The sequence below is a fragment of the Salvelinus namaycush genome, chromosome 5 (assembly GCF_016432855.1).
Source record: "Salvelinus namaycush isolate Seneca chromosome 5, SaNama_1.0, whole genome shotgun sequence".
In the NCBI taxonomy this organism is placed as follows: domain Eukaryota; kingdom Metazoa; phylum Chordata; class Actinopteri; order Salmoniformes; family Salmonidae; genus Salvelinus; species Salvelinus namaycush.
The window spans coordinates 41026762-41145571 of NC_052311.1; the positions used below are offsets into that span (position 1 = coordinate 41026762).

The 118810-nt window shown below is 42.1% G+C and overlaps 2 protein-coding genes across 3 annotated transcripts; one reads left to right on the plus strand and one right to left on the minus strand.

The window, feature by feature from the left end:
- Positions 1 to 3450: 3450 nt before the first annotated feature.
- LOC120048271 (ER membrane protein complex subunit 2-like) lies at positions 3451 to 65252 on the minus strand. Of its 2 annotated transcripts, XM_038994115.1 has the most exons (11): positions 65151 to 65252; positions 59936 to 60049; positions 47336 to 47400; positions 38786 to 38871; positions 28587 to 28644; positions 20260 to 20345; positions 19826 to 19885; positions 16701 to 16782; positions 16331 to 16441; positions 13290 to 13394; positions 3451 to 4051 (listed from the first exon to the last, which is right to left on the minus strand). In XM_038994115.1, the coding sequence occupies exons 1-11, from the start codon at positions 65188 to 65190 to the stop codon at positions 3971 to 3973; spliced, it is 888 nt and encodes a 295-aa protein (XP_038850043.1). In that variant the 5' UTR covers positions 65191 to 65252; the 3' UTR covers positions 3451 to 3970. The 2 variants fall into 2 exon arrangements, with proteins under 2 accessions (XP_038850043.1, XP_038850044.1); XM_038994116.1 differs by lacking the exons at positions 28587 to 28644; positions 38786 to 38871.
- A 9777-nt stretch (positions 65253 to 75029) lies between these two features.
- LOC120048272 (eukaryotic translation initiation factor 3 subunit E) lies at positions 75030 to 117450 on the plus strand. The gene is made up of 13 exons (XM_038994117.1): positions 75030 to 75149; positions 80943 to 81060; positions 81356 to 81473; positions 89385 to 89427; positions 91124 to 91228; positions 97230 to 97355; positions 97710 to 97834; positions 101317 to 101443; positions 102210 to 102311; positions 109727 to 109836; positions 115318 to 115420; positions 115959 to 116093; positions 117245 to 117450. Exons 1-13 carry the CDS (start codon positions 75060 to 75062, stop codon positions 117278 to 117280), a joined length of 1338 nt encoding a protein of 445 aa, XP_038850045.1. The 5' UTR covers positions 75030 to 75059; the 3' UTR covers positions 117281 to 117450.
- The last annotated feature ends 1360 nt before the right edge of the window (positions 117451 to 118810 follow it).

A 118810-nucleotide genomic window follows, 5' to 3' on the forward strand; every position in this document is an offset into this window, starting at 1 on the left:
CAGATGGTCAAATCTGAGATCATTAAGCCTTTCAAAATAATTTACTAAAGTGATATGATTAATCATTTTGCTCACATTTAAATTGAGTAACACCGATGACACTTCTTATTTAGACACCATCTGCATCTGTGGGCATGTATGTTTCTGACAGACGAGCCCCTGACATCTCTCCACTTTGTGTCAGGTGTTATTTGAGCAATCCGTACTCGTTGGTCCCGGGGGTCTCCGTTCCCATCCAAACACTTTCATCACCTCGCTCTCGCTCTGTGACTGGACAAGGCAGGATTTAGCACCGCATGTCTCATCCATCTTTAGCAGTCCCAGCCTGTCCCCCCCCCTCCCCCCCCCAAAACAGAAAGAGACGGATGGGCTCCCCGTTCCCCCGTCCACCCACTCCACTCCCTCACCTTGAGAAACTTCTCTCCAGTCCGCACCATGGATGGCTGCTCATCCTCCACACCCTCGCCCGGCCCTCGCCCCGGTCCCAGAGTCAACACCTTTCACTGCGCCGCATGACAGATGGTTCACACAAAGCTACTCGAGAACTTCCACTCATACTCATAGTTCACATTAATGATGACATACTATTTTTTTCCTTCTCTTCAAGCCTGGCAGAAATATAATTTACTATATGGATTTCTTTGGTAAAAAAATAAATAGATATGCATAGCATGGTTCGGGATTTTTTTTCTGGAGGTCTTCCAATCGTGTCTCTAGCTCCCGATCAAGACGTCCAATCCGTGGCTAGCGGAGTTCAGATATCATCCCGATCTTGACTGATGTTCTGGCCGAGGATGGCTAAGTCACAGTGTAAGCTCATCACAGAGCATTATCCACTTCAACTGACCTGACCACCGTGGAGCCTGGATCCAATAGAGCCTCTAGACACTAGCAAGCTCTCTTCAAGCTAATCTCTTTGGGAATAAGGGATTACAGGCAACACTAATGACTAATCCACTGCACTTTGTAACCCGCTGAGCAGAGCCAACAGTTTAGGGCAGACTGGGTTTCCCTTCCTGCTGCTGGTCTGTCTGGGAATCTTCACACTGCTGTGTATGTGTGGTGCACAGCAGTGGACTGAAGCTGACTCTACAGTACATGTAGAGTACAAAAAAAACAGAACAGGACTATAAGGCTGCGTTTACACAGGCAGACCAAATCCGATCTTTTTCCACTAATTGGTCTTTTGACCAATCAGAACAGCTCTTTTGCACATGATCAGAATTGGGCTGCCAGTGGAAACACTTGCATATAAAATACTTTCCGCGTTCACGCGCTAGTAGGAACTAGGAAACTCGTACATTTCTGACTTGCTATCTGGTTGTAGTTATACATGTTCAACCAGTTAGCAAGTCGGACATTTCAGTTTCCTAGTTCCGACTAGTGTGTGAACGTTGCAACTGACTTGGTGGGAGTGCATTTATACAGGATTAGGTATTTCCTTTACGCGTCATGTAATTTCTACCTTTTGACAGACGTATTATTAGACCCTTTTCATATCCATGGGTCTGTAATTGATCATGATCCTTACATATAAGATGTTTATCAAGATAGGCTATCACTTCAAATGTATTATAACGTGTAGGAAAGAACTTCTGATGAGTGTAACCTTGTATTCCGACACTCATAGTCATAACTCCATATTGTCTGAACTCCCAGAAGTTCTCTAAGTTCTACCTCCAGACTACAGATGGCACTATTGCATCAGTCACTATTGGACAGTGTCTCCATGTCAATGCATTGAACTGATCATTCACACATCACTAGGATTGACAATGAGCCTTTATGGACCATTTACAGGCAGCATTTACAGGCATTTAATTACCCTCACCACAAGAACAGACCTAGTTGCCTGGGTCGGCAAGTAAATGACATCCTCTCTCAAATTAAACATCCCTTTAGCTCATCAAAGGTGTCATTTACCTTCAGCGAATCCTGTAAAAGTGACCACTATCAGTTTATGCTCAGAAAAAGTCCCTTGGCTTTCATTGGTTCTGCCAGATTGGTGTTCAAAATCAAAGGCAGACACATCATACACTGACCAGGGTATTAAAAACTGTGGGGAAAATCGCTTTCTCCACATCGGCTTAGAGCTCCGCGACCTCTTTAAATCCCAAAGCTGTCCAAAAAATGCCATAAACTCAACGCTCAACTTTTCCATCAGTCTGCGAGTGAAATTATGAGACAATTGCTGCGACTTAATAAACAAAAAGCGATCGAAGTACCAGCTGACCCTGCACGGGTGAGCGAGAAACAAGACATTCATTTGGACCAGCCCGAGTCGGACAATCACAAATGAGTGTGGTATAGGAAACCAGACCTTTTCACAGCATTAATATCTATTTTTCCCCCCTCAGTTATAAACGTTCCCAGTGGTGTAAAGTACTTAAGTAAAAATACTTTAGAGTACTACTTAAGTAGTTTTTTTGGGGTATCTGTACTTTACCATTTATATTTTTGACAAATTTTACTCCACTACATTCCTAAAGAAAATAATGTACTTTTTACTCCTTACATTTCCCCTGACACCCAAAAGTACTCGTTACATTTTTAATGCTTAGCAGGACAGGACAATTGTCTAATTCACACTTATCAAGAGAACATCCCTGGTCATCCCTACTGCCTCAGATCTGGCAGACTCACTAAACACAATTGCTTAATTTGTAAATTATATCTGAGTGTTGAACGGTGGCTGGCTATCCGTAAATAAATAAATAAAACAAGAAAATGGTCTGATTTGCTTAATATAAGACATTTTAAATTATTATTACTTTTACTTTTGATACTTAAGTACATTTAAAACCAAATACTTTTAGACTTTTACTCAAGTAGTATTTCACTGGGTGACTTTTACTTGAGTCATTTTATTTCAAGGTATCTTTACTTTTACTCAAGTATGAAAATTGGGTACTTTTTCCACCACTGAACGTTCCCAGATTCATGAATTTGATTTGTCTGTTTTCTAATTACTGGCAGCCAGTCCGTGTGCTCTGGGTCTCCCTAAACTGAAATGACAGAGGTGTTCTCCCGCGCCACCGAGCGTTGCAGTTACAGAGCCCTTATGGTGCCTGGGTAATTGAAGGGCGGGATTCACAGCTGGATCCAGTGTGAGAAGCAAAGGCCTTTAGCCTCGCTGCTGCCCGTTTAATAACACTTCTCTCCCGCTCACTGGAAAACGGTTTAAGCAGACTGCTCTAGTGTTGCCGATTGCTCTGCTGTTGCTACTGGTGGGGTAGAGTGGTTAGAGTGGCTGGGGCTCAATCACCATAAGTTCAGAGAAAGCTTACAGAGAGGATTTGATCATTATTATCATCATAAACGTAATGAATCTGCCATTATCATTAGCAGTTGAGCCAATGTACTGATAAGATTGGTCCTATACACAAAATCTAATAGAACCCAGGAAAAAAACAAAAAGACCAACCCACTGAAATGAGAACATTTTCTCCAGACAGCAAAGAATTCAAACCTTTATTAAGACATCTGGATGGACTGACAGTGGGGAAAAAACTATAGTTATGATAAAAACATTTGATTTTATTTCAATTACAGACAAGGAAATGTCGGAGGGCCTAGCTGCATAAAGACGGACCTGTCTAAACCCTCTCTTTACATGAGCATTTATTACAGCCTTTTCTCTACTCACTTCTCAGTCCCTGATCTCAATGCGGGAGCATCTACCTGTCCTACATCTCAAATGTCACCCTATATCTCACATAGTGCACAATATTTGCTCAGATAGGGCTTGGGTTAAAAGTACTGCACTATAAAGGGCACTATGTAGGGTGTCATTTCAGACGCAGTCCTGCTTTAAATCATCTAATAACAGAGGGAGGGAAGGTGGTGTTCCGAGTCTGGAGGGGGGAGGGGAGGGTGCACAGCATTGAGCCAACAGAGCTGCCTTGTTGAGCCATGTAGAACAGGGGAAGGGGGGGGGGGGGGGGGGGGGTGTAAGAGTTGGGGGTGGGGCCTAGGACATGGTGATGGACTCCAGCATCTCCTCCACGGCCTTCACGGAGCATTTGTTCTCCTTTGTCCCGCGACCGGCCAGCTGCATGACAGAGAGAAGAGAAAAAACATCAGCTCATCACATCTTTAAAGAGACCAAAGCACAGCGCTGGCTGAGGGAGAGCCAACCAAGCCAAAACACTAGCGCACACTTAGTGTCACAATAGCCTCATAGCCCCATATCACGCTCCACCACATCAGGTCGAAACAGACTAAACTAAACAGAGTATACCAAACATTGGGAACACCTTCCTAATATTGAGTTGCCCTCAGAACAGCCTCAATTCGTCCGGGCATGGACTAACAAGGTGTTGAAAGCGTTCCACAGGGATGCTGGCCCATGTTGACTCCAATGCTTACCACAGTTGTGTCAAGTTGGCTGGATGTCCTTTGGGTAGTGGACCATTCTTGATACACACGGGAAACCCAGCAGCGTAGCAGTTCTTGACACAGACCGGTGAGCCTGGCACCTACTACCATACCCCGTTCATAGGCACTTAAATCTTGTCTTGCACATTTATCCTCTGAATGACACACATACACAATCCATGTCTCAATTATCTCAAAGCTTAAAAAACATTATTTAACCCGTCTATCATCTACACGGATTGTCGATTTAACAGGTGACATCAATAAGGGATCATAGCCTTCACCTGGATTCACCTGGTCAGTCTGTCATCGAAAGAGCAGGTGATCTTAATGTTTTGTATACTCAGTGTATATAACTCCACAGCATAATGGGGCAACGTTGGAATGTCACGCCAGAAGCCTGACAAACCTAGAATGATAACTTGACAGAAACACATGAAGCACCATGATGAATACAGATTGGCCATGTGCAATTCCAGAGTGACTAACGGGGCCAAGAGAAGAGAAGCACAACCTGGAGTCAGGGATGTTCCTGGCCTGTTGCAAAAAAGCCGTGTGTCTGTGTGTGAGGGGGAGAGGTGAGAGAGAGGGAGGAGCAGGACGTCCTGATGACTCATTGTCTCACGGCCCCTCGCCTGGACAGCCCTAGACAAACCCATAAAGCACTGCTACTAATCTCTGTCTCCCTCTCTCCCTCTGTGTGTGTGTGTGTGTGCACAGGTCAGACTGGACTTCCTCTGTGACTCACACACACAGCCCCTCAATCTCCCAATTAAACCACAATCAGCCCTGCTATTATCGGAACTCAGGAGGGGGTCCTCTCCTCTCAGCCCTGTCCCCAAACTACAGAGACTAACAGAACCTAATTTAGCCACGCTAGGCTAGGAGCTAGGACATGTGTCCCCTGCAACAACACCCACAGGCACTTGGCATTAGTGAGTAGTGCAGTAGACTACGCCTCCGTTCTCATTATAATAACTGCTACTTGGGCACAGGGACAGCAGCATCGAGGCAAGCTTCCTAAGACTTGAGAGCAGGTTTGGTGTGTGTGTGTGTGTGTCTTGTGTGTGAGTGTAAGGCCACATCACATTATTTTTACTGCTCTAATTATGTTGGTAACCAGTTGATAACAGCAATAGGGCACTTCGGGAAGGGGGGGGGGGGGGGGGGGGGTTGTGATATGGCCAATATACCACAACTAAATGCAGTTAATAAACCCTACAGGAAACCCCTACAGTATAGGCTATAAAAGAATGTGTGCTGTTTTGTACTTGCTGCCCATACGAGCCCTGATTCAACAAAGACGTTCTCCGGATGCACTGTCTGCGTCCAGAGTGCGCTCTGTATTTAGATAGCACATTTTGAAGCAGGCTGAATTAATTGAGGAAAATGATAAAACTCGGAATTTACGAGTGGCCTGTTCCGCAATTCACAATCATGTCATTCATTGCCGATCAAAGATAGTTCCTCCATCATTACTAAATATCGGTTACATTTTCTTAGAAATCTTTACATAATGGCGCAGCCAACCCAAACAGGTGGCGCAGCACCCCTCTTGTTTGGGGAGAACCCTGGCATACTGACCATATCTTGGTTAATATCCTGGGACTCTATTTGTTACGTTCCCCTGCAAGAAAACCAAAAATGTCACTCAAACAGAAGGGGGAACTAACAAAGAGTCACTGACAACTAAAACGAAACAGGTGGAGTTTTAGGAGGGTCTCTAAGACACACTTTGGGGTGTCCACTGAAAGTTGCAAAGCAACAACAACTGGGACCTAAAAGACACCCACGAGTTCCCCACTAAATTTGCCCAAACAAAAGAATAACCCACACCAAACTTAAAGACAGGAAGCAAACCAAAAAGGTGGAGCAAAACGAAAATCAGGGAATTCAGATAGATTGTTTGCGTCGAAATCAAAATAGGGAGAGCCAACTAAAGGTGTTAAACCATCCACATCTATCAAGACAACTGGAGCACTGGGCCAGCCACTCTTAAATAGCATCTGGGCCAGCACAGGTGAAACACCTTCCAACTAACGAGATGGCAACCAGCACAGGTGTGACACATAATGACTAAACGAGGTGACGGTAACCTATGCACCCTGTGTGTGAACAAGCTATACGTGCTAAAGACCAACCTAATAACATAAATGGAAAAAACAAAACTTATAACAGAAGTTTTCGAAAAACTCACATATGCTTCTATAACTCTCATCCCCTTCGAACGAGCGCAACCAAAACAAAACTGGTCTCCAAAATGGGAAAATGTGCAGTCAAAATCAATTGTGAGCCAGGGCTACACACGGGCTAAACACAAAACGTATTGACTGCCCATCCTTGAAAGCCAAATCAGCAACCAAGTTGTCCTTACCACGGACATTTCAAAGGGAAAGTCCTGTAATATTCATACCAACTTTCCTCTCTTGATGTTCCTTAGTGGAATGGAAAAGAGTGGTGGCACACATGATCAAATCAAAATGGATTTGTCACATGCGCCGCATACAACAGTGAAATGCTTACTTTTACAAGCCCTTAACCATCTATTTCTTGAACTGCATTGTTGGTTAAGAGAAACTGGTTACCACTCTTTGCTTGGGGCAAAAGACCAACAAAATCCACCAGAACCCTGCTGAAAGGTTAGTCAAAAGCAAGAATAGGTTGCAAAGGTGCAACCGGTACAGCTTGGTTCGGTTTACCCGTCCACTGGAAAACGCAACAGGATTTACAGTAAGACAAAACATCCCATTTCAGACCAGGCCAGAAGTTGTTATCCAAAATACGGTCACACGTCTTGTTGACCCCAAAATGGCCTGCCATACTACCATCATGGGCAGAGGGCACAGAGGGCTGCCTTAATCGAAGTTCACGTCGACTCAAGAGGAAATCTTGTTGTTTGGCAAGGATAGGTGATATGGAAACGGCATAATCTGCTCTTTCTGATACTATATAGACATCAAAACATCTTACCTGACTGTGACTCTGTAGGAGAATTTGCAAAAGTCACTTTTTGGCACTCACTTTCATTTCCGTGCCTCTGTGTCAATTCCAAGCTGCGCTGTTCATCAGAGTCTTCCTATATACAATTAACAATTGATACTATTCTCACACATCAGACTATTATCAATGTAATATTGTCTTTTGGGTAACTATTGTGTGTGAAATTAGTTAGGCTATATACTGAACAAAAATTGACGCAACATGCAACAAATACAATGATTTTACTGAGTTACAGTTCATATAAGGAAATCAGACAATTGAAATAAATTCATTAGGCCTTAATCTATGGATTTCACATGACTGGGCAGGGGCGCAGTCATGGGTGGACATGGGTGGGCCTGGGAGGGCATAGGCCAACCCACTTGGGAGCAAGGCCCCCCCCCGGGGACCCAGGTTAAGCCAATCAGAATTTGTTTTTCCGAACAAAAGGGCTTTCTTACAGACAGAAATACTCCTCAGTTTCATCAGCTGTCCGGGTGGCTGGTCTCAGACGATTCTGCAGGTGAAGAAGCCAGATGTGGAGGTCCTGGGCTGGCAAGGTTGCAGGTGTTCTGCGGTTTTGAGGCCGGTTGGACGTACTGCCTAATTCTCTTAAACGATGTTGGAGGCGGCTTATGGTAGAGAAATTAACATTCAATTATCTGGCAACAGCTTTGGTGGACATTCCTACAGTCAGCATGACAATTGCACTCCCTCAACTTCCGACATCTGTGGCATTGTGTGACAAACCTGCACATTTTAGAGCGGCCTTTTTCTCCCCAGCACAAGGTACACCTGTATAATGATCGTGCTGTTTAATCAGCTTCTTGATATGCAACACCTGTCAGGTGGATGATTATCTTGGCAAAGGAGAAATGCTCATTAACATGGATGTAAAACAAACTTGTGCACAACATTTGAGAGAAATAAGCTTTCTGGGATCTTTTATTTCAGCTTATGAAACCAACATTTTACGTTGCATTTACATTTTTGTTCAGTATAGTTTAGGTGTAGTGTCGATGGGCCATCAGCTGTGCACTCTGACTGCCAGTGAATAACTGACGGTGACTGACGGGCAGGGTGGGAAAAAAATTACATGTCCTCTTGAAACACAAATTATGTTTGTGATATTAAAATTCTAACAATGACAGAGTAATTAAAACTTCTCGCCTCTGGGTCCTTTACATGTCAAAGCCGGACCCTTTCTTTCAGTTTTCAGTAATAAAATGTTTAACGGCCTTGCCCCAGTCGCTTTGACCCCATTGTGACGTTTGCTCCCACAACACCACTCACCAGCCGCCTTTCCTCGCACTGAGGTATGACAATCACCAGGTACAGCAGGTCATAAAAGCGGGACGGCTGACACGAGTAGCCCTTTAAAGCCCCCATCAATCAGTCAGCACAAGCAGCCAGGCCAGCCCTGCGGAGGCCCACAACGTTCCACAGCGGCTCCCTTTCAAATAGCCCAGTGCCCATTTAAAAAGGAGGAGAAAAAAACCCTCAGAGTTGGAGTTAAGAGTCAAGTCAACCTTGCGCCTTGTCATTTTTCCTCTCACACGCAGGGTGGGGTCCCGTTGCTCTGCTGCCCCTGCCATTACCAGCCAACTTAAAACAAACACAGCCCAACAGGTTGCTGCCGGGCCCGCCGGGAGCCTCTTCCTGTTCCCTGGCTGATCAGGGTGTGGCTCTGGCTCTGTCTGAGAGTGGAGACCAAACACACATATGGTGTTTTCCCTTGTGCATTTACGTCACATAATTTCATGAGTTCATACATTTTTTACATAGTTATTACACTATCACTCGTATATCACAACAATTCATCGACACGCATGTTATGATGCTGGTAAAGTTGCCTCGCGCACCTACAGTGCTGGTCATAAAAAAAAGCTAGCTAGATCATGGATGCAGACAATGATCTTCCCCAAAAACATAGCAAAACCACATAATCTGTTTCAATAGCTATAGTTAGCTAGCTAACTATATAGCTAAGTGCCATCTAAAATAACCCTAATTTATAAGACAGTTCTTATTTGATTAATGGTGGTCGGACCCATCTATGTGAAGCTAGCCAGAATAGTGGACTTTGCAGTTAGCCTTCAAAATAAAAGCACGGCATAATTCTACTATTTGTATTCATTTGCATTACTATTTTATATTGAAGGCAAACCGCACATTCCACTATTGTGCCTAATCCTGTGGCTAGCTTCACAACACATAACCCGGTCTGGTCGAGCGTCACTAGCCAGATTAAGCTAGCTGGCTGTTTATAACGTTAGCTTTGGACAACAGAGTTTAGTAGCTGGCTAGCTATTTATTTTCATGAACTGAAGTTCAATTTCAATAGCCGAACAACAAGTGGCAACCTAGCTAATACTTACTCACAAGGATTCCTAAATCATTGCTAAGAATAATGAAAATGACTGCAGTTTTTACTGGTCATTGTTTTCAGGCTGGTTGTATTGGTGCTAGCTAGGTATCAAGCTAAAACTAGCTACCCCAGAAGTTGCGGTCGAACAAATGATGCTTTATTACCAACGCGGTATTGTAAACACATCGTTCGTGGCCGGTGTTTTCTTGTTTGTTGACTTTTTTGTACAGCTTTGACAGTGCTACTGTATTTTTTTTGACACGCAAAGACCCAAACGGCGTTCATAGTATGTATGTTGTGGAGCTAATAACAGTGACGTTATTACTGTCTAACTCCGATAGGGCAACATCGGAAAAATAGCGCCTACTTGGTCGTGTGTACCGGTGCTCGACCAGTCGGCGAAAGCCAACATCACCCACAACATGGCATCATTACGTCATGTACCTTCGTTATATAGGTATGTACATGACATCGGTATCGGCCGATGTCTAGTTTAACGCCCAATGTGCAAAACCGATGTTGGCATTTTTAACTAATATCGTCCGATTCCGATATGTTCACCGATATATCGTGACTAAACATGACTAAACCGGTTTACGCTGTTGCCATAGCACCTTGGGCATAAATGTGTATTTAATATAACTCTTTGCTGCCATAAGGGGTGATATGCATTGCTTATTTAGGCATTGAGTTAAACATGCAATAAGCAGTTCCTTGCTCTGCATGTGCGGACTCTGTCAGGAGAGTGGGACCACGCTGAGCCACTAAAGCCCAAGTCTTTACACACTCAGCGCCATCTTTCCCTCCTGGAGTGCGGGGAGGGATTCCACCAGAAGCACGGAATGCCATCTGAGCAGTGTTTCACTTTTTCCGCTCTTTCCCCACGTATCCCCCTCGCTCTCTCCCGACCCTTTTCTCAGAAAGGTAGACCTGTCATACCTCCCCGTCCCACCACTAGACATCTTTGTTCCACTCAAATCTTACATGATTCAACTGTAGGTGGGAATCGATAGCTCAGCAGCACACGTAAAGGCACAGTAAAAAAAAAAAAAATCAGAGCGGGCCTTGTGGTCTTAAGTCAACACATCAGCTGAAATCTACCCAAACAGTAAGACACTGAATTGAGGTGGACCGTCTGGACCCCCCCGCTGGTCAAAACCATTCCCAGTACAGCCGTGGCCTCAGAGGGTAAGTAGGGTGGTTCGCATAGACCAGGGGGAGAATACAGTAAGAACTCAAGAGTATGCAAGGAATTAAGTTATTGCATAGCATGGGTAGGTAAACCTGGTCCTGGAGTGCCACTGCAGGATTTCGTCCCAAACAGTCATGCACCACTAGGGCTGTGGTGGTCATGACATTTTGGCAGCTGGTTATTGTCAAGACTGCCGGTCTCAAGGTAAACTACCGTTAATTAACATAAACATGTTAGGCATCTCCAGGCCTCCACGCATACAAGCCGCTGATGCGCACCTTCTGCGCAGCTACATTCTACAATGAGTCAAATCAATCCATTTAATATACCCCAACACATTAAATCCATTATTTATTTTTGGCAGATCTAAAGAAACATGATATGAAGAGAATGTATTTCAGAAGAACCGAATATGAGTCGGCCTACTGTATGTTATCTGGCTGTACGATGTTATGATTTTATCGTAAGTATAATATAATTGAACTAAAATAGAAAGGACAGTGCGCGTATGAAGTGGCTATGTTGGGCGTAAAAGTGATAATTGAAACAGGTCCTATACTCTATATTTAGAATTAGTTGTGAATGATTCAAACCTTAGAATGTCTTAGAAATCAATACATATATGAGCTGCATGATGAAACTACAGGCTATTGACATTATTTTTTTTTTATTGCAAAAAAACTTTGCCATTCCTTGCCTCAGGCTGCACACCTTGTTCTCTCATCAAGTGATCATATATCACCCATCAGTCTATTCTCAATTAAATATTCACTAATATGTCAAATTGGTTTTGACTTAGAATGGCCCATTATCAAATGGGTAGTGGAAGGGGGAAAAAAAGACAAGTCAACCGTATGCACTTGGATAGCGAATAGAGGACGCTTTCCCGCAGTTAAATCATGCCGGGTAGGCTACTATAGTTTAATAGTGGAGCAGCTGAGCAATGCGCCTAAATATAGTAGCAGCTGGGATCCTCCTCTTTTTAGTTGCAACCATCAAAACTCTGCTTTCACACGGGATTGCATATAGAAATGTCTGGACTTATAATAACACGCATCAACCATTGTTTGAGGAACATACAGCCTCTCGCTGCGTGACAGGTAATACTCCGCCAAAACCCTGTATGCCATGGGCTCTCCAACTTGTGTTCCTGCAGTTACTCAGTGTTCATTTGGGAAACCAAGAGAAATCTGTTCGGGAACATCGATAGTAAAAAAAAATCACAACGAAACATATTTAATTAAACTGTTGACAGCTCCCCATCTGTGCTCGCTTGAGAAAGGAATGAAGGAGAGAGGAGGAAATGGAAGTGCACAGTGGTGAGATATTCTGTAGTTGAAAAGTAATGTACCAGCCAATTGATTATGAAAATATTTAAAAATTCCCTATTACTAGGCTATTCAAAATCAAATTCACTATAATTGTAGGCTAACTCTGTAAGCTGCCCTGCACAATCGATGAGCCAACAGCATCGCCTAAGCCTATACATTCTCTCCCAGACTCATGGATAGAACGTTTGGAGCATCGCAAATGGTAACCAGTCCATCCAGTATGCATAATAATACAGTCCACACTCAAAGTGGATTTGTTAAATTTGGGAAGATCGTCTAGAGAAATATACAAAAGACATAAAATCCTATGCTTTTAATTTGTTTTATTATGACTTGCATAATATGCGGAAGGCTATGTCTTGTATAATGGCACAATCATTATTTTAATTCAGGTTTCTTTTTCGGGCATGGGCTCATACATAGGCAAATGTTTATGCATAAGCTGTATAGGTGTCCTACATGCGACCTCTCAATGCTTTGAATGAATCATCACCTTAGAAAGCGCTGTCCATTTCGTTCCACAACGACCATGTTTTTCACTCAGTTTCAACCTGTTGTTGAACTTCTTCCTTCAAATTGATCATCACAGAGACGTGACATTTTTTTTCCTAACAGTGAGTTTTAAAAGCATGACAGTTTTGATGAATATGGTCTCCGCAACAGCCCTAGGCACCATTCCTAATTCTGCCAATAACATCACCAACAGTGATTGGCTAGATTAATGACACCTGGTCTAAAGCAGAAATGTTCAATCAAATACATGACGTGCATGTGGCAGTACAGAACCAAGGCTGACTACCCTTGTTGTATAGGAACAGTTAAGTGGAAAAGGCAAGTGGGAAAGGTCCCATGTGGCTCAGTTGGTATAGCATGGCGCTTGCAACACCAGGGTTGTGGGTTCGATTACCACGGGGGACCCGTACGGAAAACAAAGTAGGAAAATGTATGCACTTTACTGTAAATCGCGCTGAATAAGAGCTAAATGACTAAAATGTAAATAGTGTAGCTTTCATTATTAAAGTAGACACCTGGCGTAACTCACCTGATAGGCTCGGTTGATTTGATTGGTGGCCCAAGTAGCATACTTCACATTGGCCTTTTTCACCGTGGCGTTCACTTTGGGGCTGGCAGCAATGTGGCTTGCCGACTACACAGGGGAAGAAGAAGGGAGTGGAAAGCAAGGGAGAGAGGAAAGAGGAGAGGAAAGAAAGGTGTCGTCATATCAAAATTGCAATAAAAGCATAATTGAGATGAATGTACAACCAATTCCACCGTGGGCAGGACGAGAAACAATTGGCCCGACAACGCAAAAAAAAACATTAACAGGAGAGGAAAAAGTGAGTGCTTTATTTAATTCCCCAGCCCCCAAAGGCAGTGTCACCTAATGGGCCCTAATTTCTCCAACACCATAGATAGCCGGTGATGACAGGGCCGGCATGTCTTCAGTATGTCTTCAGAACCCGCGGTGCTGTGGCGAGCGAAGCGCGATGTGAATCATGCTCTCTGCCCGCCCCAGCTCCCCTCAGAACCACAAAACCCATGTCTTTCCCATGCTACTGCCATCGTCTCCGAAGTGCAAACCCCACTAGGCTTGAACGGGCAGCACTTCAAAGGCGTCCCCATGGACATGCTTTTTTTATGCTTTTGCTTCTGGATTTCTTCTTCTTAACCTCCGGCTTATGATGTCAGCTTCGACAGACTACCCCAGAATGATGTCGTCCTCTGTGAGAAGATCCCCGCTAGTGCAGTGACACAGCATTGGCTAACACTAACCTCACAGTGGTCACGGCTACCAACGACTCAGCTGTACCAGGTGCTCTGAACGACTACGCTGATCCAATCAAATAGCTCTTCGGTGAGGAGCTGCCCTTCGGTGGTGTTCACGAAGCGTCACTGTCACCCAGAATCAGATGAAATGGTCAGAAAGTCATTGCCTTGGCACAATCCCATGTCAGGAACTAACTTGCACGTGTCAAGGATTTCAACTCTGGACCTTGTGGACACTTTTTTACGATCAAATTTAAACCTGAAACCAGCGTTAGGCCAAAATATAAGTGGCAGTGGATGATTTGACGGAGGAACATAAAGTCCTCTACGTAACTATGTATGCCTTTCCTATGCACTTCAGTAGTTGGTATTCAGACTTACCTTATGCAGGTGCGTAACGGGCTTTGCAGGCGTGGTTCCCTTGCGCGCGCTGAATACATTTAATTCAAACCACTGAAAACCCTCCCACTTGCTGGCCAACAGATTTTCTCGTGGAGTTTTCAGTGCATTTATCTAAAGCCATCCCTTTTAATTTGGTGTTACCTTTAATCTGAATTGTCGACAGACTCACTAAAATATATGGAGAGAACGGTTCAGAATATTAGGGATCAATGAAAGAAAGCCTTGTAGGCCTAAATACATGCATGTTTGTCGCATTTTCAACACCAATTGCTAGATTTAAAAAAATATTCTGATCTTGTATATTATTTATGGTTAGGAAAGTATTTATGAATCATTTAAAAAAAAAACACGCACAAACTATATTGGTGAATCGAAAATAGTGGTTCGATTCATCCTGAAATCTGACATTTTCAAATTGTTCAATCCATAAAATATCAGAAGGTGAGAAAAGTGTAGAGTAGTGGTTAAGTGAACAGTCGTCATTAAGTCCACCCTAATAATCCACACTAATCATGGAACTGTGTTGAGAACAGTCCAGTCATTGTGAACCGTGCGCCATGCCCCAGGTTTAAACTGCTACGTATGATTCCATAATGATTCAAATTAGGCTACATGTCCCAAATGATTGCGCAACTTGCAATACGTTAGCCCAATATGATCCACTATTACTAGCAATCCTCAGGAACAACCACACAAATGTGACAGAGGAAAGAAAGCTAAACTAACTATGTAATGGAATAATGCAAAATCTAAGAAAAGGAACACTAGAGTGACAGTTCTAAATGTGGGTATAACTGACAGTGGCATGGTCTAAATCTAAAACAATTGTTATTTATATTTACAATCCCCTTACCGAATGGCTTACTCATCTACCTAGCGCTTACCAATGTGTCGAGAGAAAAGTGCATACAAAAATAATTACGTTCCATTTACATGCACTTAATTCGGGTCGGAATTCCCCCATAGGTGAACAGGAATAACTTTGGAGGTTAAGGGATCTGAAGGTCTTGAATTGATGCTGCTTTTTAAGCATGTTCTGCGGCTAGCTAGCACCTTGAAGACCTTTTTAGACTTACCTCTTCCTCCATTTACCCTGAAAGTAGTCTATGGGCCAGGAGAGACCGTCATTTACAGTTTGAATTTGTTTAAATAACATTAGCTAATTTTAACCCCTCAATTACAGTTTGAATTTGTTTCAATAACATTAGCTAATTTGAACCCCATTGACTACTTTAAGAAAAATAAAAGGTTAGTCTATAAAAGTGAAGATATCCCTTCAAAGACCATGAACGGATCCAGTGGTTGTGCCCCTTTCCGGGTATGAGATGTTTTACCTGCTTGAACCCCTGTTGCAATAGAGAGAAAACACTGGAAGGCCTGTGTCGCTGCTTCTCTCTGCTCTGGCCATCCACCCACCCTTATTCCTGCACTCTCCGTTTGTGTTCTTATGTCAGGACTCACTTACATATGATGCATTGGTGCTAACGGACAACTTCCTGTTTAAATAAATATGAAGATGAAAGGGGGGGCATTTGGCGCAGACGAAATCAAAACGTTAACCTGGGCCGGGGGGCTGCCGGGACTGACAGAGCCAGTCGCCCTCTCTTTCCTTTTTTTCGTACTTCCACTGCTCTATATTTATTTTAGTAATTTTGGTCATAAACATGAAAAAAGTCCCGTACGAAAGCTTAGAGGGGTTATATTACCAAAATAGAGAGTTTGAAGGGGCAGACTTTTCCAAGCCGAGGGGGTTTACCCACTGAGTCAGCATTGACCTGACCTATCTGAAAGCTGGGCTCTGTGGTCGCTACATAAAGGCAGTAGCAGGCCTGCACATTTTGACAAACCACATGTTGCTCTTTCACCCCCTCCCTCGCTCCTCTATCATGCGACGGGTTAGATGTTCGAACTCACCATATACAGACCGAACAAGGCCCTCATGTTTCTGTTGTTCAGCTTCAGAGCCTGGGCAAAATACTTTCTGGACAGCTCCAGGTTTTCCAGCCCCCCTTGGGTGTACTTCACCTGTGAGACAAGGCATTCAAATATGGGTATGAGGCGTGCCGACCGGGGGGCTTACGCAATGCCTACACGGCATCTGAATAAGCACGACATGACAAGCCGTGTAAACATTTTGACATTCATGAGCGTGTATTCCCACTGACGTTAAGTGCAGCGGCCGGGCTCCTCCACGTGAGAGAGAGCATTCACGTAGAGGGCTGGGAGAAAACATCATTCCATAGTTAGGCCGCTTGATGATGGACACGCAGAGAGTCATACCTACCTCAGCGTACTGCTCACAGTACAAGTGATTGTGAGGGTTGGTCATCATCAGCTCCTCCAGACAGAAAGCTGCTTTTCCATAGCTGTGGAAACAAGGGAACAATGAATAGATAGATTGATGACCACTAGCGATGGACATTTCATCTTTCAGCTTTAAAAATAGTAAGGGGGGAAATGTGCTCTATTTCATCTGTGACGTAGTCTACCCATTCCAATCCGAGTGTAAATTTGTTAGGCAGAAAAGTTCTACTGCTGCCTTGGTTTACTGTACATTTATGCACGTTTGAGTCTAGGAAGATGCATCTAACAAAATAAGTTTATTTGCAGACTAAGGGGATCTGGTGGCCTATGTGGTTATGTCTATATTGGCGAAACTCTTCAGTTTTGGAAAGTGGAACATTGAAAAGGAGAGGAGCGGGGGTCTCCAGACACACAGGATCAATCCGTCTGTCTGGCGATGTGTTTTTCACTCTGGTAATGTCTAGTTAAAAACCTTCCTGAGGTCAGCGCTACAGTAGAAACTGGCACACTGTGCCCTACTCAGATGAGATCACTTCTCAGCAGACTGCTGAGCTGTTGACCTCACGCTAATCTACAACCATTATACATCTAATACACAATTTCTCCTTCAGGGGACCCGTCCAAGGGAATGCAAGTTTATCTCTCCAGCACACACTCAGACGCACACAGTCAGAATTACACAGTCCACACACACACACACATTTTCCCACGCCTTGACAGACTACATGAACCCAGAACAGGGCTATTAAACCAAAATCGTACAAAACGCAAAACCCAGCACTCAATTCTAGTGTAGAGAGAGACTGTACGTGATCCACCATACGCTGTATCAGCACTTGGAAATGTGCAGATAAACCAAAAATTGTGCTTGTGGTGGTGGGATCATAAATGACGCAAGATAAGGATGCAAATTTGTAGCCATTTCACTGACATGGAGGGAGAAGCGGGGGACGACGCTCTGACGCAAGCTGGGTGTATTGGCGGGAACAGACACCCCCAAATGCTGCCTCGCACGACATGAAGAGACTATCGGCCCATTTAGAATCTGTTTGAAGGACTTCAAAAGACAGAGAGCAGCAGCATTAGAGTGGTAGGGGAGAGTGAGGGGCAAGTTCAAATGAGAGGGAGAGAATGGGGGGGGGGGGGGGGGCGAGAGAGATCGGGGTATTTGGAAGGTTGGGGGGCTGTTTACAATTACCACTTCCTCCCCATAAAGACTTTCAGATGTACTCCTGAAGTGGCCCCGGCCTGCAGCGGAGAGAGGAGAGGCAGCCTCCATCACCAGGCAGAGCCCTGGCTGACTGCAGTACCGCACCCTCCAATCTCCACCCTCCGACCATCATCACCACCACTCAGCTCCAACTCCCTAAGCCTGGGCTCAGAGACCACGCTGCTAGCTCGATGGTGGTGGCACTGTTAGTTTGACTCACACATTTGCTTTGTTTTCTTTGAACACCAAACCAGACAATGGTTGGTTTTTGGTGCCACCAACTGTAATACCACAGTTTGACTGAATTCCAGCCCAAAGCTTTTTCCCAACTAGACTGGGCAAACGGATCAAGAGTCCTCCATTAGACTGTGCAAACTGACCACAGAAAGTCATCATGCGCCATCGGATGACCAGACAAATCTGAACCGATAGACAGTAGTTAAATAAAGACTAATTCAACAGCACAACACGCTCAGATGATTCCCAATGAGTCGAAGCGTCTAAGCGGTTCAACGCAACACTAACAGAAAGGCGCAATCTCAATAACGTTTGAATATCACTCAGCGGTATGAGGATTATTTTGAAAAAGGTTCCCACTGTGTTAGGCTATTAATTACTGTCAATGTTTGAACACTGTTGTCTGTAGAGCCATGTAACAATGTCAGGTGAGAAACCATGAGTGATTTGTATATTTTTAGCTTGCGGGGCGCTACACAGTGAGGGCAGAGGCGTTTATTTCTCTTCCCCTCTTCTCCATCAGCCTCTGTTTTTTTCTGGCTCTGGAAAGAAAATGCCATCAACTTCTCCTGGGAATCTCTCTGCAGCCACTCTCCCTCCCTCTCTCTCTGTGTGTGGAAAAGAGAGGCGATAATGCCATGCTGTCCGGAAGAGGGTGAGGGAAAAAAGGGCGTTTGTAACCCAAAATAAAGAAAAGAGAGAAAAGAAATGGACACGCCTGTAGATAAGGGGCTCGGGAAGTGAATGGGGTGATATTACAAAAGTTCGGCTAAGCTGGGAGATAATCCGCTCACCCCTGGATTTCCTCCCTCTATTACAGCAATAAAGCCCCTCAGGACAAATACATGAAATATCCAATAAGCAGCCCTCTCACTGCGCTAAACATTCCTGCGGACACTGCCCTCCTGCCAGGGTGACCGCAGAGCCGGTGTGCTGCTCACACACACACACACACACACACACACACACACACACACACACACACACACACACACACACACACCAGAGCGCTTATACACACAAACACACCTCCGTGAAAGACGGCTGCTTCCCTGACTCCGAAGTCCCCAAGACAACTAAGGAGGGATAAAAAGTGACACAAACAAAACCATTCCTTGCAATGCTCTTGCCTTGGGAGGCTGACAATTACCCCTGGCAACAGAGATATCAGTAAGGGGTTGTCTTACCCCCATATGTATGAGCGGGGGGCTTAGGGTCAAAATCCTATTACCCTCCACTCCATGTGACAAACATAGACAGGGGCTCAATGCGGACCCCTGGCTGAGTTAGGTATTTCAACGCCCCTCTCCATTGTGCCCATCCTAATATATCCCTTCTGGGATCAAGCCGTCAGTTCAGCCACCGAGACTGGGAGAGGAGAGGAGTTACTGCTTACAGACACTCCTCCTCCCCCCCCCCCCCCCCCCCCCGAGTCTGTTAGAAGCTGACAGATGCCCATGGGAGATATAATAAGGTGCCGCCTCCAGGTCTTGACACCAGGGGGTGCTGACACACTGCTGGCACAGCACTAGAGTGAGAACACACTCAAATCTGGACCGGTCACAGGTTTCTCCCACCACTGGAATAAGTCCGTCAAAAGGTCACAAGTCATGTCGATGAGGAGTTAAATTCATGTGATAAAGAAATGCAATGCTTACTCGTGCTCGTTGATGTAGAGTTCCGACAGCTCGTGCCACGCTTCCTGGTCACCGACGAACCTGTAAAACAGTGAGACATTTAGGGTGTCTTCCATTGAGGACTCTTTTCAGCACCATCCCACCATGCTATTTAGAGCCCGTATTAGCAAGAGGATCATCAACAATAACCACTCTAATGTATAGTACAATAGCTGAAATCGCCATGTTTCAAATAAATCCAAATCGTGGCATTATATAACTAGGCTAACATAGACAGACATGGCAAACAGGCAGAGCTCCAAGATGGGGGGTTAAGTAGAGTTGAGGGGGTCTCATGGACAGGTTGTGGCCCAGCCCGGCTCAAATCGAATGCAAACCCCCTTTTAATTAAAAAGACCAGGGGAGGTGAGCGTGAGGAGGAGGGCGTCCAAATCCCCTTGTAAAACACTACTCACTGCTCCAGATACTCGTTGAGCTCGCGGATGGCCTCGGCACTCTTCCCCTGGGCCTTCAGAATCGAGATCTTCCTCTTCCTCGCCGCCTGTGGAGATCAGCATCAACAGAGGATTAGTAAGGTCTTAGCTCCTCAAGTGTTTGACCGAGGAGAGGGGGTCTCCTCAGAGCTCACACAAATAAAAAGGAGAGGAGAGAAAGGAGGAGGGTACGTGTTAAATGAGTTTGGGAGTCTTGGAACTGTGCTCAGGTGGAAGTTGGGGAGGGGTGAGGTTTGGGATATTGGTCAAAGCCACCCCCCTCTGCTCCTGGCCGAGCCCCCTGGGGATAGGGATCATGAGTTCACAGAACGCCAAATCTATGGGGAGTGGAGGACTGTGGTGGTGGGAATCAGGATTTTTACATTTTCTCTACGGAAACATCAGCCAACAGTGTTGATGTGATGATGTTCAGTACCAAATCATAACATTTCAGTTAAGAGATATCTTCAAATTAGGAGAGAGATATTGACTGCATGAACCAGCCTTACTGAGCACTTTTGTTACAGTTCTTACACAGCGGTGAGAAGCCTCGCTACTTAAAATGCTGATGTACCGAATATTGTTGATATTGTTATGGGGCAACTTTAAATTGATGTGCCAGCATCTCATAAGAGGTCATGGTTAGCTAGGCTATATCTGTGGAAGGAAGAACACAAATCATGAGTCAACATTTGAGAGTCGGCGTGTGAGCTTAGCGTCTGAGATATAGTGGTGAGTCATCCCCGTCTAAGTGGGGAAAACAGCGCCTTACCCCAAATCCAACGGCCAGCGCATTCAGAATGAGCTTCTGAAGCCTGGCTAACTTACGTCAGCCTCCAAATGCCTTGTCTTTCATTTTGATGTTGAAGTGACCTTAAAGTGGATTGGATTCTCATCAATCTGAATCAGAAAGTATTACGTCCCCTCTGACTTTTCCAGGCGGCGTTTTGGAGGGTTGTGTGTCTAACGGCGGGCTGCTGTTGCCATTAGAATGGTGCTGCCCTGCCTGCCACGGACCACTTTATTTATGGACTGGCATTTGATTGAGTGGGGCTTCCTTTCTCCCACACTCAAAACCAAAGCCATTGTGGGCTGTGCATGAGTCATGTCTGAGCGACCATAAATCTGGGAATCCACTGACACCACCGTCACAATAAATCCACTTATTCATCACCCTGGGACAGGGACCTGCACTACAGCCTGGCTATGGTGCTTACTTAGACAACACACACAGACACACACTAACCTAAAGTAGGCAAATTTGTATAAATATCTAGATTATTCTTGACCTGTATTATTTTTTGCCTTTGTTCTAAAATAAACACATACCATGTGAATTTCTGTTTGAGAGTGTTCCTCACACAATTAAACACAAGCATTGTCAAGAAAATATTATTCAAAAGGATTAGGATTCATTTATAGAGCAATCTGAGTGAGTTGGGGGGGGGGGGGGTGACACCAACTACTTCTCTCCCCCCTCTGACCATAAAACACATATCTCCTCAAAAGATCAAACTATTCTACATGGACCATATGGGGCTTGATGCTATGTGAGATTAAGGAATTTATACTCACTTCTAACCAAATTGCTAACATATGTATTTTTCCCCGTCCGATACCAAAACTATGTCAGAACACCAACTTTCAGTGTGGATGTTGCAATTGTTGGCCTACCCCACACCCCTCTCTTTCCCCCTTCCTCTCCCAGTCCTTCTTTCCCGATAAAGAACCACTTGGGGCTCACTCGGAACATATGGAAGTTGGTAGCCCCGAAGGAGTCACACCCCGAAGGAGTCACACAGATCTTTATTAAATGCGGAGCTCTTCCAAACCGCTCCTCCTCTCGCTTTCTCCCCCTCTCCAAACTAATGATCCAGACGAACCTGGCAGCAGGGATAATCCTGCCGGTGTCATGATTCCTTTTTAATTAGGGTTCTCGAGGAGCACTCAGAGCACTGGATTGTTTAAATCGCCCCTGGCTCTCGCTGAGAAGGACTGACCACAACCCAGGCTCTGACTGTGAGGACTACACTGGACACCTAGATAGCCTATGTTATAATAATGTTATATAACATACATGGAGGGAGAGATGGAGGGGTCGAGAATGGAGGGAGGAGATGGAGAGAGAGACGAATACAGAGAAAAAGGGAGGGACCATGAACGACGCTATGTGCCGCTGTTGTGAAATAGCTAGTAGATGAAGGTATTAATGCATTGAAAGCAACAATAACACGAAACAACTCAGAGTAAAACATTTGTGTACAGTAAAAGAATAAACTGTTACACAGATGTTTCAAATGCCTAAGAGCTTAGGGAGTTTTACTTGTATTACTTGGAATCAAAGCATACTAAGGCATCCAGAAATCAAATACAGAAGCATTGTCTAAATAGTGCCTAAATCATATGGTTGCAAAAAGCCAATATTTTCAATTTCAACAGGATCTAGTTTCAGCTCAGTAGAAAACGGAGTGCATCTTGACCTCTGTAAGAACTACCTTGTCCTACACTCTAATTGCATACAATTCCCGTTCAACCTCAGTAAGGGATTCTCAGTGACCTCAATTGCTTTCTCAATAAATACTAGTTGTTTCTGCACACCAATTAGGATGAAATGAGGGTCGGAATTCCATATATCAGATGAATCATCCAGTGTCATTTGGACTCCGAATGAATAATGAATGAAGTTACCTTTTGTATGAAAATGTGGTAGACAGACACTAGGCTATAGCCTTTTAGCCAAAGTTCTCAAAGACAAAAAAAGACGAGAGAAGCACAAAAATGCATTTACGCAAGCAAACGAGAATTTCGCCAGATCATTGCTGTAGGTATTGGAACACAATAAAACTATGGAAGGGCTAAGAGTTCGACACATTCTTTGGACACCGCCATGGCAGAGAAACCTTGAGCAATTTCTGTTGATTCAACAATTTTGGTTAATGGGTACCACATCTATTCCACAGTCTGTAATTACAACAGCTCAGTTTCCAATCTCCAGCTCGGCATGCTGGGATGCCTCACAAGTCCTTGCTGTGGTTGCCAATTTTCCGCCATTTCTTTGAGCTCCATCCCCTCCCTCATTGTACAGAACATGTTAGAGAACATGCTGGACTGGGAGCAGTGGAGATCCTTCATTCAAAGACAGGTGACCTAAATGATGTCAGCCCCCGTCCACACCAAACCCTCACCAGCCAGGACGGGTTGGTGGGAAAAAGCTGGTCTGGAAGACACCAGGGGACAGTGAGTATCTGTTTCCATTCCTGCCCTCAGGTTTAACAAAAGGGCGCTGGTGTTATGGGTGACATCCACCCTGCCTTTGGAGATCAGGAAACAACCCGATCACATCCCAGGACATTACCTGGGTGGTGCTCTGATTGACTAGCGAGTAGTAGTACACACCAATCCGTCAAGAGTACAATTCCCAAGGCACCTCCCATTTCCCATTGGAGAAGATCTCACAACCCAAAGAATGAAGAGGACAATGCATATATTAACTAGTTTACCCATTAAGTAAACTATTACGTGTCATAGGTAGAGCTCCTAGAAAGTCATTTGATAATTCAGGACCCGGTAGACTATCAGCAAAGTCTGCCTAAAACATTGTCCTTTGCGAAGCCTGATTTTACTCTCTGCCCTTCCAAGTTCAGTTTAGGTTGAAATGTTTTACGGTATACCAGGGTATTTGGAAATTGCCACTTTTTTTTAATACATTTAAATATTTGTAGTTTCATTTTAAGTAAATACCTGCAGTCAACTTGTGTAATACATTAGAAGAAGAAAAAAAGATTGCGTTCTTCATTTCACCTACCACATCATTTTTCATTATGGAGCTCACCAGTAGTCCCCAGTCACTTGGTGTTTGTTAACAACCAGACGACAACGAGAGAACGGAGCCTTGTGAGTCACTCACTGTTAGCCACAGTAAGGAAGCCACAGTAAGCATTAGGCACAATAGTGGAATTTGCGGTTTGCCTTCAGAATAAAAGTACCTCTTTGAAAGTGATGCAGAAGGTTACAATTGGTGGAATCGTGCCATATTTAGACTAGACAATGTTAAACGAGGTTGGAATGTGAAGCAATGAAGGTGTATCAGTCTACTCGGTGACGCCCACAGAACACAACTGTTTAGAGTTCACGCAAATATTAGCGTTGTAGCTCTTATCGCGGGACTATGACTGTGTGAAATCACCTCCCCAGTCAGCCTATTGTGTGTATTGACATTCATATTGCACTGTACAGCTTTACCTAAGGTGTGGGGATCAATGAAATGGGGTATCAGTCTACTCAATACCCAATATTTTTTTTTCAGACTGTTTTCAGACTCCAAAACATCCATGCAGTATTGTTTCTCTGGAATAATTTTCAATACACATAGTAGGTTGACAATAAATGTGGCTCAATTCAGTTGTTTCAGAGTCCCGCAAGAGCTACAACGCTAATATTCTCTGGGTGTCACTGAGTAGACTGATACCCCATGTCATTGATCCACAATCCATAGGTAAGGCTGTACAGTGAAATAAGTATGCCCCTAATGCAACTCTAAAGTCTAATACAGCCAGTGTGATTTCAACAGATCTTTGTCAAATTAACAAATTATTGTCTTTTATTAAGTTCATATAACATTCCAACCTCGTTTATTATGATCTATTCAATTATGGCATAATTCTACTATTTGTACTCATTTACATCACTGTCAATGACATACTTTTATTTTGAAGGCTAACCGCAAAGTCCACTATTGTGGCTAATCCTTATTGTGGCTAGCTTCACATAAATTAGGGTTATTTTAGATGACAAGACCTAGCTATATAGTTAGCTAGCTAGCTAGCTAGCTAGCTACAGAAACAGATTGTCGTTTTGCTGTTTTTGAGGAAGAACATTGTTTGCATCCATCAGCTATTTTTATGACCAGCACTGTAGGTGCGCGAGGCAACTTTACCAGCATCATAGCATACGTAAATCGATGAATCGTTGCGACATATGAAATACGAGTGAGTGTAATCAATGTGTAATAACTAGGTTTAAAAAAAAGTATGAACGCGTTAAATTATTATGTTTAGTGCAGTCATATTCAGGTCCTGATTGGTCAAAGTGTTATTTGACGTGTATCTTTTTTGACACGCAAGGACCCAAACAGAGTTCCATAGGTTGGACGTACTGCCAAATACTCTAAAACAACGTTGGAGGCGGCTTATGGTAGAGAAATTAAACATTCAATGACCTGGCAACAGCTTTTGTGGACATTCCTGCAGTCAGCATGCCAATTGCACGCTCCATCAAAACTTCCGACATCTGTGGCATTGTGTTGTGTGGCAAAACTGCACATTGTAGAGTGCTGTTTTATTGTCCCCGGGACAAGGTGCACCTGTGTAATGATCATGCTGTTTAATCAGCTTCTTGATATGCCACACCTGTCAGGTGGATGGATTATCTTGGCAATGGAGAAATGCTCACTAACAGGGATGTAAACACATTGAAGAGAAGTACGCTTTTTGTGCATATTGAACATTTCTGAGATCTTTTATTTCAGCTCATGAACCCAACACTTTACATGTCGTGTTTACATTTTTGTTCAGTATATTTATTGCTGAGGTTGTGGAAGTGCCTGCACTGGCAATTTGAAAACCAAAAGCAGTTGCTCTGGAGGCATCACGGCCTATACAAACTAACTTGCGCTTCCCTTCCCACCACCTGTCTTGTCTTCCATGACAGAGTATTCAATGTGCTTATAATTGAAATAGGACATGGTGGATCTAACCTGTGTAAAACAAATAGATCTCTCATTTTAATAGAAGAACGGTGACTGGTTTGGTCCAACAGAAACAGAGAGAAAAATAAAGAATGACTGTAAATGACAAAGTGAAGGTGAAAAGGGCTCTGAACGAGGGGGAGCAGACAGTTACACTCCAGGGAACCAATAGAGACGAGGGGGCAATTCTTCCACACCAGAAAGAAGGGGAGGTGACTGCATCAGAGCATACCCAAGTTTATTGATTTTGTCAGCAAGGCCTCCGTTTGTTTGAAACAGACAGTCGGTGAGGTGCAGAATCCTCACAAGGTGTCCAAAAAACAAATGTTTATGCTTCGTCTCTCGCACTTTGCCAGCCAAGAGAAAATGTTTAATATATCTAAGCAAGTCCATGTGTCGGTGCAACGCCGAAACTTGTTGAACGTCTACAGGAGGACTGCCAAAACAAATAAGGTCATGGTTTCTTTTGCAAACCCTTTAAAACATGTATTTTCTTGCGTGGCCACATGTCCTTATGGAAACAATTAACAGCAGGTACAATGTGTTTTGGGTTGGTGGTCGGGGATTGGCAGAACACTGGATAGACATGGTCTTGCAAGTCATTCAGCTGAAATTCAATATAAATTGAGAGACGATTGTATGGAATTTAAGGCAACAATACCTAAAGGCTATACTCATTTATAATATGGCGGACTCAAATGGTAAACTGCTGCGTAACCCAGAGGGTTGCATGTGTTAACCGTTTTGCTACATCACTATGATAATGCAGACTAATTGGCAGATAGACAGATGACACACAAAAAGACAACATGTGGATAGAACTCATACAGCAAGTGGCGATCAAGATCGTGGGAAAGTAGCAGCCTTGTCAGAGCCCAGATACTCCACAAATCTCACAGTGCATGGGCCTAAGATATAATATAACAAGAACATGAGTAAAAGCCAAATGGCTTCCTGTATCTGTTTCTACTGTTTAGAAGTGAACACTGGTCTTTACACCTGAAGGGATGCACATTGATACATTTTGCTGTCGACTAACCAACCCGCATTAACCGGTCAACAAAATGTAAAAAAAATAATAATAATGTAATAAAAACAGTAAAATTGTATGACGAACAGAAAATACTATGCATGCATACAAAAAATATACATTTTTCATTAAGAGAACCATGCAACAATAGCAAGCCTATCGTCTTTCAGTCAAAAGGCTTTAGCCTATTATTGAACATGGAACTCCTGCAATGAAGCAGCTAATAATTGTCCAAATTCAATTTGCAGGAAAACCCTGATCTAAAACAGCACACCGAATGCGAGCGGTTCCATGTGACAGCTGAAAATCTCAGTTAGAAACATAGAACGGGGGGGACTCGAATAGCAACAACTAGGATGGCCCACTGGCTTCTGGACAATGAAATAAAGTTGATATGAAAACCAATACATCAGGAGAGAAATGCTGGTTAATGGCATGATGAAAATCAAAATAATTGCCTCCACGTTTCTATGGATGGATTTTGGCTACTTTGAAGCAAGGTAAGACATGCCTCATTATTTGAGGTAAAGTAAAACATTCAGGTTTCATACAGTTATAATGCCTCATGCTTACATTGCAAAGTGGTTTGTGACACGCTGATAGCCTGCCTACCGTTGACTATAGCCTATGCACTCAAATGATGAAAGGGAGGTGCATTTTAATTACGAGTTGAGATTGAGAAACAAAAATATTTACACTATTTAATTGTAGCCATGGGCTTACAAAAGCATGTTTCACTCAAGCTCTCGCAGTCTCACTGCAGAATTAGATGTTAATCCACAAGTCGTGGGATTAGGCACATCCCCCATCCCCGTCCACAAAACCCTAGCAAAACAAAAACGACTTGGTAATAGAGCTCACTGTTGCCCCTAGTGGCCGGTTTTGAAGGCATTTCCTGACATCCTCAGTTTCGAAGTCAATCTTGAACGATCTCCCTGGTTTCACTCAAGTACCAGCTTTTTGAGGAGCTACTCTCGCGCTGTTTTAAAAGGTGATTGGCTATTCCGCTCCTCAAACAAGGTTAAGTATGCTGTGCACGTGTGATAAATAATATACATGATAACTAACGAAAATAGACAAGTGCCAATTTAATACCACTAAACTATGAAAATGTACTTACAGACTGATAAGCATAACCGGTAAAAATGCATTTTCATTAACACCCCTAACCTGAAGCCAGGACGTAATACAGGAGCACAGTCCTGCTCACCCCAGAAGGGGTCTAAGGACTACCTATATATCACCGTCTTCAAAGAGCAGGCATTTAGTTTAGCCTTAGTTCCACCACACACGTCCAACACTGCCTAAGACCATGAACCACTCCCCCCTCGCCCACTCCGTCAAACACTTGTCATTTGTGTGGGTGAGAGCCTGATCAGCAATGTGGTTGAGGTCAAAAAGGCCAAGGGGAGTTTAACTATGCAAACTCGCACCACTAATACCAAAGCTTCTCAGCAAATTCAAAAGCTGTCCAAAAAGTTTGGACCACAACTGTAACAAAATAAGAATAAGTGTGTGTTTTTCCTCTCTTACCGTATTGGTGGGATCGTCTTGCAGTATTGAATCATACTGCTTGCTGGCATCCTCGTACCTTCAAAGGCGGAAGAAGAAGAAAAAGACTCACCGGTCAAGACAAATTAGGTGGTGTTGAAATCAAACAGAGTTCAAGGCAATCAAGTTTCGGTACACAACACAGCCGGTCTCTATGGTTACACTGTGAACCCTTGCCGAAATCAGCAGTGATCTAAAAGAGGAAATAAACAGTCATTACTGTTGCTGCTCAAAGCCTGCGTTGTTGAGAGGCTTACACCACTTAACGAGTCAAGAAACCAATACAAAGAGTAGAGAAGCACACTGATTTGAAGAGTGTACACACAAGTATTGCCTTTGATTTGCTTAAAAAGGTGAATCAAATCAATCTGTTCAGTTGCGTTTTAAAGGCCTTTCTTTTGAGCCGTGTAGAATAATGGTCTACCTTCTATTACATACAAGTCTGATCAGAGCATATATTCAACACAATGTGTGTTTTAAAGTTACGGAGCAAAAGGGGAAACCCATACGATCCTGTTTAAAATGAGTGAGTTATGAGCTGTAAATATCAAACCATGCAGACATTTCCTGGCAACAGGGAGGTGGGGAGGCGTGTTCACTTCACATGTCATGTCAAATCATGGGTCCGCAGGGATGATTTTGAACTTGTTTTTTTTATTAGAGGCGAACAGCAATGCAAACGGTTTAGCAGCCAAAAAAGCCGGGGCTCCATGATCAAAACCTGTTCTGCCCACCACAACCTACAACAGAAGCAACTCTGTTTCCCATTAGCAGTGAGCAGCCCCACTTCCAGTGCCACTCCTTCCCTCACATCCACTTTATTACTCAACTGCACTCTGGGAGATTTCAGATGGCACCAGGCAACCACTCATGAGCCACTTTGATATGCTTTATTTACTGGGGGGGCTCAACAAAACACAGTGTGTGTGTGTGTGTGTGTGTGTGTGTGTGTGTGTGTGTGTCGAGGGTGAGGGATGGTTAGTTGTTTGAAGCTGTGTCATTCCAGTGTACCTCCGCCTGAAGCCAATTAGAGGCCAGCGTGTGCCATTAATTTAATCTGACAGTGCAGGAGTTCAATTATCACATCAACTCCGACATAACCGATAAACGAGTCATGGTGATCAGGGGTGGTAAACAAATTGAATTACCCTTACTCCAGTTCCAGTCAAAAATACTGTGTTTATCTTGTACCCTTACATTCACTCCCTTTCTGTTTTTATTCATCACAATTGCAGATGTACAAATAAACAGTGCTGAGAAGAAACAAAGCTGAAACTGTGGTGGCATGTCAATATTTACAGGCAGGCAAGACCTCATCTCTCAGCTCAGTGACGAAAAGCACAACAAGAGCATAATTATAATTTTTTTTAACAGAAGATTGAGGGACCCCCAGAATAGCAGTGGGAGCAAACCACTTCCTTCCTGGGGAATCCCTCGCTCAGGCTAAAAGGGCCGAGCACTGAACCATTCACTTCTTTTTTCTCCCCCTTTTTGCCAGTTGAATGGTTGTTTCCAACACAAACAGAGCCCACCACACACACACACTCACCCAGACCATCGTACCACTTAGGATCTACAGTACTCCCCCGCCTTAACCCCAGGCCTATAGGGTAAATTCAGATTAATTCAATCACTTTTTGACAGCATCCCTTTTGCTTTAAACAAAACTTTCCATATGTTCTCCTATGGAAAAAAGTGGTCGGAAAGTGACTTGGACCTGAATGTCAAAACATTCAGGAGATAAAAGGTGCTCAAAGTGCAACCATTTTCCATTCCCCACCATACCATGTGACATCCATGTCTTCATCACTGGAAAATATCAACGGTTGAGTTTGAGATAATTTAAAAGCTTACAAAAAGTGGTCAAACTAAGTATTTATTTTTAAAAAAGTTTCATAATAAATAAATAAAAACTTTAACGTCAATTATCTAAAAACACACCGATTTTTTCCATATTCGCATATGTTGTAGCTTAGACCCTATTTCACAACATCTGAGGTTTTTGTGTTGCGCCCGCCATCGGTTGAGACACAACATGCTCTTGAATACAGGGTGGTTGCCATTAAGGGCTGACCCCATTTAGTCGACAGGTCGATTGTATGGTCTATAGGCCGCTGGTCGGCAAAAATGTATTTAGTCGTGCGGGCACAAATTGATTTATTTTTTTAAGGAACACGAGACACCTGTCTGATTTGTACCGCTCTGTGGACTAATCCATTGTGGAGACCGTGGGGATGGCACAGTCCATCACCCTAAGACAGTGGTTCCCAACCAGGGGTCCTAGGTTCAGTAATTGAAAAAGGTTAGGAACCATTGCTCTAAGACATACAGTGCCTTTGGTCTTTCCGATGACCTTCTTGCCTGGTTGCTAAGTTTGGTTGAATGGCCAGCTCTAGGCAGAGACTGGGTAGTTCCATATTTTTTCCATTTACCAATAATGGAGATCACTTTGCTCTGGGAAACTTTCAACACTCTATACAGAGTATATACAGTGCCAGTCAAAAGTTTGGACACACTCTCTGTGATGATTTTGTGCTGATAATCGTAGCATTGTCACATTGTCACTCAACATTTCATTTGGATTCGGTGGACTGATATATAGTGCAGTCGGAAAATATTCAGACCCCTTGACTTATTCCACATTTTGTTACGTCACAGCCTGATTCTAAAATGGTTTAATTGTCCCCCCCATCAATCTGCAAACAATACCCCATCATGACAAAAACAGGTTTGCTGTTTGCTAATTAATTTTTAAAGTATTCAGACCCTTTACTCAGTACTTTGTTGAAGCACCTTTGGCAGCAATTACAGCCTCGAGTCTTATTGGGTATGACGCTACAAGCTTGGCACACCTGTATTTGGGGAGTTTCTTCCCTTCTTTTCTGCAGATCCTCTCAAGCTCTGTCAGGTTGGATGGGGAGCGTCAATGCACAGCTATTTTCAGGTCTCTCCAGAGATGTTAGATCGGGTTCAAGTCCGGGCTCTGGCTGGGCCACTCAAGGACATTCGGAGACTTGTCCCGAAGCCACTCCTGCGTTGTGTTGGCTGTGAGCTTAGGGTCATTGAGGTCCTGAGCGATCTAGAGCAGGTTTTCATCAAAGATCTCTATGTACTTTTCTCTGTTCATCTTTCCCTCGATCCTGACTAGCCTCCCAGTTCCCTGCCACTGAAAAACATCCCCACAGCATGATGCTGCCACCACGCTTCACCGTTGGGATGATAATTGTCCAGGTGATGAGCGGTGCCTGGTTTCCTCCAGATGTGACACTTGGCATTCAGGCCAAAAAGAGTTCAATCTTGGTGTCATCAGAACAGAGAATCTTGTTTGTCATGGACAGAGATCTTTAGGTGCCTTTTAGCAAACTCCACACGGGCTGCCATGTGCCTTTTACTGAGGAGTGGCTTCTGTTTGGACACTACCATAAAGGCCTAATTGGTGGAGGGCTGCATAGATGGTTGTCCTTCTAGAAGGTTCTCCCATCTCTACAGAGCAACTCTGGAGCGCTGACAGAATGACCATTGCGTTCTTGGTCACATCCCTGACCAAGGCCCTTCTCCCCCGATTGCTCAGTATGGCTGGACGTCCAGCTCAAGGAAGTCTTGGTGGTTCCAAACTACTTCCATTTAAATGATTATTATAAATGATTATAATTTAATCCATTTTAGAATAAGGCTGTAACGTAAAACAAAATGTGGGGAAAAAGGGAAGAGGTCTGAATACTTTCTGAATGCACTGTTGGGTACATACCATTTTGAGAACAGATTAATACAATAGAATGGCCTGCCCTATTCTTCTTTCACAATTGGTGATAACATAATTATGCATCTGTCACTTCACCTCGCTCATCAACTCACCCATTCTCCTTAACTTAATTTATTTCATCTGTGTGTGAGAGAATTATTTTCTGTATAGTTTAAGTTCAGTTCCAAGGCAATTATCAGAGTGATTATCAACTGGACACAGCACCTTCTACTGTCGGGAGAAGGAGCGGAGCAGGCCCTACTGTTGAGAGGGGCAACGGGGTAAAACCATTAAAAAAATTCTGCTAAAACTGGTTACAACTCCAGTTCTGTATAAGAGTACCACAGTATGAGTCATAATACCCATAAAACCTAGTGGTCAAACAAGGAAATGTTTCCAATTGTTAATACACCATTTATTTTTCCCATAGAGGATTTTAGAAACACTTAAAATATGGGGCTGTGTTTCGTGTAGGCTTTCCCTGGCATTACGTTTTGATAAATCACTCTAGGACAAATTTACAATATTTTTGACTGTATTTACCACCCCCCCCCCCCCCCCCCAAAATGTTTTTTTTTTTAATGCTAATTATCAGCTTATGTGGCTATCATAAAGAACTACAAAATGTCATGATCTGGACGAGACTGACGAATCGAGGCAAAGGTAAGCATCTCTGGATTAACCATTACATTTTAGATAAATTTAGTAATGAATAAATTGGCTACATTTCTTTCAAATGGACAATTCTGTGAACTGTTGACATAATATATGTTAACAAAGGTATCAGCTAGAGATGACATGCAGGACCTTGCAAGGATTTGTAGTCTTGCATGATGTCTTGTGGCTAATTAGCATTTTTGAAAGACTAAATAGAGCAGAATAGATTGTTAGAAGTCAACTTGCCCGAGAGAGATTTAAATGGCTCACAAAAGTAAGCCTACACTAAACACAGCCCTTATTTTAAGTGTTCCAAAAATTCCCTATGGGAAAAATTAATGGTAGAAACCATTTCCCCAAATGACTGCTAGGTTTTATGGGTATTATGACACCTCCATTGTGGGGCTCTATTAGGCCTACTTAAGACAAAATATATTTTTTAAAGTCTGCAGTAAGGCAGCATTTCATTGTAGTAAAGGATGACGCCAAAAAAGAGGACTACAAAACCTGCAAACACTAGTTCGCTTACCATAGTTGGACAACAAACAAGACATTACACTTGAAAACAGTAAATGAGTCTACTTTGTTTTTCAAGTTGCAGATTCTAGTTGACAGATTGCATATGCTTGACAGCGGCCGCTGCAGTGGATGGAGCTCTCCAAGGTGATGAACTGAATCTTCAGTGAGCGATTTCTCCTGCATTGGATAGCAGTCGCTCTCCTCCGTTCTGAAACCATCTTTGGTGCGCTGTTGAATTGGCGCAATGCTGGTTTGCATGTTAACTTCTACTTGGTACTCATCCCGGATCCGGGAGCACCCTCATCAGTAAAAAAACTGACTAGCATAGCCTAGCATAGCGCCACAAGTAAATACTAGCATCTAAATATCATGAAATCACAAGTCCAAGACACCAGATGAAAGATACACATCTTGTGAATCCAGCCATCATTTCTGATTTTTAAAATGTTTTACAGGGAAGACACAATATGTATTTCTATTAGCTAACCACGATAGCAAAAGACCCAACTTTTTTTTTCTCACCATTTTTTTACTGCATAGGTAGCTATGACAAATTCGACCAAATAAAGATATAAATAGTCACTAACCAAGAAACAACTTCATCAGATGACAGTCTGATAACATATTTATTGTATAGCATATGTTTTGTTAGAAAAATGTGCATATTTCAGGTATAAATCATAGTTTTACATTGCAGCCACCATCACAACTCTCACCAAAGCAACTAGAATAACTACAGAGAGCAACGTGAATTACCTAAATACTCATCATAAAACATTTATGAAAAATACACAGCGTACAGCAAATGAAAGACAAAGATCTTGTGAATCCAGCCAATATTTCAGATTCTTTAAGTGTTTTACAGCGAAAACACAATTTAGCATTATATTAGCTTACTACAATAGCCAACCACACAGCAACATTGATTCAACATAACGTTGGCGATAGCGAATAAACCAGCAAAAGATATTAATTTTTTCACTAACCTTCTCAAACTCCATCAGATGACAGTCCTATAACATCATATTACACAATACATATATGGTTTGTTCAAAAATGTGCATATTTAGCGGCACAAATCGTGGTTATACATTGTGAATAGTAGCCAAACTGCAAACAAAATGTCGGGAGAAATCTTGGGAGAGGCACCTAATCTAATCAATAACTAATCATAAACTTGACTAAAAAATACAGGTTGGACAGCAAATTAAAGATACATTAGTTCTTAATGCAACCGCTGTGTTAGATTTTTTAAATTAACGTTACTACGGCATACAGCTTACGTTATAGCGAGACCGCCCCGAAATTAATGGCGGAATATTAGTCTGAACAATTTCAGATATACGAATTAACATCATAAATTGTTCCTACTATTTGATGAGCTTCCATCAGAATGTTGTACAAGTTGTCCTTTGTCCAGGATAATCGTTGCTCGGTTGTAGAATGTCGTCTTCAACTGTGTAATTAGCAGCAAACTTTAGCCATGTGGCGCATAAGTGGCCAACCCTCCATAACGCAGAACAAAGAAAATACCGAAAATCGCATTAAACTGATATAAACTGATATAACTCGGTTTAAAATAACTACATTATGATGTTTTTAACACATATATCAAATTAAATCAGAGCCGGAGATATCTAACTTATAAAACGAAAGCTTTTCAGAGCGCGATGGAGAGGTCCTTCCTGCGTCAGGTCAAACCATGAAAAGACCGGTCCTTCCGTTCCAACATGTCTTGTTCCGTCTCAGATCTAGCTAGACACCCCATTCCAATTCTCACTGCTTACTGACATCTAGGGGAAGGCGTATGCAGTGCATGTCGACCCATAGATTACATGCAAATTTATAAACTGACCCTGGAACAGAGCCCCAGATTTCAGATTTTTCAGTTCCTGACAGGAAGTTTGCTGCAAAATGAGTTCTGTTTTACTCACAGATATAATTCAAACGGTTTTAGAAACTAGAGTGTTTTCTATCCAATAGTAATAATAATATGCATATTGTACAAGCAAGAATTGAGTACGAGGCAGTGTAATTTGGGAACAAATTTTTACAAAGTCGAAATGGCGCCCCCCTATTGAGAAAAGGTTTTAAACAACATAATTCTTAATTTTCACTTGGCCTTCTCAAATATAGTTCAAACAAGACATATTGTGTAGCCTACTACCGGCAACTTCGGGAGCGTAATGGAGGAATCTGCGAATGCCAGAAGTACCGACAGTAACAACAATTCTAGTACCTTTTTCATGTTATGGTATCGAAAAAGTACAGAAGTTTCAGTATGCCGTTGCAAATTTCCTTCACAACAAACTTAGGCTCATTCTGCTCAGAACAAGCCATGTCATCTTGTAACTAGAGGTCGACCGATTATGATTTTTCAACGCCGATACCGATTATTTGAGGACCAAAAAAAGCTGATACTGATTAAATCAGACAATTTTTATATATATTTGTAATAATGACAATTACAGCAATACTGAATGAACAATGAACACATTTATTTTAACTTAATATAATACATAAATGAAATATATTTAGTCTCAAGTAAATAATGAAACATGTTCAATTTGGTTTAAATAATACAAAAACACAGTGTTGAAGAAAGTAAAAGTGCAATATGTGCCATGTAAAAAAGCTAACGTTTAAGTTCCTTGCTCAGAACATGAGAACATATGAAAGCTGGTGGTTCAATATTCCCAGTTAAGAAGTTTTAGGTTGTAGTTATTATAGGAATTATGACGCGTTGACTATTTCTATCTATACCATTTGTATTTCATAGACCTTTGACTATTGGATGTTCTTATAGGCACTTTATTATTGCCAACCTAATCTCTGGAGTTGATAAGCTTGAAGGCATAAACAGCGCTGTGCTTCAAGCATTGCGAAAAGCTGCTGGCAAACAAAGGAAAGTGCGGTTTGAATGAATGCTTACGAACCTGCTACTGCCTACCACCGCTCAGTCAGACTGCTTTATCAAATATCAAATCATAGACTTAATTATAATATAATAAACACACAGAAATACAAGCCTTAGGTCATTAATATGGTCAAATCCGGAAACTATCATTTCGAAAACAAAACGTTTATTCTTTCAGTGAAATACAGAACCGTTACGTATTTTATCGAACGGGTGGCAACCCTAAGTCTAAATATTGCTGTTACATTGCACAATCTCCAATGTTGTCATAATTAAGTAAAATTCTGGCAAATTAATTGCGGTCTTTGTTAGGAAGAAATGCTCTTCACACAGTTCGCAACGAGCCAGGCGGCTCAAACTGCTGCATATACCCTGACTCTGCTTGCACTGAACGCAAAAGAGACAATTTCCCTAGTTAATATTGCCTGCTAACATGAATTTCATTTAACTAAATATGAAGGTTTAAAAATATATACGTCTGTGTATTGATTTTAAGAAAGGCATTGATGTTTATGGTTAGGTACATTTGTGTAAAGATTGTGCTTTTTTCGGCAATGCGCTTTTGTTAAATCACCCGTTTGGCGTTGCTGAAATAAGATGTGATTCGATGAGAAATTAACAGGCACCGCATTGATTATATGCAACGCAGGACAAGTTAGTTCACCTAGTAATATCATCAACCATGTGTAGTTAACTAGTGATTATGTGAAGATTGATTGTTATTTATAAGATACGTTTAATGCTAGCTAGCAACTTACCTTGGCTCCTTGCAGCCACAAGGTGCTTTTGACACTGCACTCGTGTAACAGTTTCCTCGTAGATTGCAATGTAATCGGCGTCCAAAAAGGCCGAATACCGATTGTTATGAAAACTTGAAATCGGCCATGCCGATTAATCGGTCGACCTCTACTTGTAACCCTACATCAAACATAGTGATCACAAATGTTGACACTGTATATGACATGAGTTTTAAGATGTGGAAATGTGAAATACACATTTAGACTGATGGGTGTTTGGCTACCTTTTATGACATCAATGTGGTATTTATTATAATCTTGAATGTCTCATCTTTCAAAATGCATCGAGTCATCTTAATTTACTGCATTTCCCTCCCTCACACAACAAAAAAAAATGCAAAAGTTGCACAATTACTGGGAGGGAAGGGGCAACTTCTTGTCGTGTGAGGTGCTCAAATTCAGAACGGCTATCAGTCAGTGCTCTAGCATGTTACTGTACAGCCACTAGGTTCCAATTTAGGCACTTATTAGCGCCCAAATCTTCCATTTTAAACCCGTATACGGTACGAGTATAAAGGGTTAAAGCATTAGACAAGCTCAGTACATATAGTTGATTTTATTAAAACACATAGGGTGTGTCTATATGGGAAAATACATTTTAAAATTATGACCAACCGATTGTTTTCTTTATAGGCGACAGCCCTAGCGTTATTTCAATCACAGCAACATAATTAATATAATGGACAAATCCCTTCAGACCACTGCAATTTAGGCAGTACATCATTGAAATGTAAAATGATTGTACATTTTTATTTCTAATTACTACCACAAATATGACCGCCGGTCTACCCACCAGCGAAATTCAACTTAAAATGGTCATGCCTTTTCTAATACAGTATCTACATGTCTATGATTTCAATAGGTTTCCTATGGAGAATTAATTTTAAATAACATATTACAATTCAAGTCAACATTCTGTGATGTGTGGACCTCCAACCATCTTTGTGGTACCATTTGAAAGTTGAAATGTTATTCCCATTTTAGTACATTTATCAGCCAAAACATGACAACCAACCTGTGTTCAAGAGAATGTTGTCTCTCAACTGATGGCGTGCACAACACAAAAACCTTAGATAATGTCTAAGCTACAACATGATTTATTTTACCTTTTTTTTTTTAACTAGGCAAGTCAGTTCAGAACAAATTCTTATTTACAATGACGGGCTACACTGGCCAAACCCAGAAGACGCTGGGCCAATTGTTTACCGCCCTATGATTTAAAAAAATAAATAATTTTAAAATAGTTTGACAATCCTGTTTGTAAACTTTTAAATTATATAAATCTCAACTGTTTTTCAATTCCAGTGATGAAGACATGTCTCAATGGGTCAACTTTGAAAGGGACAACTGAATGCATTCAACCGAGCACCTTTCTCTCTTGAATGTTTTGACATTCAGGTCCAAAGTCACTTTCTGAGCCCTTCTGCAATGGGCAAATATTTATGGGTTTTGTTCAAATCAAAAGGGATGCTGTCAAAAACATGATTGAATTCAAATGGATTTACCCTTTAGTCTTTCAGCCATGTTACAGTGAGACTCTGAAGCTTACTTTTCCAAAGCCTCCAGCCGCATGCCTGCTAATCGCTTCACTCGTTGGCTACCTGGAAACTGCCTCTTCAGTTCCTGTAGACAAGTCTGCAAGGGAAGTGGGCAGAGAGGAGGTACACTTAGAGTTGGCTGGGTGCAACATGCTACAAATATACACTTTCTTTTACTTAAAGCCCCCACGCAGTCTTTGTAATTGTATTTTTAAATCACTGCAAATGATCACTCTGTTAATTTCATGAAAATAACATATTACATTTACATTCTAGTCATTCAGCAGACACTCTTATCCAGAGCAACTTACACAGTTAGTGCATTCACCTTAGAGATTCTCCGGTACTTTTGTAAACTGTTTTGCCAGTAGTTCTGAAACTAGCACTCACGAACCAAAAGTGGTCCCCTGAAAATTGCGTACTTCATCGCATATGTGCACCACATCATTGCTCGCTCTATATCGGTCTCCACTGTGCCGTTGGGTCCGCCCCGCAGATAACACTGGGCAGGCCTCCTAATAGCTGTTACTCAAATGTGAGGGGCTGAAGCTCTTTGGCGAGAACTCTAATTGTTAAGGGATTAGCCTACGTGGGGGGAAATGTAGGGAAAATGGCACAGCTTCAAGAAAACAGTCGCTTTCAAACTAGGGATTTCATGACCACCCCTACATAAGATGCATTTTTTATTTTTGTTTTTTTAATTTCACCTTTATTTAACCGTAACATGTATGCACGCATTACTTTGGATAAAAGCATCTGCTAAAATGGCATATATTATTATATTATGGCTAATTGAGGTAAAACAGTAATTCTGCATGTATGAACTACACAGCCCTTAGTCGCCAAAGTGGCGAAGCATGTCTTACAGCTAGTTAGGTGAGAAATGTTTTACATTTACATTTTAGTAATTTAGCAAATGCTCTTATCCAGAACGACTTACAGGAGTAGGACACTTTAAAATCTGTTATATTTTGTGCCTGATTCCAATACATTTTTTCCCAAATTCCGTTTTCTCCTTTTTGTTTTTCCAGGTTTCAGTTTCCCTTTTTTATCACTTTTTAAAAATAAAAAAAACCACAACAATGTTTAAACCACATCAGGACACCACTTTTGAGGTCTGGGAAAAAATCTAAGAAATGTTGCATTTTGGGTGTAGTTACCCTTTATTACAAGTGTGCACCATTCAGAGACCGTTGTTTGGTTAGCTGTGTTTCTGTAGCGCTCATGTGATTGCAGAGTTAGCAAAACAAAATGGCCACTGGATTGATGCAAATAATGATGTCATTCTGCCAGGTAGGCATAGGCTACTTTGTAGTTAACATTTAGTTTAAAAGGTTTTGGGGAAAGCCTTTCCATCCATCAGCAGACGATTATCATTAGCATTACCGTTAACGGCTACACAAAGTGCAGACTAGACATACGTGCACTGCACACAAACGGGCATACCTGTGCTTTTTCAGAAGGTTGCAGGAAAATAAGTATCACTGATGCATGTTCATATCTTATGATTAACTTCAGCAAATTAATACATTTTCTAATACGTTTAATACATTTAGTTGATTTCCTACTAAGTTAAATACATATTTGAATATTGCTTAATTACTTCAGAAAATCTGGATTCCGTGATTCCGTCTGCGTTTTCCGCAACGCAGATTTTATATGCCCTAAAGAAGAAATTAGGGTTAAAACCTTCCGGTTACCGGCCCAAAACTTAACCGCTAGGCTACCTGCGCCCAATATATTTTTATCATTTACTTCCCTGAGCCTCCTTTTGCCATTGAAATGCTCAGCCTGATCGTCTGGGCATATTGATGCAAATTTAAATATACAGTGGGGCAAAAAAGTATTTAGTCAGCCACCAATTATGCATGTTCTCCCACTTAAAAATGAGATGAGAGGCCTGTAATTTTCATCATAGGTACACTTCAACTATGACAGACAAAATGAGAAGAAAAAAAATCCAGAAAATCACATTGTAGGATTTTTAATGAATTTATTTGCAAATTATGGTGGAAAATAAGTATTTGGTCAATAACAAACGTTTCTCAATACTTTGTTATATACCCTTTGTTGGCAATGACAGAGGTCAAACGTTTTCTGTAAGTCTTCACAAGGTTTTCACACACTGTTGCTGGTATTTTGGCCCATTCCTCCATGCAGATCTCCTCTACGTTTGACCAATAATCATTTTGTAATGCTTTTATGCATGATAAAAATCGATTTCTGAACATGTACTTACTTCACAAATTTGCGCAAGGAGGCATGGGGAAAGGCAGCCTCGCTGTGCCTTTCTCCCGCCCTTCAAACTCATTGACATGACATGTGTATCTGAGTTTTTTTTCTTTTTTCTTTCACCTTTATTTAACCAGGTAGGCTAGTTGAGAACAAGTTCTCATTTACAACCGCGACCTGGCCAAGATAAAGCAAAGCAGTGCGACACATGGAATAAACAAGCGTACAGTCAATAACACAACTGAAAAAAATAAAGTCTATATACAGTGTGTGAAAATGGCGTGAGGTTGTAAGGCAATAAATAGGCCATAGTAGCAAGTAATTACAATTTAGTAAATTAACACTGGAGTGATAGATGTGCAGATGATGTGCAAGTACAAATACTGGTGTGCAAAAGAGCAGAAAAGTAAATTAAAACAATATGGGGATGAGGTAGGTAGATTGGATGGAATATTTACAGATGGGCTATGTACAGCTGCAGCGATCGGTAAGCTGCTCGGATAGCTGATGTTTAAAGTTAGTGAGGGAAATACAAGTCTCCAGCGATTTTTCCAATTCGTTCCAGTCATTGGCAGCAGAGAACTGGAAGGAAAGGCAGCCAAAGGAGGTGTTGGCTTTGGGGATGACCAGTGAGACATACCTGCTGGAGCGCGTGCTACGGTGGGTGTTGTTATCGTGACCAGTGAGATGAGGTAAGGCGGAGCTTAACCTAGCAAAGACTTATAGATGACCTGGAGTCAGTGCGTCTGGCGACGAATATGTAGCCAGGGCCAGCCGATTAGAGCATACAGGTCGCAGTCGAGGGTGGTATATGGGGCTTTGGTGACAAAACGGATGTCACTGTGATAGACTGCATCCAATTTGCTGAGTAGAGTGTTGGAGGCTATTTTGTAAATGACATCGCCAAAGTTTTAGTTTTACATTTTAGATTGGAAATGTTTAATATGAGTCTGGAAGGAGAGTTTACAGTCTAGCCAGACACCTAGGTATTTGTAGTTGTCCACATATTCAGTCAGAAAAGTCAGAAACGTCCAGAGTAGTGATGCTAGTCGGGCGGGCAGGTGCGGGCAGCAAACGGTTGAAAAGCATGCATTTAGTTTTGGAGCAGTTGGAGGCCACGGTAGGAGTGTTGTATGGTATTGAAGCTCGTTTGGAGCTCGTCCAAAGAAGGGCCAGATGTATACAGAATGGTGTTGTGTGCGTAGAGGTGGATCAGGGAATCACCCGCAGCAAGAGCGACATTGATGATATATACAGAGAAAAGAGTCAGCCCGAGAATTGAACCCTGTGGTACCCCCATAGGGACTGCCAGAGATCCGGACAACAGGCCCTCCAATTTGACACACTGAACTCTGTTTGTAAAGTAGTTGGTGAACCAGGCGAGGCAGTCATTTGAGAAACCAAGGCTGTTGAGTCTGTCGATAAGAATAGGTGATTGACAGACTCGAAAGCCTTGGCCAGGTCGATGAAGACGGCTGGACAGTACAATCTTTTATCGATGGCGGTTATGATATCGTTTAGTACCTTGAGCGTGGCTGAGGTGCACCCGTGACCAGCTCGGAAACCGGATTAGGTACGGTGGGATTCAAAATGGTCAGTGATCTGTTTGTTCACTTGGCTTACGAAGACTTTAGAAAGGCAGGGCAGGTTGGATATAGGTCTATAACAGTTTGGGTCTAGAGTGTCACCCCCTTTGAAGAGGGGGATGACTGCGTCAGCTTTCCAATATTTAGGGATCTTGGACGATACGAAAGAGAGGTTGAACAGGCTGGTAATAGGGGTTGCAACAATGGTGGTGGATAAGTTTAGAAAGAGAGGGTCCAGATTGTCTAGCCCAGCTGATTTGTATGGGTCCAGGTTTTGCAGCTCTTTCAGAACATCTGCTATCTGGATTTGGGTGAAGGAGAAGCGGGGAGGCTTGGGCAAGTAACTGCGGGGGGTGTGGAGCTGTTGGCCGGGGTAGCCAGGAGGAAAGCATGGCCAGCCGTAGAGAAATGCTTATTGAAATTCTCGATTATCGTGGATTTATCGGTGGTGACAGTGTTACCTAGCATCAGTGGGCAGCTGGGAGGAGGTGCTCTTGTTCTCCATGGACTTTACAGTGTCCCAAAACTTTTTGGAGTTAGAGCTACAGGATGTACATTTCTGTTTGAAAAAGCTAGCCTTTGCTTTCCTGACTGACTGTGTGTATTGGTTCCTGACTTCCCTGAACAGTTGTATATCGCGGGGACTCTTCGATTCTATTGCAGTCCGCCACAGGATGTTTTTGTTTTTTCTACCTTATACTGCAAGCTAACGGCCGTCGAAAGGCAGTCAGAGAGCTTTGCTGCCTTTCACGTTTCAATATGTTCCATACATTTTCATTGCACTCAAATAATAAATGTGCATGTGTATTGGCATGAAAAAAAAAGAAATGAGATAGGTCCCGTGTGGCTCAGTTGGTAGAGCATGGCGCTTGCAACGCCAGGGTTGTGGGTTCGATTCCCACGGGGGACCAGTACAAAAAAAGTATGAATGTATGTACTTGTAAGTCGCTCTGGATAAGAGCGTCTGCTAAATGACTTAAATGTAAATGTATAGACAGAGTCCTTCCTGCCTGTGGACGTCACATGTCATCTTCCGCCTTTTGGCAGTTCGTTCGTTTATGAAGGCGCTGTACATATTCTGCCTCTACTTTAAATCGCTCTGATTTACATAGTATCTGATCAGGATGGCTAACATACTGCATCTGAAACGGTTTTCAATATGAATTCTCACGCAAAACGGGCTATTAAATTGATGGAAGACCAACACCTGAGCTTAGGGACTTAAATCAAAGCTAGGGAGAAAATAACACAATCATTTAAATCTGAATGGTATCAAAAGAAAGACTGGCTCTATGGCTGAGCTGCTACTGCTTCCCCTGCCTGCTGTTCTCCACCAGCAACAGCGTGTTACACGCACTGCACCTTTAAACACAAACAAATATACTGTATCCATGTAAAACATGAATGTTTTTTTTAATGTCATATGCAGTGTTTTTTTGTGTTTTTTCCAGTCCGCCCAGACCATTGAGAGCAGGGCAGGAGGGATAGTTGATGGTTTCCATTCATGGGATCCATGATAAAAGATAAACACAGTCCTGAAGAACTTATGTGAAAATCGGCAGTTGACGTGGTTGAAGACCATGTTGTCTTGTGGCTACCCACAGTTCACCACTTGCTACTATAAAAAGGAGAGGCAGGATGCTCTTTACGGTGAGTTTTTTTTCTCCCGTCTCTATGAGGGAACTGGAGTTTGTTTTTTCACACACTCATGACAGAGGTGAGGAATGGTTATCGTCATGTCCAACGATATCCTGGATGAGATGGAAAGTCTGTCCTGCAGCCCGGATCTTTTGACCTGTCCTACAACAGTCATGTTCTTTCTCACTGGGAGCAGGTGATTGGACAACTTTCCGTAATCTAGTTGTCTTCGCCAATATTCTTTGCAATGCATAGGGAATCGTTGCAAAACATCCTCATATACTGTTCCCATCAACCATAAAATTATTTTAGTTTATGTAATCACTCAATTTTAAGCAGATATGAGCAAAACTGACAGGACATTAACTAGGCGTCAATAGTACATTTAGCCAGATTCAAATCAGTCCAGAAGAGTGGGGAAATTCTATTGGTTCCTGCTCTTTGCAGTGAAAATGCATGTTTTGATTTAACCTGTTGAGGATAGAGGGCGCTATTTACACTTTGGGGGGAAATCGTGCCCAATTTAAATGGCCTCGTACTCAATTCTTGCTCGTACAATATGCATATTATTATTACTATTGGATAGAAAACACTCTAGTTTCTAAAACCGTTTGAATTTTGTCTGTGAGTAAAACAGAACTCATTTGGCAGCACACTTTCTGACCAGGAAGTGGAAAGTCTGAAAATGATGCTCTGTTCAAGGGCATGCCTATAAATGGGCATGATACGCATGAGTATACATGCACGTCATACACCTTCCCCTAGATGTCAAGATGAAGTGAGAGAAGAAATGAAGTGTTTATCTTGGTCTGAGGTGGAATATATCCTCTTGGCACGACGAGTCATCCATTTCCTGTTTTCTGGAAAGCGCGAAGGTGGACCTGGAATTGCCTTCTGAAAAGCCGTCGTTATAGGCGACTACTATCTCCGGCTTTGATTTTATTTGATACATGTCACAATATCATCGTAAAGTATGTTTTTTCAATATAGTTTTATTAGATTTTTGAAATTTATTCGGGACGTTAGGCGTGTTGCGTTGTGTGCCTTTGTTCAGAAGGGAGAGCTTCGCGCCACTTGGCCAGTGTGCTTGCTAATTCAAGAGGGAAAAACGATGTTCTAAATCCAAACAACGACTGTTCTGGACAAAGGACCCCTTGTCCAACATTCTGATGGAAGATCACCAAAAGTAGGACCCATTTTGTGATGCTATTTCATATATCTGTCGAACTGTATACTAGTAGTTTTGCGCCCAGGTTTTGGCCACTCTCTCGCTATAACATAAGCCTTATGTCGTAATGAAGATATTTTTAGAATTCTAACACTGCGATTGCATTAAGAACTAGTGTATCTATCATTTCCTATACAACATGTATTTTTTTGTAATGTTTATGAATAGCTATTTGGTCAGAATAGGTGAGAGTCTAATAGAAATATCCGCACATTCTGGGAAAAAGAAGCTACGTTAGCATAATGGATAACCACTGATTTCAGCTCTAAATATGCACATTTTCGAACAAAACATAAGTGTATGTATAACCTGATGTTATAGGACTGTCATCTGAGGAAGGTTTATGAAGGTTAGTGAAAATTAATATCTTTTGCTGGTTTATTCGCTAACGCTAACGTGCCTTGATGAATGAATGCGGAAGTGTGGTAGGCTATTGTAGTAAGCTAATATAATGCTATATTGTGTTTTCGCTGTAAAACACTTAAAAAATCTGAAATATTGGCTGGATTCACAAGATGCTTGTCTTTCATTTGCTGTACACGATGCATTTTTCAGAAATGTTTTATGATGAGTATTTAGGTATTCCACGTTGGTCTCTATAATTACTCTGGCTGCTTCGGTGCTATTTTTGACGGTAGCTGTGATGGTAGCTGCAATGTAAAACTGATTTATACCTCAAATATGCACATTTTTCGAACAAAACATAGATTTATTGTATAACATGTTATAAGACTGTCATCTGATGAAGTTGTTTCTTGGTTAGTTTGGTTGGTTCTTGGTTAGTTAGGTTGGCTTTGTGCATGCTACCTGTGCTGTGAAAAATGTCTGTCCTCCTTTGTATTTGGTGGTGAGCTAACATAAATATACGTGCTGTTTTCGCTGTAAAACATTTTAAAAATCGGACATGTTGACTGGATTCACAAGATGTGTATCTTTCATTTGCTGTATTGGACTTGTTAATGTGTGAAAGTTAAATATTTCTAAAAAATATTTTTTGAATTTCGCGCTCTGCCTTTTTAGTGGAATGTGGGAGGAGTTCCGCTAGCGGAACGCCTCGGCCAGACAGGCTAGAGGAAACCATGGTTCATTCTGCTTTCCAACAGACACTGGGAGACAAATTCACCTTTCAGCAGGACAATAACTTAAAAAAAAAAAAGGCCAAATATACACTGGAGTTGCTTACCAAGACGACACTGAATGTTCCTGAGTGGCCTAGTCTAGCAATGATCCAAAAATCTCTCAAGTTGGATGTTGTTGTGTTTTTATAATAATGTGCAAATACTGTACAATCCAGCTGTACAAAGCTCTTAGAGACTTACCCATTAAGACTCTCAGCTTTAAATCACTGCCAAAGGTGATTCTAACATGTATTGACTCTGGTGGATGGACACATGTAATCAAGATATATTATTTTTCATAATTCTTTTACAAATTTTTCTTCCTCTGACATTACAGATTACTTTGTGTAGATCATTGACAAAACATGACAATTCAATACATTTTAATCCCACCTTGTAACAACAAAATGTGTAAAAGTCAAGGGGTGTGAATACTTTCTGAAGGCACTTTAAGTAACACAACCTGTAACATATCTATTAGTTAACTCTGTGATGGCAGGTGAATCAACAAGGGGGAGTTAAACTCCATAAAGGTTTACAGCTAACACTGTGTTCATCTATAGTGCGTTTTTTACCCTCCATTATTCCAACACTGCTCAGCAAATGTTTTTTTCCAAAGTACAGACAGATGGAGTAATATTTTTGGCCAAATAAAAATATTTTCACATTTGGCATTGTGGGTGACGAAGTAGCAATGACTGTGAGAGATGGGCTTTGAGGTCGTTGGGTGTGTGTGGCAGCTGTTGGTAGTTCACTTACCCAAGCCAAATCATCCCGACTGCAGTCCAGCGCAGCTATCATCACCTGCTCATAAATTATCCATACTGGGCACAGGAGAAAAAGCACGGTTTTAATATTCCAGTATAGTGTCAGGCAGAACATCAAAACATGATGAATTGACAGACTGTTAACACAGTATTAGTTCTGACTGTAACACAAGGTGCTTTCTTCTTTTTCTACTGGATCATAGGCAGGACAGGAGACGGCCCTAAGTGATGTCTCAACAGGAATAGGGATTAGGCCCCATCTGCTCTCCAAGCATGCTTCTTTTCAACTGTGGGCATTCACTTCAAACTTTTCACTTTCACAATATCTTGAACAGGGAAAATAATGTCTGCCTGCTATCTAGCCATGGTTTCCTATCAACTCAGAAACTCATAACACCACTCAGTCCTAAAATAATGTCTGCTATCTAGCCCTTGAATCCTGGGGAATTGCTTTCAAGTAGAGGTCGACCGATTAATCGGAATGGCCAATTAATTAGGGCCGATTTCATGTTTTCATAACAATCGGTAATCAGCATTTTTGGACACCGATTGTGGCCGATTACATTGCACTCCACGAGGAGACTGCGTGGCAGGCTGACTACCTGTTAGGTGAGTGTAGCAAGAAGCCAAGTTAAGTTGCTAGCTAGCATTAAACTTATCTTATAAAAAACAATAAATTTTCACATAATCACTAGTTAAACTAGTAATATCATCAACCATGTGTAGTTATCTAGCTTGTCCTGCGTTGCATATAATCGATGCGGTGCCGGTTAATTTCTCATCGAATCACAGCCTACTTCACCAAACGGGTGATGATTGAACAAGTGCATTCATGAAAAAAGCACTCGTTGCACCAATGTGTACCTAACCATAAACATCAATGCCTTTCTTGAAAATCAATACACAAGTATATATTTTTAAACCTGCATATTTCGTTAATATTGCCTGCTAACATGAATTTCTTTTCACTAGAGAAATTGTGTCACTTGTCTTGCGTTCCGTGCAAGCAGTCAGGGTATATGCAGCAGTTTGGGACGCCTGGCTGTTTGCGAACTGTGTGAAGACCATTTCTTCCTAACAAAGACCGTAATTAATTTGCCAGAATTGAACATAATTATGACATAATATTGAAGGTTGTGCAATGTAACAGCAATATTTAGACTTAGGGATGCCACCCGTTAGATAAAATACGGAATGGTTCCGTATTTTACTGAAAGAAAAAACGTTTTGTTTTCGAAATGATAGTTTCCGGATTTGACCATATTAACTTCTTATGGCTGCAGGGTCAGTATTGAGAAGCTTGGATGAAAGGTGCACAGAGATGCCCAGAGTAAACGGCCTGCTCCTCAGTCATAGTTGTTAATATATGCATATTATTAGTAGTATTGGATAGAAAACACTCTGAAGTTTCTAAAACTGTTTGAATTATGTCTGTGAGTATAACAGAACTCATATGGCAGGCAAAAACCTGAGAAGAAATCCAAACAGGAAGTGGAAATTCTGAGGCTGGTCGAGTTTCAACCAAGATCCCATTGAAATTACAGCGAGATATGAATGAGTATTCACTTCCTACGGCTTCCACTAGATGTCAAAAGTCTGTAGAACTTTGATGATTCTACTGTGAAGGGGGGCCGGATGAGAGGAGAATTAGTCCATACTTTGACCATGCGCGTTCACATGAGAGGGAGCTCCGTTCCATCGCTCATCTGAAGTCAATGTAATTCTCCGGTTGGAACGTTATTCAAGATTTATGTTAAAAACATTCTAAAGATTGATTCAATACATCGTTTGACATTTTTCTACTGACTGTTACGGAATTTTTGGACATTTCGTCACGTTTTAGTGAACGCGCTTCGTGACTTTGGAATTGTTTACCAAACGCGCTAACCAAAGCAGCTAATTGGACATAAATAACGGACATTATCAAACAAATCAAGCATTTATTGTGGACCTGTGATTCCTGGGAGTGCATTCTGATGAAGATCATCAAAGGTAAGGGATAATTTATCATGTAATTTCTGGTTTCTGTTGACTCCAACATGGCGGCTAATTTGACTATTGTTCTGAGCTCCGTCTCAGATTATTGCATGGTTTGCTTTTTCCGTTTTTTTTTTTTTTTAATCTGACACAGTGGTTGCATTAAGGAGAGGTATATCTATAATTCCATGTGTATAACTTGTATTATCATCTACATTTATGATGAGTATTTCTGTTGAAACGATGTGGCTATGCAAAATCACTGGATGTTTTTGGAACTAGTGAATGTAATGCGCCAATGTAAACTTAGATATAAATATAAATATGAACTTTATCAAACAAAACATATATGTATTGTGTAACATGAAGTCCTATGAGTGTCATCTGATGAAGATCAAAGGTCAGTGATTCATTTTATATCTATTTGTGCTTTTTGTGACTCCTATCAATGGCTGGAAAAATGGCTGTGCTTATTGTGGTTTGGTGTGACCTAACAATCGTTTGTAGTGCTTTCGCTGAAAAGCATATTTGAAATTGGACACTTGTGGGATTAACAACAAGATAACCTTTAAAATTGTATAAGACATGTATGTCTGAGGAATTTTAATTATGAGATTTTGGTTTTTTGAATTTGGCGCCCTGCACTTTCACTGGCTGTGGCTGTCATATCGATCCCGTTACCGGGATTGCAGCCATATTAATGACCTAAGGCTCGTATTTCTGTGTGTTATTATGTTATAATTAAGTCTATGATTTGATATAGCAGTCTAACTGAGCGGTGGTAGGCAGCAGCAGGCTCGTAAGCATTCATTCAAACAGCACTTTCCTGCATTTGCCAGCAGCTCTTCGCTGTGCTTCAAGCATCGAGCTGTTTATGACTTCAAGCCTATCAACTCCCGAGATTAGGCTTGTGTAGCCGATGTGAAATGGCTAGCTAGTTAGCGGGGTCCGTGCTAATAGCGTTTCAATCGGTGACGTCGCTCGCTTTGAGACATTGAAGTAGTTGTTCCCCTTGCTCTGCAAGGGCCGGGGCTTTGTGGAGCGATGGGTAACGATGCTTCGAGGGTGGCTGTTGTCGATGTGTTCCTGGTTCGAGCCCAGGTAGGGGCGAGGAGAGGGACGGAAGCTATAATGTTACACTGGCAATACTAAAGTGCCTATAAGAACATCCAATACTCAAAGGTATATGAAATACAGATGGTATAGAGAGAAATAGTCCTATAATTACTACAACCTAAAACTTCTTACCTGGGAATATTGAAGACTCATGTTAAAAGGAACCACCAGCTTTCATATGTTCTCATGTTCTGAGCAAGGAACTTAAACGTTAGCTTATTAACATGGCACATATTGAATTTTGACTTTCTTCTTCAACACTGTGTTTTTGCATTATTTAAACCAAATTGAACATGTTTATTTATTTGAGGCTAAATTTATTTTATTGATGTATTAAGTTAAAATAAAAGTGTTCATTCAGTATTGTTGTAATTGTCATTATTACAAAAATAAAAATATAAAAATCGGCATCGGCTTTTTTTGGTCCTCCATTGGTAGACCTCTAGTTACAAGTAGAATTTCTCTCAATCCTCACACTTGTTTTATTAATAATCAACCATATGTGCTGCATAGAAATAAAACCATGTATTTAAAGGACTGGATGGACAAGGGAAAATCTATCCCATGTATGTTTTATGCAGTTCAATACACAAAAAAAGTTATATTAAGCCTAATTTAGAGAATCAATCATGGTAAAAGACCACTGACCAAGTTAAGGCCATATAGATCAAATTCTGCTGGTTTTCTAAGATTTCATTCTTCATAGAAAATGTTCTAAACTTCATAAGATAATGTACAACTCCATACAAAAGACAACGTTACGCAGCCCGTTCCTAAAACACAGAGAAAGAAAGATAACACAGCTGTTATCCAGGGCAGCAGAATATTATGTCATTTCCCCTCATTTCGCTGTGATATTCTAACCAGTTACGGTGTGACGCCTTATTCACAACGTTTATCAACATTGCCCGATACATTTCATCCAGTGGTTTAAAAATAAAGATGAAATGTTTATTGAAGTGTTTATTCAATCAATCAACTGTAACCGTAAAAGACAGTGATTAATAATAGGCTTGGCTATTGGATCCAATTAATGGAATTAATGCTAAATGTCTGTTTCGACAAGCACGCCAGACGTTCTCTGCCAAATGCTGTCTAACTGTAAATTGAGAAAGGACAATAAAACCCAACAAGAAAACTTATATGCCAAAACAAACAAACGACTGGAGTTTCTCTTGCCTTTTTATGATTCCAACTCTTGTTTGATAATTGCCATCTTGTTTCACAGCCAATTTAAGAACTGGTTTCAATAAAAACCGGGGCGTGTTAAGTGTTTACCCTGCTCTATAAAGACGATGAATGAATCTTAATGAGTACAAGGAAAATAGACTTTCACAGAGTTGTTCAGCAAGACTACATAGTGAGATACTAGCAGGCTATTATATAGCCAAAAGGCAAAACTGAGTGTACCGCTACCAACCATCACATATGGGTTCTTTTTTTTTAATCAAGTAATGCCTTACCAAGCTTCTGCATCATTCAATTCAAAAGTTGAGTCACATTGCTAAGCCTACTAAAAATACTGAATAGGCCTAGGCTTCTGAGAACTTGTGAGACATTAAAAATGGAATTCGTGTAAGGTGAAACAACCCTGTTCAACCCAGCGTCTTATTGTTTTTGTTTTGTTGATGAAACTGAGGGATGTTCAGCATCGTTGCAAAAAAAATTATAAATAAATTAAATAGAAATTTTAAATGGCAGTACATATTCTGCAGCGGGGTATACTACAAAGTAGGATCAAGGAGTTATCCAAATATTTAGGCCAGTAAGCTGGATAACGTAACATTTTTAGAAAGAAACTTAAAAATGGGCATGGTCTAATTGATTCAATGGACAAAAACACAAGTTTAGCTTTTTAATGAACGAGAAATGTGTTATTTCTGGTTGTTTTTCAAAGATAGCTGGCTAACTTATTGATCCTGCTTTAGTAACACTGTTCTAACAGTGTCATGTTACTATTTGTTGTTATAACCCAAACGAATGTGGCAGTTTCAAACAGATTCCAGCTTTAAAAGATACCAGCCTATACTGTTTGCCTTTTGAGGTGGAAATTGATTATTTTGGATTAAAAATAACAACTTGAGGCTACACTAGTGCCTTCAAAGTAGTCATACCCCTTGAATTATTACACATTTTGTTGTTAGTCTGAATTCAAAATGTATTAAATAGATTTTTCTCCTCACCTATCTACACACAATACCCCATAATGACAAAATTAAAACATCGTTTTAGAAATTCTGGCAATTTTATTGAAAATTAAATACAGAAATATCTCATTAACACCCCTGAGTCAATACTTTGTAGAAGCACCTGTGAGTATGTCTGGGTAAGTCTAAGAGCGTTCCACACCTAGATTTCTCAACATATGCTAATTATTATTTTCAAAAAAACTTCAAGCTCTGTCAAATTGGTTGTTGATCATTGCAAGACAACCATTTTCAGATCTTGCCATTGATACCATGTATATTTAAGTCAAAACTGTAACTCGGCCACTCAGAAACATTCACTGTCTTCTTGGTAAGCTCCAGTGTAGATTTTCCCTACTGTTTTAGGTTATTATCCTGCTGAACGGTGAATTCATTTCCCAGTGTCTGGTGGAAAGCAGACAGTCCCAGAATTTGAGCTAGGATTTTGCATGTGCATCTCCATTTGTTTCTTTTTTATCCTGAAAAAACTCCCCAGGCCTTAACGATTACAAGCATACCCATAATGTGATGCAGACACCACTACGCTTGAAAATATGGAGAGTGGTACTCAGTAATGTGTTGTATTGCATTTGCCCACAACATAACACTTTGTATTCAGGACAAAAAGTTAAATTCTTTGCCACTTTTTTTTTTCAGTATTACTTTAGTGCCTTGTTGCAAACAGGATGCATGTTTTGGAATATTATTATTCTGTACAGGCTTCATTTATTTATTTTGTCAATTAGGTTAGTATTGTGGAGTAACTACAATGTTGTTGATCCATCCTCAGTTTAATGGGTGTGAGAGGGGAAAACTATGTAACCGTTTTAAAGTCACCATTGGCCTCATGGTGAAATCCCTGAGCGGTTTCCTTCCTCTCCGGCAACTTAGTTAGGAAGGATGCCTGTATCTTTGTAGTGACTGGATATATTGATACACCATCCAAAGTGTAATTAATAACTTCACCATGCTCAAAGGGATAATCAATGTCTACTTTAAAAATTGTTTTGCCATCTATCTTTGGGAGGCAGTGGAAAACCTCCCTGGTCTTTGTGATTGAATCTGTGTTTGAAATACACTGCTTGACTGAGGGACCTAACATATAATTGTGTGTGGTGTAGTGGTGTACAGGTCAGTTGTTTGTTCACCTGCACCCAATTGCTAATAGCCTATCCGCAACCGCCCAACAATATGTGATAAAGTGAAAATCTGAGGCCCGCACCCAACCCTAACACACAAATATAGAAAAAGCGCTATAGGCTACAGTCAGAGACAGCAGAATTATTTTTTGACAGGGGGTGCAGAATTTAGTTTTGCCTGATTTAGATGTGTTTCTGCATGTAATTTTCAACATTTTGGTTAGCTATTTGTTAGTCAACTTGTCTATAATTAGATACATGTAGCTTCTCTTTTGTCATTTTATGTTGCCCTAGAAGACTAAATAAACCCTTGCTCAACAGAATAATGTCATATATCGATAGAATGAATGCTTCAATCTAGTTGACACCAGTAAAGTTCTCTCGGTCATTCACAGAGCAAATACGTTTAGGAACTGGGGAGAAAATACAACGTTAAAAAAAAATACAATAAAGCTAAATGTCCAAATGGCATCAGTTTGACCGGATGTAAGGAAAAAGAAAGCTGTGAAAGAGACTTAAGATTTCAGGTCAGCTTTGGTGCATATTTTATGTGATTGAAATACAAATCAACTTTTATGATAAAGACAGCACCTCTACAGATGGTATATAATTGAGCATTGCATTCTCTCAAGATACAGAAATAAAGAAATCATATTTCTCACTCCTGTTCCCAAGTTCAAATTTTGCCTACATTTGGTGTATAATTGTCCTGCAAGAAATGCTTAATTCTGCACGAGTTATAAGGCTATGTGGCGAGGTTATAGACTTACAGACAGTGTCCAGATTTCAGTTTCCATTCAACACATTTAAACAGTAGACCACAGTTCCCTTGACATGCCATAGGCCTATTTGAAGTCCCATCTTATGACTGTTGAATTTGTATAGTGCTTCAAAATCATCACACAACATAGCTGGCACTGCTATCATCCTCTTACCACTTCACCAAATATTTTCCAAACATTACATTTCTAGCTCTCCCTTCTCTTCATTTTAAACTTCGACAATGTCCTTTTTGGCGCACCTGAATGTGCCACAGCGCTACTGGAAAAATATTCTGTGGACAGATTAAACTAAAGTAGAATTGTTTGGAAGGAACACACAACACTATGTGTGGAGAAAAGAAAGGCACAGCACACCAACATCAAAACCTCATTCCAACTGTAAAGTATGGTGGAGGAAGCATCATGGTTTGGGGCTGCTTTGCTGCCTCAGGGCCTGGACAGCTTGCTATCATTGACGGAAAAATGAACTCAAGTTTATCAAGACATTTTGCAGGAGAACATAATGCTATCTGTCCGCCAATTGAAGCTCAACAGAAGTTGGGTGATGCAACAGGACAACGGCCCAAAACAAATAAGTTAAAACAACAGAATGGCTTCAAATGAAAATATGGAGTGGCCCAGAGTCCTGACCTCAACACGATTGAGACGCTGCGGCATAACCTCAAGAAAGCGGTTCACATCAGACATCCCAAGAATATTGCTTAACTGAAACAGTTTTGCAAAGAGGAACGGTCCAAAATTCCTCCTGACCATTGCGCAGGTCTGATCCGCAACTACAGAAAAGATTTGGTTGAGGTTATTGCTGCCATAGGAGGGTCAACCAATTATTAAATACAATTGTTCACACACTTTTCCCACCCTGCACTGTGAATGTTTACACGGTGTGGTCAAAACATGAAAACATATAATTGTTTGTGTGTTCTTAGTCTAAGCAGACTGTTTGCCTATTGTTGTGAATTAGATGAAGATCAGATAAAATGTTATGACCAATGGTTCACATATTTTCCTTGCCACTGAATATGACTTGTTAAGCAAACTTGTATTCCTGATCTTATTTAGGCTTGCCATAACAAAGGGGCTGAATAGTTATTGACTCATGCCATTTCAGCCTTTATTGAAAAACATAATTCCACTTTGACATGATGGGATTTTTGGTCACTGGCCTACACACAGTAACCCATTTGAATCTATTTTAAATTCAGACTGTAAAACAACAAAAAGTGGAAAAAGTCAAGGGGTGTGAATACTTTCTGAAGGCACTGTATTGAGGCCCAAACAGCCCCTTTCCTGGTCCACAAATTGATTTTGACAAACAAATCGATCAAATTACATGAGAAAGGTATCAATATTGTGGCGTCTTGGGTGGGCAGTGTAAGCTTTCCGAGGCGAGAACTAGGCATTCAAAGTGCCAGAGCCAGACACGTTACCAATGCTCAAAAAATAGTTACAAGAAGAAGTGCATGACTCCAACACCGTCATTAAGTTTGCTGATGAAAACAGTGGTAGGCCTAATCACCGACAACGACAGTCTATAGGGAGGTGGTCAGAGACCTGGCAGTGTGGTGCCAGGACAACAACCTCTCCCTCAATGTCCGCAAGACAAAGGAGCTGATCACGGACTACAGGAAATGGAGGGCTGAGCACACCACCATTCACATGTTTACATCCCTGTTAGTAAGCATATCTCCTTTGCCAAGATAATCCATCCACCTGACAGGCGTGGCATATCAAGAAGCTGATTAAACAGCATGATCACACACATATTGTGCTGGGGAACAATAAAAAGGTCACTAAAATGTGCAGATGTCACACAACACAATGCCACAAGAATGTCAATCTCTCTACCACAAACTGCCTTCAACGTCGTTTTAGAGAATTTGGCAGTTTGTCCAACCGGATCGTCTGGGGGGGGATAGCTGAGGAGAATTTCTGTCTTTAATAAAGCCCTTTTGTGGGGACAAACGCATGCTGATTGGCTGGGCCTGGCTCCCCAGTGGCTGGTCACTGACAGAGCTCCAGAGTACCTCTGTGGAGATGAGAGAACTTTGCAATAGGTCAACCATCTCCACATTCCACATTCCAGCAACATTCCACCAATCAGGCATTTATGGTAGAGTGGCCAGACGGAAGCCACTCCTCAGTAAAAGGCACGACAGCTCGCTTGGAGTTTGCCAAAAGGCACCGAAAGACTGACCATGAGAAACAAGATTATCTGGTCTGATGAAACCAAGATTGAACTCTTTGGCCTGAATGCCAAGGGTCATGTCTGGAGGAAACCTGGCACCATCCCTATGGTGAAGCATGGTGATGGCAGCATCATTCTGTGGGGATGTTTTTCAGTTGCAGGGACTGGGAGACTAGTCAGGATCAAAGGAAAGATGAACGGATGAAAGTACAGAGGGAACCTTGATGAAAACTCCTACTCCAGAGCGCACAGGGCCTCAAACTGGGGAGAAGGTTCACCTTCCAACAGGACAATGACCCTAAGCTCACAGCCAACACAACGCAGGAGTGGCTTCGGGACAAGTCTCAATGTCCATGAGTGGCCCGGCCAGAGCCCGGACTTGAACCCGATCAAACATCTCTGGAGACACCTGAAAATAGCTGTGCAGCGACGATCCCCATCCAACCTGACAGAGCTTGAAAGGATCTGCAAAGAAGAATGGGAGAAACTCCCCAAATACAGGAGTGCCAAGCTTGTAGCGTCATACCCAAGAAGACTCGAGGCTGTAACCGCTGCCAAATGTGCTTCAAAAAAGTACTGAGTAAAGGACTACATGTATACAATGTCTTCGCAGCATAACACAGGCCGAATCATCTCTCCAGCAGTATCCTTATGAGCTCAGTTTGGTTCCCTGTTATTCTATGCCTGTACAAAAGAACAGTCAGTACTCCTTGATTCCATACTGAATTAATGAATCATTGGACAACCAGTCATTTAAGAGATTGATGCCCTTCCTTGTTTTCATGAGCAGAGAACTGTGACAAGACCAAATCAGTCACAGGCCTACTGTACAACCTGTTCTAGCAATCATGTTGCAGTGAAACCACAAACCATAGTAGTCTATATTAAATCTAGATGGTAGTAATTGCATGTTCTGTTAGACTGAGAATACAGTCTATTAATTAATTTCCCATCCTGCCACTAAATGTTGTCTATATTGAACATGCTGCCTGACTGTAAATGTTGGCTTTGTGTATGTCTTTGATGCCTGAAAACACTATACATCACCTCGTCTAGGCTACATCAAAGTTCACATGAGAGGTCGACCGATTATAATTTTTCGACGCCGATACCGATTATTGGAGGATCAAAAAAGCCGATACCGATTAAATCGGCCAATTTTATATTTTTATTTATTTGTAATAATGACAATTACAACAATACTGAATGAACACTTTTATTTGTACTTAATATAATACATCAATAAAATCTAGCCTCAAATAAATAATGAAACATGTTCAATTTGGTTTAAATAATGCAAAAACAAAAAGTGTTGGAGAAGAAAGTAAAAGTGCAATATGTGCCATGTAAATAAGCTAAACGTTTAAGTTCCTTGCTCAGAACATGAGAACATATGAAAGCTGGTGGTTCTTTTAATATGAGTCTTCAATATTCCCAGGTAGTATTCCCAGAAGTTTTAGGTTGTAGTTATTATAGGAATTATAGGACTATTTCTCTCTATACCATTTGTATTTCATATACCTTTGACTATTGGATGTTCTTATAGGCACTTTAGTATTGCCAGTGTAACAGTATAGCTTCCGTCCCTCTCCTCGCCCCTACCTGGGCTCGAACCAGGAACACATCGACAACAGCCACCCTCGAAGCATCGTTACCCATCGCTCCACAAAAGCCCCGGCCCTTGCAGAGCAAGGAGAACAACTACTTCAAGGTCTCAGAGCGAGTGACGTTACCGATTGAAACGCTATTAGCGCGCACCCCGCTAACTAGCTAGCCATTTCACATCGGCTACACCAGCCTAATCTCGGGAGTTGTTAGGCTTGAAGTCATAAACAGCTCAATGCTTGAAGCACAGGGAAGAGCTGCTGGCAAAACGCACGAAAGTGCTGTTTGAATGAATGCTTACGAGCCTGCTGCTGCCTACCATCGCTCAGTCAGACTGCTTTATTTGCTTTATAGACTTAATTATTAAATAATAACACAAAGAAATACGAGCCGTAGGTCATTAATATGGTCGAATCCGGAAACTATCATTTCGAAAACAAAACGTTTATTCTTTCAGTGAAATACGGAACCGTTACGTATTTTATCTAACGGATGGCATCCCTAAGTCTAAATATTGCTGTTACATTGTACAACCTTCAATGTTATGTCATAATTATGTTAAATTCTGGCAAATTAATTACGGTCTTTGTTAGGAAGAAATGGTCTTCACACAGTTCGCAAACAGCCAGGCGTCCCAAACTGCTGCATATACCCTGACTGCTTGCACGGAACGCAAGACAAGTGACACAATTTCCATAGTTATAAGAAATTCATGTTAGCAGGCAATATTAACTAAATATGCAGGTTTAAAAATGTATACTTGTGTATTGATTTTAAAGAAAGGAGTTGATGTTTATGGTTAGGTACACATTGGTGCAACGAGTGTTTTTTTCATGAATGAGCTTGTTCAATCATCACCCGTTTGGTGAAGTATGCTGTGATTCAATGAGAAATTAACAGGCACCGCATCGATTATATGCAATGCAGGACACGCTAGATAAACTAGTAATATCATCAACCATGTGTAGTTAACTAGTGATTATGTTAAGATTGATTATTTTTTATAAGATAAGTTTAATGCTAGCTAGCAACTTACCTTGGCTTCTTGCTGCCCTCACATAACAGGTAGTCAGCCTGCCATGCAGGCGCCTCGTGGAGTGCAATGTAAGGCAGGTGGTTAGAGCGTTGGACTAGTAACCGGATGGTTGCAAAATTGAATCCCTGAGCTGACAAGGTAAAAATCTGTCGTTCTGCCCCTGAACAAGGCAGTTAACCCACCGTTCCTAGGCCGTCATTGAAAATAAGAACGTGTTCATAACTGACTTGCCTAGTTAAATAAAAATACATTAAAAAAAAAAAAAATCGGCGTCCAAAAATACCGATTACCGATTGTTATGAAAACTTGAAAATCGGCCCTAATTAAATTGGCCATTCCGATTAATCGGTCGACATGTAGTTCAAATCCGTCCTATTATAACGCTACTTTTTCTTCAATTAATAAAATAAATCAAGAATGGAACCAAATTGACAAATGAAGTTGGTGTCTCCCAAACATCTTGTGATGGATGGCTAGTGTTGTGGATCATTGTGTACAAAGAGATTCTGCCTACTACAACAGCATTAGAAATTGGTCTGATGTGACTCGTGATTTAATGCACTTACTGTCATCTCCAAGTTTGGACGCATGCTCATTTATTAATTCTTCACCAACATCCACGATTTGCTCACTGTTTCTGTGGTTATCCTCCCTCCACTTCCGCAGCTTGTCTCTCATTTCTGTGAACACAATTATCGAAACATTTCTCAGGATTCAGGCAATATAAAAATTACATGCTTTCATATAACATCATATTGAATCAGGTAGAGCGCACACACACACAAGAGTGAGCAGCACACCACCAGCCCCTGGAGCAATTGGGTTAACTTGCTCAATAGCACAAAGGTAGTGGATGGTAATGATCCTGACCCAGCAGCCCTCTACTCTAGTACGCAGTTCAGTGCACACTTTTTCTGGTTACTGGTCCACCTCTAAAATCTGGGCTACCTACTGGTTCCTGACATACAGTGCCATCAGAAAGTATTTTATTGTGTGGAATTAAAATGGATTTGTCATTTTTTTGTCAACAATCAACACAAAATAAAAATGTACATTTTGTAAAATATTGAAAAATAAAAATATATATATCTTGACTACATAAGTACCCTGAGTCAATACATGTTTGAATCACATTTGGCAGCAATTACAGCTGTGAGTGTTTCTGGGTAAGCCTATATAGCTTTGCACACCTGGACTGTTCAATTAGTTTGGCTGAGATAATGGATGGGCTGGACATGCCTGGAGACGGGTTTGGATTGGTCGGCCATGTAGCATGCTTCTGTCTATAACGTGAGCTGTGACAGTCCTTTCTACCGTGCCGTTTTTGAAAGATATAACATTTGCCATCGAGAACTACAAAAGTTTTGCTACTTTTCTCAACAACATTGATGACCCAAATTTAGCAGGCACTATCGACAGATCAGCTGGTGGGCTACTTTCTGCACACGCCATAGTCAGTGTGAACCGGAGTGACTTGACACAACGCTGACCAAACAAGGGGTGTGTTCGTAGATTCACTCTGGCTATCTATTCCGACAGAATAACTGATGAATTTACTAACGCTCAACATCCGCTGAATATGGCCGGTGTCAGTAAACGTTGGTAAAACGTCAGTAAACGCCGGTAATGCGAAAATTTAAATTGTTGCCTGCAGCACAGTTACCAACGCTCTGGATAACATCCTAACCAGGTCTGCTAGGGCGAGTAAAATGGTCAGTGAGATTCTCATTTGTGTCTGGAAGTAGCCAACGTTAGCTTGGGTGCTTGACTGCCGTTGTGAGGTCAGAACGCTCGGATCAACCCTACTCAGCCAGAGCGTCCAGTGTACACTCCGAGAGCGAAACACTGAATTTACAAACAGAAAATCTGACAAGGATTTAGCTCCATTTTGTTTCTTTTTATCCTGAAAAACTCCCCGGTCCTTAACGATTACAAGCATACCCATAACATGATGCAGCCACCACAATGCTTTAAAGTACGGTTCATGGTACTCAGTAATCTGTTGTATTGGATTTGCCTCAAACATAACACTTTGAATTCAGGACAAGTTAATTAATTACTTTGCCACATTTGTTGCAGTATTACTTTACATTCGTTTTTTTCCTGTGAGCTCATTGCGTACATCGCACAGTTTCTCTAGAGATAATCGGACCAAGCCCTAACTGTGTGATGTAGTAGGAAGTTGTAGTTTCCAACAGGCCCATATTCTACATAGTTTAGCACATAAAAAGTGGTAATTAACAACAATGACCATAATCCATTGTGCATCCTGTTTCTTTTCGCCTGCTACGGAAGAGAGAAGAATGTGCGATCGTGAGGTGATAAAGCGCAGTTGCTGCTTTGTGAGTTCTCTAACTGATAATACATGATCTAAGTGATTGATAGTTGGTATTCAGCTGTCATAAAAGTATGCCTTATTTACTTTGAAGAACTACAAAAAGTGATTTTGTCAGACAGCATAGGCAGCAGCTCTATAGAGATGAGATGACTTGAAAATAAATAAAGTCATCAAATAAAACACATGTAATATACACAACTGAAATATTTTAAGCAATGTAATGTGAATAAATGGTTAATATGTGGTAAGCAGTAATGGGTAGTCACTACCATCATGGGAGTTTAATTGTTTTATTCTGTGTTACAGAATTCAACCCACATAATGCATAGTGAATTTAAAGTCTAAAAACAAACAAAACCGAAATGTGATAATTTTTTCATTATCAAACTCAAAAAGCCCTGATGCATGTTTTGTAATATTTTTTTATTCTGTACAGGCTTCCTTCTTTTCACTCTGTCAATTAGGTTAGTATTGTGAAGTAAATAAAATGTTGTTGATCCATCCTGTTTTCTCCTATGACAGCCATTAAACTCTGTAACTGTTTTAAAGTCACCATGCTCAAATGGATATTCAGTGTCTGCTTTTTTTCTCTTTTTACCCATCAACCAATAGGTGCCCTTCTTTGCGAGGCATTGGGAAACCTCCCTGGTCTTTGTGGTTGAATCTGTAAGATAATTGTATGTGGGGTACAGAGATGAGGTAGTAATTTAAAAAATCATGTTAAACACTATTATTGCACACAGTGTCCATGCAACTTAAACAAATTTTTACTCCTGAACTTATTTAGGCTTGCCATAACAAAGGGGATGAATACTTATTGACTCAAGCCATTACATCACCGGAAGCTTTGCCCCGGTGATGTACTGGGCCGTACGCACTACCCTCTGTAGTGCCTTGCGGTCAGAGGCCAAGCAGTTGCCATACCAGGCAGTGATGCGACCAGTCAGGATGCTTCGATTGCGCAGCTGTAGAACTTTTTGAGGATCTGAGGACCCATGCCAAATCTTTTCAGTCTCCTAAGGGGGAATAGGCATTGTCGTGACCTCTTCACGACGGTCTTAGTGTGCTTGGACCATGGCAGTTTGTTGGTGATGTGGACACCAAGGAACTTGAAGCTCTCAACCTGCTCCACTACAGCCCTGTCGATGAGAATGGGGGCGTACTCTGTCCTCATTTTCCTGTAGTCCACAATCATCTCCTTTGTCTTGATCACGTTGAGGGAGTTGTCCAGGCACCACACAGCCAGGTCTCGGACCTCCTCCCTATAGGCTGTCTCATCGTTGTTGGTGATCAGGCCTACCACTGTTGTGTTATCAGTAAACTTAATGATCGTGTTGGGAGTCGTTCCTGGCCATGCAGTCATGAGTGAACAGGGAGTACAGGTGGGGAATGAGCACGCAATCCTGAGGCGCCCGCATGTTAAGGATCAGCGTGGCGGATGTGTTGTTACCTACCCTTACCACCTGGGGGCGGCCTGTCAGGATGTCCAGGATCCAGTTGCAGAGGGATGTGTTAGTCCTAGGGTCCTTAGCTGAGTGATGAGCTTTGAGTGTACTGTGGTGTTGAACTCTGAACTGTTGTCGAATAGCATTCTCACATAGGTGTTCCTTTCGTCCAGGTGGGAAAGGGCATTGTGGAGTGCAATAGAGATTGCATGATCTGTGGAACTGTTGGGGCGTTATGCAAATTGGAGTGGGTCTAGGGCTTCTGGGATAATGGTGTTGTTGTGGGCCATGACCAGCATTTCAAAGCACTTCGTGGCTACAGACGTGAGTGCGACGAGGCGGTAGTCATTTAGGCAGGTTACCTTAGTGTTCTTGGGCACAGGGACTATGGTGGTCTGCTTGAAACATGTTGGTATTACAGACTGACAGGGAGAGGTTGAACATGTCAGTGAAGACACTTGCCAGTTGGTCTGCACATGCTCGGAGTACACGTCCTGGTAATCCGTCTGGTCCCGCCACCTTGTGAATGTTGACCTGTTCAATGGTCTTACTCACATCGGCTGCGGAGAGTGTGATCACACAGTCATCCGGAACAGTTGATGCTCTCATGCATGTTTCAGTGTTACTTGCCTCGAAGTGAGCATAGAAGTCATTTAACTCGTCTGGTAGGTTCGTGTCACTGGGCAGCTCGCGGCTGTGCTTCCCTTTGTAGTCTGTAATAGTTTGCAAGCCATGCCACATCTGACGAGCATTGGGGCCGGTGTAGTACGATTTGATCTTAGTCCTGTATTGACTCTTCGCCTGTTTGCTGGTTCGGCGGAGGGCATAGCGGGATTTCTTATAAGCTTCCGGGTTAGAGTTCCGCCCCTTGAAAATGGCAGCTCTACCCTTTAGCTCAGTGCGGATGTTGCCTGTAATCCTTGGCTTCTTGTTGGGGTATGTACTAAGGATGCACAATATATCCTAAGCACATCGGCCCAACGTCTAGTTTAACGCCGATGTGCAAAACCGATGTCAAAGCTGACGTGCATACCTATATAACGTAGGTAGATGAGGGCCTTGTTGGTGTCAGGAGTAAATCCCTCTCGTCCGAATTGTTAAATAAAAAAGTATTTAAATACAAGGTGAGTAAATCACTGTCCTGATTTCTAGAAGCTATTTTCGATCATAAGAGACAGTGGCAGAAACATTATGTACAAAATAATTTACAAATAACGCACCTCAAGGGAAATTAATACTTTCCAAAGGCAATGCACACAAACTGTTTCTGCATATTGATTTGGACACTTTAAAACAGTATTTTGGCAATATGCTAATTATCAATATGTCTAGTCAACAGGAAGCAGCTACAGCATAATTTTAAATGTCAGTTTTAGGTACATAAATTGCATTTACAACAATTTCCAATGGCATTGTACTTAACTAATCAGGTAACTGTTGAAAGATTCCAAAAACGTGCTGTGATTTACTTTGATGATGGACAAGAAATCACCAAAACAGGTTTTCCCTGCCTATTAGTAGTATCCATTGCAAGACCGTGTATTTTAGCAAGCCATCTAATGAGGCGGAACAATGACAGCAGGTAGCTAGCTAGCTAACTAACTTAGTTATAATCAGCTGACAGGCGTTAGGTACCTATGCTGGCTAGCTAGCTTAGCCTGCTGTGTATCCTTGAAAACTCACACATGCTGTGGACTGTTAGCTACGACAATGGGATACAAAATGTCAACAATAACAGATTAATCAATGCTTAACGTTAGCTAGCAAACGTCGCTAAAAAAAATGAAATAAGAAAGATAGGCAGAAGTAATGTGCTAGCCAAGTGGCTCTCGTGTTAGCAAGCTGAGCTAACACGTTAGCAGTTGGCTTGATGAGATGGACATACGCAGCTACATCCCCCGAACGATAGTTAAAATGCACTACGTCGAATTATACAAAGATTTAACAGCACCCTTTCAGTCATAAAGTACATTAAAACGTTTAATCGTCTGTGTTTACCTTCCCAGGTTACATCGTACATTTCTGATACCGACGCCATCTTTCTTGGCAGCACAGGTTCAACGTCATTGAACTGGGTGTGGCTTGTTTCTTTCTGCTCACTGAGCCTTTACTCTCTGAATAGTGTAAAACAAATGATCATTCAATCTACGTACAAGCTCGAGAATAGTCAAACATATTTTTGAGACATGTTCAATGTATTTTATTAATTTCTATGTACTTTAATATTTCTGCTGCTTCTATTGTTTTTTCTGCTATTCTGCTATTAACATGAGTGTAATGTGATTGAGTGGTGGGGTGTAAACTGTCAGTTTTTTATAGAAATTAGAAGATTAATCATAACAGACTGGTTAGCATAAGAGTTATGACAGTGCTGGATGTAGGACTAGATGTAAACAAAAGCAATGCATGCACTTGCTCTGACCCTTTCCCCCATCATACCCAGGTATTCAATCTGACAGCGCTGATTAACACACTGCCTCCAGTTATTATTTATGTAACTGGGCCTAAAATTACCTTGTTCCAACTGACCACAAAACAGGCCCTGAATCGTAACGCTAGCCCTCTCTAGAGGTTTAGGTCTCCGAGCTCTGCAATGCTGCTCACGCTAAATGTATATTCATCTTACACCTAGCTTTCATGAGGCCTGGTTAGATTTGTGGTTGTTACCAGGGAGGACTGGAAAGGGGTCATAGTCTCATAGTCTCATGCTTAGTTGTGTAATTCATTTTCTTCTTAAGTAGGTTAAGCAGAATGTCAGGAGTGGAAGACTTGTTTGTTGAAAGCACATTTGTCCCTTTCTTTTCTTGATTTCCCTCTCAAGGGGCCTCTGACTGTCGATCCCATGTCGTTGACTTTGTAAGTTACAAGCCACACTCCTCTACCACATTACGCACTTGTTGAGGTGGACTCAACACAAACTCACTTACAGAAACATTTCAGAATCCTGATGTCATCCCCAATACCTCTCACTGCAATGTAGATACTCTGTTATTGTTCTATTGTCTGAGATCAACAGGACTATGTTTTGTTACAGGACACTGCCATTGTATAAAGGCAGAGCATGGTTGTTATTGGGCAAGTACAAGTGCACAAGAGGACTATAAAATGTCATCATCTCTGTCAGGGATACAAAAAATAACATTATGTGCGGTTGAACTTACGTTCAGCTCAAACGATCCATGGACTTGTAATTTTCAAGTCTGCACATGGCAGTCAGTTGATATATGGTTGGGTTTTTGCTGGAAACCAAAATACTGAGGCGACCACATTAAAACAAGCAAACACTGTCCTTCGGGGTAAAGGGCCTTCCCTTCTCTGCCAGGGCCCTGCTCTCTTCCCGACCCGCACCAACGACCAGAAAAGACGGTGGGGCCTGACTCAGCGGATGAGGCCATGATGGTAAAGGACCTCTGTACTGTGCACAGGTTTAACAAGCTGTCTTTAACGTTGGCAGCGTGAGATGCAGGTGTATCTGGAGGTAGTGAAAGAAAAATGATTAAATCTCAATATACGGCTGCTGTTTACCTTGGAGAGGGTCACTCAGCTAGAATATCACAATGAGGAGAGATCAATAGCAACCGTTCTGAAAACCCAAATTGTGCTCCTTGACTGCTGCTTACGTAGGTTTTCATGCTCCGAGAGCCCCACATACGGCACATGGGACAGGCAATACACCGAGTGTACAAAACATTAATAACAACTTCCTAATATTGAGTTGCACCCCACCCCTCACTTTTGCCCTCAGAACAGCCTCAATTCGTCGGGGCATGAACTCTACACAGTGTTGAAAGCGTTCTACGGGGATGCTGGCCCATACTGACTCCAATGCTTTGCACAGTTGTGTCAAGTTGGCTGGATGTCCTTTGGTGATGGGCCATTCGTGATACACACGGGAAACTGTTGAGCATGAAAAACCCAGCAGCGTTGCAGTTCTTGACACAAACCGGTGTGGCTGGCACCTACTACCATTCCCATTCCCCCTCTGAATGGCACACATACACAATCCAAATCTCAATTGTATCAAGGCTTAAAAACCCTTCTTAAATCTGTCTCCTCCCCTTCGTCTACACTGATTGAAGTGGATTTAACAAGTGACATCAATAAGGGATCGTAGCTTTCACCTGGATTCACCTGGTCAGTCCATGTCATGGAAAGAACATGTTCATAATGTTTTGTCCACTGTATATATTTTTTTCCTTTCAGTCGCCTTTCCTTGTCTTCAAAAAGACAAGTTTACAGTAGAAACACTGCACAGGCATTATATTTTGATTTCTGACAGAAGCAATCAGAGTTGGCAATCACTAAAATGAACAGTTACGGCCTGATAATTGATGTGGCGTTTAGGTGCTCTGCGGTTTTGAAACGGTTCCTGTTAGTTTCCAGCCTTTTCTTTATTTTTCACCGGTGTCATACGGTTGCGGGAAATGAAGACAGATGCAATTAGCAACAATGTTTGGGCTTAACCCTCTGGAGCCAGCTGTGCTGTGTCTGCTTTGAAAGCTGACTACGACCCCTGTCTGACCAAGTTGCTTTCAGCTCACTGAGAATCACTCTCTACATACAGATGACTTCAGCACACGTTGCCTCTGATGATCTCCTCTCCGTAGCACCCTTTGACCTCACCCTTAGCCTGTGCGAGAGGCCCAGAGCGGGAAAACTGTGGCCCATCACAATTTAGCTACCTCACTCTCTCACTCCCTCTCCCTAGGTTTCAATGCCAAGAACAATATTCAGCTCAATGTCAGCGCCCGCACAAGTAATTGACATTACTCACACAGTTAGAAGCTCAGGATGTATGGCTCCCCTGACACCTAGTGTAGTAGTGTGATTGCTCATAGTAGAGTAGTGTATTACCACATGCAGTACATTATGTGTTGCTGGATTGAATTTAATGTCACCGTTCTTTCTCATTAAATTCATTTTAAACAAGTTTAACATCACCAGGCAAGAGAAGACTCTCAAAAGACTCATTCCCCATGTATGTCCAGGTGTGTTCACCCACAAGTAACCCACTGCAATTTAGACAGGTATTGTCACGTTCCTGACCTGTTTTCTGTTAGTTTTTGTATGTGTTAGTTGGTCAGGACGTGAGTTTGGGTGGGCAGTCTATGTTTTCTGTTTCTATGTTGGTTTAAGGGTGACCTGATATGGCTCTCAATTAGAGGCAGGTGGTTTTCATTTCCTCTGATTGAGAGTCATATTAAGGTAGGTGTTTTCACACTGTTTTTTGTGGGTGGTTGTCTCCTGTGTCTGTGTCTATGTACGTTGCGCCACACGGGACTGTTTTCGGTTTGTTTGTTCGTTTGTTCGGTTTATGTAGTCTGTTCCTGTTTCATGCGTTCTTCGTGTTATGTAAGTTCTTATGTTCAGGTGCGTCTACGTCGTTTGTTGTTTTGTAGTTTGTTAAAGTGTTTTTGTGTTTTTTCGTCTTGTTAAATAAATTCATCATGTCAAGTTACAACGCTGCGTCTTGGTTCAATCCATGCTCCTCCTCTTCGGATGAAGAGGAAGAGGAGAACCGTTACAGGTATGAAATGTCCCATCAAGATATGGGTACATTTTAGAGGTACAAAATCAACTAAATCCCTGATTAAGTATGAGGCTTGAAGGTGAATTCAGATTTCCTTGACTTTATCCTAGTAGTTGAGCAGTCTAGTGGAGTTAACTTTTCCATTTTAATTCAACAATAGTGTGAGAGAAATGTTTCATCTTTCAATGCCAACCTTTGTTAGCAATAAAAGGTGCTTGATATTATGCTGCAATATGGAACATTATTTCTCCTTTATCAGTGACTGTATTCTTAACGAAAGGATACAGATTCAGACTTTGAATGTTGACTTCTCACGCACATATGATACCCCATACAGTGACCAATCTGTCATCTACTGCAGAGAGCCTCTTTCATGTTTGGATGTTGATTTCCTCATATAACTTTATACTGGAACTGATTAAGATGAGGAAAAAAAGTTTACTCTGAGTAGAGCCTAAATTGGAGTGTCCTTAAAGAGGATACTTCTAAGTAACGGTATCCTGAGCAGTAGCGGTCTGACCTTTAGCCCAAAGCTATTGTTACAGCTTGAAACATGGATCACTTCCACATCCTCCCGGGAGTCCGAGTTGAGGTTTACCATTGAGAGAAGTTATGGCTCTTGTTCACTCTCATAACTACTTTCCTCCAATTGTTTTGAGACTGGTTTTTTTCTGAGCCTTCAACTAACTTACATAAATATATGTAACTGCAATCATTCCAGAAATTCTGAATCCAGATGAAGAAGTATAAATGAATCCCATCCCTTCTTTGGCGGAAGCCATTGCTAAATGGCATGATCATGGAGTTATTGGATTTCACATTTCGATTCCAGTAAGAATGTCCATGACCACACATTCGGAGATAACTGCATTCCCTGTAATGTCATGTTGTCAGAGATAATTCTAAAGGGGAAATCAAGCTATGTATATCATGAGGAGTGAGCATGGGAACAGGGTTCGGTGAGGTACTGTAGGGTTGGGGCCGAGGGGGTCAAATATTCTCTCTCTTTTTTTAGTGGATAATATTACTGAAGTGTACTAACTACAGGATTTCAGCATCACATGAACATACATCCTTACAACACACACACACACACACACACACACACACACACACATACACACACAACTTCTCCTCTGTTTCCTAAGACATAATATGACACGTGGCCATGTGAGGATTCTTTGGGGTTAGAAAAGTATTTACATGTTACTCTTGGTGTAAAAAGTGGACATGTGCTGTGCAGATGTTCTGCCATGCTTGGTGCAACTGGGTGCCTTGCCTGTGAGTTTGTATTGTTTTCTGGCCCCCTGGCTCGGTCGATAACCCAGATCCCACTGCCATCGAATTGGACTCTGCTGATGTCAGCATTGGGCTCTGGATTAGGAGTGTGGGCTGCTGATTTATAACCTGACACGGACTGCGCGCGAGGTGATGCATATCTAAAAGAATAATTGAAATTCATATGAGATACTGGCATTCAGATTGAGAGGAGATGCTTGGCTTTGCAACATCCAGCACAGAGGCATTTGTCTTCAGATCGTTTTGATTTATTTTTTGACAGATAATAGAGAGAAGAGAGGCTGGTGGTGGGTGTCTTTGGCACTGTCTGCCTTTATCCCTCTCTTGGAATTGTTGACTGAGGAGGCGTTCAGAGAACTACAGAGCTGAGGTTTTTCATGGAATCCCTGGCTTATCACTGTTGGCCTTTTAAGTTGATCCAGTTAGGAAAAGCTGAAAATTATTTTTCCTCTGAAAGACACACACATCAAGAGATGGATAATTTTTCTACATGCAGAAATATATTGTTGTTTCTGACAGCATCCTTTTATTGGACTGGGATATACTGACAGATGGATCATGTGTGGCCACAAACCCACACAGTCTCCAAAGGCCTCCGCCTATAGCGTTCACAACCTTTTCATTTTAATTAAAGGAAACAGAAATGAGCAAGTGGGTCTGTGTATTTAAGCCAGTTATTGGTGTAGTGTTTTACAAGGCTCCACTCTGGATCACTTTCTTCATTAGCATGGATGTGTGATATTTCTGTGTCTTGCTGGGATCTCCTCATTAGTTATGTGTTTTTGCCTTTCCTACATGGCTTGGTTGACCGAGAAACACCTTAGCAGTGTTCGACTAGACTAAGGTACAGTCAGAAATATAGCCCAGCCGCCATCGCTAATTTGGAGACCACCCTGCCTCCCCCACAGAGATTGAGTGTGATGCAGAACAATGGGGGAGGGGGAGGTTCAACTTTGTGCTTCAACAATAACTCCCCACAGCTACAAGCTGAACTGAGGCGCATGCAGCGGGGCCTTGCAATACACAGACAGAGAGTGTGGTGTCAGGCCCTCCAGCTGGAAAGGTCTGCTTTGGGTTGACCCCAACCTCCTGGTGCGGTCTCCAGAGTCTGGCACCAAGGTTCCAGTTTCTATTCTAGTCTGTCAAGAACTTGGACTAGGCCCTCCAATTCTGGACGGTCCAGACTGGAACCCATCTCATGAGAGAACAAAATATAATAAATTAGGGGTAAATAATTGTGTGTGCACGTTTATGTATGCTAACACCTCTCAGTGTCAAAAAGGGGCAGAGTGCGTAGGCGTGCATTCTGCATTCACAAGTACATTCTGAGGAATCCGCATAAAATTTTCCAGACAGAAGAAGTAGTAAAAAAAAGTAGCAACATCCGGTACTACTAGGGCTACTATTGAAAATAGTTCTGCCTTCCGCAGTCACGTTACCACCCATTTTCATACACAGTGAGTAAACACAACATTCAAGAAGATTCCAATATGATAGGCAAGACCACCTTAGTTTTGGGCAGTATAGCACGTTAAACCTTTGTCGCAGCCAGCCCACCAGTGAGGGCATATATCTTTGTATGTCAACTGTGCACACATGAGCATGGGCTGTGAGCTTTGAGCTCACTCAGCGCATTAGTAAAGTACAGTAGCCCTATAAAAGAACAACATTCAAAATGTGGTCTGCCCTGAAGTCTATAGACCTCAGAGCAGTGTTCAGGTCCAAGAAAGGCTCCGGTTCAGTAACCTCAAATGACTAACGCGGGCAGGTCCCCTATTTGCTGTGTAAGTGTTTCCCTCTAGTTGGAACCTCGATGTGTTAATCACCTTAGCTCTCACAGTTTCCTAAAACTTCCACCAAGCCACAATTGGGTATGATTCACTGTAAAACACATAGGCCTAATTCTGCTTTTCAGAGTAGGGAAATAACCCGCTGAAAGGATCCAGCAAGGGAAGGTGATCACAGCTTTTAGTGTGACTCTGAAACCTGATAGATGTTTATTTGGGGTAAATTGTGTAGTTTGTGTGATGACTTTTATCAAATAAAATTTGCATGCCTGTCACGACTTCCGCCGGAGTCGGTCCCTCTCCTTGTTCGGGCGGCGTTCGGCGGTCGACGTCACCGGCCTTCTAGCCATCGCCGATCCACTTTTCATTTTCCATTTGTTTTGTCTTTGTTTTACACACCTGGTTTCAATCCCCCAATTACTTGTTCATTATTTAACCCTCTGTTCCTCCATGGTTGTTTGTGAGTGATTGTTTGTATGTAATACGGTCTGTTATTGTGGACTAGATTATTTGTGTTGTCTCTTTGATTTCTTGAGTAAATTACATGTATTACTCATATCTGCTGTCCTGTGCCTCACTCCTCTACACCAGCTACACACAGGCTTATTACAATGCCACATAATTCAAATCCAGCACAGTATCCCCTTAGTGTTCTACTATGGGGAAATGTAAATAGCTTCTGAAAAAATAAATCCCTTCAACAGAAAACTGATGCCATCTTAAGAGGAGAGAGTATTCCCTTGCTTTGATTTTTCCAACATACTCCCCAGGGCGCCTTCATTAAAAACAGAGGCTGGTTGAAATAAGAGAAAACAACAAAAAAATTGTGTTTGAATCACTCTTTCACACACAAGATTCTTTGTAAATTATAATTTAGCTTGTGGTATTTAACCTATGGTTGAAACATATTTATTGGCTGTTGTTTGCAAATGTTAGGTTTTGCCTTCTCCAGATTAATTTGTACATTTCGGTACCATGGTGTGTTTTGTTGGGTATGTTATTAACAAAATAGGTCAAATATATAATCTGCTGTCAAAGTTGGAAGGGAAGCACCAATCGTATCAGGGTTGGTTGTCATAATATTTACACTTTCACTTGGCAAAATATCTTAATATCTATATCTTACGATTAAAAAAACTGAGGAAGACAAATCTTAACATAAAAAATATAAAAGACTAAACAGTGCTTTTCTTCTGAGTAAAACCAAGGCACTTAGTAATAGATGGTAATTTATTCATAATAAGCCATGAATAATAATTTCACAGGCATTTTCATGGACGGACTCCCAAGTAGTAAAACTGGCAAATAAGTGAATAGGCAGAATTTGTCAAAGCAGGAAGCAAAAATAATTTGGTGCCATTTTCACAAAAGGAACGCTGTTCAGTCAGTGGTGATCCAAATCCTAAAAAAGGTTAGGCTATATCATAAAACAAAAAAAGGAATTTTCAGAGTGAAGCCACTGCTAGGCCTACAAGTACGTGAGCCAAATGGAGGCGCGTGGCTGCCAAATGGAGGCATGTTTGTCTTTTTGAAAGATGGATCTATTCTTTGGCAAATATTTTATCCACCTCAGAACTGGCTGGGTAAATATAGTTTACCATTGGCCAAAATAATGCAAAATGATCAGTGTGTCAGTTACTGATGATTGTGAGAGCTCAACATAAAATGTTGAAGGAAATTAAAGGTTTAAATCACTCCCTGAACAAAATAACAAACTAGCGAGCATCTAGAGATCAAATTACAGGGACATTTGTGAAATTAGCGCAAAAACAATAACATTAACAATACAATTAAAAGATCTGAAAGATACTGAACAAAAAAAAAAGAAGCCTTACTGAAAACTCATGGGCAGAGGACACAAAGGAGCAGTGCTGGTGTTTTACATAATTTTTTTTTCTTCTTCTTCTTCGAGTTTTAAAGAGTACTGACTTTAAGCCAGGGCTGGCTGTGTCTGAAGCCTCAATGAAACAGCATTGGCCATGGTGAGTGATGTCTGTTTATGACTAATTTCTACCTGCAGTCGGAGGGCAGAGAGAGAGAGAGCGAGAGAGCTTCCTAGTAACAAGGGGGCAATTGTTTGGGGCTATAGGACAGTGCCATGTGGTTGTCAAGCAAACAAGGTAGTAGTGGAACCTATTAGAGATGTGCCCTTTAGTATCTGATATTGGCTCTTCACTGCTAGGTATGGCCAACACATGGGCATCTTTATGAGGCATCTGCTGAAGTGAGGGAAAAAGGGTTTGCTTTTCTAATCAAATCAAATCTGGTTTGCTTTTGAAGGCTAGTCAAGACAACTAATAACTTTTTAGACAGGCAGAAAACTAAAATGTTTAATTTGCCTTATTATTATTATTTAATCATGTCTATGATTATTTAAATCTCTGTGTTTTCCCATGTGCTTAATTTCCTTGTGAAGAGTCACAGTCTTTGAGCTTGGTGAACTCTATTAGATACGTCTCTGTTGGAGAAATATTGGTGGGTTCTGGGGAGGCTCAATGTTTTCAATTTCAACAAGTTCACTTGGCAAAGAACTCCCTCTTCATAAATTAAATGTTTCATTGGTATCAACACTACAGTGCAATTATGGTAGTCTTGAAAGGTTTACTACATAGTCATGCTTTGTTTTGAGTGGGCCTATGCAGGAGAAAAGATGAATACACATTTCCATATGAGCGTGCACGTAGTGCACACCACTTTATAAAATATCTTCATGAGACAGCCCTGTGAGTCACAGGAGAAGGAGTTGTACACTCACAACAAAAGTAAAACAATATTAACAAATTGGTTGCCAAAGGGATAACTTAATAATACTCTAATTGCAAGGTCTAATTAGAAGAAAATGCCTTCATGCACATGCCATTATCAGGAACAATTACAAATAAATAAACTAAATTAGGACTTGAAAGTTGTGAGACAGTGTTTGCACCTACCCACAAGGTACTTTATCAGTGTTGGACATTTGTTTTATTAGTTGAAGGCTACTCAATCCACTCTTTGTTTTATCTTGTCTACAAAACTGTCTAAGAAAAAAACAACTTCTTGAATATGAATCTTGAACGCTACAATTAATCTTGAATGCTACAATATGCTCCAATTCGCTTTGTTGGAACAGCCAGGTCAGATAATGTACAGTATAACTACACATGGTCATAATCGTCGTTATGCTCATTAAAATAGTATAATTTGTATCAATATGGCCAATCCGTGCATGTACTGATGCTGAAAGTGACGCTGATTGGTCATTTTACGTAACACGTTCTCGCGTCTACTTCCTCCTCTCTCGCAGTGAAAATGGCGGAGTACGACCTAACCACCAAAATTGCCCATTTTTTGGACAGACATCTCGTCTTTCCTTTGCTGGAATTCCTTTCTGTCAAAGAGGTAAATGCGTGTGTTATGTTAGGTTGTACATAACTTGATTTTCGGTAGAAGTGTGTAAATAATGTAAATTCCACGTGCGTGAAAGAGTCGCCCATGAATTGGGGCCTCGCGCTGTTTCAGGTCCAGCAGCACAGACGAGCGAGCTTGCTAACTAGCATATGTTTCTTCTGTTAGCTAGCTATATATGTGATTTAGTAAACGCTATGTTGGTGTCAGTTTGATTTATATTAACGTATGGCATAGCGTTAACTACAGCACGTTAAGTAAACAACTAACGTTAGCTAACTTTATTTTAAAACCTAGGCTAACAGTAAGTTAGTTACCAAACGTTAACCGGTTACTGTCGGCTACTGCGTCTTAAATTAAACTAGTTCACGTTATCTGGCTAGTCTAGTGAACAAACATTTGCTACATCTATTGAGCTTTTACTTTTCAACATTGATATAACGTTATATGCAGATCTTGGTTACATGACTCCTAGATGCTAACGTAAACTCACTCACTTTTGTACATCGCCTTGGTCCGTACAATTGACATTATTTTAGCTTCCCAAAAACGTAATACTTCCAGATCAACTGTAATGTCAATACCATTGTAAAGCACAATTTCTCCCCTTTCCAACAGAATCAATAACATGAACTCCACGCTGCCCGTTTCTGCATAATTCAACAAGGCAATGAGCTCCGTAGGGTCTTTTAAAAAAAAAATGGCGGGTGGGGAAGCGAAACTAATGACTGATAGTGAGAAGGAGAGGTTGTGTGGGAAAATTCATTTTTTTCACTCGATCTGTCCAACTTATCACCTTATCGCCTCTAAAATGTAAATAAAACACTATAAAGAGTTTATATAATGCGTCATTACATACCTATTTGAAGGTTTGTGTCGAATTTGAATTAAGTTTTTAGGGCGTGGCTAAAGTGATCTTAGAAGTAAACAGCGGCTTTGAGAATGATGACAGCATGCAAGGATGATGCAAAAAATGACTAGGTATCCCCCCTTACCCCCGTCACTGTCCATTTCTTGTTTTTAAAGGATGAGAGAAGTGCTACACCAGGTGGAAAGAGGTTGTAAGACAGAAATGGTTGCTTTATGCGTGCTGTACGTTACGACATGACACGTCACGATGTAACGGAGGGTCCGTTTTTTCAACTTTTCTCCAATACTATAGAGCCATTACCATGTCGATCAACGCTTGAATAGAAACGAAGTTCACACCCCAGATTTTGAAGTCAACACAGTCCCTACAGTCCCATTAGTTTTCTTTGTAGCGTCGTATGAATGTTGCTGTTGCGCACATTTGTATGGAAAGGGGTGAGTTTACGTTAGCTAGATCCTCGTCTCGAGAATGTATTTAACTAACGTTGGTGTCCTTTTCAGCTAGCTAATGCGTTGACTAGTTAACTATAAACACTAGATATGCCTTAAAATAACGTCACCACAAGGCAATAACAGAAATTCACGATGCCCAGAGCTTACCCTTGACGTTGCACAACGATTGAAGTCAATAAAGGGCCATTCACACCAAGAACTATAAATTATACATAGCTATAAACCTTGGCGAGCATCCACATCAGCAGTAGGTTGGACAATAGAACGAGTCAAAATTCACCCTAGGCTGAAAAATGGGCAAAGAACGTTGGCTAAGCTGGAACAATTTCGCGAGTTCATAGCAAATGAATGTTCGCTGAGTATGTTTTGACTGGAGTGACGTTTATAATTCCATTTTGCCTAAACGGATCCCTTTTTATTTGACCACAATCTGTTTTTAGGACTAAACTGAAAAATAATAACTTCTGTACAAGGTAAACATCAAATGTTATTAGTCACATGTGCCAAATACAACAGGTGTAGTAGACCTTACAGTGAAATGCTTACTTACGAGCCCATAACCAACAATGCAGTTTTAAAAAATACAGACAAGAATAAGAGATAAAATTAACAAATAATTAAAGAGCAGCAGTGAAATAACAATAGCGAGACTATATACACGGGGGTACTGATACAGAGGCAATGTGTGGGGGGCACCGGTTATTTGAGGTAGTATGTACATGTAGGTAGAGCTATTAAAGTGACTATGCATCAATAATAACAGAGCGTAGCAGTGGTGTAAAGAGGGGGGGTGCACTTCAAATGGTCTGGGTAGCCATTTGACTAGATGTAGATGTCTTATGGCTTTGGGGTAGAAGCTGTTTAGAAGCCTATTGGACCTAGACTTGGCGCTCCTTTAAACATCCGCACCTCGATTGTGCCAAGTGTGCTTATGTCTGCGTTCTTTATTTGACTTTTATTTAACTAGGCAAGTCAGTTAAGAAAATATTCTTATTTACAATGACGGCCTGCAAAAGGCATCCTGCTGGGATGGGGGTGGTATTATAAATATAGGACAAAACGCATCACGACAAAAGCGACAACACTACATAGAGACCTGAGACAACCTAGCAAGGCAGCAACACATGACTCAACATGGTAGCAGCACAATATATGATACAAACGTTATTGGGCACAGACAACAGCACAAAGGGCAAGAAGGTAGAGACAACAATCACAATGAGGAAGTAGGGAAAAAATGACTTTCTCATTACCAAACATGGCAAAGCAGGCATTGTGACGTAGAACAATAGGCTGGGAATAGAACGTTCGGAAGGGGAGTTGGTGCTCAATAGAACTAATAGGAGCTGGCAGGGTGAAAAATGCCCAAAAATAAGGCCTGTTTTTTTTTGTGATTACTTCAAAACTATGGCAAGCAGCTGGGACATAAGGTAATAATGAAACGGGGCTCCACAGTAGATGCAATAAACTAGTTTTTATCAGAAAAAATAATTGTTAAAAATTTAATGTGTCCAGCCTACCAGCGGATCATTTATCATTCTGCAGGACACCTGCCTAGGCCTATTAATAAGGTGTTAACACAAGACCTTTCAGTGCTTCAGGGTGTGTTCATAGTAACAACTGCACATAATACTTCAATGTACATGTTATATAGAAACTCATATTTAAATTTAATAATGAGAAGGGAAAAAAAACAGTTTTGTCACTCAAGCGTGGTTTGCAAGTGAATTCCATTTTTCGAATGACTGTCAATTTGTTTGGCCCTTTTTCTCTGTGCTCATGTCTGACCTATGCGACAATTCATTTGGCCTAGGACTATTTTACATTTAGCAAGGGCAAGCCTCCTTCACTCAAGGGAAAGTCTGTTCGGCTTAGTATAAACAATAAAAAAAAAAAATGTATATCCTATGGCATTTCCTGAGCTTTCACGTGAAGTGGAATAGCGAAGAGGCTTGAATAGCCTATTGCGCATGGAAACAGCTGGAAGAGATGTGTAGCTGAAGTAAGAAGCTAGATATTAGGCCTTTCATTAGCTAAATAAATAGTTGTTTATAAATATTTACCTGTCAAAGTGCAAGAAAAACAAGTTAACCGACTAGGAAATGGCAGATCTACGCTCTGCAGTCCCGGACACTAAAAGCTCCACTATTAATTAGGCCTACGTTTTTAGAAAATACAATTATTCTACCTAGGCTACAACAACTCAGTGGAATGTATTATTATGATCAAGAGAATGCACAATTGTCTAGGGCTGTAAACTGCGGTGATTTGGGATAATTTGAATAACCACTCAAACATACTGTTTTGAATGCTTAATGATTAAATAACTGCTTACAGCCTAGGCCTGATTCTACTTCCCCAGAGTCAGATGAACTCATGGATATCATTTTTAGGTGTCTGTGTGCAGTTTGAATGAAGTTGCTAGCGCAATTTCAAACTGGCGTTACCCATAGACTGCCAGTCATTGCACTATCTGTTAGCATGCTTCCTTCATACGGGACACCGAGACATAGCAATGGTGTTCACCAGCCAAAATCCCAAATTATCTCTAAGTTCCAAAAAGGTACATCAGCAGGCCCTCACTCACTCCCTCTCCCCTTTCAAACTCTCCTATTATACATTCAGCAAGCAAGAGCAAGCTGGAATCACTGCTAGATAGGCTAGTAATAGTAAATAAAATGCTAAAATTAAGTCTACAACAAGCTATTGTAGTCTAGCTTTTCCTGTGACTCTAAGAGCTAAGGGATTAGCTGTAGCTGAGAGGCTGGAGGGGGGGGGGTCTTGAGAGTTTACCAGGTCCAGAAAGGCATATTAGCAGGACAGTCATAATGTGTATTTTGTCAGGATGTATCGGCGTTAACAGATGGGGTTATCATTGGAAAATATGGCCTTCTGTTTGTCGAGGCTCAGTCTCCCAAGTTGTCTATAATTAATGTGGCCACAAATATGCTCACACATGCTCAGTTATTCAGGAAAGCTTACGGTGCGCTCTGCCTTATCTCCTCTCCGGGCACCCTCGTGCAGCTAGAACCAAGAACGCTTGAATTTTATGCTTTATCTTGGCCTGGTCGCAGTTGTAAATGAGAACTTGTTCTCAGCTAGCTTACCTGGTTAAATAAAGGTGAAATATAAAAAAAATATATAGAAAACGTTTTTGATTGGTTGTCATTGTTTTATCGTTGGAGGGAAAGGGGAAAAATCGCTCTGAAAGTGGATCCAAACGATAGCTCTCATTATTGTTCTCAACTTTTTTGTAGTTGTAGTGTAAACTCTCCTGTTCATTTGAATTATAACAAAAAATAATATAATTATGGTCCTTGGTGTGGACAGCTCTTAAAATTAAGTCATCGTTTTTAGTCAAAGTATGATGTATTTGGGCTTGAAGTGGGAAATCCGAAGTGGGGACGTAGGATTTTTTTTCTGTGTTTCTCATATGATATGCTGTGCTAATTTTTCAGTCCATGTTAATTTTCTGGTCCTTGGTTTTATTTGAATGTTACCACCCACCAGCATGGCATTTGTTTTTATTAATCAGAAACACCTTCAAGTTCTTACTCTTCAAGTTGCAACTGAGCAAAATGCTTTTTGAAGTAGCATACACTTGGCTGCCTTAGCCATGGAGCAATAAGGGGTGTACACCCCTTAAAATAAGGGGTGTATACTTGTTGGGTAAATTATCCATGTTTTTTTGCTGGTGTGTATTCCTCAAACATATATATGACCATTTTATAAATGCATGATATGATTGCATTTTACAACCCTGCTCCCCAGGTTGCCCCAAGATGAATGTTTTTGACCACTAAAGTATTGCTTCACGACATGCTTTGATTGGTACCGCAACCTACCTACCGAAGGTTGCACCGTGTGCAGTATAATGTAAAAAAAAAAATGCATGTCTCTTATGGAAGAGGCCAAGAGAATAACAATTGATGGTGAAGTCAAAGATGCTGGTTTCCATCTGTGGCCAAGTTTTCAGCCTAGCCAGCTGGTTAATCTTTTGAATACAGTGTAGTTAAAAAAATAAACGAGCAACCAATAATGTTAGCTAGCTAGATAAGATTAGCACGATGTCTAGCTAAGGTTAGCATGCTAGCTAGCTACTCTAACAGTTGTCAGTTCTCTATTTGTTAATGTTTCTCCACACCACGTGGAAATCACCACAGCGTTCTTTCCCAGCTCCAATTTGTGAATATGTACCGGTAGCTTTTAACCAAAACAAGCATTGACCCTCTAAGGCAGGGATTGCATCAAAATGAGGGTGGTGTTGCCCTATGGTGGGTGCCTTTTTAACAACCAGGCATCCATTACAGCTAAACACGTTTTCTAACTTTGTTAGTCGGATTAGTTCCTGAACCCTGTCATTGTCAGCAGTTCTCCTAAACTGGGTAGGCAAAGTTAAGAATTTGAAACTGTATATTCCAAAAATAACCCCATTTCCCCCTTTTGAACTATTGCCACTTTCAGATCTACAATGAGAAGGAACTGCTTCATGGAAAATTGGATCTCCTTAGCGAGACCAACATGGTGGACTTCGCCATGGATGTTCACAAAAACCTCTTCCCTGAGAAAGAGATCCCCGCCAGTAAGAAGACTGCACATTGCGTAGTCTACCTCCTAACATTTTTGTTAAAGAAACCTTTACAGTGATAAGGATTATGCATGGTTCAGTGTTTACACTGTTTCATCAATAAATCACAAGATGGCGGTGAAACTGATTGCACACCATCCCCCTCACATTTTAGTCACGCTTAATACAATCTTCACTGTTCCAAAAACTAGTATAAACAGACACAAATCTTTAGTGTTGCATGTAATGGTATTCTCCTGGGTATTGCCTTGGTCAAAGCCTCTAATGGTTTCTCTCTGTCCTTGTGAAGCCCTAAAGGAGAAGAGGATCACTGTGGTGGCTCAGCTGAAGCAGCTGCAGGGTGAGACGGAGCCCATTGTGAAGATGTTTGAGGACCCAGAGACCACAAAACAGATGCAGTCAACCAGGTGAGTTAGAACCTCCTGTCCCACCATTTAACCGATGGATGGTTTAGGAGTTGTTTGCATTTTATAGATGGCCCATCATTGACAATGCTGTTTTTTTTTGCAATTCATGATTTCCCAGAGTAGTGGTCTTGCTGTCTGGTGTAAGATTCTGACTTTGCAGGCTTAATGAATGAAGTTCAAGTTAAATTGAGATGGTAATCCCAAAAATATATATGCCTACATTTTGGATCAATTTCCCTAGAGTGGATTTAGGGTTACATCTTACGAACTCGGCAAACGCAGACGAGGAGACCGATACACGATGCTGCAGTGAATGTTAAGGATGGCGCTGACTTTGCCGTGATTAAAATAGTTTGGTTAAACTCAAGTCCTCATTCTTTACTTGGTTTCTTGGCAGGAGTGAGTTCAGTTCATCAAAGGACACTTTTCATCCACTTGCCAATCGTGAATTCTTTATTAAAGGTTTGGTTTTGAGACATGTTTGTTTATCAAAGCAAGCATCTTATACTGACCATTGTAATGGGAGTTTGAAGCCTTGTGAATGTAACTTCAAACTTTTTGTAGTGCAGTTACGGCTATTTTCTCTTCAGATTCGTTTTGATACCATTGGATTTGTAAAACAATACAAGAATTGTCCCGGGTCACCAAAAAACTCTTAACTACACCAAAAGGGCAAGCCACTTTAGCGTCCCGCGCATATATCTGCTAGAGTTACTCTGGATGCGGTAGTGTGTTTTTGATATGATTTTGGATTTATCTAGCGGAACATCCCTGACTGGAAATTGCAGACGGGTTCAATATTTAGATCTCCTAGTCCTATCACTTGGGATAGAACTGTGTGATGTAGAGATAATGATTTGTGTTGGAGAGAGACTGTCTTAGGTGCACTGTTTGCCAACATGCTTAATAGGAGGCCTGCCCTCAACTTAATATCTCCAGGAAGCAAATCCAATATAGTTTAGGCCTAGCCAAATTCTGACATTCACTTTCTGGATTATTGCCTTGTTTCTGATGATAGGTTAAGGAAATTAAACAATTCTATGGATCTTGAGTTTGTCAATTTCCATTGCTTCTTTGCTCTTTTTGGTCCCGAAGTTGGTGCTAGTGATGCAATTCTGTGTCTCTTTTTAAAGGGTTTTCAAGGCACAATGTAGATCTTTACATTTGGATATGTGGGGTTTCTTGCTGTTCCTGTGGGGACTGTGGCTTGCAAGGCAGTTGTGGATGTGAGAACCTGGGGTAGGTCTTGGTGAAGACTAGGGCTGTTAAGGTGACCATATTACCACCACACCGGCGGTCATGAAGGCAGTCAAATTCCATGTGACCGCTTAGTCACAGTAATTACGCTTCTCCAAGCTCTGATGCTGCTGATGGTCATTAGTAGCCTACCAAACTTGCTAATTGACTGGTACTCAGCGCTCTATTGCCCCTCTAGAAGGCAACAAACAATGCATACTTTTTTGTTGGACTTTTTCAAATCAGCCGCACACCTCATGTTTTTAAGGAGTTGGTGGCCAAATAACTAATTAAAATTAAGCACATTAATCCGCTTTACAACAGGCGTAGAGCCTAACTAGCATACATATCCGGCATGTGAGTTGGAAGTTTGGGGAAGATCATTTTGACCATAAATGCACCTTTTTTATAATAAAAGCATTACATGCATAATTGCATTTGATGTCATTTTTGGTAATGGTGTTAATGGAACATTAGCGCTCATCGCCTACTGCAGTGTGCATTGCTGTGCTTAATAATGTGAAACAATAGCCTAATAGTTTTATTAGCATTTTAAGCTAAACATTCTGATCTGTTGCGTCAGCCTCCTTGCGTTTGAATAAAAGTTAGTTTTTTGGGATGCTAGGGGTTGTATTCATTTTGGCTCTGTCGCATCCCACAACTGTCCCAGCATAGAATAGGTCAACTTTTGTACCATGGGGATAGTAGATTGACATCGGCTAGTGCTTTTGCTGTTTGTTAGGTCTACTCATCTTGTTGGCTGACAAAGTAAATGTGGACAGTTCTTCCAATATCTTCAATATGTGCCTCGGGATTGGGTAAGGACGCGTTCAGTTACGTCACCGATGTCTGTTTTCACTTGTATCCTGTGAGAAAGACCCAATCAGTGACAGAGATACATGAGGTTCTTAGGCGCAAGCAGGGAGAAGGGGATTATAATTATTATATTCACCCCGAAGCCACAATGGCTACAAAAGGCATAACATTTTTTGGGGGGGCATTACGACTACGAGGGTTGCAGTCGGGAAATTCGAGGCATTAAGTGCTTGTCAAATTATGAATGAGAGACTGATGGAAGTGTGTAGCGCCTACACAAAAAACGAGGTAGAGCTCATACCTTTTAATGCAACTTTTTCTAAATCATAATTAGTTTCATCATGCAGCCAGATAATGTATTAACAAGCCAAACATTTATATATATATATAATCTGCACATATATAATCTGCACAGAGGAATGCTAGAGTTCTGTCAGAATGACCATCGGGTTCTTGGTCACTTCCCTGACCAAGGCTCTTCTACCTCGATTGCTCAGTTTGACTGGGCAGCCAGCTCTAGGAAGAGTCTTGGTGCTTCCAAACTTCTATAATTTAAGAATGATGGAGGCTAAGGATGCATATATCGGTGAGCATATCGGAATCGGACGATATTAGCTAAAAATGCCAACATCGGCCCGATGGCTAGTTTAATGCCGACATGCAAAACTGATGTCAAAGCTGACATGCGTACATATATAAATAAATGTACCTACGGGTAGATGTAATGACGCCACAATAAATACAGTGCTACATAGAACAAAAGCAGAAAAATACTAAGCGCACACTTCCAACAACTAAACAAGTTCAGGTCGAGCAGTCATTTGAAAGATCAAGAAAATTTCAGTGCGACAACTCCAAGACAAAATCCGTTAATGCCAAGATAATGGTATTCTTTGCCCTTGACCTTCAACCGTTCTGTTGTGGATTATGGTTTTCGCCATCTGGTCGAGCACCGGTGCACATTACCAAGTTGGCGCTATTTTTCAGCTGTTCCCTTACCGGAGTCACACAGTATTGTTGAAACTCATCCATGAGCTACTTGCTATGGGTGTCACTGCTATTAGCTTCACGACTGACATTTGGACCAGCGACGTCAGCACCATGAGCATGCTGAGTCGGACAGTGGGTGGGTCGATGAGATTTCATACTGAGGAAAGCCGTATTGCATGCTCAAGAATGTGTGGGGTTCTCATCCTGCTGCTGCCATTTTCAATGGCATTTGAGAACTTGTTTGAAACATGAACACACTCCAAGCGCCGTTTGTACAACTGACTCGAAATAAGCTAATCAACTGCGTCTGCAGCCGACGTGATACCCTGTCATGGCATTGAAATGCCTGCTCAACATAAATGCAGACAGACTGTGGGGTTAACTTGGGAAAGTACTCGAGGCTGTGAACAAGTGATTCGGTGTCATTCTCTCTGAGCCTCTTTACTGTCACCACCATGCTCAATGCTATGTACAAGGACCACTACTTCGATGCAGACACAGGGTTTATGTGAATTGTTACATACACAGCTGGACAAGATGGAAACTGACACGGGGACAGTGCACACCGAGGAAGAGAGGCCACGGACAGACAGAGCTGAAACTTTACTGTTTGACATGTATGATGAAATCCTGGCTGAGAATGAAATGACTGAACAACGAAACAGTCAGTGAAAGAAATGGGTTTTGATTATGTTTTACTGGTAATGGGTCATGTAAATGCCAACAAAATAACTTTTTGGCGTGTAACATTTAACTAGGCAAGTCAGTTAAGAACATATTCTTATTTACAATGATGGCCAAACCCGGACGACGCTGGGCCAATTGTGCGCTGCCCTATGGGACTCCCAATCACGGCCGGATGTGATACTTGCTAGATTCGAACCAGGGACTGTAGTGACACCACTTGCACTGAAATGCAGTGCCTTTGACCGCTGTGTGTGTGAACTATTTAACTGTACTAGAATGCTTAAAAGGCTGCAAAAAATGTTAAAGATCGTTATTGTTTTTGGGCACGGAAAATACTGGATATTGGTATCGACTAAAAAATGTCATAACGGTACATCCCTAATGGAGGACACTGTTCTTGTGAATCTTCAGTGTTGCAGACATTTTTTGGTACCCTTCCCCGGATTTGTGCCTCGACACAATCCTGTCTCGGAGCTCTACGGACATTTCCTTCGACCTCATGGCTTGGTTTTTGCTCTGACGTGAACTGTGGGACATTATATAGACAGGTGTGTGCCTTTCCAAATCATGCCAATCAATTGAATATACCACAGGTAGACTCCAAGTTGTAGGAACATCTCAAGGATGATCAATGGAAACAGGATGCACCTGAGCTCAATTACGAGTCTCCTAGCAAAGGGTCTGAATACTTATGTAAATAAGCTATTTTTAAAAATTACTTTTGCAAAAAAGTAACCCTGTTTTCGCTTTATGATGGCATATTTAAGAATAAGGCTGTAATGAAACAAATTGTGTCAAGGGGTCTGAGTACTTTCCGTGGGGGGGGGGGGGGGGGTGTATACATATATCTATCTGGGCACCCCTTCAAATTACTGGGTTAGGCTATTTCACCCTACCCTTTGCTGACAGGCGTATAAAATCAAACGCACAGCCATGTAATCTCCATAGACAAACATTGGCAGTAGACTGGCCTTACTGAAGAGCTCTGACTTTCAACGTGGCACCATCATAGGATGACACCTTTCCAACAAGGAAGTTAAATTTCTGCACTGCTACAGCTGCCCTGGTCAACTAAGTGCTGTTATTGTGAAGTGGAAATGTCTAGGAGCAACAACTGCTCAGCCACGAAGTGGTAGGGCTCACAGAACAGGACTGCCAAGTGCTGAAACGTGTAGTGCGTAAAAATTATCGGTCCACGGTTGCAACACTCATTACCGAGTTCCAAACTGCCTCGGAAGTCAGTACAATAACTTTTCGTGAGGGGTTTCCATGTCCGAGCAGCCGCACACAAGCCTAAGATCACCAAGAGCAATGCCTAGCATCGCTTGGAGTGGTGTAAAGCTCGCCACCATTGGACTCCGGAGCAGTGGTAATGCGTCCTCTGGAGTGATGAATCGCGCTTCACCATTAAGCAGTTCGATGGACAAATCAGGGTTTGGCGGATGCCAGGAGAACACTGCCTGCCCGACTGCGTAGTGCCAACTAGAGGTCGACGGATTATGATTTTTCAACGCCGCTACCGATTATTGGAGGACCAAAAAAAGCCAATACCGATTAATCGGACAATTAAAAAAAAATATATATAAAAACTATTACTAAACTATTTGTAATAATGACAATTACAACAATACTGAATGAACACTTATTTTAACTTAATATACTACATAAATAAAGCCTAGCCTCAAATAAATAATGAAACATGTTCAATTTGGTTTAAATAATGCAAAAAGAAAGAGTTGGAGAAAAGTGAAAGTGCAATATGTGCCATGTAAAAAAGCTAATGTTTAAGTTCCTTGCTCAGAACATGAGAACATATGAAAGCTGGTGGTTCCTTTTAACATGAGCAATCAATATTCCAAGGTAAGAGGTTTTAGGTTGTAGTTATAGTATTTATAGGACTATTTCTCTCTACCATTTGTATTTCATATACCTTAGACTATTGGATGTTCTTATAGGCACTTTAGTATTGCCAGTGTAAGAGTATAGCTTCCGTCCCTCTCCTCGCCCCTACCTGGGCTCGAACCAGGAACACATCGACAACAGCCACCCTCAAAGCAGCGTTACCCATGCAGAGCAAGGGGAACAACTACTCCAAGTCTCAGAGCAAGTGACGATTGAAACGCTATTAGCGCGCACCACGCTAACTAGCTAGCCATTTCACATCAGTTACACCAGCCTAATCTCGGGAGTTGATAGGCTTGAAGTCATAAACAGCGCAATGCTTGAAGCACAGGGAAGAGCTGATGGCAAAACGCACGAAAGTGCTGTTTGAATGAATGCTTACGAGCGTGCTGCTGCCTACCATCGCTCAGACTGCTCTATCAAATATCAAATCATAGACTTACTTATAACAACACAGAAACACGAGCATTTTGGTCATTAATATGGTCGAATCCGGAAACAATCATTTCGAAAACAAAACGTTTATTTCAATGAAATACAGAACTGTTCGGTATTTTATCTAACGGATGGCATCCATAAGTCTAAATATTGCTGTTACATTGCACAACCTTCAATGTTATGTCATAATTACGTAATTCTGGCAAATTAGTTCACAATGAGCCAGGCTGCCCAAACTGTTGCATATACCCTGACTCTGTGTGAAAAGAACGCAAGAGAAGTGACACAATTTCACCTGGTTAATATTGCCTGCTAACCTGGATTTCTTTTAGCTAAATATGCAGGTTTAAAAATATATACTTGTATTGGTTTTAAGAAAGGCACTGGTGTTTATGGTTAGGTACAGTCGTGCAACGATTGTGCTTTTTTCGCATATGCGCTTTTGTTAAATCATCCCCCTGCGTTGCATCGATTAAATGCAATGCAGGACACGCTAGATAAACTAGTAATATCATCAACCATGTGTAGTTAACTAGTGATTATGATTGTTTTTTATAAGAAGTTTAATACTAGCTAGCAACTTACCATGGCTTCTTACTGCATTCGTGTAACGGACAGGCTCCTCGTGGAGTGCAATGAGAGGCAGGTGGTAAGAGCGTTGAACTAGTTAACTTTAAGGTTGCAAGATTGAATCCCGGAGCTGACAAGGTAAAAATCTGTCGTTCTGCCCCTGAACAGGCAGTTAACCCACTGTTCCTAGGCCGTCATTGAAAGTAAGAATGTGTTCTTAACTGACTTGCCTAGTTAAATAAAGGTGTAAAAAAAGAAAGAAAATGGTGTCCAAAAATACAGATATCCGATTGTTATGGAAACTTGAAATCGTCCCTAATTAATTGTCCATTCCGATTAATCGGTCGACCTCTAGTGCCAACTTTCAAGTTTGGTGGAGGAGGAATAATGGTCTGGGGCTGTTTTACATGGTTCGGGCTAGGCCCCTTAGTTTCAGTGAAGGGAGACCTTAACTCTACAGCATACTGACATTCTAGAAGATTCTGTGCTTCCAAGTTTGGGGAAGGCCCTTTCCTGTTTCAGCATGACAATGCGCCTGTGGAAAAAATGAGGTCCATACAGAAATGGTTTGTCTAGTTCAGTGTGGAAGAACTTAACTGGCCTGCTCAGCGCACTGACTTCAACCCCATCGAACACCTTTGGGATGAATTGGAACGTCAACTGCGTGACAGGCCTAATTACCCAACATCAGTGCCCGACCTCACTAATGCTCTTGTGGCTGAACATTTAAGTGGAAAGCCTTCCCAGAACTGTGGAGGCTGTTATAGGAGCAAATGGGGGACCAACTCCTATATGCCTGTGATTTTGGAATGAGATGTTTGTTGAGCATGTTTCCACATAATTATGGTCATGTAGTGTGTGTTTTTGATGCCTCCCCTATGTAGACATGAAAGGCGACTCAGTTTATGGCATATAAAACCATATTTATTTGGAGTCATAATCTAAGGCTGCAATTCCAGTTTTGTAAAGTCAGATTGAGCTTCCCCCTAAATGTTGTTGGACCATGAGTTTAATGGTGTCAGTGTTGAAGATGAATGTTTTAAACAGCCTGTGAATGTTCACACAAAATAAAAGTACTTTTGCTTCCCTGTCAGACTCTTGAAGTACAAAGGTGCAGTTCATGAAATGAAAGGCCCTTGATTTGCCCTGAACTCTAGACCTGCTACAGTCCAGAAATTGAAAAAGTACACCTGAATGGGGCTCAAAACACCCAACCTGCATCAGCCAACTCTAATGAAACAAGGCCACTAACTGAAATTATTTTTCTTTCAGGGATGGACAGGCCCTTTTTAACTATCTGGCGGAGAAACACAGCGTAAGTTTGGACCGCTTTGCTGACGTTTCACTTCTAAACTGCATTTCTCATGACTCCTGTGTGAACCCGCTATTTAGGGAAGGGGGGGGCGGGAAGGCCCAAGCAGGGAGACATGTAACGACTTCCCAAAACTGTAACTTAAAAAAAATATAAAAAATGTAAGAGCTTTACAGCTTGCAGAAAAATCTGTGGACATTTTACAGTCTGTGGTGAATTGTTAAGAATATACAGAACAGCTCTAGACACATTGGTCTACCCGCAAAAATGCTGGGTGTCTATATTTGGCGTTAACCCCCCCCACTCAGAATCCTCCCACCCTGGCATCCCGCTGACCTGCACTCTGTCCTCAATGCACCTCAGCAGCGCGAAGGCCACTCAGCTGTGGGAAAGGGCGGTCTCCCTCCGCTTCGCAGCGGCTCGCAACCACTGCCTGTCAAAGCCACACTGCATCTGAGACTGGCCTCGGTTCCCAAACTGACGTCAGCGCGCTGTGATATGTCCTGAGTTAGCAGGAGTGTACCGTTCAGAGATATTCTACCCCCCCCCCCCCCCCATGAACATGTACCCGGCCCCCACCCACCTAATGGACATTTATCATTGTTACGGCGTAAATATTTTTATTTATTTTTTTCATTTTATTTTCACTTCTCTCTCCCACCTGCTGTGCCCCTATGGACATTCCCCAACGTACTGTTCCCCTGCCCCCACCACCCAATGCTCATTTTTCATTGCTACAGTTGTGTGTACTCAACATAAATATAAACAACATTTTAAAATATTTTACTTAGTTAGTTCATATAATTTTGACAAAGCATTTATTCATTAAATATTTAATCTGTTGTCTTCCTAAAATGATGGGGATGATGACTCTGCGAGGGTATCTGATTTCATTGGTCCTCAATTAGTGGCTCACACTAGATTCAGGATAAATGGAGTTGGCTCTGAGTTAGCCTGCCCCAGAGTAGGTTAGTCCTGAAGGATTTGTACTCATAGAAATTTTTCTTGGCTAAAAGGTTAGCCACTTTGGTACCAGTTATCTCAAGTTGAACTCCGACTTGACCAAAGTTGACTCCTCATACCTTATCCGTAGTATAGGGCTCAGGTCGGTTGTTGAAGGCTTTTCCCAAATAGCCACAGATGACAAAAGTAAATAGGCCTACATGTGGTAATGTGACATTCCGTATGGGATGTTGACATGGAGCTCCTTGTACACACAATTACACACTGAAATTGCTAAAGTGCACGACAGCAGATAACAGTATCTAGGATGTTACCAGCAAACCTCTGGTTGACCGCGCACTCTGCACCATATTTTACTGTCTGAGCAGGGATTCGAACCAGCAACCCTCCCACTTGTGTAAATGTTCTAGGCAGCAGCTAATGGGGATCCATAATAAATACAGATATGAACTGCTAGGCTACATGCTGACCCCAATGATTAGTGATGGTAATCAAACAGAATAGGCTTTGAAATCGAACATGATTCTAGAATTGCCCTCCTTAGTTTAGCCACTCTGTTCCCAGTGGGGTGGTCTGGCATTGACTGGATATAACACCATGGCTCTCATCTTGGACTATAATCTTACATGAGGCCTGTGAGAAAGCTGACAATATGGTCAGCAAATAAATAATTGCTGGTGTCTATGCTCTGAATAGTTATCGGACGAAACCATTGATCAGCCCTTTTCTCTTCCAGTTCCGTCAGGAGTACCTGGACACTTTGTACAGATATGCCAAGTTCCAGTACGAGTGTGGAAACTACTCTGGGGCTGCCGAGTACCTCTACTTCTTCCGTGTCCTGGTAAGTCTAGTACCCCTCATTTCAGTGTACTCTTATGAAATATCAAACTGGCGACCTTGGATACTAGATGTTCACAGCAAGTTAATAGATCTCGAGACATTTTTTAAATTGTGATATTACATATTTGTACCCTTAACTTCATCAGTAGTTTTTGGAATAAAAACTGGACCACTGACAAATGGACACTATTGGGCAGTGCTTTATATTAGCAAGCTCTTTAAGGACAAAGAGACGGTGATTGAAGCTTCATTAAGAAGTAATAGTTTCTCCGGAACGACTCCCATTTTGTGCATTAATCACATGTGATTCCCCCCCCCCCCAGCAGTGGACCGTGTCAAACGCCATAAATTATGAGCAGTATACATCCACTTAACATTGCATTTTTGGAATTAGACAATGTCTCCATTGATGTATACTTTTTTTGGCTCAACGCGTTTTATGAAAAATTGAATTTCCTACTTCACTGCTCGGTTGTTTTGTCCAGGGTTGTTCCATTTTTCAAAGGGCTAGCACGTGGAAGAGAGAACACCCTCAGTTAATTGCATGTGAAAAGCTGCCGTCATTCCCTCATTCAATTCTCCACACGTCTTCAGTATTAGGATGAGCTGACGTTCAAGGACAAGGGTAGGATTTCTTTTTTTTTTTTTTTTAATGTGCCAAGTGTTCAGCAGCAGACTTCATAATCTTTCTTTTGTCCTCTCGCTGGGCGGGCTGCAGTGGACGACTTATTGATTTGAAGCCAGATAGCTCCTTGTCAGGCTTCCGAGTGCTTCGAAAAGTGTGTACATACATGCATACGTACATACATGCATACGTACAATAGGCGCACTCAAATAAAGAATCGACTGACTGAGAGAACAGGTTTACTAAACAAAGAACTAGCCTACCATTTAGGCCTAAATGAGTGGACTTTGTAAATGTATAGCCTGTCTTGTTTGAATTAGGGATGTATATTTTTGCCTACTAACTAACCCCGGTTAATTCGTTCCAAACAGTAAAATGACGTGACCAACAGAAAATACGATGCTGTTTAAGTGACTCAACTCTGTTTTCACTCTAATGTAGAATTCTAAATGCAAATGTCTGAATTTCCCTTCAAGCGGCAACCAGCTGTTTGAGGAGCTGCGAGGTAATATTCCTCTCTAACTATACTTTATATGCGGTGCCAATTTAATTCCACTAGATTATGCAAATTAACCTATAGACTGCGCTTGACCGGTCAAATGTATTTTCGGTTAACTGATAACATTGCTGGTTTTTAATGTTTTGCAGCTAATTCCATTGTGTTTCTCAACCTGTTTGGCTATACACAGTATTTCCATTTTTTGTTGTTTTGGCTAACATATGAGTGTGCATGGAGGAGGGATTAAATCATTTTCACCAGCAGTGAAATGCTTTGGAAATCAGATAATACCAATGAGGGTAGGGGCGGATGGTAATTACAGTTCACTGAAAGTACTGGCAGTATTCTCATTACACATGCGTACATCTTATTTCCTCTAAACAAAGGGATCGTTGCGCTGGTGTTTGTGGCTTCTCTCCCGCTGCCCTCAGAAATCAGTGAAAGATGAACTACACAGAGAATGGGCAAGGTGCAGTAGGACTGTGTGCACTGCTGTGTAGAGTTGGGAACCTCTTAGGCCAAGAGAGGTGGTTACCTGACTGAGAGGGGAGGCCAGAGGAGTGTTTTGTGTCACAATAGTGGTGTAACACTAGATAAGTCCTGGGAATGGACAGCCTGTGACCTCAGTGGAAGGTGCCACCAGATCTTCAGTGCTGCCTTTGTTAGTTTCTCTCCAGGACCAGTGGCTTGTAAGGGCTACTCTAGGTCTGAATGCTCGGCTGACCTTTTGTGCTATCGTTGACTTTAACAAGTTAAGTCACCTAATGTTCTTCAGAAAGCCTTGGCGTCAAACCTAATTTCCAAACTAAAATAAGATGTTGGCCAATGAGGTTAATTTCTACTGTAGGTACCACCAGACCCAGTGTTGGTGCTTTTAATCTGAGGTGTATGTTTTTATATTTTTATGGTCACGCTGACCAGGCACCATCACTACTATTACCTTGTGTTTCCCCTTTCAGAAGCCTGTTTTTTTTGTGACGCTGTTTGCAAATTTGATGCTCAAACTCGCCTACGTTTTTGGTGGTAGATTTCACCATTGTTACTCCAAAGCCAGGGTTTACCATTTCATCTCTACTATCAGTGTCCTGTAATTCCTCCAACCAAACAAGCACAACCAGTGTATTCCAAGTCTTATTCAATAGTTTCATTTTTTGGGTCGCATATGTCCTCATCTGAGCTCTGGGGTATAGCAAAGACCTGTGCCAAAGCCAGTCTCGAAAGAATGCAAATAATAAAATCAACACTTTACATGTTCATCAGAATGACAAATATTACAACCAACTTAGGTTTCCCATTTTTAATTGACATTTGATACTCTCCCTCTGTCGTGAAGATGTCTGTGACTAGTCATGCACGTTGGTGATGCTGGTGTCCTCTCCTGAAAAACAGGCTTAGCAGAGACTCTGAGCAACGAGCCCTAATCTCTGTAAACAGCCTCTTAACCCAAAGCAGTTGGGCTCTTTTTTAAATTTTATTTGATTGATTCTATGTGACGCACTCACATTTAAGTATGCTAGCGAGAGACATTGAAGACCAGATGATGGCGGCTCTTGATTAAACATGAGCAACCCCCCACCCCCCCCCACATCAAAAGCATGCAATTGATGCGCTCCCTCTTCGCACAGTTGTTTATGGTTTTTAGCTCAGTCTAAATTATGTAGATTATTTTCCAGTTTTGAATTTACTCCTCAAATCATTAGCCCCTCATTTTACATTTCGGGCAGTTACTGTTACCAGATAGCCGCTGCCTCCTCTTGGCAATCCGAAGGCTCATTTTTTTATATTAAAAAATAATAATTTTACGCCTAAATGTCTGTCTTTATACTTCATACCTGCCCCGCTATTCCCCCTCTATTGTTGTGGACCTCCCATTTTCTCAGACTGCCCCCGTAAGGTAGAGGTGAGGCTCTACCCATCAAACGTGGGAAAGCCAGTCAATTAAACAGAGGAAGCCAGGCTTGCAAAATCCAGGCCTCGGGTTCTGTTAGTGTGGCGTAGCGCGAAAAGAGCAACTTATTCATAGCATCAGTGAATGTAGGTATTGGATGTTGCGAATAAAGATTGAGTGTCCCGACGGCTCTTCAGCACAGTAAATTTATTGTTGCTGGTCAGTCGGTGAAAATGTGTCCCTTTTCGCCAACAAATGGAAACTAGGTAACTGCTGGAAAAACCCTGGTATTGAAACTATTGTTGCGTGGCCACTAGTGAATGCCAGGCAGTGTGTAGAAAGCTGCCATAATGACATGGAGATTGGCTAAACCTAGCAGGCAGGGACTTCCAAGGCAGAAAAAACAACAAACCTCTTATTTTATTTTTTTAGATGAAACGACAACCTTTAAATTGTCACCGTGGCTGGCTTTTCTCCTAAGTTATAATGCTTAATCTTTCTTATGAGGTCTCATTTATTTAAAAAATATACATCAAAAAAAGTAATTTAAAGCAGTCCCAGGTTTTGTTTTATGATCAAAGAACTCCACTGTTGTGAGTGGATGAATGGCCTTCTGCTCCTCTTCGTGTGTTTTACTCTGGAAGACTACCTTGCCGCTGACTTTCCCCACTTGTTTTTTCCTACCAGTATTCTTTTCCACCGGTCACCCTTTTTATGTAGCAGTTCATTTAAAAGTTACTGTGTAGCCTAATAAAGTCTTCATGTAGCCTAGCAGGTAACCTAGCGGTTAGAGCGATGGGCTGCTAACTGGAAGGTTGCTCGTTCTAATACGCGACCCGACAAGGTGAAAATCTGTTTGCCCTTGAGCAAGACACCATCATTTGCTCCAGGGGCGCTGATGTCTGACCTTGTAAAACAACACTTAATTGCACCTATCTGTTGTATGTAATATAAATATGTATTAATCCTTTATCTTGATCTGTTTTTCTCAATCACTAAGAGATTCCAGCTGGTTTCCTTTTCCACCCATGGATCATTTGTCTCACAGTCCACTCTGCTGTCGGAAAGAAGGGGGTGTGGTGGGTTGCGTCTAGGTTACTGTGGCTTTACAGCAGGCACCCGCCCTCACTTCCTGGTTGACTCTTGTCACTGACTGCGTTTGGTGTTTATCATAAGTTACTGTGGGCCAGCGGTTCCCATGAGCCATAGGGTGGAGGCCTAGCTTTGATTAAGCCGCCTTAGGGTGGCGCACAATTGGTCCAGGTTTGGCCGGTGTAGGCGGTCATTGTAAATAAGAATTTGTTCTTAACTGACTTACCTAGTTAAAGGTAAAAACAAATTAACAGGGATCTTGTGACTTTGAGGATGGCTATCCCCTCAACTGGTTCTTGTTAGCATCATTTCATATATCAATGCGTTTAGCCTGTGATAATGGAAGAGTTGTAATAAGACTTTATAGCTAGCATGATTCAACGGGAGGTTTTCCTTTTGTGTTAATGGTCGGAGATTATCACAATTATATTTTACCATGCTTGAAAAGCTGTAGAAGTTATTGAAACATTTCTCAAGACATGCAGTTTGTACAGCAAACCGAAATGACGTGTCCTGGCAATGTACCAGGCATAGACTTTGGAAAAGCATTTTACCTGGTTAGGACTGTTTTTGAAAAGCTTGATCGCCAATTTCCTAAGGGCATTAGCAGATTTGTCTTTGATGCCCTTTTCCATCAAATTAAGCATCCAAACACTCATTTATCTAGACGGATTACCCTGGCTTGGCGTAAATTATGAACACCTCCCAGATGGTGTTGAGAAATCCAGGCTGTTACTGGTCACAGTGCATCAAGGTTTCTGTGGCTGGAGCAGGACCTCTGTTGTTGGTGAACTCCAAGTGATAGACATTTTGATAACTCTGCCTCTACTGCATGCTTCTCCTTGTAGCCTTGTTGATCAAAGTTATCAGATGTTGCGCAAAACCACCACCAGAAGTAGTAGCACCATACACACTTCATTAAAGTCCATTCAGAGGGGCTGAAGGCAAGAGAGGATTGACCGGAGGTCTGAGGAACAGCGATGGGGTTTCCCCTCAAAGATGCTAGTTGTGCCCTCTACTCTCATTTTGCGTGTATATCTTCAATGTTCTCTCCAATTGCAACTGCTAATTTAAATATCCAATTTAGTTATTTTAAGGGAGTAATATCTGAACCCAGAGTTGTGAGCTCAATGTTTCTTCAACCATTTCCTTTTAGATAGAATCTGTCCCATGTAATTGTGGTATGGAGATGTCACAGACAAGCTAACCTTTGACCTGCTGACCCTGCCCCAGAAACGTCACAACCTCGGGGACCAAGGTGGTAGCTTGAACTAGGCAGAGCTAAATTTAAATGAGATATTCCTTTCTTGACTAGAGTAGGGCCAAAGCTGAAATGCCCTAGGTCCGTCTTTAGTAATGTGTGTGTCTTCCCAAGGCCGTGTGCCACCCTGCACATTTTTCAAGAGTTGCAGCATTAAGTAAATAACAGTAACAATGTTTTAGCACATTGTACGGAGAAGCTCACATATGCTTCAAATGTGCTCCTAGTTACGGTGGTAATCTGAAAGGATCGCAGAACATCTGCAATGCAGCGGTTGCAGTATCACAAAGTGCAGCAAATTAGGTTTTTATAAAAAGCTAAACATTCTTTCATGATTCATTTCTCTTTCTGTCAAGTCCAATTCCCTCAGGATGACATAATTTAATCAGTTTATCCAGTATAAATAAGAGAAGTAACTCCACCAAACAGTTTTGCTTGCCGAAGCCAAGTGGCGGTGGCAATGGCCAATGACTGTCTCTCAGCGTGCGTGTGTGCGAGCACACGGTTTGTACACTGAGGCATTTATCAGGATTAGATATGCCAGTGCCTGGTCATTTTGCAGGTGGGTTGAGTTCTGCTGCTGTGTGAGGTGATGCTGTGTTTCATGTTTTAACAAGTATGACATGTCTTTTCCCAGGTCCCGGCCACAGACAGGAATGCCCTGAACTCACTGTGGGGGAAGCTGGCCTCTGAGATCCTGATGCAGAACTGGGAGGCTGCGATGGAAGACCTCACCCGCCTGAGGGAGACTATCGATAACAACGTAAATGCCCCACTTCTCAGAATTTGACACTGCAATTTGATTCCCTTACGTAGATTTATCCTTACTGACCGCTTCGGGTTTCAGCAAAGCGCTCTTGCGGCTTGATGCCCCACCCCCTTTCAGTCCTGACTCCAGAGGATCTGCAAATGGAGCAGTTATGTGGATTTATGTTGTTTTTTTTAATTTTTATTGGATGGATAGCTGGGAAGGACGCAGGGGTGTGGGCTCTGGCTTGGAAGGAAAACGTTTGAAAGGGAACTGAGACCTCACTCTGAACTTTTTAATTGTCTTACAGTATACTGTATTGTCACCTCAATCAGAACTAGTAAATAATGACAACTCTCTCCTGTCCAGTCGGTGAGCTCCCCTCTCCAGTCTCTTCAGCAGAGGACCTGGCTGATCCATTGGTCCCTATTCGTCTTCTTTAACCACCCCAAAGGCAGAGACAACATCATTGAGCTCTTCCTGTATCAGCCGCAGTAAGTATTTTCATCTCTGACACACTGGAGTTCTGTAAAACACTTGGCTTATTTAGACCTGATGACGAACCCTCCTTAACATATTGCCCTGTAGAAGCTGCCATCTCTACAGTCTGAGGCGCAGTGTCTTCACTGATCCACACTAAACCCTTGAGTGACCCAAGAGGTGATTGTTAAAATGTGGCCTGCTTTCATCCTTGGTGGGGAGAATGGAAGGAAATTATCCCTAAAGAAGAGGCACAGTAGAGGACTGAACCTTGGGCCCCAGGGTTTGCTGCTGGCCCAGGAGAGACCAAAAGTGGTTCAGCTGGCAGCCGCCTGGGTCAGGTCCTGCTAACTGTGGAGAAAGTAGACTCGGTTTTTATTAGACTAACTTGATTTTGAAAAGGAAGCCATTTACTCTTAACTTTGGGAAGGGGGCCTCTTCAAAAACCTACTTGGGGTATTTTTTTAAGTGGTTTCAGTCCGTTTGTTTTTGTGTGGTCTATTTACTCTCGAAGCTGCAAGTTAGTCCATGTGTATTGCAGATCGGAAAAACTCTGCACTGCGTAAAATTTACACACAAACTATTATAATGCATCCCCCCCATTCTGATTGCTGGTTTGTGTAATTGAACCAATGATTGTAGTCAACTGAAGGTATGACATGCCACCACAACATAGCAGATAGGGATGTCTGGTTCTCTGAGTTTTACTTAGTTTTTAAATTTAATTACGGAAAGGCTGCCCAATAATTAGTAATGAAAAGCTCACACAAACATCTGTTTGGATGAACTTGAGGGAGTTATGTGTGCGTTGCAATTTCAGTCAAGAAACCACTTAATTCCACAGTGAGGCTTGGCCTCATTCCCTCACCCCTTGACCATTACTTCCTTTGGCCAAAGTTGTTGACCAGTGGCTAGGCCTTAGTTTAATGTTTGACCTCTGTTACCCACAGTCAGCAAAAGTTGCATCAGGCCTTCCTAGTTTGTGTTATTGAAAACCTCTACTGAGTTCAAGAGCACTCATGGTGAGAATATTGTCATGCGGTGATCTATGATGTAGGTGCAAAGGGGGGAAATTAATACTTTAGTAATGTTATCCAAGCACTCGCAGTTGGTTTACATTGTTCTATCATTCGCAGATGGTCAATGAAATCTCTCCCTCTACCCCTCATCTCCACCCTCCTATCCTGTCTCTCTCCTCGTTATTCACGCTCACTCACACGCACTGGGTTGAAATCGTTTTGATTTTGAAACTCTAATTCTTTTGAGGCGTCCTCTGCAACCAGTACAGCGTTGTTGTTGCCTCAAACTCCAAAATGGTTAGGTCCCTTAAGTGGGGTATGGTGAATGTTGCATTTCTTTTTTTCCTCGCGGCTAGTCCCAGATATGACTGCATGACTCGTGCAGGTTTGAAGACCTGCCAACATGCACGCATTTTACGTACCAACTACGCAATTCTCTGTCCATGTACGAGATCCAAGTTAAAAGTACGCAGAAATGAGTAGGGACTGATAAATAATAATTTAATTAAAAAATGATATATATAAAAAGCAGGCCCTACTCATTTCTGTATACTTTTAACTTGGATCTCGTACATGGACAGAGAATATCGTAGTTGGTACGCAAAATGCATATATAATAAAAAATCTAACATCCCGGTTCTCGAGCTGCAACACACAGACATGTACCGAGTTTGTGTCAACGGAAATGTAGATTAATATTCGACGTAGCTACCTCGTTCCTGTTGTGATGCGGACTTTTTCGACTGTCAGCTGTAGGTAAACACATCCCTTTTCAACTCCGTGTGTTGTGGAAAGGTAAACCCTAATTGTTTCAAGCTAACGTTAGATAACATAAGATGGACGTTCAGTGGGCTCTAAAGTGCCAGCAGTTCACTTGCATTTGCTAGTGAAATAAATGAACTGCAAATACGAAAAATAACTGGTCGCATTTGTGCGAGTGTGATACTTTAAATTCTGCGTCTCGTTAGTTGTATTTTCCACGTAACACTACGAGGATCACGCAACCTGATGCACTGTAATTAGTATCCACGTCACAAAAAGCATGACAAAAGTATTATCAAAAATAAATATATCTTGGCATTAAATGGAGTCGGGAGTTTAGAAGACTGCGCGATGAAGAATGAGTGTCAGGTATTTTCTATATAGGAAATGCTTCTGAAATGCCTTTGCACTAGATTTGAGATTTTATCCATTTTGAAAATTTGAAATGTATGCACTGCTAATTAGATCTTGTTGGTGACTTTTACCATATGTGTAAATGGAATGCTGTCAAAGTATTCCAACCTTTTTATAGACTTGAGTTGGTACAATTCTATAATTGCGATCAGACTCCAACTGCGCGCACTAGCTTGCTGGGGGCCCAATTCGGCACACAAGTTGAATCTCCCAATTTGCCGCGCGCGTCTGGTACTCTAAAAAGTTGGACAGGGTTGGCAGGTCTGGTATTGCTTGCTTTTGGAGACCCCCTGGAGAGAGAGTAGGCGTATGTTCATCGGGAACAGAGCATGGAGTGTTGTGGTCTGCCACTAAGTCCGACGACTACAAAAGGAGAGGAAAGGGGGCTTCTCCAACCAGGTGGATGATTGCTCACCGCCTAGCCCGCCTGCTCACTGCTGATTTTAGACCCCAACATCACAAGTGCCGCAGGCCCACTAGTCCCTGTAATTGTTTCAACTAATTAAACCGTCGTCTGCGGTGTTCCCTCCTTGCTCTGAAAAACATGTTTCTCCGTCCTAATCTATCAGAGCTGAAGGAGCCGGAAGTGGCAGGGAAACCCCACTTCCTATTTAGAAATGTAATTTGGTCGGTGGATTGAATGGGGGGGGGGTCAATGATAGCTGTTCAGATAAGGATGAAGAGAAGTTATACAAATAACTCAAGTCGAACACTCCTTTTGACAAGGAATGGGGTTGTATGTGTGCACGTTTTTTTACGGAAGCGTGTGGGGAAAGGACTTGCAACACTGTCTGCAGAGTAAGAATGTTGTCTAGGGTTCTAATTGGCTTCTAACAAGGCCCTCTCTCGTGCTCAGCCCGTAGCAAGTTAACCTGTGGCTGAAAAACAAGGCCCTGAATGATAGGGTTTCAGCTACTGGGCAGGTCCCCTGCTCGGTGATCTGTGTCTACTGCCGAGGCCAGGGTTTCCTTTCCTCCCCTCTGCTTATACAGGGGGTAATGAAAAGGAGTGCTTGAACTTATGTCATGCAGAGAATGTGCTATTACAACGCACATATCTGTTTGGTTGATAAGGTCAGAAGTCCTAAATGCCATGGGCCTAATTGCTTAGTTACTTGCGTACCAAAAATAGACCTTTATGCCCTTCAACCTATGCATACACCAACACAGTTTATCAACTTCGTATAGCCTTCACCTCCATAAATATCAACTCGCTTTTCTTTTTGTTGCCATGTAGTTCCTCCAGTCCTTAAGACCCCTGATTATTTGTTCTTGTCATGACCTTTTGTTTTGTCATTTCAGGTACCTCAACGCCATTCAGACCATGTGCCCACACATCCTGCGTTACCTGACCACTGCTGTCATCACAAACAAAGACGTTCGCAAGCGGCGGCAGGTCCTGAAAGATCTGGTCAAGGTCATACAGCAGGTATAAAAATAAAAAATAAACATCTTAACACATTCCTTACCCCAATTTCTCAAAACACATTTCCTACAAATTTTCTATCACGGTAACATGTTAGCCAACCTTAGTCAGTGTAAGATTGGCCATTTTGACACAAGATGTCACCAACTATTAGGGGAAGGGGTTGTACAACTGAATGCCTTCAACTGAAAAGTCTTCCGCATTTAAACCAACCCCATTAAAGGCCAGAATCCACACATCTATGAGCAGTGTAAGGCCTTGGCTGATAAACATGCTGCTCTTAGAGTATATAGAGTATACTCTATCAGAGATCTGGTCCTGGCTAGAGGTCTTGAACCCATTACATTTGATAAATGGCAGCAGACGGTCTGATTGTAGAGTACCGATTTCTTCCCAAACCCAACATCGGTAGCTTCTTCAGAGATCAATGGCTCTGAAAGCTAAATAAGCGCCGTCTCGGTGGGCTCTGTGTAATCACTAAAACATGTGCTCTATGCTTGTTCTGTCTTCTTGGGTCTCTTCCCCCCCTAGCATTGGTTTGGAATTGTTTAGGGGACTTTTTGAATCTGCTTTTATTCACTGCGTTGTAAATTCTACTATTTGGTTAGCCATGGGTCTCCACATTTGACTTTTGTTTTTAGTAATGGGTTGGAGGCATGCTGCCTTGCCTGTTGAACCTGTGCTATGTCCTATGTCCACTGCTGAAAAATAAGAAGCTAGCACACACAGGCATGTGCAAAATGTTAGAAATCTTCTTTTCCATTTCCAGGAGTCCTACACCTACAAAGATCCCATCACAGAGTTTGTGGAGTGCCTGTATGTGAACTTCGACTTCGACAGCGCTCAGAAGAAACTGAGGGAGTGTGAGTCGGTAAGTCCCAGCTGCCCCCCCCCCCCCCCCCCCCCCCCTTGCACGCTCCCACCCATCAATGTGCAATAGATTGAGTAATTTATCCTTTTCAGACTTTTTTTTGGGGGGGGGGGGGAATGGTTGTTCTGTGTCCCGCTCTCTATATTGTCCTTGATTTACAGAGGGATTTGGATTGGCCAACCAGCTCTTCCTACGTTCCCATGTAGCTAGCACAGAAGTAAACACCATTAGTGATCATGCAAGATTGGCCGACCTTTCACACTTTCTCACGGCGTTGGGCTTTTTTTAAATGTATTTTTAAACACGGGTTTATACATATTGTCCGATGGTAGAGTTGCATTAGGTCACTTGGGTGATACAGAAGTCCTCTGAGAAACCCTGTGACTCATTGGTCTGGCCAGATTTTTATGATGGCCTGTAATTGTCCATCAGCCTGGTAGTTAACAGTAAACTCTTTATAAGCAAAGGTCTATGCAGAGGCGTTCAGACACTCGAGATGCGTGTCATAGACAGCCATTGGGATTATTTATTTCCGTTTTGGTGTGTAATGGCTTGATGTGTACTACCATTGAAGTAACTGTAGTGCATCAGCTAAAAATAAAGGCTGCACTTTACTTCCAGCAATGCCTTTGTCCTTCTAGGCCTAGTTCTCAGTGACACAAATGAGGTAATAATAACGAGCCAGCTGTTCATCAGAGGTGTTGGCTCGCGGTGGACTGTGAAGACATTTTTTCAAAATGTACAAAAACGACTCTCTGGGCAACGCCAACCACCATTTTGTGATGGGTCAAATTAAATAGTGCGAAGGTTACCGGTGGTTGCTGCCTTTGCTGCTTCTAGCAGAAATCTTCACTCGTGCAGACTGTAGTAGATGGTGAACTTAGGTCATTGGTTCAGATTGGTATGCACAGATGAACTATCTCTGGTTTATGTTCACACAAACAGTTTCCATAATGATTATTAGCGTTCTTTTATGCTAGCTAGTTATTTGCCGCTAGGTATAGCTAGCTAACAAATCCAGTTAATTTCTAAGAGTTACATGCTGACCAGACCCGCTCGTTCGTGTGCCATCACGCACATGTTGATAAAAGGGTAAACCAAGTTTGTTTCTAGTAATCTCTCCTCCTTAATGCTTCTTCTTCTTTGGACTTTATATGGCGGTTGGCAACCAACTTTGATTGAATAACGTATGTGTACCTTTATTTTGCACGGCTCGCGATGCGAGTGGTGTGGTCAGCATGTTAGTTTAACAACACCAAACAAGTCTAGTCACTTAAGTTGATTTGTTTATTGCAAGAAATTATTAAATGTCATAGAAAAGTTGGCTGCTTGGCTAGCTAGTAATACTGTCACAAATCAACTCTGACCAACAGAAACTAATGCATAACACCAATCATTCACAACGCCATCTACTGTATTGGGGTGTCCCAGACACAAACTCAACTTGGAAGCTGTGTGCGCGCGCATATACATGCATGCATACATACACACTGAACAAAAATATAAACTCAACAATTTCAACGATTTTACTGAGTTAAAGTTCATATAAAGAAATTGAAATGCATTCATTAGGCCCTTTTATCTATGGCTTTCACATGGGTGGGCCTGGGAGGGCATAGGCCACCCAATTGGGAGCCAGGCCAAGCCAATCAGAATTAGTTTATCCCCACAAGGGCTTTATTACAGACAGAAACAATCCTCAGTGTCATCAGCTGTCCGGGTGTCTGGTCTCAGCCGATCCCGCAGGTGAAGAAACCAGAAGTGGAGGTCCTGGGCTTGCGTAGTTACACGTGGTCTGCGGTTCTGAGGCTGGTTGGAAATTCTATAAAATTTCGTTGGAGGGGGCTTAAGGTAGAGAAATGAACATTCAATTCTCTGGTACCAGCTTTGGGGGACATTCCTGCAATCAGCATGCCAAGTGCACGCTCCCTCAACTTGAGACATCTGTGGTGTTGTGACAAAACTGCACATCTTAGTGGCCTTTTATTGTCCCCAGGACAAAGTGCACCTGTGTAATGATCAAGCTGTTTAATCATCTTTTTGATGTGCCACACCTGTCAGTTGGATGGATTATTTTAGCAAAAGAGAAATGTTCACTAACAGTGATGTAAACCAATTTGTGCTCATAATTTGAGAAGCTTTTTGTGTGTAAGGAACATTTCTGGAATCCTTTTATTCCAGTTTATGAAACATAAAACCAACATTTTACAGGAAGGCTGTTTCGTTTGTGCGAACTAGCCAGAGACTTGACTTGAATTGAAGCCCCTCATTAAGAGTAGATTAGTACTACAAAATAATGTGAGGTACAAGGGAAGACCCTTCGGCAAGAGGAATTACTTCTCTAGTACATGTGGATGGCAAGGTTGAAATGATCTACTTAATCTGTTCACCATGGCTGATTTTTAAGACCTTCGGCTCAAAATGTTTCACCTTTATTTGAAGTACGTTGTGGAGCACCAACAAGGCTTCTGTTGTAGTGAAAGCAATTTTAGAAAGGTTGCAGGTTTGTAGACAAAAAGCTGTATGCATGGGAATGGACTGTGTCAACTGTGTCCATGCTAACACTTGAAGATATTACATTTAGGCATAATTGTTCATAGCATGAGGAGACTGAGTTAGACATTCTGGCCAAACAAGGAAAAAGCATCAAAGGTAATGTTGAAATGTTAGGATTTGTTTTATTTTAATCAGAAGCTAGCTGCCCATTTAGGGAATTTCTGGGAGAAGTTCTGTCAAACGTATCACTCAGTTCAGAATCGTCGAGTTTAGGTCAAACTAAACCACTCAGATTGAAAATGCTGTGGAATAACACTAGTATGAACTAGTAATACAACATTGGTACTAAGATTTCCTAGGTGTAAGTGTTAAATGTCCCTGTGAACATATTTACAACTTGTGGTTTGTTTCATCCACTCCTAACATAGGTCAGAAGTTCATAATTGTGTGAATTTGTCATCAATCAGTTAGGGTAAATTCCCAGGAGATTGCTCATTTACTGAAGAGGGGCTGGACATGTTCTGGATACCAAATCACTGGACAGCAATTGGGTTTAGAGGCCTAGCAGGTGTGCTAATTGGTGTAGTGCTCTGCGTGGATTTCAGAGAATATAATCTCCCAGCCTCATTCTTTGCATACAAGGGTATAATTGAGATTTCGCAAATGATTTGTTAATTTGGACCGGCAGAGAAATAAAAGGCTCAACTTTGGCCTATTTTGCCCCCTTTGCTTCTTGACGATAAACGCTCAATGGAAAAACATCTGGCCTGATCAAATGGCTCGTTCACAGAAGTAAATCATGTCAGCGCTTTACTGAAGGTCCCATTTCATCTTATCTATTTTTAAGCTAATACAAAGAGCCTCTAGCTCCCCCAGTCTGTTTCTTAACGAATGAGGAACCTATACCTAAACTAATTTGTACAGATACATTTTTTATTTGATAGTTTTTCTCTGACGTGTGCTCTGACAGACTATCCAAAGCACTGCCTCCAAAAATTAGATCTTTCCTGTGCAAATGCCTCGGTTGGAGGGGGGGGGGCAGCAATCGCTAAATGACATACAACCAACGATATTGGAACTGTATCCCATTTCAGCGTAGACTTTACACATGCCCTCAATCACCAAGCTCGTTGAACACTCGCACACTTTTAAAGATCCCTCTAGGTTGGTCTCGACTTCCCTGCTTGGGGTCTTGTTTAGAGACTTCATGTGGTTGGAGCAGATGCTGCTCCCTGTTACTCAGGTTGGATGCCAGTTCTCCTTGAGGTGCTTTAGCAGCATTGCCTTGGGAGTAGTGTCCTGTCAGTCTTCTCAGAGCAGGCCCAGCACACACAAAAGCCTTCACCTTTTTCGCGCATGAGTTCCAAATATCTGTAAAGGTCGCCCCAGTGCGAGTTTTTTTTGTCAGAATGCACTGATTTGTTATGCAGCAGGACAGTTAACCCCCGCTGCCTTCAAACCAAGGCAAGCTGCCCGCTAATTATTGGCTATGGTTGAACTTAATTGCAAATAATTTTCTAGAAGCTTGAATTAGTGTGTAAATGAATTCATACATGAAGTAGCCCATTTCACTGTTGCGCACAATTTGAGGATTTACTGAGTCAGACAAATTTCTCCGAGCCCAAGCACTTCCCCTGTGTTTCCCCAGATCAAGTATGAAGACTTTGCGCATCTCTAGTTAGAACAGGCGTTGCATGGCCTCCCGAGTGGCGCAGTGGTCTAAGGCACTGCGGCGCTTGAGGAGTCACTACAGACCCGGGTTCGATCCCATGCTGTCACAGCTGTCCTTGACTGGGAGACCCATAAGCCGGCACACAATTGGCCCAGTTTCGTCCGAGTTAGGCTAGGGTTTGGCCGACCGGGATTTCCTTGTCCCGTCGCGCTCTAGTGACTTCTTGTGGCTGTCCGGGTGCCTGCAAGATGACGCTGTTGCCAGCGGGACCGTGTTTCCTCCTACACATTGGTGTGGCTGGCTTCCTGGCTAAGCTAGCAGTTTATCAAAAAGCAGTGCGGCTTGGCAGGGTCTTGTTTCGGAGAACGCATGTCTCTCGACCTTCGTCCGTAGGGGAGTTGCAGCGATGGGACAAGACTGTAACTACCAATTGGGGGGAAAAAGGGGTAAAATAAATAAATAGACCAGGCCCAACTTTTCTTCCCCCTGGCACCTTTTCTGGTTGTAATATGCATTGCCTTCATTGTTTTCCTTTCCAATAATAACTTGACATGTGTACCTTCCTATCAAAGTAAGTGCCTTATGTTCTGTATATCGTCTTGTCGTTTCTACTGTAGCATACCGTATGTATGGAGCCTAATGTGTTCACATGTTTTCAAGTTTTGGTGACAAATCATGCATTCCAATTCTTGCAAAACATATTCCAAGTCCCCAGTTGTCTGGGGGAGCTCAGAAGTTGGAGATTTCCAAGTTCCCAGTTGTTTTGGATGCGGTATCAGATTGTAACTATGGTACCTCAGGGTTGCCAGCTCAGATCCCCTTTCCAGGAGTTTAATTTTAACTTAGCGTCAACTTCTGTTTGCCCCCCTGCTAAAGTTAGGCTTGGCGGTAGGCTTGTATTTGGTGATCTATTTGCTTTGTGATTTGTCAAAGGGTAAAAAGTAATGTGCTTCGGTTCTTGAATACAATGTAACAAGTACATAGTTTGGCCACTTTTTAGCATATTACAAATCTAAGTTTTTCATGCAATGGGCACAGCCATATTTGGCTGCAATTTATTTGCGTTTTACAGTGAATGGGATTAGGGAGGTTTTGCTTGTCAAATGTAAACAAATATGGCTGCCATCGAAGAATTTAGCTGCTGTTAGCTAGCTGACACGCATCTTGTTTTCAAACTATTTAATTTCTCACTTGTAACCCCTCTGAGCATATTTTAAACAAGTCTAGCTGTTAGGTAGTTTAAAAAATCTGTTATTTAGACTGGTTTATGGAATGAGTTTGGCTGTGGAAGTGTTCTGTGTGATGTTTGGATGATGACGTTAGCATTTCTTACAATAAAAGGTGATATTGAGGAATACGGTTGAAGACCTTTATTTCCCATCAGTACATAACATTGTTTAGATGCTTTTCAGACAATGCTGTTTTGGCATCATATGTTCAGTTGCTACTGTTCCAATCACATTTTTGCGATGGTTTGCTGCAGGGACCACTCAACAATTATCACAAATATGTGATTGTACACGCCAACAGGGTTAATCAGAGCGCGCTCCGTTCACACGCAGGACCACCTGTCTGTCGAGGTGGGTGGCTGTGCAACAGTTAAGCTGCTGCGCTCCACCTTTTAAGTGCATAAAGTGTGATGGGTCTGCAAACATTTTCACAAACTGGCCTCATTTGAAAGCAATAAAGGCAGGGGGGTTTTGCAGACGGAGACATACGCCATGAAAAAGAACATCAGTCAATTTTGTGGAGTGATGGTTGAGAGGTAAAAAGACACTCCATTTGGATGAGCATGTGTAATGCATCAGTTTGGTGCATTACTACATTACTCTGGGTGATACCCAACTATTTACTGATCGCTGTAATAGTCAGATATCGGTACCGTTTTCCAACTTCCCTGTCTTCACTGCAACTGATTTAAAAATTGAAGTGGAGAGACCAGTCTTATTTGAATCCGCCCCCTGTCATGTAATTAGGCGCCTGTGTTTTTCTCCTAGCAGGTTCCCCCCCAGCTGGAATCGCTGTCAGATGTTGGCGACTTTTGCATGTTGATGAAAGCGGAGGGGGAACCTACCGCAAGTTTAGCTCATCAGATTAGGCATAAAAGGCCTCTTCTAGCCCTTTCAAAACGTGTTTGAGGATCTTGGGCCGAATCCCAGATGACAGTGATTAGGACACTTAGCTGTTCAAAGTTTATCATGCCTAGATAAGCATTGTCATAGCTGAAATGTGGTGTTGCCTGATAGTGCCATGTAATTGGGTTTTCTTCAAGCAGAAATGGAAGGTGAAAACAGCTGTCTAAGCTTTAGGCAGAGTTTTGAGTTCTTGGAGAACTTATGAAGACAGAGGTCTGTGATGTGAACTAGTACTCAAGACAGTAGGAACGCAGTAATGACCACAAAGGAATGTATGCCTTTTGAAGCAACGTTTGAATGAACAATGGGGTCATGAACACTTAAAGTAGATCTGTTTTACTGCTATTTTATGGCGGTGTAAACTTTGCAATTTTTCTGTAGCCTGTCTGTTAGTGTAGCTAGACCTGGAGTGCCCCTAGCCCATGTGTTCTAATGTTGAGCAGAGGGTGTTCTTGCCCCTATGGTGGCTGTAGAACCCCTGAGAGTGTGGTGGTGTATAAATTGGTTTCTCCCGCACTGCACAATTGACACTGCACCCCTGGGCACAGATGAACGGTGATAAGTCAGTGGCTGGCTCCATTCTTGTTTCCCGTTTTCATGTGGAGACAGCTGAATTAAAAAATTTGTGGTAGATTTTGGAGCACCCCGAGTGGCCTGGGATTACTTTTTTACAGATGGGGGTTTCTCCTTTTAAGACTTTTGCCAAAGTAAATTGCTTGGTAACTTAAATATGGCTAGAGCAAGACCCCCACCCCTCTTTACTCTGCATGTATGGAGAAGAGAAAAAAATATTTCTGCTGCATTTTAATTTGACAGTGACTTGGGTTTTCCCACAATTTAAATCGGGGCTTCAATCACAAATAAAGACTGCAAGGGGGAAACCTGTTGCTGCTGGCCTTTTATGGCTCTCCAGGGCCACTCAGTCAGAACCCAGTCTTGATTGCAGTAATGAGTTTACGAATTAGCTTAACTGTCATTTAACTCTGTCCTCATTTAACTGCTTTACTTTCCTGAAACCCTGCAGTGGTATTTTATAGAAATGCATACACAGACAAATACTCACTATAATATTTGTGTTACTGTTAACTTTTATTTCCCTCCATCTCTTCCAGGTGCTTGTGAATGACTTCTTCCTGGTGGCTTGCCTGGAGGACTTCATTGAGAATGCCCGTCTGTTCATCTTTGAGACTTTCTGCAGGATCCACCAGTGCATCAGCATCAGGTGAGACCAAGGGAGTGACATAAAGCACCAGGTGGGGAACTGACAGGAAGGAAAGGTGCTGCAGGACTTAAGTATGGTGAACATTGCAAGAGATCAGTCTTTGCTAGACCGTTATTCGCCATCACTGTCCAAATGCTAAGATGTGCACCATGCACTACAGTGGTCAGCTTAGACTAGCTAAAGACTTACACAGGAAGGTCATCACCAGCCAATGAGCTTGCTAAGCAGACCAACTGCAGGAAGAGGGTGGATATGTGCAGTGATTACAGGAATGCCCCCCGCAGATAAGTGTTTATTGCCCCCTTCCCCAGTCAAATACTCACATCTCCACATATACATTTTAGGGATTAGGCAATGGAGCTTTAACTGCGTCCTGGTTGTTCTGCTCACTAAACTTTAAAGACCACCTGAGTGAGAGACTAAACCAGGGACAAGTTTCTCTCAGGGAGAGGTCAGGTTCTTGATGGCTTCAGATTTTGCCAGCTGCTGATGCAGGGGAGAGGAACCGCGTAGCTCCACTTCTGAGTCGTGCTGGGTCAGTGTGGCTGGTGTTGAGGGTTCTGAAGTAATTCTTTTCACTCTCTTCCTAAGCCTTGTCACATCCACTATAATGAATTTGCCTTGGATAGCCCTCAAAACAATACATTTAGTCAATGCTAATTGTGGTGAGCATTAGGGGGGAAAAGATAATGGTCCACAGTTAAGGATTTGGCTGCCTCTTGTGCATCAATTCTAGAAAATAACGAATGTATAGCTATACAGATTAGGTGCACATTAGTCTACACTGAACAATTGTACTTGTGGAAATACATTTAGAAAGATGTCATAGTAACTGTACTAAGGCAAAAATGGTTAGACTCAAACTTTGAATGGAATATTTGGGATTTGCTGTCATGGACATTGAATGGAAAGGGTGAATGAATTGTAACTTTTGACAGAAATTATTGCAGTGCCTGTTATACAGAGCTGTGGGAGTCTGTAGTCAAGGTTGAACCATGGAACACGATAGGGCTCTGTCAATCTCCAGATTGTCTGGAATTGATTAGGAGTGCCGGCTCTTTTTTTGGCAGACTTGCTGCAATTGGATACATTTACTTGTTAAAGACCACAAAGGTTAGTGGTAACAGTAGGAAGTTGAATTGTGACGTTTCTAATTTTTCTCTCCTTTGTTTGTAGGTCTTTGTTAGCTGAGGTAACAAGCTGAGTTGAGGTACAAACACAGCGGCGATCGGCAGTGTCAGCGATTTCCGTGTTTATTTAAAGCCGTTGCGATGACGATGGACAGAACACGTAGTTTATTTTTGACAAATGCTCAAATTCCATGTCATTAGTTGGCTACCCAGAAGCGCTCTGCATCCAAGCATGGACTCAAATGAATCTGATGCCTGTTTTTAATGAGGACATTTTTACAGCTGTTGGCTATGAAGGTTTCACAGATATTTAGCTTGCTTTTTTAGCCCACGGCATGGGACAAAAGTAGACCAGAAGTGTGGGTAATTTAGTTACTTTATGCGGAAAGGCTCATGTAAAAAAGGAGGCAGTGAAAATGGGACCCCACGATTTGATCTTATGCTCCGTAATTGCATCCACATATCCTTTTGTCTAGACTTGGGTATGTTTTTACAATTTGGTTTTAATTTTTTGGATTCACAAACTTAATATTATCATATTTGACTTTCTTTGAATGTTGATAGCCAGTCGTATTTCATTGACCCCAATTGGTACACTGTCCAGTGACTTTGTCAGTACGTACATAAGAAATGTGGCACATGGAAAGGTAGTGGACGTCTTTTCCCATCACTCAAAATGTTTTCCTAACACTTAAGTTCTCTGGTAGTTGGAGTAGTATTGTTGTGTACTTAGATGTAAAATGGAAGATCTTTCCACTTCACAATTGAGTCATTAGAAAGACCACACGGTCATTTTCCGTTTTCCCGAAAAATCTATTTTACCCCAACAAGCCGAAAGCGGGGGTCGTTCCAAATGGCTCGAATTTTCTTAATGCTATCATATGGTAGTGTTTAACAATGCATTCGTCTGAGCCCAGCCACTTTAAGAAGGGGGCACTTCTATGGGAGTTTTCTCTCTCTCTAACACAGTTATCCGCCCCCCCCCCCCCCCCCCCCACGCCTAACCTCTCTCCCCGAGTGTGAGGGTGTTTGAGAGACTCACAGGAGTCTGTCTGTCGCCCCAGCCTGAAATTGAACGCTGAGAAGCCAGAGTGAGTAAGAGGTTGAAATGAAAGTGAGCCCCCCACCCCAAGGAACAGGGCTATGGCTGTGTAAAACAAAACCAGTCAAGTAGGCTGTCTAGTTGGCTAAAGGGCCAAGGGATATGTCTATAGTTGAGTTTGTAGGTCTGCCCCCCCCCCCCCCCCCCCCCCCCCTTCATTCATATCCCCTTCCCCATCTTCTGAAGTTCCAGGTTAAGAGAAAAGTTAAGACCTGGTCTATAAAGGTGATAAAGCAAAGTCCTTTGTAAAATATGATCCATGAATGCTCTTCCCCAGGAAAGCATTGCCAGATTTCCCTTTATGAATTACATAGGTTGTTAACCCCTGAAGTTGTCCTGGGTGCAGGCAAGGGCTGCTCTGGGCCTTTTGGGGTACTGCGTGTTACTGTGGTATGCTGGGGAGATCACATTCTGCAGGGAGTTAGGGCCGAGGTGAACTCCCCGTGAGGAAACGGGATCATGTTTGTCTTGATCTCGGATCTGAGTCTGGTTTGACTGACATGTGCCCTCCACTTGATGGAATTGCCAAACAAACACTCTATCCGTACCCCTCTGCGGCAATCACAAATCTCTGGGGTTACATTTTGAAACGGATAATTTAATTGGAGCGTGTCAGGACTAGGGTGTTCAGACACTAACTGTGAGTTGTTTGTCCACCTACACTGTTTCTTGACTGACTGCTTTGTACAGTCTTCAACAAGGGAATTAAAAGTTGGATAACGCCTACTACCGTTAGACTTCGTTAAACACAGATTGTCTGTTAAATGAATTGGCTTTTGCTGTGAAAATTGCTGTAATTATCAATCAATGCCGAGTTTACACTTCATGAACATTTGTTATAGACCTACACCAGAGTCTTTTTGCCCCAACTGGCGCGGCCTGTCTCTCCTTAGTGTTGATTGTGTCACTCCTGAATGGCAGACACATGTTAGCCATCACAACCCAAACTCACGTGAGTGGACAAATGACAGTTTTCCTGCTTGTTAGGTCCTTCATAATGAGCCGTAAGTGCAATTTCGTTTTCCACAGCATTTTGCCGTAATCGGCTGTCCGGCCGAGGCATGGGGGGGGCAGATTTAGTTATTTGGGTGTGAGTGACAGGTTGGTCGTGCTCCTCCAGCCTGTGGGGTTTGGTATCCACCTCCTTCAACACTGCTGTGGTGAAAGTGGTGATGGATCATCACGCTCTTGTTACTTGGAATGCCCCGAGGCAGTGCCTCTTTATGCTGAGGTAATGCTGTTGGTTGTTTTTTTTTTATGCCCCTTCCAGACACTGATGTAATTTCAACCCCCTCTGTACGTGGTTTTGCTACGTTTTTCAAAGAAGATGCCAAGCTGGATTCAGAGAGCGGCGAGAATGTGTTTATGCTGTCGGGCCTTGAGGTAAGGCAAACATTATCCCAAATGAGGTTATTTCCAAATGGGAATTTACGAGGGAGAAAGTCTTAAAGAAGTCAGCGTTTGGGAAGTGACAGTTGAAACGGGCCTGCTGGTATTGGCGACTATTGTGGACTGGGTCTGATCCCATAGCTTGAGAGGTGGTTTGGGGTGGCGAGGATCTGGCTTACTCACAGGTCTGTCTCCGATCTCCTCCGTGGGGGAGAAGGAACTTGATTAATGGAGCATGAAATTATATTTAGTGGGGTGCACTTCATACAGTCCTCACGGTTTTACACACACACTAGTATCTGTTGTTGAACGAGCGTATTAATGAGGTTCATTCGAAGCGGAGTGTGTTCCAGGTGTGTGTTAGGTGACTGGGCTGTGGGATGAGAATGAACTAGCTGTACTACTTGTGGTGGTGGAAGAAATGGGTATATTTATAGGCCCCTAATATGAAATCGGGGACCAGCAGGAAACGTGGGAAAGAGTGGGTCTAGATGGTGGTGGTGGTAGTAGTATCAAGGGGGTTTAGTTATTTTCAAAGCCGCAAGGGAGGCCAGCTGCACTGGAAAAGGCTTTGGTTCAAAGAGCGCCAGGCGCCCCCCACCTCCCTCTCGCCCTCGGTGACACATCCATGTCCCACCGCTCTATCAAAGAGCACCCCGGCAGCAACCTGGCTTTCATTTGGGGGACAGTAGCAGGTCCCGCTCTGTCACGGCAGGCTCTGGGCCAGGTGGGGAGAATGTAAGTGTGTGTCCAGGAGAGGACATCGAAGAGTGAAGTGGCTGGCTGGGGGAGAGAAGCCGGGATTCCCACCGACTCCTAATTGAGTTAGCCTGGGGAGTCATTACATCTTCTTTTCTAGTTCACGTAAGACCATTTGCTATGTTCCCCTGATCGCGTTGCTTTGACATGTCATTGCATTTTACTTTATATGCCTTTTAGCCTAAGAATGTGTATGACTTAGTAATGTATTAGCGTTGTCCTGTTAGCTTTGTTACGGTCCTAATGCAGCCCATTCATCATGTTGAGTAGTCTAGCAAATGTAGAGGTATGGCATCAGACCTCCACTGAAAAGGATTTTCATATACACTAAGTGTACAAAACATTAGGAACGCCTTCCTAATATACATGTGCACCCCCTTTTGCCCTCAGAACAGCCTCAATTCATTGGGGCATGGACTCTACAAGGTGTCAAGTGTTCCACAGGGATGCTGGCCCATGTTGACTCCAAAGCTTCCCGCAGTTGTCAAGTTGTCTGGATGGCCTTTGGGTGGTGGAACATTCTTGATGCACACAGGAAACTGTTGGGTGTGAAAAACCCAGCAGCGTTGCAGTACTTGACATACTCAAACCGGTGTGCATAGGCACCTGCTACCATTCTAAAAATGGTTCTTAAACATGCCTCCTCCGCTTAATCTACACTGAGTTGAAGTGGATTTAACAAGTGACTTCAATTATAGATCATAACTTTCACCTGGATTTACCTGGTCAGTCTGTCATGGAAAGAGCATGTTTTGTACACTGTTAATCTTGGCTTTTTTTCCTTGAGTGGATGAGTGGTCTTTTCTACTGTCTGCTTCAGTACATTAGAGGCTGTACTGAACTTTTGCCCCTGGGCAAAAAGGGGCCCAAAAAGGCCCCTATTGCCCAGAAATGACCTCATTGGACAGAGGGGTACACCTTTCCACGCCCCAATTGATTAATGTGATGTCGTGTGTATATGAACTATATAGACAACACTCAGGCCACATTTTTCTTTAAACAATTAGCAACTGAACTTCTCTACCACCTATTTAATCGGAGAACACGTGTACTGTTCCACTCACCTTCTAAAAACCCTGTTTCTCCTCTGCTCCTCCTTAGCATGCTGGCAGACAAGCTGAACATGACCCCCGAGGAGGCGGAGAGATGGATTGTCAACCTTATCCGCAATGCCAGGCTGGATGCCAAGATAGACTCCAAACTGGTAAGACTGACGCCCTGCGTCTTCCTCGTCAATCAATGACCTCTGCTCCCACGCAATTGATTAGTCAAGTTTATTTTCCAGAATCTCCTTCCTAATCGGGGAGCTTATTCTGCGGTGTACCTCAAGATGCCGTATAAGTGCATAACTGTAGAATGATTTAGACGAGAATACCAAGGCATGGGATTTGTCTGCCATTATCATAATAGGAGGGTATACAACACAGTTTGAAGTAAGCAACCACAATACCTTAACCTTTTTATGTCCTTGTTCTCCTCTGTTCAGCTCCACATTGGGTTTTGCATGTTTTGGCATACCCGTCACGGCGCAGAGTTCTCTGTAATCAGCAAATCATACCCTAGCTGCTCAGTCTGGAATGACATAGAATTACCTTGATGTGCACTGAGATTTACATAAATGTGTCCCGAGAGGCTGGCGGTTGGTGAAACGGTGGTGTCTATGAGACCAGATGTGATTGGCTCTCCCCGCTGTGTGTTTAGGCCTAACTGTGCGCCCCTCGCCCTGTCCTGTTCTTATCCAGGGTCACGTGGTGATGGGGAACAACGCTGTGTCGCCGTACCAGCAGGTGATTGAGAAGACAAAGAGCCTGTCCTTCAGGAGCCAGATGCTGGCCATGAACATTGAGAAGAAGATGGCCCATGCCAGCAGGAACGAGGTAAGCGAGTTGTCACCACTACCCACCCTCCCATCCCTTGTCAAAGACTAGACTACCTATTCCCTTTTCCAGCTGACTGTGTGTCTTACGTGGGTGACAGAGTTCAAAGCCCTGTCGAAATGATCAGCTCAGAGAACATGGCTAGAAGAATTTTGACGAACCAGCTTCAACAAAACGCTCCACTTGACACGGAATCAGCCAGTAAGAGCAGTTTTTAACGGAGCTAGCAGGCACTTTCATCATCCCTTTGATCTTCATAGGCCTAATGACAAGGTAGATGTCAACGCTGCCGTAAAACAGGGCCTGTGCCCTGTGACTCAGCTACCTCTGTGCAAATAAGGTTGATTCTCACACTAGCCTCACTGAACATTACTCAAACTACGGAGTTCCCTCCACTTAGTACAGGTCCCCACAGATGTTTGGCTTGGGGTACCAATTTCGGTCTGTTTTGATCTTGACTGTGTATGAGTGGTATGTAAGACTATTCCACGAAGGCAATCCTCAATGATCGCACACATCCCTGAGCCCAACCCTCTCCCCACTCCAGCAGTGCTCCTTGAAGTTGGGGAGAGAAGGACATGTCTGTAAAACCAAAGTTAAACAGATTCTTAACCTTTTTAAATGAGTCAGTCCACCGCCTCCCCGACCCTCTCAGATTATATTTATAATAACTATCTAATCACGACGGGGCCGCCTTAGTGTGCTTTAAATGTCCCCCCTTTTAACTGTCCAGTTCTGAGTAGGTATCTTTTGACGTGTTCAGTTACCACCTCCCTAATGTTTGAATATTTGCAGTAAGAGAGCTGCTATAACTCTGGTCAGTAAAAGCAGAGGCCCTCATTAAGTGATTTCTGTAATTAGACAAGAGACCGCAAACAACAGTGTCATTACATCCTCAGGGCTACAAATCACTTCTAATACATTTACTGCCTGCCGTCTGGATGGGCTGTTGGGGGTTCGGCACGCATGCAATTTTAAGTCCACTTCACGTGTACAATTACATACACTCATGGGGATTTCTGTTTCTAATTCGTCACAGAATTTATTTGTAATGTGGACACCGAATTCATTAAAACTCAAACAAAATACTGTATGTCTGTCAACTGGTAGTTTAACCTCTCCTCCCTTTTCTCTAACTTTTTTTTCCCTAGACACCCAACTGGGCAGGTCAAGAGACTGGCTTTTAGCAAGACACCACCGAGAATGGTTTTTATTCTTGTTTCTACACAGCATTCCCATTCAGCAACAACATCCTGTTTTTTTTTTCTGCTTGTCCCTCAAGGAGCAGAGGATTTTTTAAAAATGTGTTCTTGTTTCAAGTCAGCAGTGATTCAATAAAACAGACATGCAAAAACCATTTTCACCAATGACTGCTTTTATTTCTGGACATTACAGATGGCGGTTGAGGCCTAAGTGGTCTGACTTTGCATTGGTAATACTTGGAAGTTTTAATGTGCGCCTTAAGTCACTGAGTGGGACAGTTAATAGTGTTTTGGGTGATACGGCTCATGTATGCGCTGTAATGATGAATGACTGTTTAGTCTATTGGGTTTTATGGTGTTTTAGTGGCCCAGTTCACCATGGCAGTCACACAGGAGGGGAAGTGGGAGGAGGGGGCAGACAGCGGTGATGTACAGTTAATAGTGGTCAAATTCTCTGCCAGTCATCTTTCCCTCCGAGGACATGAGGGACTCGTAAACCTCCGTTAGCCAGACTAATCAGTTTAATGTGCCTCTAGCTCTCTACACCTCTTGCGCCCCCCTTCTCTCACCAACTCTTCCTTCAGCTTCTGTGTTCTCATGTAACTTTCTTTCCCTTTAGCTCAACTTTACCTTGTTCTCGAAGGGGAGATGGTTTCAGGTAGGTGACTACTCTTGTGTGTGACTGGTGGTCCTTTGGTAGACTGAAACTTCCATAGGCTGCTGCATCTCTGGAGAGAAAGGAAGAGGTGCTTCCAGCTTCCATGGCACTCAGGGCTCGGAGCCAGACGATTCAAACACTGACGTCACCTTGGACCAGGCCAGCGGGGAGGATAAAGTGATTGGTTTACCGGTCCTTCGCCATGACGCATCATGAAACTAAGTTATCCTAGCCCCTAATTATCATTCACCTTACCAGTGCACTCTCCTGTGTTGTTTTAGTCGGATGTCCAGACCAATACCAGACTTGCCGCAAACAGCCCTTTGACCACAATGTCTGTCACTGCACTAGAATAAAGTAATAAACAGGCAGAAGTTCACTATTGGTTTTGGCTGGGAAACTTCCATGATTTTGTTTTTACATATTGTCTGAGGTTTTCCTCCCACAAAAGGTTTGCAAGCGTGTGATGAAATGGAAAACGTGCATTGTGTTATTGCTTGAGGTTCGAACACTCTCCCCTTTTCTCCTGTGTCTTGTATAAAACCAGTGTGACAATGTGTAAAAATTGTAAATGTCATGGAAGGTCTCTGGTTTTCTCTGTGGGGTGGTATTCCTATGACACAGCTCCTCCCACTGTCTACAATAAATCATTTTTAATCGTGCTATGTTATATAACTCAAGCATGATATTGGTAAATACAAATAATGGTTTTCACTACAAAGCCTTTGGTAGTGATTTAAACACTCATTGCAAAAATATTTTATTCACGGTCCTTACTGTCCTTCATTTTCTTGTTGACTGGTCAGACTGAATTGACCTCTGGCTTTTCAGAAGAAAACATCCAAGGTTTAGACGTG

Excerpts from the sequence above, each read along its gene's own strand:
- LOC120048272 (XM_038994117.1), top strand. The coding sequence starts at position 75,060 with ATGGCGGAGTACGACCTAACCACCAAAATTGCCCATTTTTTGGACAGA. Across the intron at positions 97,835-101,316 it reads CTCTTCCTGTATCAGCCGCA|GTACCTCAACGCCATTCAGA; the intron begins GTAAGTATTTTC and ends TTGTCATTTCAG. Across the intron at positions 109,837-115,317 it reads CACCAGTGCATCAGCATCAG|CATGCTGGCAGACAAGCTGA; the intron begins GTGAGACCAAGG and ends GCTCCTCCTTAG.
- LOC120048271 (XM_038994115.1), bottom strand. The coding sequence starts at position 65,190 with ATGGCGTCGGTATCAGAAATGTACGATGTAACCTGGGAAG. Across the intron at positions 13,395-16,330 it reads CCTTGTTCGGTCTGTATATG|TCGGCAAGCCACATTGCTGC; the intron begins GTGAGTTCGAAC and ends TCCCCTGTGTAG. Across the intron at positions 4,052-13,289 it reads AAATCAACCGAGCCTATCAG|CTGGCCGGTCGCGGGACAAA; the intron begins GTGAGTTACGCC and ends TCTGTCATGCAG.